Here is a 144,179-nt window from a genome sequence, read left to right as displayed (position 1 = left end):
TTTCTTAAATTTATACTCAACCTTTAAAAAAAAACTTGTGACCTGGATTATACATTCAACCGATTAAATATTTTTTTCCATTTGAATATATAACAAACCTAAAAAAAAAATAAAGTAAATAATATCATTCATGGTAAAACATGTTGATTTAATACGGACCATAAACTTAACTGAGTTTAATATAAATATTTCTTAAATTCATAATCTACCTTGAAAAAAACAGATGTTTTTCCCATGAAAAAAAAAGAAGAAAAAAACAGATTTGTTAACATTAAGTTCTGAAAGTCGATATTTCAGCATTCCCAGTTTCATTTACTTGAAGTGGTTGATAATTCGAGCTACACACAAAAAAAAGAAGAAGTAATTATTACCTTTTCAATGAATTCGATCCAGATGAAATCTCAACTTTAGTGAGAATATCCATCCATCTTTGTCCCTTCTCCTCGTTTTCCCTGAGATTTTCTTCATTCTTATCAAAGACAATTGTGTAACTCTCTGTTTGATCATCTATCTTTGATTGTTTGACATCACGAGAAACTGGAAACACAATGTCCGATCTCATCTCATCCATGAATCCGACAATCTTGACAAGTTCTTCAAAGCACCATGGTAAAGAAGCACAATCTCTTGCAAATATAATAATTGACAGCCCTGATTCTTCAATGGCCTCAAAGAGTCTTGATCTAATTGCCATTACTTTCTCTGGTTCCTTCTCGACTGGCACAATGAATCTCAGGGCTAGATCTGACTTTAAAGGTCTGCGACTAGTGTCTGCGACTCTGATGCCAGGGAAAACATTAGCCTTCCATTGATGGTACGACGAAGAAAAAGCTAAAGAAGCTTTAAATGAAGAAGCTACTTCTTTGCTTGTAACAATAAAATGGGCAGAAGATAGTTGTGGTGTAATATATATAGAAGATAGCAAACGGACACCACAATTCTTCACCTTCACTCCTGGCTGGGAAGAATGAAACGACAACTCAATGTTGCTAAAGGATCCATGCTGCCACTCTTGAAGCTCTTTAAGGTAATCAAAAGATAGATAGAATAGCCAAATATGATCTGACAGAACTTGGATAGAGTTACAACTAATACACATTGGCGATGAAGGATAATTCTCTCTTCCATTGGCTTTGAAATGACAAAAAAGAGAAGGACTTTCACCATTTACACCGAATGCAACACACGCAACAAACCCCATGCTCCAACTAGGCACTTGCACACTAATTGAAGATCCCTTACTTTGATGGTTAAACCAGCCTGGAATTTCATTTCCTGGAATGGCGATGCCAAATCCAGGTCTTGGATTAGACAAACCCTGTACCATAAAGAACCAAAATGTTAGATAGATAGAGGGAGAGTGAGAGAGATAGAAAAAGGTTGGGGTTTGGTTAAGAGGACCTGGAAGTATCTTTCAAGCAGGGTCAACCCCATGCTGTCTTGGCCATAATGATTGTACAATTCCCAGCAGTTAAGACATACGAACTCTGAGATTTTGGAACTGCTTAGGTTTATCGGATCTGGAATTGTTTTTAGGCTTATACAACCATTCAAACATACCGTTTGAACTTTAGATGGAACCTTAGGCAATGATTCAAGCATCGTGCAATCCTCCAAGACAAGCATTTCCAGTTCAAAAAGCTGATTTATGCTTTTAGGCAGGCTAACAAAGTTATTCTGGCTCAGATCTAAGGACCTCAATGAAGATAAGCAGCCAATATCTTCAGGAAGTGCCCCTTCTCTTAGATTGCAAGCGCATAAACCTAGTACTTCTAAAGAACACAGACCAGACAAAGAAGGCGGCATAACTATTCTTTTGAATCCATCCAAAGATAATACTTTAAGATTCTTTAAAAGAAAAATGGATGCTGGCAGTTGTCTTATTGAAGTTCCACTTACATCAAACTCCTCCAAACTTTCAACTTCCCCCAACTTCTCTGGTATATATTTAAGTTCAGAGCAGCCAGATAGATCAAGTTTTTTAAGGGATTTCAAACAACCTATGCTACTTGGAATGCTTTCAAGGTTCTTGCAGCTGTTCATGCTCAATAGACCTAAGCCAATCAAATGATGCATCGATGAAGATAGTTTTGTAATACCAGTCCCATCCAATCGAAGCACCATCAAACATTTCATGTTTCCTACTATATCTGGAAACTTCTCAAGTTTTGAGCAGCCATCAAGAATGCAAACTTTAAGTGATCCCATTTCTAGATTGTTCGGGAGAATCCTAATGCTTTTGCAGTTCACAAGGTTCATATATTGAAGCTTCTTGTGATGTGCAAGTGATGGATGGACCTCAGACAAACTTGTACAACCTTCAAGAATCAGACTCTCGAGATTTGGAATTCCAGTAAGATCTGGAGTCTTGGTCAGGTATAGTGAGTTGCTGAGATTGATGATTTTCAAATTAACTGCACTCTGCAATCAGGCAGGGGAGAAGAAAAATGGATACTTCTATCAATCATATATAGGAAAACGATAAAAAGAAATACAAAGGCCCTTAAATTAGGTGATCTCACCTTACACCCATACCATAATTGCTCAAGATTACTGTTAGCCATGTGAAGTTCAACTAGCTGATCCACCTGCAAACCAACTGGCAATGATTTTGAAGGGTAAGAATGCCATTCAAGAAATTGTAACTTATTGGAAAGATCTTCAGGTCCTTCAGAAAGCTGCACGTTGTTGATTTTGAGCAATCTTAGTCTGCTCATTTTAGAGAAGGCTTCGATGTTCCATTGTGACTCTTTTATTCCAGGCATGTCCAAGAATATGGCTTCTATTTTTTCTTTTCCCTGTCAGCCAAAAGGGAATACAAGTAAAAAACAAATACAAAGTAGAGATGGAGCGTAAATTAAAATAAACTTTATGAAATCATATGGATAACGTTCTCTATCAGCTACTCACTGTGTTGTCCATCAGTGCAAGGCAGACATCCTCGTATGTCCACAATCTACTGCGCCTTCCAGGCTCTTCAGGGGATTCACAACGAACAATTTCCTTACCCATTATCTGTAATAAATTATGCATCCAGACTTGATCCCGAGAGACACTTATGAGAGATTTCTCAATAAGAACTTGTGTTCCAATATGTGCATGGAATCCACAGCTGTCAAGTATCCTTATTATTCGATCTTTTTTAAACCCCTTCAGGAAACAGGCAATGTCTAAAAATATTTTCTTCTCTAATTCATGGAGGCCATCAAAACTAATACGAAGCACATCAATAATTTCACGGTCAGGAATCTCATTTAGTCTATTAATCGCACTTTCCCATTCAAGGATACTTCTTCCATGCATAAACAAACCTATAACTTCTAGAGCCAGTGGAAGGCCATTAGCATAGCCCACAACTTGCTTGGATAGTTCCACAAAATCTTCAGCAGGTTGGTCATTTTTGAAAGCTTTCTGGCTAAACAACATAAGAGCATCATCATCATTCAATTTCTCTGCCTCATAAATTCTAGCAACACCATTTCTAGTCAACACTGTCTATCTCTGCTTGTTATGATAATTCTGCTCCCTGGACCAAACCATTTACTCTCCGCAGCCAGGGATTCTAGTTGTTTACGGTCATCTACATCATCAAGAACAACAAGAATCTTTTTACGTTGTAACTTCCGCTTTATCATTTCAATACCTCTAGAAGAATCACATATATTAGCTCGTTTCATTAAGATCTCAGAAAGAAGTTGTTCCTGCAAACGACGTCGTCCATCTTTCTCAGGAAAAACTTCTCTGACATTTGCTAAGAAGCAGCTGCCTTCAAATTGCCAACGAAACCTATCATAGACTACCCTTGCAACAGTCGTCTTACCTATGCCACCCATTCCACAAATCCCTATGAAGATTGCTTCGCCAACTTCTTCACCTATATAACCTTTTAATATCTCTAGACGAGAATCCATTCCAACTAAATTTTTGCTAATTGTTGGCAGAGTGAGGCTTAGTTTGTACGATATGCAGTCAGCAATTTCTTTAATTGATACCGATTCATCCCTGCACAGGAGGGTGCAAAACATTAATCATGCAGTGTGCAGAAATCAAATTAGATAGTGATAATGGGAAAACAAACATTAGCATATTATAGCCCGAAAATGTATGGCTTTTAGTCGGAAATTAATATAGAGAAAGATAGGGCCCTGATAATAGATAGCTGCAAGAATAGAGAGGAAAACGAAAGAATAAACTGAAAACGGAACTAGGATTGTATTGATGCTAAGAATGATCCGTACAATAGCTATCTTATTGCATAAAGAATCACACAGCCACTAAAGAAGCATGCATACAAGTACAAAAACTCTTTATCAAGTTTGATTTTAGCAGACCAAAAGCAAATGGAGTTCTATCATATTTTTTGTCGACCACTAAGTTATTTTTATAATTATTTTTTTAAAAAAATTCAATTATCTTGCATAGTAAACTTTTAAAAAACAACTTTAAATTTATTAATTTTCAAGTTTTTTCCCATACTAGCATAGCCCAAAAAACATTTCTTAGATCAACTTAGTTTAAGTGGATGCTCAAATCCAATCCACGCACCTTGAGACGCACAAATATCACATATGCATCACACAACTCAAATTTTGTCTGACGCATATAGCACACGCGCTAGCAACTCAAATTTCTTTGTGTTTGTCGCTTGTAACACACACACTAGACATCATTTTTTTTTTGGTGCTACACGTGCCAGTAAATGAGCATGCCGTTGTCTCTAGACCACGCTTGTCCTCACATACTACTTCATACTTGGCTATCTTTGGCTTTTATGGATTCGTCTCATCGAACTCTTTTCGATGTACTTAGGGTTTCATTTTTGAAGATTTAAAATGTCACCAACATCTCATTCCTTCCTTCCTTCTTTCTTTCTTTCTTTCTTTTCTCCCTTCAACTTTGATTATTGTGGCAACCCATTTCTTTTTTCTTTCTTCTCTACTTAATCTCTTTATTTGGTCCCTCAATTTTTATATAATTTTTTATATAAAGTTAATATTAATTCTATTATAATGATCATTTCATTAATTAAACTTATTTTTATTTAAGTTGGGAAAAAAACAGTATTTTAGGCAAAAATTAACTCTTTTTTAGCAATCGCATTCAAAATAAATATTAATTTTAGTTAATATATTTTTTTGTGCAAAATAATGGATGAAATGATCATAATAATTGAACTAAAATTAACTAAATATAAAAATTGAAGGACTAAATGAATATATAAGCCAACAAAAAAAGAAAGGAAGTTTTATTTTTTTTTTACATGTGAGACCTGCATGTCTCCAGTTGTGTAAGTGAGACCTGAAACCATGCTAGTTCGAAAAGTTTTATCCCACCTTTACTAGCTTGAGAAATAACATTTTTCATGTGAAAAAAATTCTTGTAGCTTATAATTATTTGCGCGCGCACCCATTCTACACAAACACACATATAATTAAATAACCTTTCAATAATTATATAATGATAAGATGCCACTTGTTGAGAACTTCACTTCCATGTGTAGTTCTATAACTAGATTTTTGTCCCATACTATGTTATGGTCAGATTATTTTTTCTAACTTTTATAAAATGTAAAGATATTAGAAATAAAAAAATTTGATGCATGCTATACGATACACTTTTAAAATATTAAGATGATGATATATTGAATGATATAATTATTTAAGAAAATAATTAAGATAACAACACACACTAGATCGACCTGAATTAACCATGCTTAACTTGTGAAACTCGCGATCCGGAGCATAAAACCATGATAACCCTATAAAACCCAAATCGAAATAAAATAAGGAGCCCAATTTCAAAAACCAAATATTGAAAGTCGAAAATAAAAAAAAATTATTTAATTAAAGAAAGGATTTTTTAAATATAGTAGCTAATTTTAACAAAGAATAAAAATTAAAAAACCTGAAATAACCTCGGTTATTTTAAATTTATTAAAAAATATTATAGAAAGCAAATAAAAAAATTAATAGAGCCCAATCTTTAATTAAATTAAATGATGAAGGATGAAACTGAAAAAAAAAAATATTAGCTTAAAAGAAAAGAAACCCGAACGAATTTTCTAAACCTGAAACTGAAAAAAAATTATCATGTTAAATCCTAGATCCAGGCTAAACTAAGAAGCCCAATTCAATGTTAAAGTATGAAATCAGAAAAAAAAATATTAATTTAAAAAACTTGCCAAGGTAAAAAAATAGCAATGAAAAATGAAGGATGAAATCACAAAATAAAATTAAAAATAATTTTAAATAAAAAATGATAATCAAATTTAATAGATTAAAAAATTAAAAGGGTATAAAATTATAAACAAATTTTAATTTTATAAAATAATTTTAAAAAATAAAAAAAATAAATTAAATATAAAAAAAATTAAAGAGTTGTTGTAAAATTCTAGAAAGTCAGGTGTGGAATTCAAGGAGAGGGAGAGAAAAAAAGTTATCTGACGCCAAACGGAAGAGAATTACTCCTCACATGCCAACCAAGTTGTTAGGCCATGTCGTGGCGAATAAAAAAAACAGCAATGAAGGCCTTTTTTGGACGCTCTAAACCCTTGCACGTGCTATTTAAATAAAGCGGGACAACTTACTCGCTTGCATGTACTATAGATGCAACAACCATTTTTTTATGTATATTTATTAAAATACTAAATTGCCTATAAAACTACGTTATTATCACACAAAAAAAAAAGGTATTAATAAGCCCTTGAAGGCAAATCAAGGAATTTCTTATTTTAAAGGCCATAAGTAATTTTATTGTGCCGTGAAAAATGGAATTTCAAAAAAACTTCTAGACCCAATCTTTTTTTTTTTCTTTTAAGGGCAACTATGTAATTACACCATAAAAAATGAAAAATACCTAATTGCCCCTTATCAACTCTATAATGATCATTGGCCCTTGTAAAAAGACCCTATTATCTTTAATAGATATTTTATTTTTTTCAGAATGAAAAATAGTAAATTCATTGTTCCAATCATAGTAAATCAAGATATATTTACTGTACTTTTCCCATGGACTTTAATTTTTTTTCAATACAATTGATATATAGTTATCCTCTATTATTCTAAAATAGAATTAGACAAAATTATTCTAATCATACTAAAAGTGTCTTTGTAATATTGATTTGTGTTTTTATAAAGATGCCTCAATAAATTCAATTTAGATAATTGAGATTTTATTATTTGATCCATTAAATGAAAGAAATTCCTCTGTCCGAACAAGCTAATTTTACATTAATTTTATCTTCCTTAACGAAAAGACACCTATCAAATTTTAATTCCAAAAAAAATTCACAAAAAAATTATAAATAAATTTGTCGTTTTGATTTATAAATAGTTTGAATTTTTTAATTCAAGATGGAAAATCTTTTGATTTTATTTTGAAAAGCTAAAACCAACATATTCAAAAACTTTAGTCAATTTTTTATTCCTTATGATGGATTTGTTGTCATTTCTTCACAATTTTTAATTTTTTAAGCTAACTTTTTATTTGTTCATGCTAGATTTGTTTTTCAACTTTTTTATACATTTTAATTTTTCTGTTTAATATTTTATTTTATTTTCAAAATATAAAGAAAAACCTAAGAATAGAAAGAAGTTTTATATAAAGATTAGAAATGCTTGATCACACCAGTTCAAAATATCATAAAAAAATAAAAATAAAAATTCATGCATATGAAAAATACACATTTACTATTATGCTTGTTCATCAACGAAACAATACAGGGCAGATTTGAGAATAAGAATAAGTAGATAGATGATTTACCTATTCCGGACGTCCCAGCCAGATAGATTGGCCACCGTAGAGAGACAATCTTTCCAGTTCCGGACCTTCTCCAAGTTTTCCTTGAAATTTTGTTCATGCTCAACGAAGGCTTTCTCATATTGCCCTTTCTGCTCGGCTACCTCTGAGGGATCCACATCATAAAAAATTGGCAGAACAGTGTGCCCCGTCTCTTTCATGCACTGAACAATCTTGACAAGTTCATCCAAGCACCATGGTGAAGAAGCGTATTCTCTTGAAAATATAATGACTGAAAACCTTGATTCTTCGATGGCCTTCCAGAGAGCAGGTTCGATGGTCTTTCCTCTCTCGAGCCCCCTATCATCCATGTACACATCGATGCCTCTCTGTGCCAGATTATAATATAGATGACTAGTAAAGTTGTTCCGGGTGTCTTTGCCTCTAAAACTAAGGAACACATCATACATATATAGTGGAGGAGAAGAAGAAGAAGAAGATGAAGATGAGGTTATTCCTTGCACGCTGGTGGAAGCCATGAAAATCCCTATAGCGATAAACTAGTACCGATCCCTTCTGGCCTCAACTTGCTCGCTTGGTTCAGCAATTGCTTTCCACGCTATTTTGTATAAGGCCTGCTCCTGTGGTCAAACATGAAACAGAAGGTAAGATCAAGAAATTTGGCAATTAAATCTACTAACTAGTAATTTCAAGCTGGAACAAGTACAATTCTACTTAGAAATCAGAAAACACCAAATTTCTACGAGTATTTCACGAATCTAGACGAAACAAACCGTGTGGTAAGTGTTGGCTAAAGAGGCACAAGATCCAGCCAAGCCCAATATTTCTTCTTCTTCTAGTATCTTAGTAACCAACTTCCAAAGCCCTTTTGTTTCTATTTATTCCAATGACTTCGAATTTTTTCCGGTTTCTTGAGGTCAAGAACTCGTACTGGTAAGTTTCCAATGATTTTCTAACGGATCTTCCTGTCAAGAGCAGGGCCACACAATTGAGTGATTCATATTTTTTAATGAATTATCAAGTCCATATCATTTAACATATATAAATATTTTTGCGTTCCAAGAACTTTCCAACAAAATTTTAAAACTGACCGTGAAAAAAACACCATAAACCGTGCATTAATATGTGCATGCAAAAGTTCTAAGGTGAATCACAAAAATCGTGCGAAGTACTGTAAAATTGTAAGAATTATTTAAAAATTTGGCGATTTTATAGGACATATTCTAATACATATAACGCCCTTAATTATTGTCTAGATAAAAATAGTTAAAATGAAAATAATAAGAATTTATAGAAATATTTTTAAGAAAATAAACTCAAAAAAAAATTAAATTAAATAATCATGTTTATTTCTCTAATCTTTTAAGTTTTTCCTATGACTATCTTTTTCAAAAAGTAAATAAGGACATTTTAATTAGATACAATAAAAAGTTTCTATGATATTTTTTTTAAAAGGAGAAATTACTTGATCATTGTGTAGTTTAGTTATTTTATCTTTATTTTTTCAGAAATTATAGTTTATGATGACAATTTATGTCCTCCCTAACACACGTAATAATTTATAAAATTATTATTATTTTCAAAAATATCAACAAAACACATCTAATAATTTACAAAATTATTATTATTTTCAAACTAATTAATTATAAAGCTCTTATATTAAATATTATTATTTTTTATGCTTATTGCAAGTGTTTATGTCGATGATCTAATTATACACTGGAGATGATGAATAAATGATGAGTAGTTTCAAGTGTTCAATGATGCAAGTGTTTGAGATGACTGATTTGGGGAAAATGAAGTTCTTTCTTGGCATTGAAGTATCACAACAAAGTGATGGTATCTTCATCTGCCAAAAGAAATATGCACTGGAGATTTTGAAGCAATTTGGAATGATAGAAAGTTGTGAAGTCAATAGCCCGATTGTTCAAGGTTCCAAGCTAAGCAAAGATGCAGGTGGAGTTGCAGTTATGAATCATTTTACAAACAAATTGTAGGGAGCCTCATGTATCTCACTTCAACTCGTCCAGACTTGGTTTACAGTGTAAGTTTGATTAGCAGATATATGGCTAGACCTACAGAACTGCACCTGCAAGCTGCCAAGAGGATATTGAGGTACCTAAAGGGTACTTTTGATTATGGAATTATGTACAAGAAGAGGAGCTCAAATGACTTGATTGCTTACACCGATAGTGACTATGCTGGTGACTTAAATGATCGAAAAAACACTTCAGGTTACGTCTTCTTGTTAAGTTCAGGGGCAGTGTCTTGGTTATCAAAGAAACAGCCAATTGTTACATTGTCAACCACAGAGGCAGAGTTTGTGGCAGCTGCAGGGTGTACAAGTCAAGTGGTGTGGATGAGGAGAATTTTGGAACAACTGGGACATGTTCAGAAGAGAAGCACCATAGTTATGTGTGACAATAGCTCCACTATTAAACTGTCAAAGAACCCTGTCATGCACGGGAGAAGCAAGCATATTGCTGTTCGTTTTCATTTCTTGAGAGAACTTGCTAACGATGGAATTATTGAACTGTTGCATTGTGGATCATAAGAACAAACTGCAGATGTAATGACAAAACCATTGAAGTTGGAATCTTTCCAAAGGTTCAGAAGTCAGATGGGAATGTGTAGAGCTACTAAGCTAAACTAACTATGTATCACAGTTAGTTTAGGGGAAGGATTGACAGGTAGAATGCAAGTAGAGTGCATAATTGTAGGAGATCAATAACCGTTTTCTTTAACTGTTTCTGTTAGGAAACCATTTCTGTTAGCAACTGTAATGCTAACAGAACATGCACGTGGTATTATTCATTCTGTTTCTTTGTTACTACTGTAAGGCTATATATATAGCCAAGTTCATTCAATAACTAGAGCAATAAATATAAAGAGTTACAGAGCCTTGATTTGTCGGTGATCAAAGGATTCTCAATACAATCTACTGCGCCTTCCAGGCTCTTCAGGGGATTCACAACGAACAATTTCCTTACCCATTATCTGTAATAAATTATGCATCCAGACTTGATCCCGAGAGACACTTATGAGAGATCTCTCAATAAGAACTGGTATTCCAATACCTGCATGGAATCCACGGCTGTCAAGTATCCTTGTTATTCGATCAATTTTAAACCCCTTCAGGAAACAGGCAATGTCTAAAAATATTTTCTTATCTGATTCATGGAGACCATCAAAACTAATGCGAAGCACATCAATGATTTTGCAGTCAGGAATCTCATTCATTCTATTAATTGCACCTCTCCATTCAGGGATACTTCTTCCATACAAAAACGAACCTATAACTTCAAGAGCCAGTGGAAGGCCATTAGCATAGCCCACAACTTGCTTGGATAGTTCCACAAAATCTTCAGCAGGTTGGTCATTTTTGAAAGCTTTCTGGCTAAACAACATAAGAGCATCATCATCATTCAATTTCTCAGCCTCATAAATTTTAGTATCATCATTTCCAGTAAACACATTTGTATCTCTGCTTGTTATGATAATTCTGCTCCCTGGACCAAACCATCCACGCTCCGCAGCCAAAAATTCTAGTTGTTTTTTGTCATCTACATCATCAAGGATAAGAAGAATCTTTTTAAGTCGTAACCTCCGCTTTATCATCTCAATCCCTCTAGAAGAATCCCATACTAAAGCACGTTCTATTAAGATTTCATAAAGAAGTTGTTCCTGTAAACGGCGTGGTCCATCTTTCTCAGCAAAAACTTCCCTGACATTTGCTAAGAAGCAGCTGCCTTCAAATTGCCAACGAATCCTATCATATAGTACCCTTGCAACAGTCGTCTTACCTATGCCACCCATTCCACAAATCCCTATGAAGATTGCTTTGCCTACTTCTTCACCTATATAGCCATTTAATACCTCTACACGAGAATCTATTCCAACTAATTTTTTGCTAATTGTTGGCAGAGTGACGCTTAGTTTGTACGATATGTATTCAGCAATTATTTTAATTGATTTCGATTCATTCCTGCATAGGAGGGTGCAAAACATTAATCATGCAGTGTGCAGAAATCAAATCAGATAGTGATAAGGGGAAAATAAACATTAGCATATTTTGGCTCGAAAATGTATGGTTGTTAGCCGGAAATTAATACACCAACCTTTGAGAAAGATAGGGCCCTGATAAGAATGATTATGTTGTAAATTAATTTCCCAGACTAACATAGTTTAATTGGTTCACGCACCTTGAGATACACATGTATCACATATGCGTCTTTCTTCTCTATTTAATCTTTTATTTGGTCTTTCAATTTTTATACAATCTTAATATTAATTTCAATATAATGATCATTTCATTAATATAAACTTATTTTTTAGCGATCGTTTGAAATAAATATTAACTTTAGTTCATATATTTTTGTGCAAAATAATAGAGGAAATAATTGGAATTAAAATTAACTAAATATAAAAATTGAGGGACCAACCCAACAAAAAAAGATAGGAAGATTTTTTTGACATGTGAGACCTGCATGTGTCAAGTGTGCGTTTGTGTGTATATATATATTATCTGTCACTTGAATACTAAATAACCCTTCAATAATTATATAATGATAAGTTGCCACTTGAAAACTTCACTTCAATGTGTAGTTCTTTAACCAGATTTTTGGCTCCAGGGTTGTATTATTTTTTTCTAACCTTTAAAATATAATAATATTTGAAAGTAAAAAATTCAATACATACTAGAAAAACACTTTTAAAATATTAACATAATAATATATTGAACAATATATTTATTTAAAAAAAATAATTGAGACGACAACACACTAAATCGATTTGAAATAGCTATAATTAACTTGTGAAACTCACGATCTGAAGCACAAGTCCGTGAAAACCTCATGGAACCATATCAAAATAAAATAGAGAATCCAATTTCAATCAACCAAATATTGAAAGCTAAAAATAAAAAAAAAACAATTAAAAAAAACAATTAGATTTAACAAAGAATAAGAAATGGACCTAAAAAAACTCCAATTATTTTTAAAATTATTTAAAAATCTTATAGAAAGCAAATAATTTTTTTTTTAATAGAGCTCAGTCTCTAAATAAATTAAATATTGAATGATGAAACTAGAAAAACCTTAAACATAAGCTTATATATATAAAAAAAAATGAACCTAGACAAATCTTTATACCCAGGTTCATGTCCCAAATTCTTAATCCGTTAAATTCTAGATTAAGATTAAATCAAAAGGCCCAATTCAATATTAAAGTATGAAATAAAAAATAATATATATATATATATTAACTTTTAAAACTTGCCAAGGTAAAAAAACATAAAAATAAAAAATAAAGGATGAAATCGCAAAAAACAAATCTCACATAAAATAAATAGTAATAAAAAAATAAAAATCTAATCTAATTAATTAAAAATTTAAAAGGTATAAAATTAAAAACAAATTTTAATTATATAAAATAATTCATATAAAAAAATAATTATATAATGATAAGTTGCCACTTGTTGAGAACTTCACTTCCATGTGTAGTTCTATAACTAGATTTTTGGCCCATACCATGTTATGGTCAGATTATTTTTTCTAACTTTTATAAAATGTAAAGACATTAGAAAGTAAAAAATTTGATGTATGCTATACGATATACTTTTAAAATATTAAGATGATGATATATTGAATGATATAATTATTTAAGAAAATAATTGAGACAAAAACACACTAGATCGACCTGAACTAACCATGGTTAACTTGTGAAACTCGCGATCCAGAGCATGAAACCGTGATAATCCCATGAAACCCAAATCAAAATAAAATAAGGAGCCCAATTTCAATCAACCAAATATTGAAAGTTGAAAATGAAAAAAAAAATTATGTAATTAAAGAAAGGATTTTTTAAATATAATAGCTAAATTTAACAAAGAATAACAAATAAAAAACCTAAAATAACCTCGGTTATTTTAAATTTATTAAAAAATCTTATAGAAAGCAAATAAAAAAATTAATAGAGCTCAATCTGTAATTAAATTAAATGATGAAGGATGAAACTAAATAAAAAAATATTAGCTTAAAAGAAAAGAAACTCGAATGAATCTTCTAAACCTAGGCTAATGTCCCAATTTCTCAACCCGTTAAATCCTAGATCCAGGCTAAACTAGGAAGCCCAATTCAATGTTAAAGTATGAAATCAGAAATAAAATATCAATTTAACAAACTTGCCAAGGTAAAAAAAAATAGCAATGAAAAATGAAGGATGAAATCACAAAACAAAATTAAAAATAATCTCAAATAAAATAAATAGCAATAAAAAATGATAATCAAATCTAATAGATTAAAAAATTAAAAGGGTATGAAATTAAAAACAAATTTTAATTCTATAAAATAATTAAAAAAAACAATTGAAAGAACATAGATCAAATATGAAAAAAAAAACAAATTGAAGGATTGTTGTAAAATTCTAGAAGGTTGGTTGTGGAATTCAAGGAGAGAGAGAGAAAAAAGTCATTTGGTGCTAAATTGAGAGCATCTCCAATGTAAAATGCTATTTTGAAAAGCTAAATTGATAAAATAGCATTTTGAATAGTATAAATATAGCTTTTTTTTACCATATCTATTCCAATGAAAAAAAGCCATTTGAAGAGCCATTTATATTGGAGTAGAAGAAACTAGTGTTTTATTATTTCTTAATAAATTTGATGTTATTTTTTTTCCACATGGCTACATTTAATTGGTTTATTTTTTTAGTAGCCCCACTTTGTTGGTTTTGGCTCTTTGGAGAGATATGTAGGAATAATATTTGTGGGAGAGAAAATGCATTTTAGCATTTTATTTGGCTTTCCCCTTGGAGTGTTTTTTTTTTTTAGCTATCCATTTAGCTTCTCCATTGGAGATGCTCTGAAAAGAATTACTCCTCGCATGCCAACCAGGTACTTAGGCCATGTCGTGGTGAATAAAAAAAACAATAATGAAGGGCTTTTTTGGGCGCTCTAAACCCTTGCACGTGCCGCTTAAATAAGGCGGGACAACTTACTCGCTTACATGTATTATAGATGCAACAATCATTTTTTTATATATATATTTATTAAAATACTAAATTGTTTATAAAACTATATTATCATCAAAAACAAAAAAACAAAAACAAAAAGGGAAAGTATGAATAAGCCCTTGGGTAAGGAATTTCTTATTTTAAAGGCCATAAAGTAATTTCACTATGCCGTGAAAAATGAAATTTCAAAAAAACCCCTAGATCCAATCTTTTTTTTTCTTTTAAGGGCAACTATGTAATTGCACCATAAAAATTGAAAATACCTAATTGCCCCTTATCAACTCTATAATGATCATTAGCCCTTGTAAAAAGACCCAATTATCCTTAATAGATATGTTTTTTTAGAATGAAAAAATAGTAAATTCAATATTCCAATCATAGTAAATGAAGATATTTTTACTTACTTTTCCCGTGGACTTTAAATTTTTGTCAATACAATTGATATATAGTTATCCTCTATTATTCTAAAATAGAATTAGACAAAAGTATTCTAATCATACTAAAAGTATCTTTGTAATATTGATTTTTTTATATATTGCGATTTTATTATTTGATCTATTAAATAAAAGAAATTCCTCTGTCCGAACAGGCTAATTTTACATTTATTTTATCTTTCTTAACGAAAAGACACCTATCAAATTTTAATTCCAAATAAAAAAATAAAAATATTCACAAACAAAATTATAAATAAATTTGTCTCTTTGATTTATAAATAGTTTGAATTTTTTAATTCAAGATGGAAAAAATCTTTTTATTTTATTTTATTTTGAAGAGCTAAAACCAACATATTCAAAAACTTTAGTCAATTTTTTATTTCTTATGATGAATTTGTTGTCATTTCTTCACAATTTTTAATTTTTTAAGCTAACTTTTTATTTGTTCATGCTAGATTTGTTTTTCAACTTTTTTATACATTTTAATTTTTCTTTTTAATATTTTATTTCATTTTCAAAATATAAAGAAAGACCTAAGAATAGAAAGAAGTTTTATATAAAGATTAGAAATGCTTGATCACATCAGTTCAAAATATCATAAAAAAAATAAAAATAAAAAATCATGCATATGAAAAAAATACACATTTACTATCATGCTTGTTCATCAAGGAAACAATACAGGGCAGATTTGAGAATAAGAATAAGTAGATAGATGATTTACCTATTCCGGACATCCCAGCCAGATAGATTGGCCACCGTAGAGAGACAATCTTTCCAGTTCCCGACCTTCTCCAAGTTTTCCTTGAAATTTTGTTCATGCTCAACGAAGGCTTCCTCATATTTCCGTTTCCGCTCGGTCATCTCTGAGGGATCCACATCATAAAAAACTGGCAGAACAGTTTGCCCCATCTCTTTCATGCACTGAACAATCTTGACAAGTTCATCCAAGCACCATGGTGAAGAAGCGTAATCTCTTGAAAATATAATGACAGAAAACCTTGATTCTTCGATGGCCTTCCAGAGAGCAGTTTCGATGGTCTTTCCTCTCTCGAGCTCCCTATCATCCATGTATACATCGATGCCTCTCTGTTTCAGATTAGAATATAGATGACTAGTAAAGTTGTTCCGGGTGTCTTTGCCTCTAAAACTAAGGAACACATCATACATATATAGCGGAGGAGGAGGAGATGAAGATGAGGTTATTCCTTGCACGCTGTTGGAAGCCATGAAAATCCCTAAAGCAATAAATTAGTACCGATCCTTTCTAGCCTCAACTGGCTCGCTTAGTTCAGCAGTTGCTTTCCACGCTATTTTGTATAAGGCCTGCTCCTGTGGTCAAACATGAAACAGAAGGTAAGATAAAGAAATTCGGCGATTAAATCTACCATTAGCAATTTCAGCTGGAACATGTACAATTCTACTTAGAAATCAGAAAACACCAAATTTCTACAAGTATTACACGAATCTAGATGAAACAAACCGTGTGGTAAGTGTTGACTAAAGAGACACAAGATCCAGCCAAGCCCCATATTTGTTTCTCCTTCTGTTATCTTAGTAACCAACTTCCAGAGCCCTTTTCTTTCTTTCTTTTTTCCAAGGACTTCGAATTTCTTCCGGTTTCTTTAGATCAAGAACTCGTACTGGTAAGTTTCCTGGATTTCTTACGGATCCCTTTCTTGTACTGTAAAGAAGATGGACTTTTGGTGGAGAAAAAGTCAAAAGAAATGAAAGGGATATCGAACGCGCATTGGGCAGCAGAGGCATCTTCCTGTCAAGAGCAGGGGTTAGGCCACACACATCACAATTGAAAAGTATTTTTTAATGAATTTTCAAGCTATTAACTATAAGACTCTTAAATTAAATATTATAAATTCCTATTATTTTTTTTAAAAATAAACTTAGCCACCACCCTATTAACTGGAACTAATTAACGAAAAACAAAAAAAAATTCATATTAAATTGAGTTTAAAATCTTAAACTTTAATATTTTTATGACAAACAGTCCAACTTTGATTTTTCCTAATCTCAAACACCAAGACTTCATCCCATTACCGATATCTCATCTCAAATCTTTTACCATGCTGCTAATAATTATTTTTTAAAAGTACTTTTTTTAGAAATATATAAAAATAAGTTTTTAAATAATTTTAATATAAATACATCAAAACAATTCAAATATATATATAAAAAATAATTAAAAAATTCAAATTTCCAAACGGGTCTAAAACCACTTTCCCAAACCAACTTTTTGGATAGTGATTCGAATCTCTTTTGCTTTCAAAAATTCCGTTGTGTGGAAATAAATCTCTTTAAGCACTCTGCTACACAAATCATTAGAATTATTCTTGAGATGCCAACATTACTTTTATTTCCAACTTCTCCAGTGCACCTTTCAATTTTCCATAGATTTGTAAGTTTCCAATTAAAAACTGGTAAGGAATTTGATACACAAGATCATGCAATTTAGTATTGCCGCCGCCATAGCTTTCAATAGCACATCCTTTCCTACTAGTGATGTCATTTTTTGCTTTCAAGATTGGAGTTTTTCTGCATTTCTATCAATACAAAAACCTCAATTCTTGATCGCGATCACCGTGTCAGAAACCTTAACCAATGAACTAGCCCCTCTGTCACCGCTCATGGCATTTTTTAGGTGGCCTGGTACAAGGTCATTAAGAGTAAATCTTTTAGCGGTCTTGGGCTGAGATCCCTCTATAATAAAAATTTAGACCTGCTATTTAAATGGCTATGGAATCTAAATAAAGAAGTGGCAGGACGTTGGCAAGAACTCATACTTTTAAAATACCGACCTTACTTTAGGAATAGTCTCCCAATGTTTGCAGGTTCTTTATCTCCAACTTGGCATGACATGGTTTCGGTGATCTCCTCATCGCAAAGCATAGCCACTCTTCTCCATCTAAATGTCGGGTTCAAGGTGGGTGATGGGAGGAACATCAGGTTTTGGACCGACTCCTGGTTAGGCTCTGCAACCACTCTCCAGCTCTTATTCCCCAGACATTATAACCTCTCCTTCTCATATGGTGAACACCGCAAGATATGGAAATTCCACAGCTCCGGCATGTACACAGTTCACTCAGGATGCCTCTTCTTTGATAGTCTCTCGGCTATTGAAAATAACCCCTTCCCTGTTCTGCTTTGGAATGGTTATGCCCCTCCAAAAGTGGATGTGTTCACATGACTCCTTCTGAATGGCAGTCTGAGTACAAGAAGCTTTTTAGTTCTGCTGCAAGGAAATTGAAACAATAAATCATCTTTTCCATTGGTGTCCTATAACATGGTCTTTTTGGGGTCGTTTCTTGAACTGGTTCGGGTGCTCAGGTTATCTGCACATAGACCCAAATCAAAATCTTCTGGAATGGTCTGGCTTGATCAATGAAAATTTTCAGCGTCGTGCCATTACCCTCCTCTATAAAGGTCTATACTAGTCAATCTGGACAGCACGCAATCGCTTAATTTTCAAGTTCAAGGCTCCGGATTGGGATGTGATTTTTTATCTCTCCTTTCACCGTTTGACCTTTTGGTTGAAGTTCTCAATTAGAAATTTCAGCTACACAGGCTCAGATCTTTTTAGAAATGCTGAATGTATCATGAATTGGACCAACTAATTAGATCCCTCGTTGCTTTGGTCTTTTTCTTTTCAATGCCCCTTGTATTCTCCTTTTCTTTCAGCTCCACCTACTTGATGGGGCTTCTTAATATATAATTCTCTCTTTTACTATATATATATAAAAAACAACTCCTCTCCTTCACATCAACCCAAATAGCCATGCATATCAAACCACCACAACAACCACCACCCATACCAGCAGCCCTAACAACCACTTTACGATCACCTATTCTCCTTTCGTCAACAACTCAATAATTATAGGTTTGTCGATAAGGGGTCTTTTTTTTTCCTTTTTCTTTTCTCTATGCTCCCCAAAAAATTGCATATTGGTTTTTTTCTGTCTTTTGTATTTATGTTTTGGTCCTTTTTCTTTTGATTTCTTATTCTTGTCATTGAGTCTTTAATAAAAGTTTTATTTTTTTTCAATTTAGTCCTCCAATTCTAATTTGTAATATATTATACTTTTTAATTTAGTTCTTATTCTTTTTATTTCTAGTTTTTTTAGTTGACCCTTTTATAACAGTTTTTTTTTTCAATTTCAACCTTCAATCCAGGTTTATTTTATTTTATTGTTTTTAATTTGGTCCTCAATTTATATTTTTGTTTCCTTTTGCCCTTTTGTATAAGTGTTATTTCTTTTCAATTTAGTCCTTCAATTTTAATTTGTCACATATTCCTCTTTTTTTTTTGGTCCATATTATTTGGATTTTTTTTCCTTAACTCTTTTACAAAAGTTTTATTGGCTTTTAATCTTACCATTCAATCCAAGTTTATGGTGTGTTATTTTTTTTTAAATTTTATAGTTATTATTTTTAATTTTTGTTTTTGTTCAAGTTATTTTTCTTTTCAATTAATCCTTCAATTGTACTTTAATTTATTTTTTATTTTAATTTTTATCCTCTTTTTTTTAATTTTTATTTTTTAAATTTTTAATATACTAGTGCTTGTATAACAAAACAGAATCCAACCTCTTGGATAATGCAGCCACCATAGCTTGAACACCAAATGCAAACTCATAAAAATGGTTCTCGATCCGTCCAATAATGAAAATTCTTAAAGCCGCTATTCATTAATGAATCCCTGCCACTCATCTCCCGACACTTTCTACCCATAAGATAGCATAGACGAAGACTCCGAGAGGAAAAATCCAATTTTTCTTCCACCAGTCCAAGCAATTACCTGCCTCCACCTCAATGTCCGAGGCCGAACGTGTCCACAAAAACTCACAAGGAGGAAGAGAACCAACCATCAGCGGCATCACCCTCTTCGCGACCTTTATTTCCGTTGGCTCTATAATAAATTTTGATTTTTGGCTTTCCGCACAACTTTTTTATTACTGCATGATTACATAAAAAATATACATTCACGGCATAATTATAAAACCATTAATTATTTTTTTAATTAATTTTTTTATGACTCTCATAACTTTTTTTTCTTCAAAAAATAAACATTCTGATAAACATACTAGGAAATTATTTTATGTTGATAGAACTTAAATTGTTAATTTTTTGGCTACATGAAATCATATATTTTGAACCGTATTTATTACCTAGTTTCTACATTTATTCTTTGATTTGCATTTAACATTTTTTTGTATTGTTTATAATTCTGATTGCTTTGATTAAAAACATGCGTCAACTCTTTTTATTCACAATAAAAAAAATTTCTTCAACTTAAAAAAAGTTGACAGTGCCCACACTTTGTTTTTTTCCATTGAAAAGTAACTTTTAATCCGATATCCACAACAAGAAGTAGAAAAGGACACGTCATTTATTGGAAGAACATGCGGTGCTATGTTTTCTCGAGAATGCTTCGATAGTCAGAAAATCAAGGGCCACCAATATCCATGTGCATCCTAACACCTTTTCTCTTCATTTCCAGTAAAAACAAATCCTCAAACTCGTCCTAATATCTTCTAACTTCAAAATCTATTACAATCCAATTTAATCGGTCTTAAATTGAAATCAATGTTTTGAAAAAAAAATATATATGATCTAGGCTTCGATCTATCTATAGTAAAACATCATGGTCTTTTATTTCTTTATTAATTCTAATAATAATAATAATAATAATGTTTATTCTTCTGGTATCTTAGTAACCAACTTCGAAAGCCCTTTCCTTTTCTTTTTATTCCAATGACTTCGAATTGTTTCCGGTTTCTTTAGGTCAAGAACTCGCACTGGTAAGTTTCCTGGATTTTCTTACGGATCTTTTTCTTACACTGTAAAGAAGATGGACTTTCGGTGGAGAAAAAAGTGAAAAGAGAAATGAAAGGGATATCAAACGCGCATTGGGCAGCAGAGGCACCTTCCTGTCAAGAGCAGGGGTTAGGCCCCACACATCACAATTGAAAAGTATTTTTTAATGAATTTTCAAACTATTAACTATGAAACTCTTATCTCAAACTTTAATATTTTTATCACAAACAGCTCATCTTTGATTTTTACAAATCCCAAACACCAATTTTTCTCCCATTACCAATATCTCATCTCAAACCTTTTACCATGAGTGATTGAAAATATAGTAATAATTATTTTTAAAAATTTTTAAGAAATATATAAAAATAATTATTTTTATTTTTTTAAAAATAATTTTGATATAAACACATCAAAACAATTTAAAAATATATAAAAAAAAATATAAATAATTTTTTAAAAAAAAAATCAAATTTCCAAACCGGTCTTGAACCACTTTACATAATACCAAACAAATTGAATCAAGCTCTACTCCATATTTCCCTCTAAGCTCAATTCTTCCTTCTTCAAAAGTACAGTTTAACTCTTAAACTCCTTAATACATCAAACCCTCTTTTTATTTCTTTTACAGACTTCTTACTGTTACTCAGTAATGTTACCGATATTTTTTTTTTACAGGGTTTGCACCATCAATTAAGTCACAATCATCTACTTGATTAACAGCCAATTTTGCAGAAAGCAAAGCAACAACTGCATCCAAAAATCAAGCACACATCCAATAGAAACAATCTGCTCAATCAACTTCGAAACTAGTCGAATATCATGTAGATGACAACACATTCAAATATGTAGAAGATGACCTTTAGAACCGAAGATAATGTACACAGCCGCATAATATAAATTTCAAAATGTATTCCATGTACAGATCATAGATGTCACAAACTAATCTATAAATAATAATACTTCATGCATCCAAAAGACATCAAAGCAATTTCCAAAAACGTTGAAACTCTTTTATGGTATTAGAGCAAAACTGGTCTTATCTTCTTCCAATGTCTTCCTTTAATTCTACAACCTCTGCTCCCGTCCACAATCCTCTACCCCCTCCTCTTTCTAAAATTGAACTTACCAAAGACAACTACCTCTAATGAAAGACCTCTCTAATTCCTTATTTATGTGCCACTCCTTATCTAGATTGTGTTGAAGGTCACATTCCTCCTCTTACCACAACATTTCCCTCAACCTCTGAAAACTCCTCTGGATTCTATCCCAATCTAGCTTATCTTCAGTGACTTGCTATTGATCAACAGTATTATTCAACTCTTTCTTTAACTAACCACTCTCAAGAAAGGTGGTCAATCCATTTCTAAAAAATATCAAAAGGTCAAAACTCTCACCGATACCCTCATTACCATTGGTCAATTCATAACAGAAGACAATGACTCTTACCAAGTTAGTATGCATGATAAACAGCACGAGAGCTCGGTTGTGACTAGCAGATGATGCCGAGACATTATTCAATTGACAAGTTTTAGAGATGGGTGACCAAAACGAGCATGTCTTTGGGAAAGTGATACAAGTTCACGAGGGAGAGCAGTAGGACTATTTTTGATTTGGAAAGTCTAAAAAAAACCGAATAAGAAAGAAAACAAAAAACTCTAGAATTATTACTAATTTCCTAGGAAACCACATGCCTAATTAAATAAAACTAAAAAGTCCTAAAGAAAATTAACAATTAAATAATTATTACAATTAAAATAATTTAGCTGGGATTTGTGTCCCGCGTCACACCGTCTCGGAGAAATTAGGCTGTGGACCGAGATCAATTTCCATGAAATCCATTTCACCTTTTTTTGCAAAGCTTGTAAAGGGCATAAAAATCCTGCACATTTGCCCGTCCCCTGAGTTCTTCTTCATTTAAAGTATACTCCTGCATCTTCCAATCAGTTCGCTCTCCTCTTGGTGCACATCAACTTTAGTACACTCACAATAATGACAATTAGAAATTAAAGTTTACTATTTGTGAACAAATAATGCACACAGTTGGAAATGGAGTCATGTATGAATCAGGATCCACATCCAGGTAAGGGTTTCAGTGGGGATCGAAGATAATTAGATTTGGCCAAATGTATTAAATCAGCTTAAGATAAAAGGGCAAGTGATTATGATGTAAAGTTTCAACAGCCTAAACACGTTCTGCACAGTGATGAGAAATGTGAGTGAGTTCTTGTGAAAGAGTCATGCAGTCTACAGTACATAACACAAGATTAAACTTCTACAGAAGACACCATTGAAATTTGAATATGAAAGATTGTGCTAACTTTGGAATTTCGTACTTCATATATACATCAGTTTGTTTGCTTCCTATTCTTTGTATCAAGTAAATAAACCACTGCTTTGTATGACTAGAGTGAGCTTAGTGTATTCAGCAATTCAATTTTAACAATAACCATAAACAATAAGATGATTTTATCTTGTGTTTTAAATGATATACAAGCAAAGCTATACATGAAAGCTGAAAGCTGGAAAAACTAGATTAGATAAAAAGTACCTGAAACCTGGACATTCTTCGCTTGAAACAATAAAATCGGTAGAAGATTGTGATGACGAAGTATACTGATTGAGAAACAAACAGACACCACAATTCTTCACCTTTACTCCTTGCTCGTGGAAATGAAACGACAACTCAATGTTGCTAAAGGATTAATGCTGCCATTCTTTAAGCTCTTTAAGGTAATCAAAAGATAGATAGAATAGTCAAAGATGATCTGACAGAAGTTGGATAGAGTTACAACTAATACACATCGGTGAAGGATAATTCTCTCTTCCATTGCTTTGAAATGACAAGAAAGAGAAGGACTTTCACCATTTGCACTGAATGCAACACACGCAACAAATCCCATGCTCTAACTAGGCACTTGCACACTAATTGAAGATCCCAGCCATTCATCTCCCGACACTTTCTACCCATAAGATATCCCGCTGCAGACTCCAAGAGATAATCCAATATTTCTTCCTGCTGAAGCACCATTAATTGCCTGCCTCAACTGTAATGTGGTTGATATTAATTGCAGTACCATTAAATACTCACAAGGAGGAAGAGAACCAACCATCAGCGACATCACCCTCTTCGCGACATTTATTTTCATCGGATCAAAAGTATAAATTTTGATGGATTAGCACACAACACATCAAGTTGATTGGAAAGGATTGTCAAGGTGTAATCATGAATACGCTAAGGTTATTAGTTTCTCTCACAGTGGTGGGTGTCGTTGCAAGAGCCAATATATATATAATGAATAGTTGGAAGTATCACCTATTAACTAAAAAAATTTTGAATTTTTTAAATATGCACCTCGAGTTAGTTATGCAAAGCCACGTCGTCCTTGTAGTATTATTTTTTATGAAAAGTTACTTTTATTATATATTTAATTCTAATTTTTTTTATTGCTGTTAATTTTACTAATATTTTTTAAATTTTTTTCTTTTGATTAAAAAATAAATATTTTAACGTTGGTTCCCAAAAATTGAACACATGTTGATTTTATTGTTTGAATTTAATATCAATTCTAAGAAAATATATGATAATAAAAACTAGGGTTGATCATTTTCGATTCGGTTCGATTTTTATAAAAAAAAAAGTAACCAAACCGAAATATTTTTTTAAAAAAACCGAAACCGAACCAAAACCGGTTCAAACCAACCAGTTTCGGTTCGGTTTTTTAGAACAAAAACCGGTTCAAATCGGTTTGGCTCGGTTTTTTCGGTTTTGGCTCGGTTTTTCCGGTTTGGCTCGGTTTTTTTCAGTTTGGGTTCGGTTCGGTTCGATTTTTTGGGTTTCAGACTTATAAAACCAAAACTGAACCGAACCGGTTATTTTTTTCAAAATTCTAATCGGTTTATCGGGTTTTTTTCACGGTTGTTATTTTTTTTTTTCGGTTTTCTCGGTTTCATCGATTTTTTAGTTTTTTTGCTCACCCCAAATAAAAACATGCATAAAAGAGAACTTTGGTATCAACACTAAAATAAGAGATTTATATATAAAAAAAAGAAGATTTTATTTACAAACCGATGGAAAAGATGATTTATTGTCTTAATTTTCTTGCAACAGAAAGGCCAAAGAGCTTCCTCATAATTAATGATCCTCCTCTCACCTAAAAAACATTTTGTACTAATGCTGCCATTTAGAAGGAGCCATATGCACACATCCACTTTTGGAGGGGCATACCCTTTCCAAAGCAGGACAGGGGAGGGGTGATTTTCTGTAGCCGAGAGACTATCAAAGAAGAGGCATCTTAAGTGAACTGATTACACGTCGGAGCTGTGGAATTTTCATATCCTGTGGTCTTCACCATCAGAGAAGACGAGACCATGTTGCACCTCTACAATCAAGCTCTCCTGTATGCGGATCTCACAGGGTCGGAGGGGTCTTCTCCAAGTTAGGTTAAGCAAAGTATCTGTTGAATTATATATATCTGCAAGGCTGGTTGTTTGCTGCAGGGAGAGGTTATAAAGTCTGGGGAATAAGAGCTAGAAAGTGGTTGCAGAGCCTAGCCAGCAGTCGGTCCAAAACTGGATGTTCCTCCCGTCACCCACCTTGAACCTAACATTGGGATGCAGAGGAGTGGCTGTGCTTTGATTTGAGGAGATTGCCGAAACCATGCCATGCTAAGTTGGAGATAAAGAACATGCAAACACAGGAAGATCATTTGTAAAATGAGGCTGGTATTTTTGAAGTATGAAGTCTTGCCAGCCTCCTACCACTCCTTTATCTAGATTCCATAGCCATTTAAAGAGCAAAGCCAAATTTTTGTTGTGGAGGGATCACAACCTGAGACCTCTAGAGGATTTACTCTTGATTACCTTGTGTCAAGCCACCTTAAAAATGCCATGGGAGTTTGAGGTTCGCTTCCAAAGAAAAGAGCGGATTATAGAGAAGATGGCTTTAGTAATTCCCTTTGGTATAGCGAAAACAGACATGTAGTATAAAGGAAGCGAAGTCAAGACTGATTTAATTAGACATATCCTCCCAGCCATACTCAGAAATTTCCCTTTCCATGTGCTGAGCTTTGCTCTGATTGTGGACAACACTAGTTTCCAAGTTGAGAGTCTGCTGGGATTGGCTCAAAGAGGTAGGCCAAGGTATTTGATCAGAAAAGTATCGCTATGACAGAAAACCATGTTTGCCAGGCCTGAGGTGTAGTCATTGTCCAAGTTGATTCCTATTAGTGAGCTTCTATAGAAATTAACTTTCAGACCAGAAAAGATCTCAAACCAATAAAGAATCCTCTTGACATGCAGAAGAGATGAATAATCATTTGGCAGGAAAATCAGAGAGTCATTAGCATATTGCAATTGAGTTATGTAGTGTCCTGGAGAAGTCTGCAAGCCTTTGAAGTAACCCGAAACTGATGCCCTATTGAATAAAACTGTCAACCCCTGAACTGCTATGTCAAGAAGGAAAGGAGAGAGAGGGTCCCTTGCCTGAGGCCCCTCTCCAGACTAAATTCTTTGCTAGGGGAACCCCTGAACTCCACACTTCCCTCTAAGCTCAATTCTTCCTTCTCTAAACGGACACTTTAACTCTTAAACTCCTTGTAAAATCCTTGATACATCAAACCCTCTCTTTAATCACTTAACACTTTTTCTTCCTTAATTTAGTATTTTATAAGTTGGACTTTGTAAGTTTACAAGGTTATTCTCTCACTTTTCTTATTTTTTTTCCTTCGATTTTTTTATGTTTTTCCTTTACTTTTCTCTCTTTCTCTCTCGCCTTTTCTTTTCTTTCTTTTTCTATTCTGCTTCTGCTCAGTCGGCAACATATAAAAGAAATGAAGAACTAATTTTTTTTATTTTTTAATGGCAAATAACTATTTTACCCTTAATGAGTCGTTTTGCTTTTATTTAATGTTTTTTTTGTTAGCACTACCAAACTCTGTTCATCCTAAAATTTTAACCAGATTTTATTTAATATATTTTAAGATCCCTCGTAAAATTTCAGCTCAATATGATGGTCGGATTGAAAATTACACCTAATAACGTAAAACTGATCAAATTGAGATTTTTTTTTATCAAATTTCTGAATTTCTCCAAAAATTCTGAAATTTTAACCAAGCTAAAACATCATATTAGAAGACTCCACGTAAATTTTCAGAATTTTTTGATACCTCAATTGAGAATTACAAATTTTCTTTATATAAAACTAGTCAAAAAATATTAATAAAATCTTGACCGGGGCTAGAGCCCACCCGAGCCCATACATGCCTCCGCCCACTCAACACAGGATGTCTTGAAATCACTACTCGCTGTACTTTGATGGTAATTAACAAGGAGAAAATCAAGAGCTAATAAGAAATTAGATCCATGGAAAACTGACGATGATCTTCAAGCTAAAGCAAGTTAGATTCGTAACCAAAACTCATGCAGCTGCTCAGACAGCCGCTGCTCAAGCAGCCGCTGCTCCAGCCGCAGCCGCTCCAGCAGCCGCCGCTGCTCCCGCTTCTGGATCCAATAGATCCGCTGGTGCTCCCGCTTCTGGATCCAATGGATCCGCCGCTGCTCGAGCAGCTGGAGCCATCCCTGCCGCCGCTCGAGCCGCTGGAGATGTTGGATCCGCTGCTGCTGCTGGTGGAGCTGGAGGTGGAGCTGGTGGAGGTGGAGTTCGATCCACTGCTGGATCAACTGGATCTGCTGCTGCGTTGCTGGAGCTCCTATGCCGCTAAGAGTGAGAAGGAGAAGTCATAAGTGTTGTGTGTGTATGTATATATAGCTTGGCGTAATGGGAATTTTTTCAAACTTTAAAATTATTAATGCATTTTGGATAGGGTTGAACAGTATCTTTCTGTTCACGTAAAATTGTCATTAAAAAAACTAAACATTCCTTTTCCCATCCCCACGGTATAGTCAAACTATACATGGAATCGATGTTATAAAGAGCACAGATTTGTTAACATTAAGTTCTGAAAGCAGCACACACAAAAAAGAAGTAATTATTACCTTCTCGATCCAGATGAAATCTCAACTTCACTGAGAATATCCATCCATCTTTGTACCTTCTCCACGTTTCCTCTGAAATTTTCTTCATTCTTATCAAAGACAATTGTGTAACTCTCTGTTTGATCATCTATCTTTGATTGCTCGACATCATAAGAAACTGGAAATATAGTGTCCGATCTCATCTCATCCATGAATCCGACAATCTTGACAAGTTCGTCAAAGCACCAAGGTAAAGAAGCACAGTCTCTAGAAAATATAATAACTGACAGCCCTGATTCTTCAATGGCCTCAAAGAGTCTTGATCTAATTGCCATTACTTTCTCTTGTTCCTTCTCGGCTGGCATAATAAATCTCAAGGCTAGATCTGACTTTAAATAGGTGAAAGCATTACTAGTGTCCGTGACTCTGATGCCAGGGAAAACATTTGACATCCATTGATGGTACGATGAAGAAAAAGCTAAAGAAGCTTTATATGAAGAAGCTGCTTCTTTGCTTGTAACAATAAAATGGGCAGATGGTTGTGATGTAATATATATAGAAGATAACAAACAGACACCACAATTCTTCACCTTTACTCTTCGCTTGTAAGAATGAAATGACAACTCAATGTTGCTAAAGGATCCATGCTTCCATTCTTTAACCTCTTTAAGGTAATCAAAAGATAGATAGAATAACCAAAGATGATCTGACAGAAGTTGGATAGAGTTTAAACTAATACACATCAGCGAAGGATAATTCTCTCTTCCATTGGCTTTGAAATCACAACGAAGAAGAGGTCTTTCTCCATATGCACTGAATGCAACACAGGCAACAAACCCCATGCTCCAATTAGGCACTTGCACACTAATTGAAGATCCCTTACTTTGATGGTTAAACCAGCCTGGAATTTCATTTCCTGGAACAGCGATACCAAATCTAGGTCTTGGATTAGACAAACCCTGTATCATAAAGAACCAAAATGTTAGATAGATAGAGGGAGAGGGAGAGAGATAGAAAAAGGTTGGGGTTTGATTAAGAGAAGACCTGGAGGTATCTTTCAAGCATGGTCAACCCCATGTTGTCTTGGCCATTATGATTGTACAATTCCCAGCAGTTAAGACATATGAATTCTGATCTTTTGCAACTGCTTAGCTTTATCGGATCTGGAATTGTTTTTAGGCTTATACAACCATTCAAATATATCGTTTGAACTTTAGATGGAACCTCAGGCAATGATTCAAGCATCGTGCAATCCTCTAAGACAAGCATTTCCAGTTCAGAAAGCTGATTTATGCTTTTAGGCAGGCTAACAAAGTTATTCTGGCTCAGATCTAAAGACCTCAATGAAGATAAGTAGCCAATATGTTCAGGAAGTGCCCCTTCTCTTAGATTGCAAGCACGTAAACCCAGTACTTCTAAAGAACACAGACCAGACAAAGAAGGCAGCACAGCTATTCGTTTGCATCCATCCAAAGATAATACTTTAAGATTCTTTAAAAGAAAAACGGATGGTGGCAGTTGTCTTATTAAAGTTCTACTTACATCAAACTCCTCCAAACTTTCGACTTTCCCCAAATTCTCTGGTATATTTGTAAGTTCAGAGCAACCAGACATATCAAGTTTTTTAAGGGATTTCAAACAACCTATGCTACTCGGAATGCTTTCAAGGTTCTTGCAGTTGTTCATGCTCAATAGACCTAAGCCAATCAAATGACGAATTGATGAAGATAGTTCAACAATACCAGTCCCGTCCAAATAAAGCTCCATCAAACAGTTCATGTTTCCTCCTATATCTGGAAACTTCTCAAGTTTTGAGCAGCCATCAAGAATGCAAACTTTTAGTGATTCCATTTCTAAATTGTTTGGGAGAATCCTAATTCTTTTGCAGTTCACAAGATTCACATATTGAAGCTTCTTGTGATGTGCAAGTGATGGATGAACCTCAAACAAACTTGTACAACCTTCAAGAATCAGGTTCTCGAGATTCAGAATTCCAGTAAAATCTGGAGTCTTGATCAGGTTTAGTGAGTTGCTGAGATTGATGATTTTCAAATTAACTGCACTCTGCAATCATGCAGGGGAGAAGAAATATGGACAATACTGTCATACATATATAGGAAAACGATAAAAAGAAATACAAAGAAATTTGGTTAATTTTCCAAATTAGTTGTTCTCACCTTACACCCATACCATAATTGCTCAAGACTACTGTTAGCCATGTGAAGTTCAACTAGCTCATCCACTTGTAAATCAGCTGGCAATGATTTTGAAGGGCAAGAATGCCATTCAAGAAATCGCAACTTATTGGAAAGATCTTCAGGTCCTTCAGAAACCTGCATGTTGTCGATTTTGAGCAATCTTAGTTTGCTCATTTTAGAGAAGGCTTTCATGTTCCATTGTGCCTCTTTTATTCCAGGCATGTCCAAGAAAATGGCTTCTATTTTTTCTTTTCCCTGTCAACCAAAAGGGAATACTAGTAAAAAGACAAATACAAAGTAGAGATGGAGCGTAAATTAAAATCAACGTTATGAAATCTTAGGGATAATGTTCTCTATCAGCTACTCACTGTGTTGTCCATCAGTGCAAGGCAGACATCCTCGTATGTCCACAATCTACTGCGCCTTCCAGGCTCTTCAGGGGATTCACAACGAACAATTTCCTTACCCATTATCTGTAATAAATTATGCATCCAGACTTGATCCCGATAGACACTTATGAGAGATCTCTCAATAAGAACTGGTATTCCAATACTTGCATTGAATCCACACCTGTCAAGTATCCTTGTTATTCGATCTTTTTTAAATCCCTTCAGGAAACAGGCAATGTCTAAAAATATTTTCTGATCTGATTCATGGAGACCATCAAAACTAATGCGAAGCACATCAATAATTTTGCCGTCAGGAATCTCATTCATTCTATTAATTGCACCTCTCCATTCAGGGATACTTCTTCCATACAAAAACGAACCTATAACTTCTAGAGCCAGTGGAAGGCCATTAGCATAATCAACAACTTGCTTGGATAGTCCCACGAAATCTTCAGCAGGCTGGTCATTTTTGAAAGCTTTCTGGCTAAACAACATAAGAGCATCATCATCATTCAATTTCTCAGCCTCGTAAATTTTAGTATCATCAATTCCAGTTAACACATTTGAATGTCTGCTTGTTATGATAATTCTGCTCCCTGGACCAAACCATCCAGGCTCCTCAGCCAAGAATTCTAGTTGTTCTTTGTCATCTACATCATCAAGGATAAGAAGAATCTTTTTAAGTCGTAACCTCCGCTTTATCATCAGAATCCCTCTAAAAGAATCCCATACAGAAGCACGCTCCATTAAGATTTCAGAAAGAAGTTGTTCCTGCAAACGACGTGGTCCATCTTTCTCAGCAAAAACTTCTCTGACATTTGCTAAGAAGCAGCTGCCTTCAAATTGCCAACGAATCCTATCATATAGTACCCTTGCAACAGTCGTCTTACCTATGCCACCCATTCCACAAATCCCTATGAAGATTGCTTCGCCAGTTTCTTCACCTTTATAACCATTTAATACTTTTAGACGAGAATCTATTCCAACTAACTTTTTACTAATTGTTGGCAGAGTGACGCTTAGTTTGTATGATATGTATTCAGCAATTATTTTAATTGATTCCGATTCATTCCTACATAGGAGGGTGCAAAACATTAATCATGCAATGTGCAGAAATCAAATCAGATAGTGATAATGAGAAAATAAACATTAGCATATTGTAGCTCGAAAATGTATGGTTGTTAGCCGGAAATTAATACACCAACCTTTGAGAAAGATAGGTCCCTGATAATAGATAGCTTCAAGAACAGAGAGGAAAAGGAAAGAATAAACTGAAAACAGAACTAGGATTGTATTGATGCTAAGAATGATCCGTACAATAGCTATCTTATTGCCTATAGAATCACACAGTTACTACATAAGCATACATACAAGAACAAAAGCTAGTAAATAAAATATCCATTAAGTTTGGTTTTAACGGACCAAAATAGCAGCTAGATTCAACAAAGAAGGAGAAATAAAAAGACTTAAGATAACCCCGGTTATTTTTAAATTTATTTAAAAATCTTATAAAAAGCAAATAAAAAATTAATAGAGCTCAGTCTCTAATTAAATTAAATATTAAATAATAAAACAAAAAAAAAATGAGCTTAAAAAAAAAAATTAGATAAATTTTCTAAACTTGGGTTTAAATTCTAAATCCGTTAAATCCTAAATACATACTCATCCAAAAAACTTAATTCAATGTTAAAATATAAAATTAAAAATAATATATATATATAGACACACACACTAATAACTATTTACTCGAATTAGTTTTGATGCTCTTGTTGTATTGTGATTATTTCGATATTTAATCACACGTTTAACTTGAAAAACATTGAAAAAAAAGAAGCTATGATCATCATTGAAACAATACAGGGAGGATTTGAGAATAAGAATAAGTAGATAGATGATTTACCTCTTCCGTACGTCCCAGCCTGATAGATTGGTCACTGTAGAGAGACAATCTTTCCAGATCTGGACCTTCTCCAAATTTTCCTTGAAATTTTGTTCATGCTCAACGAAGGCTTTCTCATATGTCTCTGAGGGATCCACATCATAAAAAACTGGCAGAACAGTGTGCCCCATCTCTTTCATGCACTGAACAATCTTGACAAGTTCATCCAAGCACCATGGTGAAGAAGCGTAATCTCTTGAAAATATAATGACTGAAAACCTTGATTCTTCGATGGCCTTCCAGAGAGCAGGTTCTATGGTCTTTCCTCTCTCGAGCTCCCTATCATCCATGTATACATCGATGCCTCTCTGAGCCAGATTAGAATATAGATGACTAGTAAAGTTGTTCCGCGTGTCTTTGCCTCTAAAACTAAGGAACACATCATACATATATAGTGGAGGAGGAGAAGATGAAGATGAGGTTATTCCTTGCACGCTGGTGGAAGCCATGAAAATCCCTAAAGCAATAAATTAGTACCGATCCTTTCTAGCCTCAACTAGCTCGCTTGGGTCAGCAATTGCTTTCCACGCTATTTTGTATAAGGCCTGCTCCCGTGGTCAAACATGAAACAGGAGGTAAGATCAAGAAATTCGGCAATTAAATCTACCAATTAGCAATTTCAAGCTGGAACATGTATAATTCTACTTAGAAATCAGAAAACATCAAATTTCAACAAGAATTACACGAATCTAGACGAAACAAACCGCGTGGTAAGTGTTGACTAAAGAAGCACAAGATCTAGCCAAGCCCAATGACTTCGAATTTTTTACGGTTCCTTGACGTCAAGAACTCGTACCGGTAAGTTTACACTGTAAAGAAGATGGACTTTCGGTGGGGAAAAGCAAAAAGAGAAATGAAAGGGATAACGAACGCGCATTGGGCAGCAGAGCTAATATTCTAAAAACTTAGGTAGTAACTTCAGTTTTTAAGTTGAGATGATTTTTTGATATGATATGCTTTGATAATCAAATGATCTCGAGTTAAAATTTTACTATCATTATTTATTTGATAAAAATTAAGCATAAGATAATATGAGCTTACATAAATTTTAAACCCAAAGCTTTTTTACTTAAAAAACATGTGTTAAGAAATAATATAAATCATATTTTAAAATTTTATTTAATAACTTAAATTTTAAATTAAAATGTTTATTTGACACTATTAAGAACAGAGGTTGTGCCACCACACACATCACAGTTGAGTTGATTCATATTTTTTAATGAATTCTCAAGTCAAGCATTCCAAGAACTTTTGTCACTTTTCCAGCGCATAAAGCTTGGAGTTTTTAATGAATTCTCAAAGTCAAGCATTCCAAGAACTTTTGTCTCTTTTCCAGCGCATAAAGCTCTGCCACACACATCACAATGGAGTTTATTCATATACTGCTTGGAGTTGTTTAAAATACATATTCTTTAACGACCTCTGTCTCTTTTCCAGCGCATAAAGCTTTTGCATTCCGACAACTTTCCAACAAAATTTTTAAAACTGACCTTGAAATTAAACAAGAAAAAAACACCATAAACCGTGTATTAATATGTGCATGCAATCGTGCGAAGTACTGTAAAATTGTAAGAATTATTTAAAAATTTGGCGATTTTATAGGAACATATTTTAATACACATAATGCCCTTAATTATTGTCTAGATAAAAGTAGTTAAAATGAAAATAATAAGAATTTATAGAAATATTTTTAAGAAAATAAACTCAAAAAAATTAATTAAATGAAATAATCATGTTTATTTCTCTAATCTTTTAAGTTTTTCCTATGACTATCTTTTTCAAAAAGTAAATAAGGACATTTTAGATACAGTAAAAAGTTTTTTTTCTAAAAGGAGAAATTATCATTATCATGATGTAGTTTAGTCATTTTATCTCTATGTTTTTTTAGAAATAATAGTTTTTTATAACACTTTATGTACTTCCTATCACACGGAAAAATATCAATAAAAAACATTTAATTATTTACAAAATTATTATTATTTTCAAACTAATAACTATAAAGCTCTTATATTAAATATTATAAATTTTTCATTGATTTTTTAAAAAACTTAGCCACCACCCTCTTGACCGAATCTAATTATCAAGAAACAAAAAGAAATCCATATTAAACTGAGTTCAGAATCTCTAACTTTAATATTTCTATCACAAACAACCCAACTTTTATGTTCCAATCACAAACACTCACTGATTTCTCTTTCATTGCCAATATCTCATCTTAAACCTTTGGTTAGGGTGTATTATTTTTTGTTTAGAAATATATCAAAATTATATTTTATTTTTTAAAAATGATTTTTGATATAAACACATCAAAACGATAAAAAACATAACAAAATAATCTTAAAAAAATAATAATTCAAATTTCCAAATAGATCTCTTTAAGCACTCTGCAACACAAACCATTAGGATTATTCTTGAGATGCCAACACTACTTTTATAGAAGGGCCTTATTGAAAGACTCAATTTCTTTAAAACTCATGCCTCCACAAGATTATTTTGTTTTATTATTTTTAATTTGGTCCTCAATTTTTTTAATTTTTAATTTTTTTTAGTTGACTCTTTTATGACAATTTTTTTTTCAATTTCAACATTTAATTCAAGTTTATTATTATTATTTTTTTCAATTTGGTCCTCAATTTTTTTTGTTTCCTTTTGTCCTTTGTCCTTTTGTATAAGTGTTATTTCTTTTTAATTTAGTCCTTTGATTTTGATTTTTCAAATATTCCTGATCAACTAGAAGGCAGAAAAGAAAGACAGACCTCCTGTTTAGATGAAGGCATGCAGCTTTTATCATCGGAAAGATTTCTGTTAACCTGCTCTTGCATGTTACCATCCTCCATGGTACCTGAACCTACCACAACAATATAACAGTTGTCATCATAAACAGACAATTTCCTCACATTAATCATTCCAAACTCCTATGCGGCTATGCCCACACGTGCCAAACTCAACAATAATTCCGGAAAATCACTACTAATAAATCACATTCATATAATCGAATTTTCTGTAATTACTTTGCTCCTCTTGCATAAACAAAAAGAGAAAATCGTAAAATAATCGACAATATTTAATGAATTAATTGATTCAGGAACCTTTTAAGCAATTAAAAAACTGATTAACCACGACATTAAACGCTTAATAACTTGAACAACAGAATAATTGAATGAAGAAACAAATATAGGTGGCGACTCCAAACGACCCCCTCCGCGCGTCCACGTGCAACAGCATTAGTGAGGAAAGGGCTAATGATATGGATGGACTAATAGAACAATGGTTGGGTTGATAAATCTCACAGATGAGAGACCTTATTAAAACAAAATCAATAACATAAGAACTCTAAGCTCATTAACCCTGGTCCAGCTGACTGAATCCGCCAACGCCAAACTGCAAGTTTTCAACAGGTTGAACGGTCTCGGAGAAAATAGGCTGTGGACCAAGGAGATCAATTTCCAGGAAATCCATTTAATTTAATTGGGGTTCCTGGAGAACAAGGATATCAATTTCCAAGAAATCCATTTCATTTTAATTCGGTTCCTGTTCATAGTTAGGGGTGAATGCGAATGCAACGCCATGTGCCTGATGTGATTGCAATTTTGAGATGGCTGGAAGCCAAGATGATTATTAGGGGTGTTTATTGTCGGGTTCCATTTCTTGAGAAAATGATCCGGAACGAACTGAAAATCAATTCAAATTGAACAGTTCAGTTCGGTTCATTCAAAATCTTAAGGTTGTGGGAGCTTTATACATTGCCTGGAGTTTTTGTTTCATTTAGGACCAGGCTGTGGGCTGTGAACAGGTTTAATAACTAAAAGTTTATGTATTCTTTAACATTTTGAATTCTCACTTTCTTTGTTGTTGTCATGGGCTTTGATCAGGTTAATGTTGCTGCAGTTTGTGCCTTGATCAGGTTTATTGTGGGTTTCTTTGGCAAAACATGTGTTTCAGTTTTTACTTTTTGATCCACGAAAGTTTTTTTCCCTGCCTATAAGGAGTGTTTGTTGTTTCTCATTAACATTTCATTATGGTATTACTCTTAAGGTTGTATGTGGTTTGCATGCAACCATGAAATTGGGTGTTGCCTTTTTACTTCTTAGGGCCAATGTTGTGTTTGTTTTTTAGGTGCATCAAGAGTGCTTGGCAGGTTTGATTGTTTGTGGCTCATGTCACAGCTTTTTTCCCTTGCAATTGGTTTGTTTGGTTTTGTCGACTGTGTTGGTTGATGGGAGGTTTCTGTGCTGTTTTCTGCAACAATCTCTGTATTTGCTAGACTTTTTTGGGTTGGAATTCCTCGGTTTTTTTTTTTTTTGGACAATCTGTTGCTTTTTTGGGATCCCTTCCATCCTAGGCGCAGTTGGCATGTTTGGGTTTTATTTTCAATGGCCCATGGGGTTCTGTTTTTGTTTCATGGCTTTCTAAGGTGTTTGCCTCTCTTTTTCCTGCTGCTCTTAAAAACTGATGCATGCCTTTCATCATTTCGATTGTTGCAGGTGCGCTCCTTGATTCGGCTATACCAGACTTGGCAGCAGGCGCTCCAGGGCCTTTTGATATTCAGGTTTTCATGCTTTCCAAGAGTTTGCCTCTTCTTTTGGGTTATTTTGTTGTCTCATTTATTGCTGACAAGCATCATGTTAATGAGTTCTTTTACAATTGAATATGTGATAGAACCGATCTTGAAAATTTGCAATGTTATGGCCCGATATAATTGTTGCATCTGTCATTCAAGTGTTTTTGGGTTTGTTAATCAATTTTTATTGGTTGGGTATGTGCAGATAGACATGCAGGGCAGAACAGTTAGTCTTTAAGTTTCTTTTTATTGGTTGGGTTTGTGCAGATAGACCGGTTCCTTGATTGATATGCTTTCTTGATTTCTTTTTGTTGTTGCCTTGCCTGCAACTTATGCGTCCTTTGCTGGGTGTGGTGTCATTTTTGGAATGTGTTGGTTTTGAAAAGCATGTTTACAGCTGATGAATAATGTCTGCTGTTTTTTATTGCTTATTTTATTATGTGCTGAACAAATTTTTCAATAATCTCTTGCATCAGCCTAGAAAATTTAAACCACCAATGCCAGTTTTTAAAAGGGGTGCTCTGCCCATTTTTTAAACTCTCCTCCACTCGTACTGTTCATAAATATATGACCATTTACATTCATGCTTTATTTTTTGTTGCAGGAACAGTGAGAGACCAAGAAGACGACATCCTGCACAATGATCATTTTGCTAAATGTTACGTTGGCTGCTATAACTCTTTGCCTGCTCTTGGACTATAATTGGTCTCCATGCAACGTTGTGTTTTAGTTAATTCTTAGATTAAAAAGCATTTTATAATATTGTTGTGGCTTGCTCTGTTTACTTGGACTTGCTGATTTATATGAAAAAAGATTTAAAAATTTATCATGATTGAATGCTTTATATATCTGCCGAAAATAATTCTCCATGCCCGCTGCAAGCACGCGCAACAAAGCTAGTATAAAATCTATAGTATACAGGGATTGCAGGAACATAACTGTGAGTGTTAGGTTTTCATGGGAAAAAAATATAATAGAAAATAAGCATATGTTTTTTTCTGTTTTAGTTTAGTTTTTTTATTTTTTATTTTTTTAATGTGAATTGATTATATTGTTAATTTTATGCTTTTATTAGTTTAATCTCTACAAGTAGTATCAATTACTTGTGACGGAAAAGAATCATTGGTAGGACTTAATTTGTGAAATTTTACTCTTTTTTTTTTTTTTAAATAGAAGAAGATATCTCAAAATCAATAACCAAATAAAAGCATTAGTAAGGAAAGCGATAACAATAAACCCTCTGTTGGGTAATTTCCAGAACTCAAACACACACAATTTACGTGGTTCGGCAACTTGCCTACTCCACGGAGCTACTGGTTTGTATTAATGAAGCTTACAAACAATACAAACAAAGGAGGAGGAGATAGAACTCTCTCAACTCAACTCTACTCTCTCAAGCTCTCTCTATTCTTCTCTGTTCTCTCTTCTCTCTGTGTTTCTCACGCTGCTCTCTGTGTTCTTCATACACTCATAAGCACACACACACACATAGCTATACATATACAATGGATGATTGAAGGGGCATGATTGATGCCCACCGTTGCCTCCACTTTGTGTCCTCCACCATGTGCCAAGTGGGAGATTAGGTATTCCCACTTGCATATGGTGGGACATTGTTTGTCTCCACTAACTAACAATCTCCCACTTGGAGACAAACAATGAAATCATCATTTATCCTTGAAGACCAACTGAAGTTTTACACAACTTCAGTTTATCAAGTGTAACTCCTTTGGTTAACATGTCAGCTGGATTCTTGCTTCCACAGACCTTTTCTAGCATCAGTTGTTCATCGTCTAGCAATTGTCGGATGAAGTGATATTTGATCTGAATATGCTTAGTCCTGGAGTGAAATGCTGGATTCTTGGCAAGGAAGATTGCACTCTGACTGTCACTATACAAAGTACCCTTTCCATTCATCTTGCCCAATTCTTTCAGAAAACTCTGCAGCCATACGATCTCTTTTGCAGATTCTGAGACTGCAACATATTCAGCTTCTGTTGTTGAAAGAGCGACGATCTTTTGCAAGGTAGAACTCCAGGAAACAGCAGTACCTCCTAGAGTATATACATATCCTGTAGTGCTCTTTCGGCTATCAACATCTCCTGCTAGATCAGCATCTACAAAACCTTCAAGTTTCAAACCACCAGCTGTGAAACTGAGACAAGTTTCCAAGGAACCTTTTAAGTACCTCATGATCCATTTGACCGCCTCCCAATGCTGCTTTCCAGGATTGCTCATATATCGGCTTACAACTCCCACTGCATGGGCAATGTCTGGTCTGGTACAGACCATAGCATACATCAAAGAGTCGATAGCTGAGGCGTATGGAATCTTATCCATGTATCCACATTCTTGCTCAGTTTTTGGTGACTGATCTTTGCTGAGCTTGAAATGATTCCCCAGTGGTGTACTTACTGGTTTAGTATTATCCATACTAAACCTGCTGAGAACCTTCTTGACATACTCTGTTTGTGAAAGCTTTAGTACGCCTTTGTCTTTATCTCTGAAGATTCTCATGCCAAGTATTTGTTTAGCAGCTCCCAGATCCTTCATTTCAAACTGTTTTGACAACTGCTGTTTCAGCTTATCAATCTCCTCAATGCTGGATCCTGCAATCAACATATCATCTACATATAATAGTAGAATGATGTAGGAGTTGTCAAAATGTTTGACATAGCAACAATGATCAGCTTGGCATCTTGTATACCCGGAACTGCACATGAAGTTGTCAAACTTCTTGTACCACTGTCTTGGAGCTTGCTTCAAACCGTATAGGCTTTTCTGTAGCTTGCAGACTTGATTCTCCTTTCTTTGCATTGCAAACCCCTCTGGTTGTTGCATGTAAATGTCTTCCTCCAATTCTCCATGAAGAAAGGCTGTTTTTACATCTAATTGTTCAAGATGTAAGTTCTCTGCTGCTACTATCCCCAGAACAACTCTGATTGTTATGAGCTTCACAACTGGAGAAAATATCTCAGAGTAGTCAATGCCTTTCTTTTGTTGAAACCCTTTGACAACAAGTCTTGCCTTGAACCGTTTACTTCCGTCATGCTCAGTCTTCACTCTGTAAACCCACTTGTTTTGTAAAGCCTTCTTTCCTTCAGGCAGTGTGGTTAGCTCCCAAGTCTTGTTCTTCAGCAACGAACTCATCTCATCCTTCATGGCTAACTCCCACTTGCTTGAGTTTCCATCTTGTAAGGATTCTTCATAAGTTAGCGGTTCACCACCATCTGTCAACAAAATGTAATTCAGTAAAAGTGTGAACCGTTGCGGGGGCTTTATCGTCCTCGAAGACCTGCGAACAGCTGGTTCAATTTGCTCCGCTTCTTCTTGTGTAGTAGCGGGTACAGATATGCTTGAGTCTTCTTGTAAAGGCTCTTGATTGTTGTTCTGCTCAGTAACATCGGGAAGGCCTTCTAATCTTATGAATTCAGATCTTTGTGGACTTGTATCTGAATCAGTCATATCTGTTTCTGCACTTGATCTGTCTTTGTACAAAACTTTCTCATTGAAGATCACGTTCCTGCTTCTGATAATCTTTCTGTTCTGATCATCCCAGAACCGAAATCCAAATTCTTCATCTCCATAACCAATGAAGAAACATTTCTTGGATTTGGCTTCTAGCTTGTTGCGAGCATCAGAATCTATATGCACATAGGAAACACACCCAAAGACCTTTAAATGAGAGAGTTGTACCTCTTTTCCTCTCCATACTTCCTCGGGCAATCTGAACTCCAAAGGAACTGATGGTCCACGGTTGATCAAGTAAACTGCAGTATGAACTGCATCAGCCCAGAATGTTTGAGGTAGCCCTGAATGCAACCTCATGCTTCTAGCTCGTTCATTGATGGTCCGGTTCATTCGTTCAGCAATGTCATTCTGTTGCGGTGTGCCTGGAACGGTCTTTTCCATTCTAATACCATTAACAACACAATACTCTTTGAAACCTCCATCAATGTATTCTCCTCCGTTATCGGATCTCAAGCATTTCAACTTCAGACCTGATTCAGTCTCAACCATAGCCTTCCACTTCTTGAATGTTTCAAACACATCAGATTTATTTTTCAGAAAGTAGACCCATACCTTTCTGCTGAAATCATCAATGAAAGTCACGTAATACCGAGAACCTCCAAGAGATGCTACTGGAGACGGTCCCCATAAATCTGTGTGTACCAGTTCTAGCTTTCTTGGTCTTAAGGTCCTGCCAACCTTTAAGAAACTGAGCTTCTTCTGTTTTCCAAGAACACAGCTTTCACAAATGTCTAGATCAACATTTTCAAGCTCTGGCAGCTTTCCCTTCGATTGAAGTACCTTCATCCCCTTTTGACTCATATGGCCGAGTCTACAGTGCCATAGATGTGCTTGATTTTCTGCTTCAGTAGAGGCAATAATGTCTGCAAATCTTGTGGTCATATACAGGGTGCCGGTTTTCTTTCCACGAGCCAAAACCATTGCTCCCTTTGATACCTTCCACATACCTCCAGAAAAAAGGATTGAATGACCACTATCATCAAGTTGTCCGACCGAGATCAGCTTCTTCTTTAGATCAGGAACATGCCTTACATTTTGCAAGTTCCATATAGATCCATTCATTGTCTTGATTTGTACATCTCCTAAACCCACAATATCCAATGGTTGTCCATCGGCCAGATAGACTACACCGTGATCTCCAGCAATATAGTTTTGCATCATTTCATGGTGTGGTGTACAGTGAAATAAAGCACCAGAATCAAGAACCCAATCATCAACAGGACTATGCACAACAAGAATCAAAGCGTCTTGCACCTCATTTGTGGTAGCGTTTGCAGAGTCAGCTTCAGGTTTTTTCGGTTTTGTGCAATTCCTCATGAAATGACCAGGTTTGCCACAATTCCAACATTCAACCTGCTTTCTGGGTCCAAACTTGCTTTTACTTCTATATCTTGATTTTGATCTGCCTCTGGATAAGCCTCTATCATGTCTCCTCCCTCGAGTGTTGATGTTGAGAGCTGATCCTGAGCTTGAACTTTCACCCGAGTCTTTCCTTCGCACTTCTTCAGCCAAAATCAAGTCTCGAATGTCATCATACTTCAGTTTGGATTTTCCAGCTGAATTGCTCACGGCTGTCCTCATGCCTTCCCAACTGCTTGGAAGTGAAGCTAGCAAGATGAGTGCATGAATCTCATCATCAAACTCAATCTCAACAGATGATAATTGATTTGTGATGGTATTGAAGTTGTTGAGGTGTTGCGTAACGGAAGTGTTTTCGACCATCTTCAAGTTAAACAACTTTTTCATCAGGTGCACTTTATTATTTGCTGATGGCTTCTCATACATCCCAGACAAGGCTTCCATCAATCTTGCAGTGGATCTTTCTTTCGTAACATTGTGAGCAACTCTTCTTGATAAGGATAACCGGACAATGCCCAGAACTTGTCTATCAAGAAGTAACCAATCTTCTTCTTGCATATTTTCTGGTTTGCTCCCCAACAAGGGAAGATGAAGTTTCTTCCCATATAGATAATCCTCAATTTGCATTTTCCAGTATCCAAAATCTGTCCCGTCAAAATTTTCAATTCCAGCTGCTTTTATTTCATCTGCCATTTTTACTACTTCTCCGATTCGAATTTCCCAAATCTAACCTTACAGATGTGTCCGGAACAGCCGAAAACCTTGGAAATGACACTGAGATCACCCCAATCGGACTTCGGATGGCTCCGATTTTAGCAATCAAAGTTTTGGATTAACGGACGGTGCATATGCAGCCGCGTGTCAGCCAGAGTACCGCCTGCGTCGCACCGGATCAAACAACTCAGTAGCGGTTCTGATGAAGCCACGTGTCAGCCGATTAGGTCCTGTGTCACACCGTATCAAAACTCAGTAACGGTTCTGATGAAGCCACGTGACAGCAGATTAGGTCCTGATCAAAACTCATCAACGGTGCAGATTGAGCCACGTGTCAGCAGATGATGGCCTGAGTCGCACTGGATCAATACTCAAGAGTGGTCCTGATTTAACCACGTGTCAACTGATTCGATCCTGCGTCGTACTGGATCAAAACCCCTCAACGGTGATGATGTAGCCACGTGTCAAAATATTAGCTTCTGCGACACATCGGAACAAAACTCAGTCGGATGACGTGGCAGTTGACGCGGACGTTGACCGTACGGATTTGATGATGTGGCGGGTCAGCCCGACCCGTTTTGCAGAAGCCGGGCGAAGATGGAGCGTGGCGCGCGTACGGCGCGTTGGTGCGCGTGGGCAGTCTGGACGTCGGAGCGTGTGGGCGCGTGCGGGCATGCAGGACGTCGGTTATTCGCTGGGTTTTCAACAGTGGATTCGTCCGGTTGTCCTCTACACGATGGTATGTTCAAAAACACGTTTGGAGAACTTTGATTTTTGAGTTTGGATCAAACACCCTCTTTGTCAAGAACAAGCTCTGATACCAGTTGTTGGGTAATTTCCAGAACTCAAACACACACAATTTACGTGGTTCGGCAACTTGCCTACTCCACGGAGCTACTGGTTTGTATTAATGAAGCTTACAAACAATACAAACAAAGGAGGAGGAGATAGAACTCTCTCAACTCAACTCTACTCTCTCAAGCTCTCTCTATTCTTCTCTGTTCTCTCTTCTCTCTGTGTTTCTCACGCTGCTCTCTGTGTTCTTCATACACTCATAAGCACACACACACACATAGCTATACATATACAATGGATGATTGAAGGGGCATGATTGATGCCCACCGTTGCCTCCACTTTGTGTCCTCCACCATGTGCCAAGTGGGAGATTAGGTATTCCCACTTGCATATGGTGGGACATTGTTTGTCTCCACTAACTAACACCCTCTTCTAAACCCTTTTCAGCACTTCAGCGAAATTGCTATTTCCACTCACCTGGTATGTTTTTGGAGAGGGAGTACGGAGCCTCGTTGGAGATTTAGAACCCCAATTAAATACATTAAAAATAATGATTTGCACCGTATTTTTAAATATACTCTTAAATTTTGGATTGCTAAAATCACTCCTAGAAGGATTTGTTTTTTAAAATATGTTTTTCATCCTAGCCTAGACTTTTTTTATATATATAAATTTTCCAGTTAGTTATTAATTCATTTTAAAATTCATTATATAAATATTAAAAAAATATTTTATTTTTGCAATGTTGGATTTGAAATCCTTTAGTATATATATTTAATATTCATTAAAAAAAATTATATTTTTCTAATGTGAAATAATAATTTTTTTTATTTAAATAATTCAGCAGAAAATCCACCTGGTTCGACATCAAATTATAATTCACATCGTTTTTTGATGAATTATGCTGACTGGTTAACCGAATAGGATGTGGACGAAGGAGATCAATTTCCAGGAAATCTATTTCATTTAATTGGGGTTCTTGTTCATAGTTAGGGGGTGAATGCGAATGCAATGCCGAGTGCCTGATTTTTTTTTTTGAGAAGTATATGATTTCATTGAACGCCATAACCTGGCGGCATGTGAAATTACAGAGCCTGCAGCATATCAATTTTGTAGGAACTACCAAACGAAACAAGGTCCATATAAAGAGGACAAAACAACAGATATAGCCTAAGAAAGTAACAGTGGAATCTACACAAGATAACCATCACAACAAAATCCAGGGGAAACTTCCAAGAGTCTCCGGATCATCTCTCTAGTGAATCTGAACCTCTGAAATGGAGCACATTTAGCAGCCTAATAGACATAAGCTGAGAGATTGATCAAAACCAAGCAATGAAATCACTGGATCTTCGCACTCCCTGCTTAGCCATACAATCTGCCAGACTATTGCTCTCACGGTACACATGAGAAAAAGTAATTGAGCCAAAAAATCTAGTCAATCTCTGAACTGTGGAGAAGAGCTCTCGGTGCATCCATGGCCTGTTATGAGAATTGTGCATCCAGTTGATTACATTGGCAGAATCAGATTCAATAGTAATATGTTTATGATGAAGAAGACAATTTGAGGCTGAGAGCTCAACAGCTTTGACAACAGCTCTCAGTTCAGCTATATTCGAATCTAGTATCCCTACTGGCAAGGAAAAAATACCAAGGAGATGACCATGGTGGTTTCGCAGGACACCACCTATACCTGAGAGTCCAGGCTTTCCAAGAGAAGAGCCATCCACGTTCCACTTGAAGCTGTCAATGGTTGGAGGAGACCATATCACACCGGTTCTGGTAATCTGAACATTGGACCAACGAATCAGACCTTCTGCAGATCTTAACAGGTCTGAAGGGGAGTAAGGAAAGTCAGGATGAAGTGCTTTCAACCATAAGCATAGCCGAGTGATGATAAGGAAGAAAACTGAATCATAGTTCGGTGACTTTTGTTGAAAGATCAGGTCATTTCGAAGAAGCCAAAGGGACCACGCCACTGAGAAAAACAACATCAACCATGCTTTCTTCTGAAATTTACCATGGACCATGAAAGTCCACTGAGAGAATAAGCCTGACAAATTCTTTGGGCAACACCATGATAATCCCCACCACTTAATGATTTTGGACCAGATAATCCAATGCTGATGACAATGTAAAATTAAATGATCAACCGACTATTCCTCAACTAAACAAATAGGACAGTTAGAGTCTGAGATATCCAAAACACCTCTTCTAACCAGCACACCTCGGGTGTTGAGTCTGTTAATAATAGCCATCCAGCAAAAGATCTCCACTTTAGGAGGGACTACACCTTTCCAGATCCCAGCAAAAGAGAAGCCATTGTTAGGATAATGAGTGGGACTTAACAGCCCACATAGAGATTTAACGGAGAATCTTCCTTATTTGTTGTCCTTCCATATTAGTCTATCCTCTGCCTCGTTGTCTAAGTGCACCGTTGAGAGAACAACATATAGTTGTTCTAACAAGCCAATGTTTCGACCCCTCAAAGGTCTTATCCAGGAAAAGAACCATGTCCATTCAAAACCATCCCACATTCCCATCTTGTCAATGCTGGCATCTTTATCATTGGATAAATGGTAAAGAGTAGGGAAACGATCTGCAAGACAGTAATTGGAAAGCCAAGTATCATGCCAAAACACTGTCCTTTTGCCATTTCCAATAAGAACCATAGATTGATGAGACACAATCTCTTGTAACCTGTTGTCTTTAATGCAATGGTTGATCATACGCGTCCATGTGCTTCCAGCTCCTGAAATAGGGGCTTGCGGCAGGAAACTAGAGCAGTTAATGTTGTGTATGAATTTGACAACTTCCTTCCACAGGCTTGTGTCCTCCGAGCCCAACCTCCATAGCCATTTATACAGCAGAGCTTTGTTTTTATCCCTTAAAGATCCAATCCCAAGACCCCCAATCCTTTTCGGAAGAGTAACTATTGTCCAGCTGACATTGCATAATTTCTTGCTTTCCTCTTTTCCGGACCACAGAAAGGCTCTGAACTTCCTCTCAATTGCTGTTGCAACTGTTGCAGGCATGGGAAATAGAGATAAATAGTAGATGGGCAGGTTACTTAGGACAGATTTAAGTAGACACAGTCTACCCCCAATGGATAAGAATCTGCCTTTCCATGCAGCCAACCTGCAGCTGATGTTGTGGATAATAGGCTTCCACATTGAAATTCTGTTCATATTTGCACCGATGGGGAGACCAAGATATGTGATGGGGAGTTGTTCCTGCTTGCATCTAAGGATCTGCGCTGAGTGGCGACATACATGATCTTCAATACCCACTCCAATAATACTGCTTTTAAAGAAGTTAACTTTCAACTCCGATATAAGTTCAAAGCACAAAAGGATACGCTTTATGTTCTGTAAACTAGATAGGGAAGCTGAACTGAATATAAGGGTATCATCCGCAAACTACAAGTGAGATAGGGCAGGACCAGTCTTGCCAAAATTTAGTCCCTCAATCAGTCCCATACCACAACCACGTTGCAGCATACAACTCAATCCCTGAACTGCAATATTAAAGAGAAAAGGAGAGAGAGGATCTCCTTGGCGTAATCCTTTTTCCAAACTGAATTCCTTTGTGGGAGAGCCATTAACAAGAACAGCCATCTTTGCTGTGGAAATACATTGCATAATCCACCCTCGCCATCTAGTTCCAAAACCCATACTAGCCATGACTTCATTAATGTATTCCCATAGAACAGAATCAAATGCTTTGTGAAAGTCAAGTTTGAAGAGATAAGCTTTACCCTGTTTTGCCTTGATGTAAGCAATAGCCTCATTTGCAATCAATACACTGTCAAGTATTTGCCTCCCTTTGATGAAAGCAGTTTGATTGTCTGTAATAACTTCTGGCATAACATGTTTTAGTCTGATTGCCAGCATCTTTGATATAATCTTGTACAAGCTTCCCACCAAACTGATAGGTCTGAAATCCGCTAACTTTACAGCACAATTTATCTTCGAGATGAGGGTCACAAAGGAGCTGTTGATGCCTGAAGGGAGAAGGTTAGATTGATAAAATTCTTCAACCATTCGGGTAATGTCCCCGCCTATAGTACTCCAAGCTTTCTTGATGAAGAAAAAATTAACACCATCAGGACCTGGTGCCTTATTTCCTTCACAGTTCCAAACCGCAGCTTTGATTTCTTCTGCAGAGAACGGGCATTCCAGAGCAGCAGAGGATGAGGGCATTTGAAACGCCGAGTGCCTGATGTGATTGCAATTTTGAGATAGCTGGTTGAAGTTAAAGCCAAGTTGATTATCTGGGGTGTTTATTGTCCGGTTCGATTTCTTGAGAAAATGATCTGGAATGAACTAAAAAAATCAATTCAAATTGAACCAGAACATGAGTATTTCGATTCATTCAAAATCAGGAAACCTAACACCTTGATAAGACCTGTAAAAACTAAAGGGATAATTTGATATTACAGTGAGGATAATCAAAGAAGAAAAAAGATTAAAGCCTGCAAAACAAAATAGCAAAAAAAGAACCTATCTAATTAAAGGAAGTTTACTTTTCAAAAATAAAAATGAGATGAAACAATTATAAACATCTAATCTAATTTCAATTCACACAAAAGAACAAAAAAAGTCATCTCAGTGGAACAACATAAAAAAGCAAAAGAAAATTAAATTGGGTCAAAAGTGCATGAATGAATGATTAATGTTAATTTTTCTTTTCCAAAGCTGCAATGAAAAATCTATAGAATAGGAAATAATAATGGGAATATAATAGTAATGACTAGTCTGATGACTTGATCTTGTTTAATCGGTTTTAGAATTTTAAAACTGAAGCTAAACTGGGGAAAGTATTTTTATTTATTAATTATTTTATTTAGTTTCTTTTCTTCATTCGGTTTTTCTAGTTGATTTTTGTTTTAGTTAAATCAATTTTTCAGTTTTCTTGAATATTCCTAACGCTTATTATACTGAAATATGATACCTGAAACACGTCCACTTTCTTTATAAATAAAGCTTGTAAAGCGCATAAAAATCCTGCACATTTGTGCATCCCTTGAGTTCTTTTTCATTCAAAGTATACTCTATTTGGTCAGGAAACTTGTATTCCTAGTTAAGCACAATCACATTAAATAATAAATAATCATCATTTTTATTTACTATCTAAGTATACTTTATTTACAGAAACAATTCTTCTGAGAATTTTCTTTGAGAGTCCATTCTCCTCTCTTTTGTTTTACATTCTTTTCTTTTCAATATTTTTTTTCTTATAACTTGTCTATTACTGCATAACAGACATATTTACAAGGGTGAAGAGTGGTGAAGAGTTCTAACCTTTTATCTACTCTACTTTTATTATTTTACCGTGAATTTTAATAGTATTTTTTTGTTTTTATCGCAGGCTTTCTCACATGTTTTTTTTTAACTCTCATCTCTTTTATTTTTCTAAACTTCTGTTGCTTGAAAAGAGTTGATGGATGTCCATCACGTTTATTTTTTCAACTTTGTATCCTCTTTCTCTTGCTTTTTTTTTTTTGAAGATATATTGAAAGGGTAGTCGAAAACAAGATACACAAAAGAAAAGAAAAAAGAAAAAGAAATTACAAAAACACAAAGCAGACAAAAAAAAAGAGAAGAAAAAAAACCAATCAGAATGAACAAATACATCAAGTCTTAGCCCTTTTACATAAGGGAATGTGAGTTAGGGAAACACTAGGTGGACAAATCAATGTTCACTGGACATATCTCAAGTTGGAGGTTGATCTTGAACACTAAAGGCTCAACATGTCATTTTTTTTTCCCTATGGCATTGAAAGATTAATTTTGTTTGATTGATTGAGATTTTGTATTGAAGAATTTTTTTATTAATAAAGGATTTTAGTGTCTTTTTTATATTCAATGAATCGTCAATTTCTTCGGTAAAATGAAATAAATAAAAAACTATGAGAAATTAGCTAACCAAATCAAACTCTAACTTTCTCCCCAATTTCTTCACCCTTTAACTATAGTTTTGAAACCCGGCTTGGCCTGACGGGTCGACCCAAGACCCGATTGACCCGGGGCAGAATTGAGTCTGGTTTAAGAAAAAATAGGGAAAGTCAAAATTCAGGGTGACCTGGCAACCCAGTCAAAAATCCAGTTGCAACATGTTGACTTTTGTTTTTTTACTAAAACGATGTCGTCTTGATTTAAAAAAAAATCAGAAAATTGACCCAGATGACCCGGTCAAAACCTGAAACCCGAGCCTTGGACCGGGCCGGGTTTAAAAGCTTTGCCTTTAACATAACATTTGTTAATTAGCAAATAGTTGTCTGCAACTTTTCCAAATCTGAATTTGGGATCTCGAATTTTCAGTGTTGTGCGTTTTTGTCTGTGACAAATTTTATGTGATAGAGAGATAGAAAGAGATGGCGAAATTCGAGTTTTTTCTTCTTTTGCATTTGTATTTGAAATATATAGAGAAATAGGTAGAGATTATTAACGTGGTTGTCATTTTTGTGCTCTAAAATAGATGTTGGGTTTGTTAATTGTTGCAGGTGATCATGGGTGATGTTGAGGCTGCTATGGCCATGCGAGAGAAAGGAGAGAGGAGGGCAACTGGATAGAGGAGTTATTGAATGATGAGTTCTACATTAGACTTAGGCATAACATTAGACTTAGACATAGGTGGGAAACTGGACAGGTAGAGTAATTTTACTTTCTTTCATTTCCAGTAGACTGATATTTCCGCTTTTTTTTTCTTTTTTTTTTTCCGAGATTTTAAATTATTCTAGGTCTGAAGATTTGTGTCATGCTCTCTGTTGTGGTTTAAGAATATACAGAACTTCCAGATGAGTTCAAGACTGCAGTTAAGAAGAACTATGGGGGTCCTTTTGTTTTTGGCATTGTGTGGTTTCCTGTTGTGCTTCTTGCGTTGAGGTTTTTTTTTTGGCAAGCGTTTGATTACTGGTGCATTGTTTTCTCTTCTTTTTTTTTGCTTCTGTTTTGTGTGCTGTGTCTGTGATTTTTGTCTTTTTCAGTGTTTTGTCCTTTGTGATATTTTCTACTACTGTGGGTTTTGCTAATTATTATGCTTATTTGGGGCTGCTTCTTGCAACTTTGGTGCTTTTCTATGTGTGCTCCTCTTCTAGCTCAACTCTCTCTCTCTCTTTTTCATTTTCGTCTTTTATTCATTCTGGTTTTAGCTACTATGATTTCTTATATGTTTGTTGTTTCTTTTTCCTTACCTTACCAATATTTTTTTGTGTCAAAGAAACTAATCCTATCATCTTCGCAACCTTTTGTTTTGGTAGAGTGTGATGTAGAGTGTCGTGGGCTCATTATGTTTTGACCATTATGATGTGTGTTTTACCAAACATTGATACGTGGATTCTAAGAGGGTGGTTGATTAATCAAATAATGAGTTTCATCGATGGGATTCTGTTTTCAATCACTCAAAAATAGGCTCCGGTGCAACTTCCCAGCTGCTTTAGTTTTTTGCACTTGCTGGGATTGCATTAATGGATTTTTTGCTTTGCGTATGAATATGTTCACGCGTAGTTTTTGCTTATGTTCATGCTAATCTTTATCAACCTTTGTAGGTTTTATGAGCTCCTGATGGTTAGCTTTTGGTGCACTCCTATTGTTTTTAACAAATTTAAAGAAGAGGACATTATAATAAGCATGGTTATCAAAGCAAGGGTTTAAGATTTTTATACATGGTTGTGAAAGCAAACAATATCGTAAATAGAAACTAGCAAAGGGAAACCCAAGATCCTGAAGGATTTAATTTGTTCTTATGAAATTGTTGCTTAAAAATATTGAAGGCAGAGATAAGTGATCTTTAATATGAAATATGAGTTGGTTATGCCATAGATTTCCACATTGTTGATGCCAACTTTCTAAGTATGTAAATGAATCCTTTATAGTGTTTGTGCCATTAGGTTTTTTTTCCCCTTTAACCTATTTTTGGGAATCATATATTGTTTAGATGAACATTGAATTACCGATCGATTTGCTAATTAAAATATCACTTTTGTTTATTGATTTATTTGACAGGCAACGCCAAAGTTCTTGCCGGTAAAGTTGGAGGACAAGCAATAACTCGAAGTTGCTTAACTAAAAGATTTTTATCTTAAGGAAGGAATGATCCTTGCAAATACCACATCTGCTGGAATGGAACCAAGGATAGCTTCTGAACACTATTCATTAATCTTCAAAACAATTTACACTCCAAAATTAGCTTCTCTCTTAAGAGAAGCACAGGAGGCTGGAAGCACCATTGTTTAAGGGTCAGAGATGTTCATCGACCAAGCAATTTTTTTTATTATTTTTTTTGCATTTGTCCATTTATTTGAATCAATTGGGATTTAGAGCTCATCTTTCACTGCTTAAATTTTTTTTTTCTCAATCACATCATGGTGGAATTTTAGAGTTTCTTAGTTGTTAATATTTGACAATCTTTGCTGTCTTTTTCTTTGAATATGTAATTACGAACAAAAGACTGAGGCTGGTACTTTCTGATTTTTTATCATCTTCTGTAATAGGGTCTTACACAAGTGGAGCAACTAACAAAATCTTCTTCATGGTTACAGCTAAAAGATCATCCAAGTATTTACCCTTAATCTCTCTCAAACTCCTGACAAACATTATTCCAAATGATTGTTCCAAGTGTTGAAGAATTCAGTATTTAAGGGAAAGAATTCGTGAGCTCTTGAAGGCATGAACTACAACAAAATTTTTCTTATTGCCAATAACCACAAATTGAACGGTTGGGATATTCAATGACAATGTCAGTGGTGGAGCCCATGGTTGAAAGAAATCATAAATAAGAAAATCTGGCCATAATGTTGTCAGAATGTTTGAAAAGCTACTACTTGTCATATCAAATGATTGCATCAAGTTTCGCAAGGGACGATTTGGAAAGATCTGAAATTAAGAAGAAAAGAATAAGAAACTGATATTGTTTGCTGCTGTTTATTTCTTTTTCTTTCTACAACAGGTTGCTGCATATTTAACTGTATATGCTAGCTTTTTCTCCATGTTGTTTTTCTCTTTTGCATTGCTAGAAAAATAGGGTGCAAAATGGCTATGACAATCATGTTTTAGCCAAAAACAATTGCCAAAACACTCAAGCATGATGAAGAATCATGCCATGTAATTCAACAATATGATTTTCACTGCATTATTTTGGTTTGCTGCTGTTTATTTATTTTTCTTTTTACTGTAAAGATATCAACGGTCCTAATGATGCCAAGTGTCAGAAGATTAGCAATTAATATTGTTAGCATTCTGTTAGTAGTGTTTGTTAGTAAAAGAGAATCTGTTAGCATTATATTGAGTGTAAAAGAAAGCATATTCTCCGTGCAGTATCTTTCAATACTGCATATATAAAGTGAGAAATAGTAATGTAAAAAGTTAAGCAAAAGCAAATAATAAAACAGTGCTATAATTTCGTCTTCTGCTTCTCTGTGCATAACAGATTCATTCATTCTCTGTTCTTCACTCTCTGCTTCTTTTCTTCATTTCCATTTCATTTCTATATAAATGTTACTGTCTTTCTTGGTATCAGAGCTTCCCACTCCTCCGCAAATAACACATCAACCTTGGAAGGATCCGTAGTTGCACTCATCACAAACTCACACAAGTGTGCAAGGATGTATATAGGAATCGCAGATTACACATTTTCCATCACACTTCTCACAAAGGCGTCCAATAGCAATTCCTGGTTGCTTCCAGCACATAATCAAATCAGGATGATGCTTGGCCATGATCTCTTCAAGATCTTAGTGTTCCTACGTGCACCTGCTGGAATCGATTTGAGACTCTGTTCCTTCTTTTTCAGCAGAGAGAGAGGGAAACCTGGAGAAACTTCTGCACTCTATGATATTTTTTTTTTTTTTACTCTTGTTTCTGATTCTGGCTTCTTTCTCATCTTATTCATGAAATTCTTCTATGTTTGCTGCTGTGTCTATTATCTGTTTGATATATTGTCAAACTAAAACTTCTTCTTCAAATCTTCAACTTTCTGCAAGATTCTTCCTTCTCAATCTTTGATTCTCTTCTTTTCTATCTCTTGCACTCTAAAAATACGACTACTTCTCACCTTCAGATTGTTCAACTCTAATACGAGAATATACACATAAACGTTTTCTTCTTCCCCTGCACTGCAGAATTTCTCTCTGCTTCTCTTCATCTCTATTCTAATATACACATAAACGTTTTCTTCTTCCTCTGCACTGCAGAATTTCTCTCTACTTCTCCTCATCTCTATTCTCTGCTTTTCTTCTCTTCATCTCTATTCTCTGCTTTTCTTCATCTCTATTGCAGTATCTCCCTCTAATTCTATTCACTTCTTTGTTCCTTTCTGTGACGTTTCTTGCTAGCTTTTCAACATATCTCTGCTATCTCCCTTGCTTCCAATCCAGTGTTCCACATCTCCAGATTGATTATCATTTTGTTAGGGAACGGGTTATCACGGATGATTTCCTGGTCCAGCATGTCTCCTCTACTGATATATCGTCACCAAAAGTCTTTTCATTTCTTTGTTTCAGCATCATTGCTCCAATCTCATGCTTGGCTCCTCCCAGCATGTGCTTGAGGGGGCATGTAAAGATATCAACGGTCCTAATGATGCCAAGTGTCAGAAGATTAGCAATTAATATTGTTAGCATTCTGTTAGTAGTGTTTGTTAGTAAAAGAGAATCTGTTAGCATTATATTGAGTGTAAAAGAAAGCATATTCTCCGTGCAGTATCTTCCAATACTGCATATATAAAGTGAGAAATAGTAATGTAAAAAGTTAAGCAAAAGCAAATAATAAAACAGTGCTATAATTTCGTCTTCTGCTTCTCTGTGCATAACAGATTCATTCATTCTCTGTTCTTCACTCTCTGCTTCTTTTCTTCATTTCCATTTCATTTCTATATAAATGTTACTGTCTTTCATTTACAACAGGTTGCTGCAAATTTGACAATTTCTTCATAGGAGAAACATGCATTTTCACTTCACTTTACTTTAATTAGAATTTTGCTTTTATATGTATTTGCTAAATTTGTGTCGATTTTTCACTTGCATGAGACCATGTTACTTCACAAAATATCGTTAATTATTTGGGATATAGCTCGCGGAGAAGAGGATAGACTTGGATTTAATATAATACTTAAACACGGACAAGACTACACCAAATTATTTATATTAATCTACACATATAGAATTAGTAGCTGGAAAAACCTCTTGGAATCTACGGTCACAGAAACACCGAGACACCAAAATAAAAATATACTGATAACCAAGATTGCAAAATGTGAGTCTAATTACCCCAAACCAAAACCATGAGCAAAAACAAGGACCCGTCCTAGCATGATGAAAATCCTTGCTATATTTTTTCCCTCGTGTTGGCTACTTTGATGAACATGCAAACTAGAAGGAAGATCACAGGATGTCTTGAAATCACTACTCACTTTACTTTGATGGTAATTAACAAGGAAAAAAAATCAAGAGCTAATAAGAAATTAGATCCATGGAAAACTGACGAAGATCTTCAAGCTAAAGCAAGTTGGATTCTTCCCCAAAACTCATGCAGCAGAAGCTGCTGCACAGCCAGCTGCTGCTCAAGCAGCTGCTGCTCACTCAGCTGCTCAGACAGCTGCTGCTCAAGCAGCTGCAGCTGCTCAAGCAGCTGCAGCTGCTCAAGCGACAGCTGCTCAAGCGGCAGCTGCTCAAGTAGCAGCTGCTCCAGCACCAGCTGCTCAAACAGCAGCAGCTGCTCAGACAAGTGCTCGCTCTTCTGGATCCAAACATTCCTTTTCCCATTCCTATAAAGAGCATAGAATTGTTAACATTAAGTCGAGGTACACACACAAAAAATATGTAATGATTACCTTTTCAATGATCTCGATCTAGATGAAATTTCAACTTCACTGAGAATATTCATCCATCTTTGTACCTTCTCCTTGTTTTCCCTGAAATTTTCTTCATTCTTGTCAAAGACAATTGTATAACTCTTTGTTTGATCATCTATCTTTGATTGTTCGACATCATAAGAAACTGGAAACACAGTGTCCGATCTCATCTCATCCATGAATCCGACAATCTTGACAAGCTCTCCAAAGCACCAAGGTAAAGAAGCACAATCTCTTGAAAATATAATAATTGACAGCCCTGATTCTTCAATGGCCTCAAAGAGTCTTGATCTAATTGCCATTACTTTCTCTGGTTCCTTCTCGACTGGGATAATGAATCTCCGGGATCGATCTGACTTTAAATAGCTGACACCATTACTAGTGTCTGTGACTCTGATGCCAGGGAAAACATTGGCCTTCCATTGATGGTAAGATGAAGAAAAAGTTAAAGAAGCTTTATATGAAGAAGCTGCTTCTTTGCTTGTAACAATAAAATGGGCAGAAGATGGTTGTGGTGTAATATATAGAGAAGATAACAAACAAACACCACAATTCTTCACCTTTACTCGTCGCTCGTAAGAATGGAAGGACAACTCAATGTTGCTAAAGGATTCATGCTGCCATTCTTTAAGCTCTTTAAGGTAATCAAAAGATAGATAGAATAGCCAAATATGATCTGACAGAACTTGGATAGAGTTACAACTAATACACATCAGCGAAGGATAATTCTCTTTTCCATTGGCTTTGAAATCACATCGAAGAGGTCTTTCTCCATATGCACTGAATGCAACACATGCAACAAACCCCATGCTCCAACTAGGCACTTGCACACTAATTGAAGATCCCTTACTTTGATGGTTAAACCAGCCTGGAATTTCATTTCCTGGAACAGCGATACCAAATCCAGTTCTTGGATTAGACAAACCCTGTACCATAAAGAACCAAAATGTTAGATAGATAGAGGGAGAGGGAGAGAGATAGAAAAAAGTTGGGGTTTGATTAAGAGAAGACCTGGAGGTATCTTTCAAGCATGGTCAACCCCATGTTGTCTTGGCCATTATGATTGTACAATTCCCAGCAGTTAAGACATATGAACTCTGATCTTTTGGAACTCCTTAGCTTTATCGGATCTGGAATTGTTTTTAGGCTTATACAACCATTCAAATATACCGTTTGAACTTTAGATGGAACCTGAGGCAATGATTCAAGCATCGTGCAATCCTCCAAGACAAGCATTTCCAGTTCAGAAAGCCTATTTATGCTTTGAGGCAGGCTAACAAAGTTATTCTGGCTCAGATCTAAAGACCTCAATGAAGATAACCAACCAATATCTTCAGGAAGTGCCCCTTCTCTTAGATTGCAAGCACGTAAACCCAGTACTTCTAAAGAACACAGACCAGACAAAGAAGGCAGCACAACTAGTCTTTTGCATCCATCCAAAGATAATACTTCAAGATTCTTTAAGAGAAAAACAGATGCTGGCAGTTGTCTTATTGAAGTTCCACTTACATCAAACTCCTCCAAACTTTCAACTTTCCCCAAATTCTCTGGTATATATTTAAGTTCAGAGCAGCCAGACAGATCAAGTTTTTTAAGGGATTTCAAAAAACCTATGCTACTTGGAATGCTTTCAAGGTTCTTGCAGCTGTTCATGCTCAATAGACCTAAGCCAATCAAATGACGAATCGATGAAGATAGTTCTGTAATACCAGTCTCATCCAAACGAAGCACCATCAATTTGTTCATGTTTCCTACTATATCTGGAAACTTCTCAAGTTTTGAGCAGCCATCAAGAGTGCAAATTTTAAGTGATTCCATTTCTAGATTGTTTGGGAGAATCCTAATACTTTTGCAGTTCACAAGATTCATATATTGAAGCTTCTTGTGATGTGCAAGTGATGGATGGACCTCAGACAAACTTGTACAACCTTCAAGAATCAGACTCTCGAGATTCGGAATTCCAGTAAGATCTGGAGTCTTGGACAGGTTTAGTGAGTTGCTGAGATTGATGATTTTCAAATTAACTGCACTCTGCAATCAGGCAAGGGAGAATAAATATGGATGCTTCTATCATACATATATAGGAAAACGATAAAAAGAAATAAAAAGGCCCTTAAATTAGTTGATCTCACCTTATACCCATACCATAATTGTTCAATACTACTGTTAGCCATGTGAAGTTCAACTAGCTCATCCACCTGTAAACCAGCTGGCAATGATTTTGAAGGGTAAGAATTCCATTCAAGAAATCGTAACTTATTGGAAAGATCTTCAGGTCCTTCAGAAAGCTGCACGTTGTCGATTTTGAGCAATCTCAGTTTGGTCATTTTAGAGAAGGCTTTCATGTTCCATAGTGCCTCTTTTATTCCAGGCATGTCCAAGAATATGGCTTCTATTGTTTCTTTTCCCTGTCAACCAAAAGGGAATACAAGTAAAAAAAAACAAATACAAAGTAGAGATGGAGCGTAAATTAAAATGAACTTTATGAAATCTTATGGATAATGTTCTCTATCAGCTACTCACTATGTTGTCCATCAGTGCGAGGCAGACATCCTCGTATGTCCACAATCTACTGCGCCTTCCAGGCTCTTCAAGGGATTCACAATGAACAATTTCCTTACCCATTATCTGCAATAAATTATGCATCCAGACTTGATCCCGAGAGACACTTATGAGAGATTTCTCAATAAGAACTTGTGTTCCAATATGTGCATGGAATCCACAGCTGTCAAGTATCCTTATTATTCGATCTTTTTTAAACCCCTTCAGGAAACAGGCAATGTCTAAAAATATTTTCTTCTCTAATTCATGGAGGCCATCAAAACTAATGCGAAGCACATCAATAATTTCACGGTCAGGAATATCATTTAGTCTATTAATCACACTTCCCCATTCAAGGATACTTCTTCCATGCATAAACGAACCTATAACTTCAAGAGCCAGTGGAAGGCCATTAGCATAACCCACAACTTGCTTGGATAGTTCCACGAAATCTTCAGCAGGCTGGTCATTTTTTAAAGCTTTCTGGCTAAACAACGTAAGAGCATCATCATCATTCAATTTCTCAGCCTCATAAATTCTAGCAACACCATTTCTAGACAACACTTGTTTATCTCTGCTTGTTATGATAATTCTGCTCCCTGGACCAAACCATTTACTCTCCGCAGCCAGGGATTCTAGTTGTTTATGGTCATCTACATCATCAAGAACAACAAGAATCTTTTTACGTTGTAACCTCCGCTTTATCATTTCAATACCTCTAGAAGAATCACATATATTAGCACGTTCCATTAAGATTTCAGAAAGAAGTTGCTCCTGCAAATGGCGTCGTCCATCTTTCTCAGCAAAAGCTTCTCTGACATTTGCTAAGAAGCAGCTGCCTTCAAATTGCCAACGAATCCTATCATATACTACCCTTGCAACAGTCGTCTTACCTATGCCACCCATTCCACAAATCCCTATGAAGATTGCTTCGCCAGTTTCTTCATCTATATAACCATTTAATACCTCTAGACGAGAATCTATTCCAACTAATTTTTTGCTAATTGTTGGCAGAGTGACGCTTAGTTTGTAGAATATATATTCAACAATTATTTTAATTGATTCCGACTCATTCCTGCATATGATGGTGGAAAACATTAATCATGCTGTGTGCAAATCAAATCAGATAGTGATAATGGAAAAATAAAAATTAGCTCGAAAATGTATGGCTATTTGTTGGAAATTAATACATCAATCCTCGAGAAAGATAGGGCTATGACAATAGATAACTTCAAAAACATAGAGGGAAAAGGAAAGAATAAACTGAAAACAGAATCTAGAATTACACAATTACTAAAGAAGCATGCTTTCAAGAACAAAAGCTAGGAAATAAAATATTCATTAAGTTCGGTTTTAACAGGCCAAAAAAGCAAATGGAGTTTTATCATATTTTTTATCGACCACTAAGTTATTTTTATGATTATTTTTAACAAAAATTTCAACTATCTTGCATAGTATACTTAAAAAAAACAACTTTTAATGTTAAATTTTTCATTTTTTTCCCATATATAAAATCATAGTTGAAATGGTTGTGAAAATTTAAAGGAATATATGGACCAAAAAAACAAAAAATGATTTTTAATTTAATGATAAGTTGAGAAAGTGAGACCTATGCAATTGATGATATATATATAAATATATATCGTACTGAATCATACATAGTAAACTATTAAAAATACCAAATAACCCTTCAATAATTAATTTAATGATAAGTTGCCACTATGTAGTTCTCTAACTAGATTTTCGCCCCACTCTGTTGTTCTTTCTAACCTTTAAAAAATGTAATAATATTTGAAAGTAAGAAATTCAATGCATGCTACACAAAACACTTTTAAAATATTTAATTGATGATATATTTATTTTTAAAAATAATTGAGTTGACAATAAACTAGATATATCTAAACTAAATATAATTAACTTGTAAAACTCTTAATTCAGAGCATAAGACCGTGAAAACCCTATAAAACTCAAATCAAAATAAAATAGAGTCCAATTTCAACCAATCAAATATTAAAATCTAAAAATAAAAAAAAATATTTATTCAATTAAAAAAATCAACTAGATTTAACAAAGAATGAGAAATAAAAAGACCTGAGATAACCCCGATTATTTTGAAATTATTAAAAAATTCTATAGAAATCAAATAAAAAAATTAATAGAGCTCAATCTCTAATTAAATTAAATGTTGAAGGATGAAATTAAAAAAAAAAACATGAGCTTAAAAAAATATATACCCAGAAAAATCTCTTAAACCTAGGTTAATGTCCCAAATTCTCAACCGTTAAATCCTAGATTCAGGCTCAACCAAGAAGCCCAAATTAATATTAAAGTATGAAATCAGAAATATATATATCAATTTTAAAAACTTGTCAAGGTAAAAAAACATAGCAATAAAAAATAGATGATAAAATCGTAAAACAAATAATAAGAATAATCTCAAATAAATAAATAATAATCAAAAGAACGAGAATCAAATATAATAGATTAAAAAATTGAAAGGGTAAGAAATTAAAAATAAATTTTAATTTTATAAAATAATTCAAATAAAAAATATCAATTGAAAGATTAAATATATATATATAAAATAATTAAAGGGCTGATGTAAAATTTTAGAAGATTGGGTGTGGAATTCGAGAGAAATAAGAAAAAAGTTATTTGGTACCAAACTGAAGGGCAAAATAGAAAACAACAATGAAGGCCTTTTTTAAGGCACTGTAAGCCATTGCACATGCCGTTTAAATAAGGTAGGAGGACTTCCTCACTTACATGTTTTGCAGATGTGTCAGTCATTTTTGTTTTTTTAATATATATATATATATATATATATATATATATATATATATTATTAAAATATCAAATTGTTTATAAAAACATATTATTATGATAAAAAATATATATATATATATATATGAATAAGCCCTTCAAGTCAATGTAAGATCATTTTATTTTATTGTGCTGTGAAAAGTGAAATTTTAAAAAAGCTTCTAGATTTATCTTTATTTGTTTTGCTTTTAAGGGCTATTATGTAATTACACTGTATAAAAATAATTAAAAATATTAAATTGCCCCTATCAATTCTATAATGACCATAAAAAGATCCTATTATCCTTAGAATGAAAAAATAGTAAATTCATTTTTCTAATCCATGGTAAATCAAGATATTTTTACTGTACTTTTCCCATGAGTTTCAAATTTTTGTTAATACAATTGATATATTTATCCACTATTATTCTAAAATAGAATCAGAAAAAAGTATTCTAATCATAATAAAAATGCTTTGTAATATTGATATTTTTATAAAGATTCCCCAATAAATTCAATTAAATAATAGAAATTCCTCTAACCGAACAAGCTAATTTTACATTAATTTTATCTTTCTTAACAAAAGGACACTTATCAAATTTTAATTCCAAATTAAAAAGAAAAACATAAAAATAAAAATGTTCACAAAAATTAAAAAAAAAACATTATAAATAAATTTGTCTCTTTTATTTATAAATATTTGGAATTTTGTAATTCATGATGGAAAATCTTTTTATTTTATTTTGAAAAGCTAAAACCAATATATTCAAAAATATTTTTCTATCTAATATTTATTTGTTCATGCTAGATTTGTTTTTCAATGTTTTTTTCACATTTTTATTTTTCTATCTAATATTTTTTTTATTTTCAAAATATAAAGAAAAACCCGAGAAAAGAAAGAAATTTTATGTAAAGATTAGAAATGGTTGATCACATAAGATCAATATTGCATATGAAAAAAATATACATTTACTACCAAGTGTTTCATCAACAAATCCATAAATTTACCATTCATTGAATATTATTTACCATATTTTGATTAACAAAACTCAAAGAACACTAAAGCATTTGCTAATTGATTTGCGATAAAGAAATATATATATTAAATTGAAAAATAATTTTTCTAGTATGAACAAAACATTAAAAAAAAGATAAGAAAAAAAAACGATTTTCATTGGTAAATAAATTAAAAATTAGCAAGAAATTAAAGAATTTTTTAAATTTGTATTGAAATTTTATTTTAAAAATATTGTTACCGTTGAAATTTGGAAGGTCCTCCTCTTTTATTTTAAGGTCGTTAAATAGCTATTTAATGGATCAAAAATATATACTAATAAGTATTTATTCAATAATTAATTTTGATATACTTGTTTTATTGTGATTATTTTGATATTTAATCACAAGGTTCAATTGAAAAATATTAAAAAAAAAAAAAAGCTATGTTCATCATTGAAACACTACAGGGTGGAGGGTGGATTTGAGAATAAAAATATGTAAATAGATGATTTACCTATTCCGTATGTCCCAGCCTGAAAGATTGGCCACCGTAGAGAGACAATCTTTCCAGTTCCGGACCTTCTCCAAGTTTTCCTTGAAATTTTGTTCATGCTCAACGAAGGCTTTCTCGTATTGCCCTTTCCGCTTGGCTACCTCTGAGGGATCCACATCATAAAAAACTGGCAGAACAGTTTGGCCCATCTCTTTCATGCACTGAACAATCTTGACAAGTTCATCCAAGCACCATGGTGAAGAAGCGTAATCTCTTGAAAATATAATGACAGAAAACCTTGATTCTTCGACGGCCTTCCAGAGAGCAGTTTCGATTGTCTTTCCTCTCTCGAGCTCGCTGTCATCCATGTATACATCGATACCTCTCTGTGCCAGATTAGAATATAGATGGCTAGTAAAGTTGTTCCGGGTGTCTTTGCCTCTAAAACTAAGGAACACATCATACATATATTGTGGAGGAGAAGAAGATGAAGATGAGGTTATTCCTTGCACGCTGGTGGAAGCCATGAAAATCCCTATAGCAATAAACTAGTACCGATCCCTTCTGGCCTCAACTAGCTCGCTTGGTTCAGCAATTGCTTTCCACGCTATTTTGTGTAAGGCCTGCTCCTGTGCTCAAACATGAAACAGAAGGTAAGATCAAGAAATTTGGCAATTAAATCTACCAATTAGCAATTTCAAGCTGGAACATGTACAATTCTACTTAGAAATCAGAAAGCACCAAATTTCTACCAAGTATTACACGAATCTAGACGAAACAAACCGTGTGCTAAGTGTTGACTAAAGAGGCACAAGATCTAGCCAAGCCCAATATTTGTTTCTCCTTCTGGTATCTTAGTAACCAACTTCCAAAGCCCTTTTCTTTCTTTCTTTCTTTTTTCCAATGACTTCGAATTTCTTCCGGTTTCTTTAGATCAAGAACTCGTACTGGTAAGTTTCCTGGATTTCTTACGGATCCCTTTCTCAAACTGTAAAGAAGATGGACTTTCAGCGGAGAAAAAGTTAAAAGAAATGAAAGGGATATCGAACGCCCATGGGGCAGCAGAGGCACCTTCCTGTCAAGAGCAGGGGTTGTGCCACACACATCACAATTGAGTTGTGTGGTTCATATTTTTTTAATGAATTTTCAAGTCAAGCATGTGTGAAATTATATTTTAGATTCAATAAAAAGTAAATAAGTACATTTTAAATGCAATAAAAAAGTTTCTATAATATTTTTATCTATAAACTGAAATTTTATATAAAAAAACTAAAAACAGTTCCATTAAAAATCAAAATCTAACCAATTGGTTTTAGTTTGGTTTGGTTTGATTCTGTTTTGGTTCAGTTTAGTTATTTTATATTAAAAACTAAAAATTATATTGTTTTTTGGGTTTTATGTGGACTTTCTAATGGGTTTTTTCCATTTGGTTTGGTTTAGTTTATTTCTTAACTAAACCGGTTCGGTTCGGTTTTTTTATTTCAAGCTTATGAAACCGAAATTGAACCATTTTTTTTTTAAATATTCTAATCGGTTTTTTTCATGGTTCGGTTTTTTTGGCTATTTTTTTCCAGTTTTTTCAGTTTAATCGGTTTGTTGGTTTGTTTGCTCATTTTTAGTGGCAATATCCCATATGAAACCTTTGATTATGAGGTATTTAGGAGCGTAGTAACAATTGTTTTTCGAAGTGTGTTTTTTTTTTAAAATACATCAAAATAATTTTTTAATTATTTTTTAAAAATCATTTTGGATATTAAAATATCAAAACAATAAAAAAACATTAAAAAAAAACATTTTTCCAAACCGGTCTAGAACTTCTTTCCCAACCAACTTACTCTGCCATATCCAATAATGAATCGAACCTCTTTTGCTTTTAAAAATTCCGTTGTGTGGAAATAAATCTCTTTAAACACTCTGCTACACAAACCATTAGGATTATTCTTGAGATGCCAACACTACTTTTCTAGAAGGACCTTATTGAAAGACTCAATTTCTTTAAAACTCATGCCCACCCACAAGCTTTGATTTTAAGAGATATTTCAACTTCTTCGGTGCACCTTTCAATTTTCCATAGATTTATAAATTTTCAATAAAAAAACTGGTCAGGAGTTTGATACACATTTCTATCAATACAAAAACCCCAATTCTTGATCTCCCTCACCTTGTCGGAATTCTTAACCAATGAACCAGCCCCTCTGTCACCGTTGCAACATCAAACCACCACAGCAGCAACCACCCATGCCAGCAGCCCCAACAACCACTCTACAATCACCTTCTTTCCTCTCATTAACAACACAACAAGCTTGTCGTGGATAAGTCTTTTTTTTTTTTTTTCTTTTCTCTTTGCTCCCTAAAAAATTACATATTGATCTTCTTTGTTTTTAGTATTTGTGCTTTGATTATTCTTCTTTTAATTTTTTATTTTTATCATTGACTCTTTAATATAAATTTTATTTTCTTTCAATTTAGTCCTTCAATTCCAATTCGTAATATATTATACTTTTTAATTTAGTCTTTATTTTTTTATTTCTAATTGTTTTAATTGACCCTTTTATGACAATTTTTTTTTTAATTTCAACCTTCAATCCAAGTTTATTTTGTTTTTTTTTTCAATTTGATCCTCGATTTTTATTTTTGTTTCCTTTTGTCCTTTGCCCTTTTGTATAAGTGTTATTTTTTTTCAATTTAGTCCTTCGATTTTAATTTTTTATATACTCCTTTTTTAATTTGGTCCTTATTTTTTATTTCTTATTTTTTTTCCTCAACTCTTTTATAAAAATTTTATTGGTTTTTAATATTACCATTCAATCCAAGTTTATAGTGTGTTATTTTTTTCAATTTTATCCTCATTATTTTTTATTTTTCTTTTTATTTGAGTTATTTTTCTTTTTAGTTAACCCTCCAATAGAAAAAAAATTAGTTGCACTATAATTTATTTTTTATTTTGATTTTCATCCTTTTTTTTAATTACTATTTTTTTTTCATTTTAGATCCTTTTGTGTAGTTAATTTTTCCCCCTGTTATGTTCTTCATTGTTTGTTGACTCGGTCCACTTTTTTTTTCTAATTTCGTACTCCAATTGTTTTTTTTTCTAAGGTATCATGATCTTTTTCAAAAAGAAATTGTCTGATTAATATCATTTCATTTTTTTTTATTGACTAATGAAAATAAAACCAACTTATTAATCCCAGTACATTACTGTTATAACTTGAATCGTTAATTTTTCTTATTTTTTTAAAACACACTTGCAACACCTAAACATTGTTTTTTGCAAAACAATATCGACATGTAACTCAGTGCGTGCCCATGTCTAGTGTATGTTTCTAAAACTCATAGGTCATGTTTTCTAAATTGCTTTAAGTATGCTATAAAGAACATCCATCCCTCATCATTGTGAGCCAAACTATAACTCCATTCTTAAATACAAATAATGAAAGTTATGGCTAAAAGTTAGACAATAACTTTGTTTTAAATATTTATATAATTTTTTCACATTAAATAACAAATATAGTAAAACAGAAAGGGGTTGGGAACTGTGGTTTTATTGTAGCACAAGACATATTACACTGTATATTACAACATTGAAATTATGATTATCCCCCTCATTCAAATAACAAGTGGCCTTGCTTAGAAAGGTGTTAGGGTCTTTTTGTTTTATATAAACAATGAAAATACAAAAATGCCTTCAGTGACAAAAAAAAATTATACGCCTTTAGTCAAGGGGTGTTATTAGTTTTTTATATTTTAGGTTAGATAGATTATTAAAATATCGTTTAATTCAACAAAGTCAAAGCTTTCAATCAAAAAATATTTATGTATTTTGTTATTTCTTTTTTGTTTTATCAAGGATATTATTGTATTATCAAAATAAATAATATTAAATTTTAAAAAGTTGCTCGCTCGTGGGAGGTACCCGCGCAATTCAGACGACGTGTGCGGCACCTCTCAATGGTTAAACATGTCTAACCACCATGAAGTTTGATGAGTCGCCACGTCCTTTTTCAACCAATACAGTGGGCGTCATTGATGGTTGGGTGGTTTGTAGCTGGTGGGCCTTTATTTTTTTTCTTATTTTCTCTCTTCTCCCTAAAAAATTGCATGTTGGTCTTTTTTGTTTTCGGTATTTGTGCTTTGGTCATTCTTCTTTTTATTTCTTTTTCTTGTTCTTGACTCTTTAATAAAAGTTTTATTTCCTTTCAATTTAGTCCTTCAATTCTAATTAATAATATATTATGCTTTTCAATTTGATTCTCATTTTTTTATTTCTAATGTTTTAGTTAACCCTTTTATGACAATGTTATTTTTTTTTAATTTCATCATTCAATCCAAGTTTATTTTGTTTTATTGTTTTCAATTTGGTCCTCAGTTTTTATTTTGTTTCCTTTTTGTCTTTGCCTTTTTGTGTAAGTGTTATTTCTTTTCGATTTTGATTTTTCATACGTTTCTTTTTTTATTTGGTCCTTAGTCTTGATGTAATTGATAGCCCAATAAGGATAACAACAAGCACATAAAGATAAAGAATTGGCCAAAATAAGATTAAAACAAGAAGAAACCTAAAATCTTATTTTTATTTTTGAAATAATGAATTGATAACTTTTGTCTCTCTAGGATATTTACAAGTCTTTATATAGGGGTGAAATTGACCATAACAAGGTAGGAAAAATTATTATCCTAAAACAAAAGGAAAAGATAGCTAAGAATCCATAAATAACATAAAATCCAGAAAAATAAATGAGAAATAACAAAACTGAATCAAACAATATCATCAAGGCATAAAATATTATAGCCTTTTATTGTTATTATGTTGGTTTGGTGTGATCAAGCGTTTTCTTAGACCTAATCTTATCCCATCTGTCTACAAAAATATCTGTTAGGATACTCATAAGGTCTATTTGTGAAATTTTTTTATATAATCGATAGAACCCTCATTTTCTATTACCTCAGCCAGATCACTTTTTCTATAATTCATCAATGTTGCATCGAATGCCAAGTTAGGTGGCATCACCTCTTAATGGTACATAGTTCAACTTTTTCTTCAAATAATAAATGTAGACACGTATTATGTTTTCGCTTCATTTTCAAATAAAATTTTCCGTTGTACACCAATCAAGAACATGGGATTTTGTTTCAATATTCAGTCTGGTGTGCTAAAATAAGTTATATTAGTTTCTTAGAGCCCTTTCTAGATACACATTCAATCTTGTCAGTGCTACATTATGGATAGAATTCCAAGAAAATTGAATGATTCTAAGGGCATCTCTACAGGATAAGCCTAAAGGAAAAGACAAAATAAAAAAAAAATCAGCTTTCATCCCTCATTTTTATAGATCCAAGAGGAGAGCTTCAAGGTTGTCAATTCCGTTTTGGTAGGTGTTTTGTTTTCTCAATTGGAATGGAATGTTTCAGTTTCGGAGTATTTCGGCGTGCTGTTTCGAGGTTGTACTGTTCATATATATATATCACTACCAGAAAATTGATAAAAACAAACGGAAATACCGAGGGAATTACCGTGGGAAAAAAAATTAAAACAAAACAAAAAAAATGATGACGTGTCATTTTTACCAACGGAATTACCGACGGAACAAATTCCGTCGGTAAATTTGTTGGTAAATTGTGAACACTGTTCATCATGTTAATTACAAAGGGAATCACCGACGGAAAATTCCGTCGGTATTTTCCAGAGAGTAAATCACCGACGGATTGAAAAGTCGTCGGTATTATTTGGTGGTTTTCTGAAAAAATTCAATTAATTTAAAATTTTCATTTAAATATTACAGACGGAATCACCGACGGATTAAAAAATCGTCGGTAATTTTTTGGCGGTTTCTGAAAAAATTTTACGAAATTGAAAATTTAAATTAAATATTACCGATGGAATTACCGACGGAATAATTAAAAAATATTAATATTTAATTATCCGTCGGTAAATCGTCCCAATAAAAAGCCTGAATGCCTTTATTTCACAAGAGACAGAGCCGTTTCTTCTTGTTCTTCTACTTCTTCTTGTTCTTCTACTTCTTGTTCTTCTTCTTCTTCTTCTTCTTCTTCACTATATGTAAAAAACATCATTAAGGTATGTCTTCTTCTTCTTCTTTACTTTATGTAAAAAACATCATTTCTTATCTATTTCTTTCTCTTCTTTTCTCTCCTCATCTCCTTCTCTTTTCCTCAATGCTTGGGTATGTCTTCTTCTTCTTTCTTCTTTTATCCTCTTAGTTTTTTTTTTAATTAATATGCTTAATGAAATTTTTTTTCTCTCCTTAGCTTCACTTGCAACTACATTAAGGTAAGATTTTTCTTTTTTCTTCTTTTTTCATGATTTTTTTCACTATATTTGTTTATTATTTTATTTTTAATTGTTTTTGTTCTTAATAATTGTATAAATGTTGTTGTGAGATTTGTTTTTCATATGAGATCAATTTTTAGTAGATTTATTTATACAGTGTTAATTTATGTTAATTTAATTATTTTATAATTTTATAAAATGAATTTTTTTTAAATGTTTTTCAATAATTACCGACGGAATTACCGACGGAAATTCCATCGGTAAATCTGTCGGTAATTCCGTTGGTAATAAAAAAATTATTACCGACGCGTATGTTCCGTCAGTAAATCCGTCGGTAATTATGTTACCAACGGATTTACCGACGGACAAAACATTACCGACGAACTATTCACCGACGGATCATTTCCGTCTTTGATTCCGTCGGTAATATAATTACCGATGGAATATGTGTCTTACACCGATGGAAAAATTCCGTCGGTAAAACTGTTTATTGAATATATATATATATATATATATATATATATATATTCAATAAACATAATTCAAATTCAAGATAAATTAATTATAAATTATACAATACAAACACAATGCCAAACAAATATAATTTTAAAATTTAAAATATTTCTAAATAGTCAGGATTAAATAGATCTTTAACTTAAAGTAATTCAACTTAAACAAAATATCAAAATCTTATGAAAGTAAAATGTTTTAACACAAATATTTTAAATATAAAGTTAGGTCAATGTTATCAAGGCTAATGGAATCTAAAGCATCCCTTGTTTTGCTCAAATTCCTACAAAGTATAAACATGAAAAAAACAACATGAATATAAACCATATATATTAGTGATAAATCTAATTTTAAAAAATTAATATCATTGTTAATGAAAATAATAATAATAATTTTCAATATTATTATTAATATCATTGTTATTGAAAATAGTAATGAAAAAGAGTTTTTTTATAATTGGGTGGTTTAATTAATTAAATTGAACAAGGTTCAATTTGATTCAATGACTTTTCAAGAACGGAACGGAACATGTGGAATGAAACCGGAACGTTCCGGGTGGAATTTAGCCGAAAAATCCGGAACGGACCGAGATTTAAAATGAGATGAAATTTGTTCCGTTTTGTTCCGTTTTTTGAATTGGTATGGAATGTTTCGGCCATTTCAGACGAAACGGAACGGAATTGACAACCTTGGAGAGCTCTATTGGAGAGCCAAAATAACATTTTTATGTTGGAGAGCTATTCTTATATGTCAGTCAAAAGAGCCAAAAGTTTGTTTAATAAATCTTTATGTAAAAGCGGAGTTTTGATTGGAGTTGTATTAGTTCATTAAAATTAAATAATAGTTGTATTAATATCAAATATATTAAAATACAATTAGCTTTTTAAAATGTTTTTTTTTTAATTGGAGTGCATATATATAAAAAAATATTTTATTTACACTATTTAAAAAGCAATATCACCAAGTTGGCTTTCTAAATAGTTTTACCACTTATAAATGCTCTATATCTAGAGTTTTAACTTTGTAAGCCCTAGGGTAAGGGAAGAGTGTGGATTCTTCACACGTCCCCTAGACACGTATCTTATATGGGTAATGAAAATGTGAGTTGTTTGTGTTACTTAGAAATGCTCTTGTGGGCTAGTTTAGGCAATGTCCCTGAACAAGGTTGTTAAAATCATGATTTTGACACGGCACGGAAAGTACTAAACAAACTCGGATTGTAAAAACGGATCGTAAAATCGTAAATCGTAAGGAATTTTAAAATACATTAAAAAAAATTCATGCTTCAAATAAAAATTCATAGCACCTTAAAATACATGATAGTTCAAGCACCTTAAAATACATGCTTCAAATAAAAATCCATACATAGTTCAAGCACCTTAAAATACATGGTTCAAATAAAAATTCATACATAATTTAAATAACTTTTCATTAGCTAATAATTAACAAATTTAAAACAAATAATCTGCTGGTGTGTCATGTAAACTAAAACCAGCTTCATTGCCTTCATCTTCCTCATTATTCCTCAGACATTCATCAATATCATTAGCATTAAGAGGATTATTAGTGTCACTACTAGTATCAACACCAATATTATGAGCATTAGTGCTGCTACTAGTACCAACACCAATATCATCAATTTGAATCTCCAAATCATCTTCAGTACCATGACTCTCCATTTCAGCATCATTAGGAATTTCTTCTTCATCACTTTCATCTTCATTACCATTTTGTCTTCGTGTTGCACTATCAATAGCACCAAGCAAATCAATGTTTGAATGTTTTTCTCCCTCGGTTATCCAATCATCATCAGATGAAAGATCATCTTCTACATCAAAATCATCAGCTTGCTTTTTGACTTGATTATTATTCAATTTCAAATTGCACATTACAAATACCAAGTCATTCATTTTTCTCTGGTGCAAATGATTTCTTCGTTTTGTATGAACCTAAATAAACAATTCAAATTGATATGATTTTTATCAAATATTTCAACATTTAAAATAAAAAAATAAAAAAAACTTACCATTTCAAATGCACTCCAATTACGCTCACATCCAGATGATGTACAAGTCAAGCTTAGAACTCGGATTGCAAGCCTTTGTAATTCTGGACATTCATCCCCATAAGAATCCCACCATTGAGCTGGAGTTTTTTTATCTCTAGCTGTCTTGGCAGCCTCAATGTCAAACAACCCTTTTGCATCCTTGAATGATTCAAGTTGCAAGTCAATTTTGCACATTTTATTTGCATTAGGTGCCATCCTTTCTAAGCATTGATATAATTCAATTTTAATGTTGGCATTAACCTTAAAATTGGGATTATAATGATAATGAGGATTCAAATAATAAGCTGCTGCATGTAAGGGTCTGTGGAGTTGAAGTTCCCATCTTGCATCAACAATATTCCATATAGGTATATAACTATATAAAAAAAAACAATAAAAATATCATTACTTTATATATGACATTCATATTAATAAATGACAACATTTGAAATAAAAATTAGCAAGATATATACCTTTTTTTTCACATAACCAAAATTCACTTGTATCTTCTATTTTGCTTCATCCATTGCTTTATATATAAAACCCATAGCTGGTTTCTCATCAGAATCAACTAATCGAAGAACTTTAATTAGAGGAAATGCTGCCTTAATACATATAGTAACATCATGCCAAAACCTGCTGTCCAAAACATAATTTTGAATTCGTTTCCCTTCTTCTATTCTTGCAAACCTACATGAACTCCACTGTTTAGAAGTAAACATGGTCATCAACTGCATTTTATGATCATTCAAACATCCCAGAGTCAAATATGCAGTAGCAAACCGAGTGGCAGCAGGCCTAATCAAATCCCTTCCTTTCGTAAAGTGCCTTAGCATGGAAAAAAGAATAGTTCTTGAATAAATATATGAGGTGATTCTCCTCCCTTTAGCAATAGTTACTTGATGAACCTCTAACTTCTTCTCAAAATCCTCTAATATCAAGTCAATACAATGGGCAGCACATGGTGTCCAAAACAAACTCTTTCTTTTTTCCATTAATAATTGTCCCGCTACCTTATAATTTGCAGCATTATCGGTGACTACTTGGACAACATTTTCCTCCCCAATCCTCTCCACAATGGCATCTAACATCTCAAATACCTTATCAGCAGTCTTGGACATATTAGAAGTATGCACTGATGACAAAAAAAATCGTTCCTTTAGGACTATTAACCAAAAAGTTACAAATACAACGTCTTTTTTTATCCGTCCATCCATCATACATTATTGAACAACTAGTTTTTTTCCATTCTAGCTTGTACTCCTCAAGAAAATTCATTGTTTGATCCACTTCTTGCTTCAAATACTTCTCTCTAATATCATAGTAGGATGGAGGCTTGAAACTTGGCCCATGCTTTGCAACCAATTCAAGTGCTTTAAGAAACTCAGGGTTTTTTACACAATTAAATGGAATTGCACTAGTGTAAAAAAACCTTGCAATTTGTCGACATGCTTCTTCTCTAATATCCTTTTTTAGCAATTGATTTAGGGTTGTTTGTGTACTTTCACTCCCACTAGCTACTCTCTTTCCTTTGTCCTTGGAGCTAATTTCTTTTATTTCATCATCATCATCCTCATTTACATTATATTGAAGGGCCTTTCTTTTCTTTTCAGTTGCTTCTAGATTTTTCACCAAAACACCTAAAATCATTTGCTTAACATTTTCTGGTACTTGTTGACATGGCTCAACATCCTTACGAGTGCAAGCCAAATGCTGTTTAAAACAAAAAATACCTCCACTAATGATTTTTTGACAATACTTGCACTGAACTTTTCTAGAATTCTTATCAATATCTATCCCATGTTGCCATCCCACATCAAGCCTATTACCAGAAGAATTTTTTCTAGATGCCATAAGTTCAACAATTCAAGAATCAATTTAAATCAGCCCTGTAATCAATCCAAACATTTTATAATAGGTTACAAACTTGATTTTAGTACACACTCAGCAGCATAAGCAATGCAGCAGCAGAATACTAATTGATTGAACAGAATACATAATGCAAGAACAATATACTGAATTATGCATTTATAGCATCTTTCTTATAAATTCACATGAATCACATTGAATAATGTAATACCAAGTAAACAATAAATAAATGAAAGCAATTATAAAGCATTAAAGAAAAGATCATATATTCAGAGAGAAGTATTGAATTGACTTAGAATTCATATATATAATCGAAATCAAGCTTTAAAATATTTAATACATAAAATCAAAGTTGAATAAGATCTCAACAATTGTTTTATAAGCTCGGTGATGTTTACAAATAGTTTTATATTACAATCTATACTCTCTAACACGTGGAATGGCAACACCTATTTCTACTATAAATCCATTCATCACAAAATCACAATTCACAACTCAGCAGCAGCAACAATGCAGCATTGAATCTAAAACAGAGTCACACACATGCACGATTAAATTTGAATCTAAAATTCACAAGCAAACTCTCAACAATAGACATTAGACAGACTAGCAGAGTCACAGAAACTTTGAATCAAAATATTAATCTTTAACAATTAACATCATTAAACTGTAAAGAAACAGATATGGTAAAAAACTAAAAAGCTTACCTCTGTTCCGAGCAGTGAGCACCGAGGCTGAGCAGATGCAGATCAATATTGCAGTCAAGGTTGAAGCCTGCAAATTCAATCAAAGAAGTACCAGTGAATATTAACATCAAAGTAAGAAACGACAGGGAAAAAGAGACGCAGGTAGTTATCAACGGAGAAGAGAGAATCAGTGAATTTTTATAGGAGATGAAACAAGAAAAACAAAGTAACTTACTTGGTGAAGAATGGAGAGACGTCGTTGTTGTTGTGTCGACTCTGGTTCTCACGGTGGCTGCTGAAAAGGACGTCGTTGATGGTGGAAAAATAAAAAAGATGAGGGGTGAGGGCTGTTGTGGAGGTGGACGGTGGTTGATTGTTGGCTGAGAGAAAGAGATTAAGAGACTGAGTGGCTGAGGATTTCGATTTTAGGGATTTTTTATGTTCTGATTCTTTGATTTTTGAATGTGAACGGTGAATCTGAAGAGAAGAGAGAAGACTGATTGTTTCAGTGAAATGTGAATTGCTTTTAATCTGGTAAAGCCAATAGGCAGTCGACACCTGGCAGCTGAATTGCATCTTTATTTCTTGCGGGCAAACTCTTTCAATCGGGTGTAAAATCGTGATTTTACACGATTTTACCTGATTTTAAAGATTTTACCCGATTTTGACCCGATTTTACCCGATTCCGAGTTTTATAGACGATTTAGCACGTAAAGCCTACATTAACTCGTAAAAACATATGATTTTACGAGTTGAATCGCGATTTTAACAACCTTGTCCCTAAGGGTGAGAGAGGAAAGCTGGCATCTATGGGAAGTAGCCTAGATGGAGAGAATCTTGATCCCTTGGAGTCCCTTAGAAATATTTCCTCAGATGAATCTCGACAAAAATTGATTAAGAGTTTAATGAGTTTGTCTTACAGGAAGGAGTGTCATGAAAGTCGTTTTGCCATTCAAATATGGTGATATTCAGAAAATAAAACGCGTGAACTAAGAATAATATTTATAATATTAATAATAATATTAAACTTGCATGACCCAAGTTTAAGTGAGTTTGGCTGCAATACCAGACCCAATAACCTTGGAAAATTATATGTTGAAAAACTGTTGCAATCCACAATGTTTTCAAGGAAAAAGCTACAAAGCTAAATTCTCAATCAGATTAATATTTAAAAAATTAAATAAACAAAGAAAATTTTGAAAAAAAATCATAAAAAAACCGAAAGGGAAAAAAAAACATGCATGGAAACACTGTAGCAATCTATAGTGTTTCATGAGGAAATCTACGGTTGTAATTCTCAACCAGCTCAATATTAAAAATAATAAAATCGATAAAGATAATATTGAAAAAAATCATAAAAAAAATCATGTGGGGGAACACTGTAGCAATCCACAGTGTTTTTAAGAAAAAAATCACGAAGCTAAATTCTCAACCAGCTTAATATAAAAAATAGAATCGACAAAGACTATTCTGCAAAAAAAACAAAAAACAATCATAAAAAAAGAAAAAAAAACCATGTGGGGAAACACTGTAGCAATCCACAGTGTTTTAAAGAAAAACCTACAAAGCTAAATTCTCAACCAACTCGATATTAAAAAAAAATAAAATAAAATAAAACAATTCTAAAAAAAACACAAAAAAAGAAGAAGACAATTTTGGAAAAAAAAAGCAATAAAAAAATGAAAAAACAAATAGGAAAAAAATATGTGGGGAAAATTAAAGCTGAATTCTCAACCAGCTCAATATTAAAAAAACAATTCGACAAAGATAATTTAAAAAAAAACATGTGGGGGAACACTGTAGTGAAACAAAAACAATGTGGGGAAATATTATAACAATCCATAGTGTTTTAAAGAAAAAACTACGAAGCAAAATCAACAAAGACTATTTTGGAAAAAAAGAAGAAGAAAAAATTCATAAAAAAAGCCATGTAGGGAAACATTGTAGTAATCCATAAGTTTTTCTTTAAAAAATTAATGAAGAAAAAGAACAAAAATCTAAATGAACTGGGTTAACCCTTCAAAGCAGGTTAACCCGTCAAACCTTGGATTCGCGTCGTGAAAGTTTAATAACTAAATAGAAAAAAAAATTGATGGGTTACCCATAATTAATTGGGCTAACCCATCAAACCTGGAATCCGTGTCATGAAAGTTTGATAACTAAATAAAAAAAATTGAACATTAACAAATTAAATTAAATGAAAAAAATTCATTAAAAAGGAAAAAAACTAAAACGAACAAAAGACATCAGCTTTTTCACTGTGGACTGCACTGTGCAGTCCACAGTCAAAGACATAAAAACGGCAAAAAAGCAAAAAGAAATTTTTTTTTCTTTAATTAGCCAAACCTAAGATAACTAAATAAAAAAAAAGGCATCAACCAATAACTAAATAGAAAAACATTTCATATTAATGAACTAAATTAAATAAAAAAATATTAATTCAAAAGAAAAAATAACAGAAAAAAAACTTATAAGAAGAAAAAAAGTAATGAAGAAAAAGAAAAAAAATCTAAATTAACTGGGTAACTCGTTAAACTTAAGATCCGTGTCATGAAAGTTTGATAACTAAATAGAAAAACATTTAATATCAACAAACAAAATAAAAAAAATTAATTAAAAAGAAAAAAAAAGGCATCAGCCTTTTCACCGTGGACTGCACTGTGCAGTCCACAGTGAAAGGCATAAAAAGAAAAAAATTAAAAAAAACTAAAGGCATCAGCCTTTTCACTGTTGACTGCATGCAATATTAAAAGATGAAATCAGAAGAAAAAAACTAATGAGGAAAAAGAAAAAAAATCTGAATCAACTGGGTTAACCCGCCAAATCAAGTTTAACCCGTCAAACCTGGGATCCGTGTCATGAAAGTGTGATAACTAAATAGAAAAAATATTTAATATTAATGAACTAAATTAAAGAAAAAGATTAATTAAAAAGGAAAAAGCAAAGAGAAAAAAAACCTACAGGAAGAAAAAAAACTAATGAAGAAAAAGAAAAAAAAATTGAATCAACTGGGCTAAACTAATGAAGAAAAAAATTTAATATTAAGAAACTATAGGAAAAAAAAAAACTAAAGGCATAAGTTTTTTCACTGTGGACTGCACTGTGCAGTCCACAGTAAAAGGCTTAAAAAGGAAAAAAAACCAAAGGCATACGCCACGGGTTAATTTTTTTTCATGTATAAAAAATATCAAAAAATGCTAAGATCTAAGAGTGTTAGGTCTTTCTGCAAAAATATACCCGAAAGCCTTGGGTCTAGCTGCAACGCTTGACCCAAGAGTAATATTTATAATATTAATAATAATATTAAACTTACATGACTTAAGTTTAAGTGAGTGTGGCTGCAACACCGGACCCAAGAGCATTGGATGTGGGTCTGGCTATAAGGTCGTGTAATAAAAGTGTGATAACTAAATAGATTAATAAAAAAGAAAAAAATAAAGAAAAAATACCAATAGGAAGAAAAAACTAATGAAGAAAAAGAAAAAAAATCTGAATTAACTGGGTTAACCCTTCAAACATGGGATCCGCGTCATGAAAGTTTGATAACTAAATAGAAAAAAAAAATTGACGGGTTTACCCAGATTAACTGGGTTAACCCGTCAAACCAAGTTAACCCGTCAAGCCCGGAATACGTGTTATGAAAGTCTGATAATTAAATAGAAAGAAATTTAACATTAACAAACTAAACTAAATGAAAAAAATTAATTAAAAAGAAAAAAAATTTCAGGTTAACTTGTCAAACTAGGTAACCCATCAAACCCGAGAACCGTGTTATGAAAGTGTTATGAAAATCTGATAACTAAATAAAAAAATTTAACATTAACAAACTAAATAAAAAAAAAATTCATTAGAAGAAAAAAAAATTAAAAAAAAAAAAGACAGCTAATATAATATATTAATAGAATAGAATAATATAATATAATATATTAATAAGGGGGAAATAATGGGGAAAGCTACAGTGCTTTCCCCACATCTTTTAAAGTATTTCTTAATAATAATAAAAATGGTTCTCCGTCCAATAATGAAAATTCTTAACGCCGCTAGGTAAAAATTGTACTCTCATAATTAAGGCCGCTATTCATTAATGAATCCCAGCCACTCATCTCCCGACACTTTCTACCCATAATTAGATAGCATAGACGAAGACTCCAGGAGAAAAAAATTATCATTTATTATGTGTTTAATTCTATTTTTTTATTACTGTTAATTATACTAATATTTTTTTAATTTTTTTTCAATTAAAAAATAAATATTTTAACGTTGGTTCCCAAAAACAGAACACACATTGGTTTTATTGTTTAAATTTAATATCAATTCTAAGAAAATATATGTAAATAAAACCATGCATAAAAGAGAACTTTGATATCATCACTGAAATAAGAGATTTATATATATAAAATGGATACATAAATAAAAAGATTTTATTTACAAAGCGATGCCTAGAATAAAAAAGAAATTTAAATTCCCATTTTCTTAACCCACGAGCTTATTCTTCCATTCAACTGAATCCTTTACCAGTCTTTTGCTTTGTTACAATAAGTCTGTTAATTAGTTAGTGGCATTTACAATTAGTTTCATTTCAGTTTTCTGTTGCATTTCTGTTATTCCGTTATCTTTCTGTTTAGAGGTAGTAACATGTGATTCGCATGAGAATCACATTGATCGTTTTCTGTAATAGGCTGTGTGACTATATATACTGAGTCACCTTCATTAATAAAACTAAGGAGAGTTTCTCCAAATCTGTCAAACCAGAGTTTACATTTGGTATCAGAGCTTCTTTGTCAAATTTTCTTTCTCTGCATAACCTGTGCTTAAATGGCAAGTGAAAGCAATTTTGTTCAACCATCAATCCCTAGATTTGTGGGACATTATGATCATTGGAGCATGTTGATGGAGAACTTCCTTCGATCCAAGGAATACTGGCAGGTAGTGGAATCTGGAATTGCTGCAGCAGCAGATGAAGGAAATCTCACGAGTGAACAACAGAAAACCTTAGCAGATCAACGACTAAAGGATTTGCGAGCTAAAAATTACCTATTCCAGGCAATTGATCGCTCAATTCTGGAAACTATACTGGACAAAGAAACGTCTAAAGGAATCTGGGATTCTATGAAGAAAAAATTTCAAGGTAACACACGGGTTAAACGTGCACAGCTGCAAGCTTTGCGCAAAGAATTTGAGATTCTACACATGAAGGATGGTGAGAATGTCTCTGATTACTTTTCCCGTACACTTACAATTACTAATAAGCTGCGATTCCTTGGAGAAGAAATGAAAGAAATCACTGTTATTGAAAAAACCCTGTGTTCTATGATTTCGAAATTTGATTACGTTGTGTGCTCGATTGAGGAGTCCAAGGATTTGTACACAATGTCCATTGATGAGTTACAAAGTAGTTTAGTAGTTCATGAGCAGAGGATGCACAGTCATGTTGTGGAGGATCAAGCATTGAAAACCACTCATGACTATAATCAAGTAAAAACTGGTCGTAGCAGCAGCTACTTGAGAGGAAGAGGTCGCAACAGTGGGAGGCAGAGCTTTGGTGGAAGGCAAGGCTTTGACAAGTCTGTTGTGGAATGCTATTATTGCCACAATCTTGGTCATTTCCAATATGAATGCCCAAGAAAGAGCAGAAATAGAGGATCACAGTCACAATCGCAGGCTTACTATGCTGAAACAGATGAACCACTGTTACTCATGGCTTGCATTGAAGATGAAGAGATAATGAAATCAAGGCATTTCATGGATGAGAATGAACTCATGTTACTTATGGCATGTGTTGATGATGCAAAAGAGATAGATTTTTTTTACTCTTTACTGGAAAATACTGATCACATGCCCACAGATGCACATTGTTTTGAAGAAAAATGTGCAGATGGGAAGAGTTATGAAATTGTTGAAAATTGTGCAGATGAAGGAAATTGTGCAGTTGAGATGAGTTGTGATGAAGGAAATGGTGCAGTTGAGATGAGTTATGCAGATGAAGGGGAGTGTGAAAATGCATCGAAATTGCACAGCAACACACCAAATCTGGAAATTGCAGATGAGAAGGAATTTCTGGAAATTCCAGATGAGACAGAACCAAGCGGTCGACCGGCTCAGTGTTGTCTTCCAAGCGGTCGACCGGTTCACAAACTGGAGGGTGTCGAAATTTCCACAGAATTGAATGAAGGGAAGAACAACATTGAGGGGGCTAAACTGGATTTTGATGAGATCAAAATCACCAAGAACACAATGCAAATGTTGCTCATGGCTCATATTGAGAAAGCACACGATGAAACAGCTTGGTTCTTGGATTCGGGGTGTAGCAACCACATGTCCGGGCACAAGAATTTCTTCCTAGAATTGGACGAAAACTTCCACAGATCAGTCAAGCTTGGTGACAACTCCAGTATTGATGTGTTGGGAAAGGGGAGGATTCATCTCCAAGTCAATAACAGCTCCCAAGTGATCTCAGAAGTGTTCTATATTCCTGATTTAAAGAACAATTTGCTCAGCATTGGGCAACTTCAGGAAAAGGGGCTAGCAATCTTGTTTAAAAACAACAAATGCAAAGTTTTCCACCCTGACAGAGGACTCATTATTGAGACTGAGATGACCATGAACAGAATGTTCATTGTTATTGCAAAGATTCAGTTTCCAGATCATCACTGCTTCATAACTCCTGCACAGAATTTGGAGTACCTTTGGCATTGTAGATATGGGCATTTAAGCTTTGGTGGTCTTCAAACTCTACTGCAAAAGGGCATGGTTCATGGACTACCCCAATCGAAATACTCAAACATGATATGTGAAGACTGCATACTGGGAAAGCACCATCGAAATTCATTTCCAAGAACAACAACATGGAGAGCATCACAGCCACTGGAACTTCTTCATGCAGACTTGTGTGGCCCGATTTCTCCCATCTCCAACAGCCACAAAAGGTATCTATTCACTGTCATTGATGATTTTAGCAGGAAGCTTTGGGTGTTCTTTTTGACAGACAAGTCAGAAGCATTTAAGCAATTCAAGCTCTTCAAAACAAGAGTTGAAAAGGAGACTGGAATCAGCATCAAAGGGCTGCGAACTGACAGAGGTGGGGAGTTCACATCAAAGGAATTTGCTGAGTTTTGTGAACTGCATGGGATTAAACGTCAACTCACTGCAGCCTACACACCCCAACAAAATGGGGTGGCAGAGAGAAAAAATCAGACAATTATGAACATGGTTCGAAGCCTTCTCAACAGCAGAAAAGTCCCCAACCGAGGCAGTGAATTGGGCAGTGCATGTTCTTAACAGGAGCCCCACATTTGCAGTCCGAAATAAGACACCAGAGGAGGCATGGAGTGGCACAAAACCATCAGTTGCTCACTTTAGGGTATTTGGGTGTGTCTCGTATGCCCATATTCCAGACAACAAGAGGACCAAATTGGATGATAAAAGCTTGAAGTGTGTGTTGTTGGGAGTAAGTGAAGGGGCCAAGGCATATCGCCTATATGATCCAGAAACTCAAAGGATCATTGTAAGTCGGGATGTTGTTTTTAAAGAAGAAGAAAGCTGGCCATGGAGTGCAGAGTATATGGATGCAATTCAAGCATCCATTGAATGGGGAGATTTGGATGAAGAGCTGCCAAATAATGATCAAGATGTTGAAATTGCCGAGCACACAAGCAATTCTGAGATTGATAGAACTGATGCAACTGGAGGATTGGATCAATTGGAAAATTCAAATGGTAATTCTACACATGCAGCAGCTACTGCCGAGATTGATGGTGATGGAAATTTGATCCATAGAGGAGCTGATGAAATTAATGGGAATATTGACCATTCCCATGGAGCTGAGGGGTCCAGTGTTGCCATAAAACGTGCTCGACACCCATCAGTTTGGCTGCGTGATTTTGACAGTGGTGAAGGTTTTTCGGATGAAGATTATCAAGGCAATCTTGCATTGCTTGTTGATGCAGATCCTCTGTCCTTTAAAGATGCAATTGGCATTAGCAAATGGAGGAGTGCTATGGATTCCGAAATTGAAGCAATTAGGAAAAACAAAACGTGGGACCTCACTGATCTTCCTAATGGTGCAACGGTAGTTGGGGTAAAATGGATATACAAGACAAAATTGAATGAACACGGAGAAGTGGATAAATTCAAGGCTCGTCTTGTAGCTAAAGGATACACGCAAAAACATGGGGTGGATTATACGGAGGTTTTTGCTCCTGTGGCTAGTATGGATACCATTCGGATTGTTCTTGCTCTAGCTGCGCAGAAGGGGTGGAGCCTATTTCAGCTAGATGTAAAATCCGCGTTTCTTCATGGTGAATTAAATGAAGAAGTATATGTTGAGCAACCCCCTGGGTATGTTATGAAGGGTGCAGAACACAAGGTATATCGGTTACGAAGAGCCTTGTATGGATTAAAACAGGCCCCACGGGCATGGTACAGTCGAATTGAAGCTTATTTTCTCAAAGAAGGATTTGAGAAATGTCCGTATGAACACACCTTGTTCATCAAGAAATCTCAGGGCACTTCATTGTTGCTCGTATGTCTATATGTCGATGATCTCATTTTCACTGGAAATGATGAAGCATTATTCAGTTCATTTAAACTCTCCATGATGAAGGAGTTCGACATGACAGATTTGGGAAGGATGAGATATTTTCTGGGCTTGGAAGTGGTGCAAAGAGCTGATGGTATTTTTGTTTGTCAGAAGAAGTATGCTCAAGAGGTATTGGAACGTTTTAACATGGCTGAATGCAATGCTGTCCACAATCCTATTGTTCCAGGTGTTAAGTTGATTACAGACCCGACGGGCATGGCAGTAAATAATACTCACTACATGCAAATGGTAGGTTGTTTGATGTATTTTACATCAACCAGGCCTGATATTATGTTTGTGGTTAGTTTACTCAGTAGGCATTTGGCTCATCCCACAGAGTTACACCTTGGAGCCGTGAAGAGGGTCCTTCGCTACATCAAAGGGACTATTTCGTATGGTATTTTTTATAAACAAAATGGCCATAAAGAACTTCTTGCCTATACTGATAGCGATTATGCAGGAGATTTGGAAGATAGAAAGAGCACGTCGGGATTCTTGTTTATGCTAAGTTCAGGGGCTGTATCTTGGTCATCGAAGAAGCAACCCATCGTTACCCTTTCCACTACTGAAGCAGAATTTATTGCAGCGGCGTCTTGTGCTTGTCAGGCTGTGTGGTTAAAAAGGGTATTGGAAAAGCTGGATCACATATCTGATGGAACTACAATCATTTATTGTGATAATAGTTCCACTATTAAACTCTCAAAAAATCCTGTCATGCATGGTAGGAGCAAGCATATTGATGTTCGCTTCCACTTCCTTCGTGATTTAACTCGAGATGGAGTAGTGACTTTGCTTCACTGTCATACTCAAGAGCAATTGGCAGATATCATGACCAAACCATTGACAAGGGTTGTGTTTGAAAGGCTGCGTATGATGATGGGCGTGTGTGAAGACTCACATGTGAACTGAAGACAGAAACTGGACAGTATCTTCAGTTCAGGGGAGTGATTGTTACAATAAGTCTGTTAATTAGTTAGTGGCATTTACAATTAGTTTCATTTCAGTTTTCTGTTGCATTTCTGTTATTCCGTTATCTTTCTGTTTAGAGGTAGTAACATGTGATTCGCATGAGAATCACATTGATCGTTTTCTGTAATAGGTTGTGTGACTATATATACTGAGTCACCTTCATTAATAAAACTAAGGAGAGTTTCTCCAAATCTGTCAAACCAGAGTTTACATGCTTGCTTACAACTCGAGGATTTCTAAACCATATCAGAACCACAGTTTTTACTGGAAGCTATGTTTGTTTTTTCCACTCATCCCCCGCATGGCTATATGACCAAGTTGGTTAATATATATATATATATATATATATATATATATATTAACCTAATTAATGACAAGCCCAATAAGTATTTATTCCCTTAACAAACATATAATCAACATAAATCTATATATTCAAACCATCATCGCATCAAGAACCCTTAAGAAATGAAGAATCAATTTCCTCTAAGCTCAATCCAATAAAAAAACATAAAAAGCAACATAATGGATCATCATGGAAGAGAGTTTTCTTACCCTTAAAAAATGAAGAATCAAAAGTCAAAACAAATTGAATCAAGCTCTCCTCCACACTTCCCTCTAAGCTCAATTCTTCCTTCTCTAAGAGCACACTTTAACTCTTAAACTCCTTAATACATCAAATCCTCTCTTTAATAATTTAACACTCTTCATACCACACACATTTTTTTTTAAAGCAATTTTCATGAAAAATGACAAAAGCCCTCTCTTTTTTCTATTTTCTTCTCTCAGCTGCTTGCACACTCCCTCTTTTTTTCTTGTACTGATGGCAGCTTATAAGGAGAGTTGTTTTAGGCAAGTTTTCAATTTAGTCCCCAAAAATATTTTTAGACACTTATTTGTGCTATTTGTTTTTTTATCTATATAAAAAAAATCTTGTTGAACGCCAAAATTTTTGAAACTTTAACCTAAGTAAAAAAAATAAAATTTGAAGACTCCACGCAAAATTTCAACTTAATCTGATAATCAAATTGAAAGTTACATGCTACAACGTAAAACTAGTCGGTTTTTGATTTTTCGTTAAAAATCTAAATTTTCTTTATTATTGTACAAATCATATCAATTAGTTTACTCAAATTTCAATACCATTTTCTTATCTCAAATATATTTATTTTGTTTTTTTTACTATTTATTTCTTTTACAAACTTATTACTGTTACTCGGTAATGTTATTGAATTTTTATTTACCAGAGGGTTTACACAATCAATTAAGTCACAATCATCTACTTAATTAACAACCAATTTTGCAGAAAGCAAAGCAACAACTGCATCCAAAAACCAAGCACACATCCAAATATGTAGATTGTCCACAAATAGAAACAATCTGCTCAATCAACTTTCAAACTAGTCGAATATCATGTAGATGACAACACATTCAAATATGTAGAAGATGACCTTTAAAACCGAAGATAATGTACACAGCCGTATAATTTAAATTTCAAAATGTATTCCATGTACAGATCATAGATGTCACAAACTAATCTATAAATAATAATACTTCATGCATCCAAAAGACATCAAAGCAATTTCCAAAAATGTTGAAACTCTTTTATGGTGTTAGAGCAAAACTGGTCTTATCTTCTTCCAATGTCTTCCTTTAATTCTACAACCTCTGCTCCCGTCCACAATCTTTCTAAAAATGAACTTACCAAAGATCTCTAATGAAAAACCTTTCTCATTCCTTATTTATGTGCCACTCCTTATCTAGATTATGTTGAAGGTCACATTCCTCCTCTTACCACAATATTTCCCTCAACCTCTGAAAACTCTTCTGGATTCTATCCCAATCTAGCTTATCTTCAAGCTATTGATCAACTCATCCTCGACACCCGCATCTCAACTCTTCATGAATATTTCATCCCTGCTATTGTTGGCATTGATTCCCCTTATACCTTATGGAACTCACTTCAGCAAAGGCTTGTCACTCACTCTCCGTCTTTAACTAACCACTCTCAAGAAAGGTGGTCAATCCATTTCTAAAAAATATCAAAAGGTCAAAACTCTCACCGAAACCCTCATACCCTTGGTCAATTCATAACAGAAGACAATGACTCTTACCACTTTTAGTATGCATGATAAACAGCAGGAGAGAGCTCGGTTGTGACTAGCAGATGATGCCGAGACATTATTCAATTCACAAGTTTTAAAGATACAAGTTCACTAAGGAGAGCAGTAGGACGATTGGTGATTTTGGAAAGTCCAAAAAAAACCTAATAAGAAAAAAAAAACTCTAGAATTATTACTAATTTCCAAGGAAACCACATGCCTAATTAAATAAAACTAAAAAATCCTAAAGAAAATTAACAATTAAATAACTATTACAATTAAAATAATTTAGCTGGGATTTGTGTCCCACGTCACACCGTCTCGGAGAAATTAGGCTGTGGACCGAGATCAATTTCCATGAAATCCATTTGACCTTTTTTCGCAAAGCTTGTAAAGGGCATAAAAATCATGCACATTTGCCCGTCCCCTGAGTTCTCTTCATTCAAAGTATACTCCTGCATCTTCCAATCAGTTCGCTCTCCTCTTGGTGCACATCAACTTTAGTACACTCATAATATTGACAATTAGAAATTAAAGTTTACTATTTGTGGACAAATAATGCACACAGTTGGAAATGGAGTCATGTATGAAATCAGGATCCACATCCAGGTAAGGGTTTCAGTGGGGATCGAAGATAATTAGATTTGGCCAAATGTATTAAATCAGCTTAAAATAAAAGGGCAAGTGATTATGATGTAAAGTTTCAACAGCCTATACACGTTCTGCACAGTGATGAGAAATGTGAGAGCGTTATTGTGAAAGAGTCATGCAGTCTACAGTACATAACACAAGATTAAACTTCTACAGAAGGCACCATTGAAACTTGAATATGAAAGTATACTCCTGCATCTCCCAATCAGTTCGCTCTCCTCTTGGTGCACGACCTCTATAGAAAACCAAGCTCTTTTTAACTCCAACTTTTCGAGAATTGTACACAATACTGCGATCTCTCCCTGTATCTTTAATCCAACAACCCTGTTTGGTTGCCCTATTTAACCTTGCTCCAGTACTGGGATATCTCCTATCCCTTGGACCGAAGAAGTACCATCGCCAGTCGCTCTCCAATGGGGATAGCTCAGGTAACTCCTCAGGATCCCACTTGTATACATCAACATCGCGAATAATATCAAGCTCAAAACGTTTCTTACATCTGAATTTTTGAGTCCTCAGTATCCATTTCACTCTTGTTAACTGTTTCATTCAAACTCCCGTCAGCTGTAATCAGCTTTGTACGTCGCAACTTCATTCTTCTTTTGGCAGATAAAACAGTGACACTCTCTTTTGTGTTTGCTTCAGGGTGTAAAATAACACAATGATTCATGTGCTGAGGTTCTAGAATTACCAAGGCTTAAGGATCATATGTTGATTGAAGGGTCACATCATAGTTTGATCCGGATGAAATAGAAAGGACGTCAGATGGGCTTTGAGATCCACTGTCCACGTGAGAATGAAGATTTTGACTATAAACTGGATTTTCAATCTAGGCCAACACAAAGGAGTCAAGGCCCAAGGCAGCTGCAGGGCTTCTAACATCTTCTCTCAAAATAGGAGTGCCCCGTCCATATGTAGGGTAAGAGAATTGGGAATGGTATTGCATTTTATATAGCTGCTGTCAGAATTAGAAAGTATATATGCTGTAATTTCTGGAAATCTCTCTGAAGGTAAGGCAACATGTTGATCCGGCACCACATCAAGATGAAGAGTATTAAATATGACAAGAGAGCTTTCATCAAGAGGTGATAGGTTGTCTCCATCCTTTGCCAGATCTGATTTTTCCAACCCGTTGTTGTCGTTTCAAGGGGTAAGCATTTTCAGTTCGATCCGGTTTTCATCTAAAAAAATAACCAAACCAAATTTCTTTTTTTTTAAATGAAAATCGAAACCAATTCAAACCAACCAGTTTTGATTCAGTTTGGTTCGGTTAATTGAAGGGAAAAACGGAAAAAACCGGTTTAATTTTTTTGGTCTTTTTTGGTCTTTTTTGGGCTTTTCTGTGACTTTTGATGGGGTCATTTAAAAGGCTTGTAATTGACATAAAAAACATATATTCATTGTTTAACTTTTCTTTACTAGAATTCATCTCAAATGACAGGAGAAATATCTTTTAATTTGCACCTAACAACTCTAATCAAAATCCAAAATAAAATTATACAGCAAATAACATGGAAAATGATTAAGACCTTGAAAACAATAGGCTTAACCAAGAAAACAATGCCTCTAATAAAACTAAAAAAATAAAATCTGCAGGAGTTCCTTGAAATTGAAATAAAACGTATCAACTGTCTCTATCCCAGCACCCACAAAAACAAAATAAAAGAAAAAATGCTGCTATTTTAATATTATTGTTAACTAAATCATATGCCTTTAACATTTTATTGCTTATATTTTCTCATAAACCAAGTGAGAAGAAACTGTAGAGAAAAAAACCAACTATTGAGGCGCGCAAGCATGGACATTAAAACTCCATCTGGTTCTCTTGAATAGTTCACCTGAAAAGTTTGTTGCTACCCAATTTTTGACCCATGTTTTGATAAATTTTCAGAAAAAATCCAAAAATAGCGAAAAACATTGAAAATCCAAAAAAATACATTTTTAATACATTTGCATCGTTTTTAGCATTTTTAGCATCGTCTCAAAAGAATTTAAATTTTCAAAGACATTTGGAACGTGTTCAACTTTTAACGCGTTATTTTTAAAATCATTGATTTTCTTCATTGAGTCGACGTTGATATTGCTCGCTTTCAAAAATACAAAAAAATAAGAAAAACCAAAATTTACAAAAAAAAAAAGAGGAAAAGAGAAGAAAGGAAAGGTTGAGGGACTAGTTTGAAAACCTAGCAAAACTTTTCCTATAAATATCATGCTATACTGATTTTGTGAAGGGGGGGTCAATTTTAGAAACATAAGAAAAAATACAAAAAAACAACCTAAACCTAAACCTATCTCTAACCCCAAAAAGAAGAAGCCGCCGGCCCCCCTGTTTTTGATTTTCTTCTTCCCCTCAGCAGCCAGACTTCTCCCCCGGCGCCATCCTTTCTTCCTTCTACCACACCGCCGGTCCCTCTCTGTCTCCCTTCCTCACACACTGTCAAGCTGGCCATTACAGCACACAACCCACATCAACCTCCTACAGAGCAGCCTCCCCTCAGCCGAAGCCTCCTTTTCCCTGTTGAAGAGAGCCGGGCCCCCACGTTTTTGGTTTTCCTCTTCCAGCCGGAGTCCCTTTCCTGCACAAGCCTTCATTTTCCTTCTCCCTCTCCAGCCGGTTCCAGCATCTTCTTCTTCCCTCACCGGCCAGCAGTAGCCCTTCCTTCACCAGCAGCCACCGCAACTCTCCTTTTCCATTCTCCCCCCAGCTGCTAGCCAAGACAAACCCATTTTCTTCATCATCTCCTTCGGCCGGCAGCAGACCCAGTTCACTGCTTCCAACAGCCTTCATCGTCTCCTCTGTCAGCCGACAGACCAGCTCTCTCCCTCCATCAACCGACCACAAGCAGCATCACAGGACAGCCTCATCTCCATCGACCAGAGGACGGGCAGGGCCGTTCCCCATCTCCTCAGACCCACGGCTCCCGCTTCAGCCAGCAGGTTTTTCCTTCCTCAGCCGCCGAACAGCCCCAGCAGCGGCAGCAGCAACCACAGCCACGACAGATCCTCCTTCTCCAGCCGGCTTTCAACAGAGCCCACAGACCGGCCACCAGCAGCAGCAGCCGATCTCCTTCCCCACCGGTCGACAACCTCCAGCGCTCCTTGCTACCAGTACGCCGAAGCAGAAGAGAGGAAGATGAACCATAGCAGCTGACCCGGAGCAGATCTAAAAGACCCGAGAAGAATAAATCTGAAATAAAAACTAAGATCAACTGCCTGTGTTGTTGTGTTTCTTTGTTGTTTTGCAGGTCACCGGCGTTGCAGAAGAGAAGAGGAGAAGAAGCCAGTTTCGGCCGGCTGCGCGTGAACCCACGCGCCGCCAGCGACGGTGGCGCGTGGAAGGACACGCCGCCACTGTTCCTGCGCCCAGAAAACTTCCTTGACACTGTTCCGGGTGGCAGATGGCAATCCCTGTAATTCCAGATTGTTTTGAGGCTAATTTTAAATTGTTTAATGTAATTTTTGTTTAGTTATTTTTTGAATTTGTATAATTGGTATTGTGAATGTAACAACAAAAGAAAAGAAAAAGAAAATATAGTGAAAGTGTATGGGTGTGTTTATATTTGTTTTATGGATGTTTTATTTTTATTTAAGATAAAATTGTAAAGATTAAAGAAGAATTTAATATTTTGATCGGATCACGGTCAAGAATTATTAACTTACATGTAAGTTGTATTTCTAATATCCGATGAAAAGACAATTATTAAAACTTCTTTAACACATCAAAGTCACGAAGCAGCTTACCTCAGGTAGGGTGCGTTAGGGGTGCTAATACCTTCCCTAACCACAACCAGTCCCTTACCCGTGAATCTCTGACAAGACCAGTACATCCGGTTTCCTAGTAGCATTCAATAAATTACTAGGTGGCGACTCAAACGAACCAATCAAATCAAGCAAAACGCATAACAACAGAAAAAATCGCCAGCCGATGCCGCGCTGATTTTTTGACGTGCGACAAAGTTTAACAAAATAGGTTAATATAAACTGATAAAAACTAAAAAAAAAAGAAAAAGAAGAAAAAACAATTTCGAAAAGAGAATATGCAGCATCAAATTTCTCATCCAACTTGGAGAGACAAAGAACTCGAAACTAAAAAGTAGATCTGTAGATGGGAGAGATGAAGATTTGATCGAGAGATTGAACAAGAGGGAGGGGGGTGGCAACTGGGTTTGCTAGGGTTGGAAAAAGAAACTAAAAAGTAGATCTGTAAATGGAAGAGATGAAGATTTGATCGAGAGATTGAACAAGAGAGGGGGGTGGCGGCTGGGTTTGTTAGGGTTAGAAGAAGAATCAAGAAACTACAAAGTAGATCTATAGATGGGAGAGAATAGAGATGAAGATTTGATCTGTAGATGGGAGAAAATAGAGGGGGGGGCTGGGTTTGCTAGGTTAGAAGAAGAGAATAAAAAGTTGAACTGTAGATAGGTTTGGAAGTTATTTATAGTACCGGTTTTTTTTATTTCTATTTGAACCGGTTCGGTTCGGTTCGGTTTATTCCGTTTTAGCCTTTTAAAACCGAAACCGAACTGAACCGAATTGTTTTTTAATTTTTCTAATCGGTTTTTTTCACGGTTTGATTTTTTGGTTATTTTTTTTTCCAATTATCTTGGTTTAATCGGTTTTTTGGTTTTTTTACTCACCCCTAGCCGTCCCCAAGAGTCCTTGCGACTGATTGAAACACACCTGCTCTGTCCTCATCTATGTCTACATCATCGGCCACATCAACCGAGTCTTCCTCATCATCCCCATCCCCTTGCTCTAGGGATGTCTGAAAGTCATCCATGGTGTATGAAATAGAGCTAGCAATTGGGTAATGTAAAGGGTCCATCTCCTCTATCTTAACCTGATATATTTGATTATTGAGTTGCAAAACAATCACCTTATTCACCTTGTCCAGTTGTGTACCAATGAGGATCCGTGACTGTGATAGTTCAAAATGCTTGAGAGTAGTTTTATCATAACCTATCATCTGGCCAGTTCTTTCTAAAATCTTCGGGAGGCATCTGCAATTCCACCCTATAATGGGTAGATTTGTTATTGTTATCCAAGCCATCTGATTCAAAGTCGTGTCAGTCTCAGCCCAAGGGCGTACTTCCTCAAAAACTACATCCAAGCATTCATTATTCTTCCTCCATGATTCCATGAACATGTCTCTGGTATAAAAAATTATAAGGACCTGAGATGCCTCAAGAAAGCGCAGTCCAGCAAAATCTATATCATATTGGAGCAGTCCAAATCGTATAGCAGAGTAATAGGATCCTTTTTTGACTTTTCCAAGAAGACATCTCTTTAGCCAAGCATAATCCTCTTCATCAAGGGAGAGGTTTTCAAAGTAATCCTCTGGTCCAAAAGATACAGGCACTTCTTACATCCCTTTCACTAATAGACACTCTTATAGCTGTTTTGGGTTTTGATCTGGCTGGAGCTTTGTTCTCTCTTGGAATCTTTTTAGAGTGTTTAGCGAAATTAGCCTTTAGTCTATGACATTCAAACCAAATATCATTCACGCTCTCTAGCAAAACATTATCAGAAAAGTTTGACGTATTGTGGCAAAACCGAAAAGACTTCCTGATTTGTTGACACGCTTGAATACATAGAGCTTGAGTACAGAGCATAACTTGTTAAAAGAAGCCTTTAGGTGATGGTAATCAGCCCATATTAGGAACCCTTCAAAGTAAATTTGTGGCACTGAAATGTTAAAGGAGTGGTTATTCTGGGTTTTTGGACTAGGAACATTGCGCTTGCGTATAGGAGGTGGTTGTTTTTTTGGGTCAAGGTGGCTACTGGAAAGGGAGTTTTGGTTGTTTGTTGATCCATGGGATGTTGTGTTTGTTTGAATATCTGAAAAAGTGGCCACAGGTGGAGGAGAGGGTAGAGAGAAGGCAGAGCTTCTCTCAATACTGTAGTTATCTTTAAATTAAACCTCGTCGTATTATAGGAATATTGGACACAACATTTGTTACCCATAAATTATTATACAAGAACCCTGCTCGCATGATGTGCTCCTTACCCTATTAGGCTTGTGGTGAGCTGGGCTCATCTAATATAGTAATATTAAGTATTAACATAAAATCTTACCAAGTTAAAATTTGCAATGGTATTTTTTTAAAAAAAAATTTGTATATTTTTTTAATCTTTTAATATTTGACTTTTAAAAAATTAAGCTTTATAATTTATTAATGTTTTCTTTTTATATGGTTATTTTAATTGTATGACTCGTGTTGCAAGTTTAGTTGACTCAGGGTTTTTTTTTATTTGTATTTTTTTTCAATTTCATCTTTCAATTTTAAATTCAACATTGGATTGATTATGAATTAAACTTTATGATTTATTTTAATTTGTTTTTTATTTTGTCAGAAATTATAGTTTATGATAACACTTTATGTCCTCACTAATGCACCCAAAAAAAATCTACAAAAAAAATCTAATTATTTATAAAATTATCATTATTTTTAAAATAATAACTATAAAGCACTTATATTAAATATTATAAATTTTTCACTAAATTAAAAAAAAAACTTAGCGACCACCCTTTTAACTGAACCAAAAAATATATAGAAATCCATATTTAATTAAGTTTAGAATATTCTCAAACTTCAATTGATAATTTTTAAAAAAATAACTATAAAGCTCTTATATTAAATATTATAAATTTTTCACTAAATTAAAAAAAAACTTAGCGACCACCCTTTTAACCGAACCAAAAAATATATAGAAATCCATATTTAATTAAGTTTAGAATATTCTCAAACTTCAATATCCTATCACAAACAACCAACTTTGATGTTCTGATCACAAACACTAATTCCTCTCCCATTGCCAATATTCCATCTCAAACCTTTGACTAGGGAGTGTGTATGAGTGGAATACTAATTGTTTTTTCAAATGTTTTTTCTTAAAAATACAGTAAAATAATTATTTTTTTTGACATAAGTATATCAAAAGATTTAAAAATATAAAAAAAATAATAATTTTAAACATATTGTCTCACAGAAACACAAAACTACTTCCTGATCAGCTGGCTCTATATTGTCACGCAGAAACATGGTCTCATACCATCGGTCCATCTCACTGAATCCGCCACCACCAAACTGCAAGTTTTCAATAGGTTGCATGGTCTCGGAGAAAATAGGCTGTGGACCAAAGAGATGAATTTCCTGGAAATCAAGTTCATAGTCAGGGGGTGAATGCGGATGCAACGCCATGCGCCTGATGTGATTGCAATTTTGAGGTTGCTGGCTGGTTGAAGTTAAAGCTAAGACGATTATTAGGGGTGTTCATTGTCTGGATCGGTACAGTTTAGATCTAAAAAATCAACCAGAAACAATAATTTCTTGAGAAAACGAGCCAAAATGAACTGAAAACCAGTTTGAATCAAACCAATTCAATTCGGTACATGGTAAACTTGGATACCGAATATCTTGACAACTGCAAAAAATAAAGGGATAATTTCATATTAACAGTAAGGATAATCAAAGAAAAAAAAAACCTACAAAACAAAATAGAAAAAAAAAACTACCTAATTAAAGAGATGAAACAATTATATAAACATCTAATCTAATTTCAATTCACACAAAAGAGCAAAAAAAGTCATCTCAGTGGCACAAAATAAAAAGCAAAAGAAAAATTTGGTCAAAAGTGCATGAATGATTAATGTTAATTTTTCTTTTCAAAAGCTTCTAGAGTTTTAAAACCAAAACTAAATTGAACCGAAAAATTTTTTATTTTCTAATTAATTGATTTGGTTTTTTCCTCGATTTAGTTTTTCCAGTTTAATTTTTTTTTTGTTTAATTGATTTTTAATTTTTCTTGAAAATCACTAATGCTTGTTATACTGAAATATGATACCTGGAACATTACCTCTCTTTTTATTTTTATAAAGCTTGTAAAGCGCATAACAATCCTGCACATTTGTGCATCCCTTGAGTTCTTTTTCATTCAAAGTATACTCTTGCATCTCCCAATCAGTTCGCTCTCCTCTTGGTGCACGGCCTCTATAGAAAACCAAGGTCTTTTTAACTCCAACTTTTCGAGAATTGCACACAATATTGCGAACTCTCCCTGCAGGTTTCCAATACCCCTGTTTGGTTGCCCTATTTAACCTTGCTCCAGTTCTGGGATATCTCCTATACCTTGGACCGAAGAAGTACCATTGCCGATTCTCCAATGGGGATAGCTCAGGTAACTCCTCAGGATCCCACTTGTAAACATCAACATCGGGAATAGTATCAAACTTAAAACTATTCTCACATATCTTCCTCTTCAAGTAAAGCATAAGCTCCGCATCAGTCAGGTGTAACCTAATTTCAATGGCCAAACCTTGTTAGCAACACCAAAAGAATGACCACCAGACATTAATATGAATTCAAGACCTAGAATGCTTCCAACATGATGTATTATATTAAGTAGTGATTTGAGAAGAGCAAATCCAAATAATGTGTACTTTCTTTAACTAGTGACATGTAGTAGTAGAGCTCATCTTTTTTCAATATTTTATTTTAAATTTTATTTCTTTTCCTAACAGGAGAAATTATTTTTCTAACTTTGTTAACATTCAGTTCTTATATTTCAGTATTCCCAGTTTCATTTACTTGAAGTGGTTGATAAGTCGAGCTACACACGCAGAAAGGAAGTAATTATTACCTTCTTGGTCCAGATGAAAACAAAACTTCCGTGAGAATATTCGTCCACCTTTGTACCTTCTCCTCGTTTTCCCTGAAATCTTCTTCATCCTTGTCAAAGACAATTGTGTAACTCTCTGTTTGATCATCTATCTTTGATTGTTTGACATCATAAGAAACTGGAAAAACAGTGTCCGATCTCATCTCATCCATGAATCCGACAATCTTGACAAGCTCGTCAAAGCACCAAGGTAAAGAAGCACAATCTCTTGCAAATATAATAATTGACAGCCCTGATTCTTCAATGGCCTCAAAGAGTCTTGATCTAATTGCCATTACTTTCTCTAGTTCCTTGTCGTCTGGGATAATGACTCTCAGAGCTAGAGCTGTATTTAAATGGATGAAATCATTGCTGGTGTCTGCGCCTCTGAAGCTAAGGAAAAAATCTTGCACCCATTGACGGTAAGATGAAGAAACCGATAAAGAAGATGTAAATGAAGAGGATGATGCTTCTTTGCTTGCAACAATAAAACGTGCAGAAGATTTAGATGATGAATAATATAACAAACAGACACCACAATTCTTCACCTTTACTCCTGGCTGGAAAGAATGAAATGACAACTCAATGTTGCTAAAGGATCCATGCTGCCATTCTTTAAGCTCTTTAAGGTAATCAAAAGATAGATAGAGTAGCCAAATATGATCTGACAGAACTTGGATAGAGTTACAACTAATACACATTGGCGAAGGATAATTCTCTATTCCATTGGCTTTGAAATGACAAAAAAGAGAAGGACTTTCACCATTTGCACTGAATGCAACACACGCAACAAACCCCAAACTCCAACTAGGCACTAGCACACTAATTGAAGATCCCTTACTTCGATGGTTAAACCAGCCTGGAATTTCATTTCCTGGAAAAGCGATACCAAATCCAGGTCTTGGATTAGACAAACCCTGTACCATGAAGAACCAAAATGTTAGATAGATAGAGGGAGAGGGAGAGGGACACAAAAAGGTTGGGGTATGATTAAGAGAAAACCTGGAGGTATCTTTCAAGCATGGTCAACCCCAAGCTGTCTTGGCCTTTATGCTCGTACAATTCCCGGCAGTCAATACATATGAACTCTGATCTTTTGGAACTGCTTAGCTTTATCGGATCTGGAATTTCTTTAAGGCGTATACAACCATTCAAATTTAATGTTTGAACTTTTGATGGAACCTCAGGCAATGATTCAAGCATCCTACAATCCTCCAAGACAAGCGTTTCAAGTCCAAAAAGCTTATTTATGCTCCTAGGAAGGCTAACAAAGTTATTCCGGCTCAGATCTAAAGACTTCAATGAAGATAAGCAGCCAATATCTTCAGGAAGTGCCCCTTCTCTTAGATTGCAAGCGCATAAATCCAGTACTTCTAAAGAACACAGACCCGACAAAGAAGGCAACCTTTGATCCGTGGGATTCACAGCTATTCTTTTGCATCCATCAAAAGATAATACTTTAAGACTCTTTAAAAGAAAAATGGATGCTGGCGGTTGTCTTATTGAAGTTCCACTTACATCAAACTCCTCCAAACTTTCAACTTTCCCCAAATTCTCTGGTATATTTTTAAGTTCAGAGCAGCCAGACAGATCGAGTTTTTTAAGGGATTTCAAGCAACCTATGCTACTCGGAATGCTTTCAAGGTTCTTGCAGTTGTTCATGCTCAATACTTCTAAGCCAATCAAATGATGAATTGATGAAGATAGTTCAGCAATACCAGTCCCGTCCAAACAAAGCTCCATCAAACAGTTCATGTTTCCCACTATATCTGGAAACTTCTCAAGTTTTGTGCAGCCATCAAGAGTGAAAACTTTAAGCGATTCCATTTCAAGGTTGCTTGGGAGAATCCTAAAACTTTTGCAATTCACAAGATTCACATATTGAAGATTCTTGTGACGTCCAAGTGATGGATGGACCTCAGACAAACTTGTACAACCTTCAAGAATCAGACTCGAGAGATTTGGAATTCCAGTAAGATCTGGAGTCTTGGATAGGTTTAGTGAGTTGCTGAGATTGATGACTTTCAAATTAACAGCACTCTGCAATCAGGCAGGGGAGAAGAAATATGGACACTACTATCATACGTATATAGGAAAACGTTAAAAAGAAATACAAATGCCCTTAAATTAGGTGATCTCACCTTACACCCATACCATAATTGCTCAATACTACTGTTAGCCATGTGAAGTTCAACTAGCCCATCCACCTGTAAACCAGCTGGCAATGATTTTGAAGGGTAAGAATGCCATTCAAGAAATCGTAACTCCTTTGAAAGATCTTCAGGTCCTTCAGAAAGCTGCACGTTGTCGATTTTGAGCAATCTTAGTCTGCTCATTTTAGAGAAGGCTTTCATGTTCCATTGTGCCTCTTTTATTCCAGGCATGTCCAAGAAAATGGCTTCTATTTTTTCTTTTCCCTGTCAACCAAAAGGGAATACAAGTTAAAAACAAATACAAAGTAGAGATTGAGCGTAAATTAAATTAAACTTTATGAAATCTTATGGATAATGTTCTCTATCAGCTACTCACTGTGTTGTCCATCAGTGCAAGGCTGACATCCTCGTATGTCCACAATCTACTGCGCTTTCCAGGCTCTTTAGGGTCTTCACAACGAACAATTTCCTTACCCATTATCTGTAATAAATTATGCATCCAGACTTGATCCCCATAGACACTTATGAGAGATCTCTCAATAAGAACTGGTATTCCAATACCTGCATTGAATCCACAGCTGTCAAGTATCCTTGTTATTCGATCTTTTTTAAACCCCTTCAGGAAACATGCAATGTCTAAAAATATTTTCTGATCTGATTCATGGAGACCATCAAAACTAATGCGAAGCACATCCATGATTTTGCAGTCAGGAATCTCATGCATTCTATTAATTGCACCTCTCCATTCAGGGATACTTCTTCCATACAAAAACGAACCTATAACTTCAAGAGCCAGTGGAAGGCCATTAGCATAACCCACAACTTGCTTGGATAGTTCCACGAAATCTTCAGCAGGTTGGTCATTTTTGAAAGCTTTCTGGCTAAATAACATAAGAGCATCATCATCATTCAATTTCTCAGCCTCATAAATTTTAGTATCATCATTTCCAGTAAACACATTTTTATCTCTGCTTGTTATGATTATTCTGCTCCTTGGACCAAACCATCCAGGCTCCGCAGCCAAGAATTCTAGTTGTTTTTTGTCATCTACATCATCAAGGATAAGAAGAATCTTTTTAAGTCTTAACCTCCGCTTTATCATCTCAATCCCTCTAGAAGAATCCCATACAGAAGCACGTTCCATTAAGATTTCAGAAAGAAGTTGTTCCTGTAAACGGCGTGGTCCATCTTTCTCAGCAAAAACTTCTCTGACATTTGCTAAGAAGCAGCTGCCTTCAAATTGCCAACGAATCCTATCATATAGTACCCTTGAAACAGTCGTCTTACCTATGCCACCCATTCCACAAATCCCTATGAAGATTGCTTCGCCAACTTCTTCACCTATATAGCCATTTAATACCTCTACACGAGAATCTATTCCAACTAATTTTTTGCTAATTGTTGGCAGAGTGACGCTTAGTTTGTACGATATGTATTCAGCAATTATTTTAATTGATTCCGACTCATTCCTGCATAGGAGGGTGCAAAACATTAATCATGCAGTGTTCAGAAATCAAATCAGATAGTGATAAAGGGAAAATAAATATATTTTAGCTCAAAAATGTATGGTTTTTAGCCGGAAATTAATACACCAACCTTTGAGAAAGATAGGGTCCTGATAATAGATAGCTTCAAGAACAGAGAGGAAAAGGAAAGAATAAACTGAAAACGGAACTAGGATTGTATTGATGCTAAGAATGATCCGTACAATAGCTATCTTATTGCCTATAGAATCACACAGTTACTACAGAAGCATGCATACAAGAACAAAAGCTAGGAAATAAAATATCCATTAAGTTTGGTTTTAACAGACCAAAAGGCAAAAGGAGTTCTATCATATTTTTTGTCAACCACTAAGTTATTTTTATAATTATTTTTAACAAAAATTTCAATTAGAAAAAAACAACTTTAAATTTATTAATTTTCAAGTTTTTTCTCATACTCGCATAGCCCGAAAATAATTTCCTAGACTAACATAGTTTAATTAGTATCACATATGCGTCTCGCAACTCAAATTTTCTCTCTTTCACTTTGATTATTGTTTCAACCCATTTCTTCATGTCTCTTCTCTATTTAATTTTTTATTTGGTCTTTCAATTTTTATACAATTTTACTATTAATTTCAATATAATGACCATTTCATTAAAATAAACTTATTTTTATTTAAGTTGGGCAAAAACATAACAATATTTTAGGCAAAAGTTAACTCGTTTTTAGCGATTGCATTGGAAATAATTATCAACTTTAATTCATATATTTTTTATGTGCAAAAGAATAGATGAAATGATCACAATAATGGAACTAAAATTAACTAAATATAAAAATTATAAAATGATCATATATCCAGACTCAACCAAAATGTTTAATTCAATGTTAAAGTATGAAATCAGAAATATATATATCAATTTTAAAAACTTGCCAAGGTTAAAAAACATAACAATAAAAAATGAAGGATGAAATCGCCAAAAAAATATTAAAAATAATCTCACATAAAATAAATAGTAATTAAAATAATGAGAATCAAATCTAATAGATTAAAAAATTAAAAAGTATAAAATTAAAAAAAATTAATTCTAAAAAATAATTCAAATAAAAAAATCAATTGAAAGAAAATAGACCAAATATGAAAAAAAAAAAAAAAAAAACCAAATTGAAGGGTTACTGTACAAGTTTAGATGGTCGGGTGTGGAATTCAAAGATAGAGAGAAAAGAAAAGAAAAGAAAATCATTTGGTGCCAAACCAGAAAGAATTACTCCACACATGCCACTCAGGGAGGGAGGTCATGTTGTGGTGAATCAGAAAACATCAATGAAGGTCTTTTTTGGGTGTCATAAGTCATTGCTCGTGCTGCTTAAATAAGACAGAACAACTTACTCGCTTGTGTGTTCTACAAACAAGCCAACCACTTTTCTTTTTTTTTTTTTATCGCAAAAAAACAAAACAAAACAAAAGACATGAATAAATCCCTTGAAAACAAGGTAAGTATTTTTAATTTTAAAGAAAATAAAGTTATTTTATTGCACCCTGAAAAGTGAAATCCCTAAAAAGCTCCTATAACTAATTTATTTATTTTTACTTTTAAGGGCAACTAAGTAATTATACCGTAAAAAATACCTAACTAGCCCCAATCAATTCTATAATGACTATTGGCCCTTATAAAAAGACCATATTATTCCTAATAAGTAGTAAAATTTGTAAATTCATTGTTTCAATCCATTAGTAAATCAAGACATTTCTCAAGGATTTTAAATTTTTGTTAATACAATCGTATCCTCTATTATTCTATAATACAATCAGGAAAAAATATTCTAATGATACTAAAAATGTCTTTGTAATATTGACTTTTTCTAAAGATGCCTCAATAAATTCAATTTAGATAATTGAAATTTTATTATTTGATCTATTAAATAATAGAAATTAGCAAAAGGTTCAAGAATTTTTTTAATTTGTTTTCAATTTTTATTTTATAAAAATTATGACAATTGAGATTTGAGACAAAATTAAAGAAAAAGGGTCGTCAAAAAGGCTATTTAATGAATCAAAAATATATACTAATAATTATTTACTCAAGAATTAGTTTTGAAACTCTTGTTGTATTGTGATAATTTCGATATTTAATCACACGTTTAAATTGAAAAACATTGAAAAAAAAAAGCTATGATCATCATTGAAACAATACAGGGAGGATTTGAGAATAAGAATAAGTAGATAGATGATTTACCTATTCCGTATGTCCCAGCCTGATAGATTGGTCACCGTAGAGAGACAATCTTTCCAGATCTGGACCTTCTCCAGATTTTCCTTGAAATTTTGTTCATGCTCAACGAAGGCTTTCTCATATGTCTCTGAGGGATCCACATCATAAAAAACTGGCAGAACAGTGTGCCCCATCTCTTTCATGCCCTGAACAATCTTGACAAGTTCATCCAAGCACCATGGTGAAGAAGCGTAATCTCTTGAAAATATAATGACAGAAAACCTTGATTCTTCGATGGCCTTCCAGAGAGCAGGTTCAATGGTCTTTCCTCTCTCGAGCTCCCTATCATCCATGTATGCATCGATGCCTCTCTGTGCCAGATTAGTTTGTAGATGACTAGTAAAGTTGTTCCGGGTGTCTTTGCCTCTAAAACTAAGGAACACATCATACTTATATAGTGGAGGAGAAGATGAAGATGAGGTTATTCCTTGCACGCTGGTGGAAGCCATGAAAATCCCTATAGCGATAAACTAGTAACGATCCCTTCTGGCCTCAACTAGCTCGCTTGGTTCAGCAATTGCTTTCCACGCTATTTTGTATAAGGCCTGCTCCTGTGGTCAAACATGAAACAGAAGGTAAGATCAAGAAATTTGGCAATTAAATCTACCAATTAGCAATTTCAAGCTGGAACATGTACAATTCTACTTATAAATCAGAAAACACCAAATTTCTACAAGTATTACATGAATCTAGACGAAACAAACCGTGTGGTAGGTGTTGGCTAAAGAGGCACAAGATCCAGCCAGGCTCAATATTTTTTCTTCTTCTGGTATCTTAGTAACCAACTTCCAAAGCCCTTTACTTTCTTTTTATTCCAATGACTTCGAATTTTTTCCGGTTCCTTTAGGTCAAGAACTCGTATTGGTAAGTTTCCAATGATTTTCTTACGGATCTTACACTGTAAAGAAGATGGACTTTCGGTGGAGAAAAAGTAGAGAAAGAAATGAAAGGGATATCGAACGCGCATTGGGCAGCAGAGGCACCTTCCTGTCAAGAGCAGGGGTGGGGCCACGCACCTCACAATTGAGTTGATTCGTGTTTTGTAATGAATTTTCAAGTCAAGCATCTATGTTTAAAATAAATATTTTTGGACTTCTTTTGTTTCTTTCCCTTTGGTGCCTTCCTCTCCCTTGTAATTCTGCATATATAAGAGCAACTTCAATAAGACATGCTATTTTTAAAAGTTAAAAATTAAATTGATAAAATGGATGTAAATATAGTGTTTTTATGTGAAATTCTAATGATAAAATAGTTAATTATATTTTAATATATTTTATATTAAATTTATTTTAATATAATTATATAACTAGTTTAATTATTTTTTATATAATACAATCATGTTATTATTATATAATTAATTAATATGACTAATTTATAAAATTAATGTTGTAATATCAAAGTTAAAAGATATAATTTAAAGTTAGAAAATAGCTTTGTAGGATCAAAAAGACCCTTTAAAGTACAAATTGTCGTTGTTTAAAATAATATATTTAGTGTAAAAGTTAGAAAATAGCTTTGTTTTAAATATTTATATTATTTTTTTCACATAAAATATATTAATTAACAAAAAGCTAAAACATGCAGTGAAATCACTGTAACTGGTAAAACACTGTAGGTTTTGTCTTTGGTTTGTTGGAAAGTAAGGTTGTTTTTGAGGGCTGTTTTGGTCTTTTTAACAGGGATAAAAGAGAGATGAGATGGGAGGATAGACTGGGAAGAGAAGTGTAGAATTGTGGTTCCTAAAAGGGGACAGAGAGAAAAAAGAAAGATGGGGTGATGATGATGGTTCCAGCAGTGCTTGCACTCTAAGTTTCTCTTGTTTGGTTTTTGTTGACCGTCTCCAGTTTCATGTTTTTCACGGTTTGATTTATTTGTTCAGTTCACATACGCACTTTGATTTACAGTTGGTTAGAAAAAAATAAATTGTTCATCTCTATGGTATGCAGGGCGTTGTTTGTAATGCTTCCTCTTTTTTGGGTCATCAATTTCCAACTGATTTGGATGAACACACTATGTATATGTGTGGCTAATGCTCATAGAAAATGACCTATTCCCGTAGATAATAATAATAATAATAATAATAATAATAATGTTGTTATTATTAATCTTAATTAATAATGTTTAATATAGTATAGCAAAACTGAATCCAACCTCTTGGATACTGTAGCCACCATAACTTGAACACTAAGTGCAAACCCAATATTTGTATATTCTTCTGGTATCTTAGTAACCAACTTCGAATGCCCTTTTCTTTTCTTTTTATTCCAATGACTTCGAATTGTTTCCGGTTTCTTTAGGTCAAGAACTCGTACCGGTAAGTTTCCTGGATTTTCTTACCGATCTTTTTCTTACACTGTAAAGAAGATGGACAAGATCCAGCCAAGCCTAATATTTTTTCTTCTTCTGGTATCTTAGTAACCAACTTCCAAAGCCCTTTTCTTTCTTTTTATTCCAATGACTTCGAATTTTTTCCCGTTACTTTAGGTCAAGAACTCGTACTGGTAAGTTTCCTGGATTTTCTTACGGATCTTTTTCTTACACTGTAAAGAAGACGGAGTTTCGGTGGAGAAAAAGTGAAAAGAGATATGAAAGGGATATCGAACGCACATTGGGAGCAGAGGCACCTTCAATGAAAGGGATATCAAGAGCAGGGGTATATATACTTTCAACTTGCTTTTGGCTCGATCGGTAAGCTTGGTAGCTTGGTAAAAGCATCTCCAATGAAGAAGCTAAATGAATAATTAAAAATAAAAAATTAATATTTTGGTTTTTCTTGGGAAAAACCAAATAAAATGCTAAAATGCCTTTTTTTTTCCACAAATATTATTTCTATATATCTCTCTAAAGAGCCAAAACCAACAAAGTAGGGCCACTAAAAAAATAAACCAATTAAATGTAGCCATGTGGAAAAAAAAAATAACTTCAAACTTATTAAGAAATAATAAAACACTTATTTCTTCCACTTTAATATAAATGGCTCTTTAAATGGCTTTTTTTCATTGGAATAGATATAGTAAAAAAAGCTATATTTATACTATTTAAAATGCTATTTTATCAATTTAACTTTTTTAAAATAGCATTTTGCATTGGAGATGCTTAAAAAGATGCTATTTTAGCTATTTAATTATGCTCCAATGACTTCAAATTATAAATTGGATGACAAAATTTAACAATGAAAGGCATAATAAAATATAATCCATAATAAATATCATATTAATAGCTTTGTTTTAAATATTTATATAATGTTGTTGGTCTAATAGGATCGAAAAGACCATTTAATGTATAAATTATTGTTGTTAAAAATAATATATTTAGTCTAAAAGTTAGAAAATAGCATTGTTTTAAATATTTATATTATTTTTTTCACATAAAATATATTAATTAACAAAAAGCTAAAACATGCAGTGAAATTACTGTAACTCGTAAAACACTGTAGGTTTTGTCTTTGGTTTTGTTGGAAAGTAAGGTTGTTTTTTAGGGCTGTTTGGTCTTTTTAACAGGGATAAAAAAGAGAGGTGATGATGGATTTTTGACCCGAGAAAAAGGAGGAGAGGAGGAAAGACGAGCTTGGATTCAATAGCTATTGCGTCTTGTTCCCAGTTTCTTATTGGTCAGGGCTTGCGCACTTTGATTTACAGTTGGTTAGAAAAAAAAAATGTTCATCTCTATGGCATGCATGGCGTTGTTTGTAATGCTTCCTGTTTTATTTTTTATAATTTTAATTTATCAGGATCGTCAATTTCCAACTGATTTGGATGAACACACTGTATATATGGATTGTGTTTCTCTTGCTATTTTAGTTAATGAAAGCAAATATAGACCCCTGATAATTTGCTTTGCTGAATCAGCGCTTTTTTTCTTTTTCATTTTTAGCTATGAACATGTTTATGATAAAATCTGATATTTAAATAAGTATTTTTTTAATATATATATATATATAATATTATAAAAAAAATACTCTGAAATTATATATATAGTAGAAAATAAAGATTGTGAATCTCTATTCTGAATATCTTGTGTGTATTTATAGTCTATGAGTCTTGTTCTTCTATGAAGAGACTCTGATAGCATTTAATAAATGATAAATACCTTTTATATCTATATTAATATTTGATGAAAATATGGTGAGTTCTTAAAGGACTTTTATACACTTAAAAGTATAGGAAAATTAGAGTCTACAACATCAAATGCAGCTAATATTCATAGAGACTGAGCTATTCGCATGAGGTAGACCCAAGGACAATTGACCATTCTCTTAGGCGTACCCAAGAAAAGAAAGCCATTCCACACTGTCAAACCCAGAATGTCTGGGACTTGGCATAGATTTGGCCAGCGCCAGACCTGACATGTTTTCATTAGGACATGTTTATATTCCTGAAAATTTAAACTTATAGATCTTTCTTGAATTTTTATAAAAATATACAAATAAAATCTTAATTAATCACTCTCAAACTCCTTTTTGGATGTTCATTGTTCTCCTTGGATCCACACATTCTTTGATTGATGTATGAATATAGCATCCTCCGTTTTTTTTTGTCTTTTTATATATTTATGAATATAGCATCCTCCGTTTTTTTTGGTCTTTTTATATATTTAGCTCTCCATCTCAATTTACACATCATTTTAATTTTTTTACCATCAACGATATTCCTGGTGCATGTGCTTGCATGCTTTGTTTTGAGTATTGATTATGATTGATGAATTATTTGCTTTAATGAGATCTAACTGCTCTCCATGTAACAAAAAAAGGAAAAGAAATCCATGACCTATATTGCTTTTTTACCCCTTTTTTAAATATTGGGAAAAAGTTTGAAAATTGTTGCCTTTTCTTCTCTTTAGATATTCAAACATATAAAGATTTGATATTTGAGGGTTTTGTTCTTTTTAGATATTCTTTTTATTCACACAAAAGAGTAAAAAGCCATATTGTCGCACAGAAACATGGTCTCATCATACCACTGGTCCGCCACCACCAAACTGCAAGTTTTCAACAGGTTGCACGGTCTCGGAGAAAATAGGCTGTGGACCAGGAACAACAATTTTCCGAAAAACAGATCTAGAAAAAACCAAAAACCAATTCAAAAACAAACTGGTCCAGTTTGGTCAAAATCAGGAAACCAAATACCTTGATAAAGTCTGCAAAAAAGCAAAGGGATAATTTGATATTATCAGTAAGGATAATCAAAGAAAAAAAAGATCAAAGCAAAACAAAATAGCCAAGAAAAAACTATCTAACTAAATTAAGGAAGTTTACTTTTCAAAAATAAAATAAAAAGAAAAATGAGATGAACCAATCTGATCTAATTTCAATTCACATAAATGAGCATAAGAGATCATCTCGGGGGGACAACATAAAAAAGCAAAAGAAAAATTTAGTCAAAAGTGCATGAATGATGAAAGTTAACTTTTTTGGTTACAAGACATCAAATATTTTAAATTATATTTATCTTTCAATTTTTTTTATTTATTTAGTCTTCACTTTACATCAATATTATATTCTAACATTTATTTTTGTATATAATTCTTGATATCACATGCATCAATTCTTCTTTTAACAATAAAAAAAAAATATTTCTTCAACCTAAACAAAAGTTAACAGTGCTCGCATATTTTTGCAAGAACATGTTGTGCTATGGTTTCTTCGATGGTCAGAAAATCAAGGGCCACCATCCATGGGCATCCAAACACCTTTTACACTGTAAAGAAGATGGAGTTTCGGTGGAGAAAAAGTGAAAAGAGAAATGAAAGGGATGTGGAACGCGCACTGGGCGGCAGAGGCACCTTCCTGTCAAGAGCAGGGTTGGGCCACACACATCACAATTTTAAAATTTTAAAATTGAAACTGCACCGGAGAATTTTAAAACTGAAACTGAATTGGATCGAATTTTTTTAGTTTTTTAATTATTTTATTTAGTTTCTTTTCTTCATTCGTTTTTTCTAGTTGATTTTTGTTTTAGTTTAAACAATTTTTCAGTTTTCTTGAATATTCCTAATGCTTATTATACTGAAATATGATACCTGAAACATGTAAGGTTGTAAAGCGCATGTTAGAGAATAATATAAATTATATCTTAGAATCTCACCTAACAGTTTAAGCTATTAGGTTGAGATGGTTCTTTGACATGATATCAGAGTCTTGATGACCCAGCGGTCACGAGTTCGAATCTCATCATCCCCATTTATTTAATAAAAATCAAGCACAAGGTAATGTGGGCCTGTGCAAGTTTCAAGCTCAAAAGGCTTTCACTTGAGGGGGTGTGTTAGAGAATAATATAAATCATATCCTGAAACCTTACCTAATAGCTTAAGTTATTGGGTTGAGATGGTTATTTGACAGCGCATAACAATCCTGCACATTTGTGCATCCCTTGAGTTCTTTTTCATTCAAATTATACTCTTTTGATCAGCATTACTAGTTAAGCACAATCACATTAAATATTATATAATATATTTTCATGTTCTATCTTAGTATACCTTATTTGCAGATAACAATTTTAATGGGAATTGGCCGAGAATTTTCTTTGAGAGTCTATTCTCCTCTACATTCTTTTCTTTTCAATATTTTTTTTTTACTTGTCTATTAATACTGTATAACTGACATAATTACAAGGCTGAAGAGTGGTGAATAATTATAACAGTTATTGTCAGGATATAACTTTTTATCTTTTTTTCTTATATTACTTTATTAATATAAATAATATTACCCAAATCTATTTTCCTTCATTTACACTAACAAGATTTTTAGTATTAATTAAGAGTTTTATTATGACTTTTTAGCATTTATTAGGAATTATTTTCTAGGACACTCTTACCAATTGTCAAACCTCATAAGAGAGAAGAAAGCTGAACAAGGGAACGCAGTAAATGAAGAATATGAATTTATTGTATTTACTGTCAAGAATACAAACGTGAGCACTAATACTAATTTGTACAGGATACTCTTTATATATAGAGTAGTAATTAACTATTGCCTTTTCATCACTTATTTCTTTCTATGAATACAATATTCCTTATTTATATATATTGATTTGTTTCTAAAATGAGGTAGTTGTAGTTTCCTTCTATGAGAGATCTGCCATGGCTGTAGTTTCCTTCTTTGAGAAGTAGCCGTTGGTTGAGGTAGCTGTTGATTCCTATGATTTCCATGTATGGTTAATTACCATTCTGAATAGTAGCCGTTGGAGGTGTTAATTCAGAATGGTTGCTGACGAGGGTGAGGATCCTGTGGTGGTGGTGCTGCTGTCTCCTGCTGCTGCTGCAGAGTTGTTTTGTTGCTGTTAATACCCTCCCTCAAACATTGCCGAGGTTGGAGGCAAAGCTTGCGCTGAAAACGAAGAAGAGTAGCTTTGGACACCGGCTTAGTAAACAAATCAGTAATCTGATGTGTAGTGGGAATATGATGTGTAATAAGTTTCCCAAGAGCTACGCGTTCGCGTATAAAATGATAATCAAGTTCAATATGCTTGCTGCGAGCATGGAAAACAGGATTGATCGTCATATGGAGCGCACTAAGATTATCACAATAGAGCACCGGTGGAGATATCAAGAGAATGTGTAAATCATGAAGGATATAGGTCAACCAGGCAAGTTCTGCAGCCGTGTTGGCCATAGCACGATATTTAGCTTCAGTGCTTGAGCGTGAAATAGTATGTTATTTCTTGGCACACCAGGAGATGAGATTACATCCAAGGAAGACATAGTAGCCAGTGGTAGAACGTCGTGTAGTAAGACAGCCAGCCCAATCAGCATCTAAAAAAGTAGAGAAATTAAGATTAGTATTAGAAGTGAAGTGCAGACCATTATTAATAGTACCTTTGACATATCGTAAGATATGACGGACCATTTTTAAGTGAACAATTGTAGGAGCATGCATGAATTGAGAGACATAATTAACAATAAAAGAGAGATCTGGTCGAGTAAGGGTGAGATACTGGAGGGAGCCAACAAGCCCCCGGAAGAAACTGACATCCGCTAAAAGAGGAGCATTTGAGAAAGCTTTAGTTTGTGCTTCAAGTGGTGTAGTCATGGGTTTACAGTCAACCATATCATCACGTTCTAGAATTGTAAAGGCATAATGTGATTGTGATAAGTGAAGTCCATTTGGCGTGGGCGAAATTTCTATGCCAAGAAAATGATGAGCAGGGTCTAAGTCCTTCATGGCAAATTCTTGACTGAGTAGAGTAATGAAGTCTGCAACAAGTGTATCTATAGTTCCTGTAAGAAGTATATCATCAACATAAAGTAGGAGAATAAGAGAATCATGATCAGAATGAAAAGTAAATAGAGAAGGATCTGTTAAGCTGCAAAGGAAACTGTATTTGAGGAGAAAGGAACTAAAACGGTCAAACCAAGCACGAGGTGCTTGTTTAAGGCCATAGAGGGCACGTTGGAGCTTGCAGACATGTTGTGGACGTTGAGGATCTGACAGTCCTAGTGGCTGTTCCATGTAGCGGTTTTCAGAAATCAAACCATGCAGAAATGCATTTTTTACATCAAGCTGCCTCAGGGCCAGTGATGAACAAGAGCTATAGTGATAATTAGCCGAATGGTGCTGCGCTTTACAACTGGAGAGAATGTTTCAGTGTAGTCGAGGCCATCAATCTGGTGGTATCCTTTAGCAACAACACGGGCTTTGAGACGCTCCAAGCTGCCATCAGATTTGAGTTTGGTTTTAAACACCCATTTGGAACCTATGATATGCATATCGGTGCTACGAGGTACCAATTTCCATGTCTGATTTTGGTGTAAGGATGTAAGTTCATCCTCCATTGCTGCTTTCCATCTTGGATGAGTTAGTGCAGCTCGCACAGATCACGGTTCATGTGGCATCCCAGCAGAGATGACAGATGTTAATGCATGTTTGGGATTTGGTTTTATAATGCCATGTTGGGACCGAGTGGTCATGGTACGAAGAGCTGAGGTAGAGGAATTGGGAACAAACTCGTCTGCGGAGGCATCACTATAGGGAGGTTGTGCAGCTTGGTGCAGCGCACGTTGTGAACGAGTAACCATAGAGTGAGAAGCTGAATGTGGGTGGTCCTGCTGCTGCAGAGTAGTTAAGTTCTCAGAGAGTGGTTGCTGGGAAATATTAGGGCAAAGATTGTGGGCAATCTCCTGCTAAGTGGGAGCTGCTACCTGCTGAATATCATTCTCCTACTATGGTGTTGTAGTGAGGAAGAGGGTTCTATATATAGATCAGTGGGAGAACCAGAATTAGAGAGATCATGAAGGGATTGTACAGCCGCAGAGTTAGAGATATCAGGGCAAGAAGTGTGCATTGTCTCCTGCTGGAATGTCTCCGGCTGAGTAATTGAAGTGTCATACTGCTGTTGAAGCTGTTGGCGGGCTGAAGTACTATCACCATGGAGGTGCAAAGCAACATCAGCTGGAGAAATATGTGTTAAACACGCTGGTGTATCTGAGGTCATGGTAGGGAGTAGGGGTATGGGCAGTGAGCTGAAGCATGGTGGTGCTGCTGGTGTTTCAGAGATATCTGCAGGAGAACGTGAAGTAGGGATAGTTAGCCAAGAGTCAAATATGCTAATGACATGATTAGAGTGATCAATATTTGTGGTGGTATTAGTTTGTTTATATGGAAGGATAGATTCACTAAAAACCACATGTCGTGAGACAAAAAAAATTTTGCTTGTTAGATGAAAGCATTTATATCCCTTATGTTGATCACTATATCCTACAAAAATACATGGAACACTTTTTGGATCAAATTTAATTCGTCTTGTGTCCCAAGTGTAAGGGAAACATCGGGAGCCAAAAATACGAAGAGATGAATAAAAAGGGTGGTTACCATGTAATCGGAAGTATGGAGTGTCAGAGTTAAGAGCAGAAGAGGGTAGTCTATTAATGAGATAAACAGCAGTTGTGAAAGCTTCAACCCATAAAAATAAAGGAGTACCACTATGGAATAACATTGTCATACCTAGTTCTCTTATAATTTTGTGTCGCCTTTCAACCATACCTGTTTGTTTAGGAGTGTAAGGACAAGATACCTGGTGAACAATTCCTGTGGAGCGAAAATGACTTGATAATTTTGAATTAATAAATTCTCCTCCTCCATCTGAGTGAAAAACTTGGATCTGTTTATTGAATTGCCTACTAACATACTTTTCAAATGATATAAACACTGTTAGAAAATCAGATTTGTTATGAAGAGGAATTATCCATGTATATTTAGAGAAATCATCTACTAGGCAAGCATAATATTTGAATTTTCCAATAGATAAAACATGGGCAGGTCTCCATAAATCACAATGTATTTTTTCAAAAACATCAGTACTTGAATGTTCAGAATGCGAAAAAGGTAATTTGCTAAGTTTTCCTAATTGACAACTATCACAAAGGTGCTCAGTCTTCATAGCTCCTGTGACGTCAATCAATCGTTTATTTTTTAATAGCTGCACTGCAGAAGCTTGAGGATGTCCTAGGCGTTGATGCCAAACTGCTGATGATCCAGTTTTAAAACGATAAGAAAAATGTAATTCTGGCGAGTTGTGCAAGACATAAAGATCACCCTTACGTCTACCTGTGATAAGAGGTTGTCCTGTTTTCCGTTCCTTAACACAAAAATCGACGTCAGAAAACTCACAGTTCACAGGAAATTGTTTGGTAAGCTGACTTACTGAAAGTAAATTTTTAGTTAATTCAGGAACAAGGAGAACATCATTAATAGGTAATTTAGTATTGTTTTGTTTAATAAATGAATCTCCAATACCAACAATCGGTAGAGACGATCCATTTCCAATAACAACAGAATCAGTTCCAAAATACTTACGAACATCAGTTAACATACCTAGCTTACTTCTTATGTGATTCGATGCACCAGTGTCTGATGTCCATTCCGTGTCAGCCACAGTGTTGTCTAGCGTAAGGGCTGCTAGTGCTTGTGGGATTTCAGTGTCCTGAGTAGTATTTTGTTTAGGTATCCACCAGCATATTTTAGCAATGTGACCCGTTATGCCACAATATTGGCATTTGTCTTCACGATACATGTCGCACGTCACCCGCGCGTCGTGGCGAATATTCCACTTTAAAATCTAGGAAGTGTGTATAGTATCTATCTGGCAAATGTGGGAGACAAGAAAATATTGTCTTTTGTTGGTGGAAAATGGAATGGGAGTCGCCACCTAGTATTTTGGTCACTAGGAACCCTAACTGGTCTCAGAGATTGGGTACGGGGATTGGTTGCGTAAAGGGAAGGTATTAGCACCCCAAATACGCCCTACCTAAGGTAAGCTGCATTGTTTATTTGTATGATAAAATTTAAGGTCTTGTTGTGTTTCCTAATTGTTGGTATGGTTCAAGAAAAGTCCTCCTCGGTAAGGAGATCCTTATCTTATTGGGTAATTCTGACGTTAACAAAAGAATTTAATATCCAGAATACGTCTTACGTATTTATTGGGTGATTGTGCATCAAAAGTATCATTAAGTCTCTTATTTTACATATGTATTTATTGTTTTTATTTGGGTTTTTTTTATAATAATTGATGTGCTTTTTAGTAATGAAGTTTCTTTTAATGTCTCGATAGGTTTTTGGAGCTTAAATGAATTATTTCAGAAAATTCAACGTCGGAATTCGGAACAAAGAATTGAAGAGAAATTTAGTTGAAGATTGAAGAAAATCTTGGTTCAAATAAGTGCTCCAAATTTGCCCCAAAAATCAATTCTATTCCAATTCTAGAAAAGAATATCATATGATCTATTTCAAGCCCAAACTTGCCTTATGTTGTGTGCAAACTTCAACCATCAAACACTTAAGGTTTTAATGTCAATCTTAGCCCAAATAATAGATACATTTGTATTCTTATTTGATGCTTAAATTCAGCCCCAAATCAGCCTCAAATCAGCCCAAGCACAATCCATGATCTTACATGTCCACACAACAAATAACATTTGATTTATTTTGGATAATTCATTGATCCAAGAGGGCAAGCACATGGATGGAAAGCTGGAGGGGACATTGTCACATTATTTTGGGTCAAAAAGAAGAAAGAGACAGCTCACAAAGGAGGAAGAAAAACGTGCACCAAAGTGTTCTCCAAGCTGGCCTGATTTGATTTTCCAGAACACCTTTCGGTGTTTTGCCCATAACGTTTGACTCGGATGTCCAAATGAGCTGTTCTTTAATGATCTAGAAAGCTAACAGAATGGCCTATAAATATGTCTCAATAGCCATCTTCAAAAGAGGCTTCTAAAAGGGTCGAATTGCTGTCCAAAGTTAGAGTCAGATTTGTGTCCGAATATTTACTGAAATTGTGTTGTATTCTTCTTTATAGATTTCGGTTCTTTAGCTTGTAAAACTTATTATTTCAATGTGATTCAAGTTATTTCATGTTTATTGAAGTGTTCTTATTTATAATCATGGTTGGCTAATCTTCTTCTTGGATCCAAATCAAGGATGATGGTGATTGAGGTGAGTTCTTTAAGATATGAATGAATCTTAATGTTTATCTTCTTATTTTCTTCATGAATGTTTTATTATTGCAAAGAAATTTTAGAAATCATTTAGGTAATGTTATAATCTTGAATTTTTATGCACAAACCTTAGTTTTGGTATAGAGATTGCTTGATTCAATGTCTTACTTAATATGAAAGTACTTGTTCATTCTTAAGCAATAATCAATCTTCATCTTTTTAAACTTCATTGTAATATCTTCCGATCTAATATCACCATCGTTGATATTAGGTTGAGTTATCTTATATATGTTGAAGGAATCACCAATACATCACCATTAGAATTGATTTGGACCAAGACTTACTTTTTCTTGTCATTTAAAATCTATTTACACTTTTCATCTTTGAAAACAAATCCATCAATCATTTTCAACCAAGTTATTGTTAATTTAATTTCTCTTGAGTTTTTTTGTTACCTAGCTTAATTTCCAGATCTAGCTCTCTGTGGATATGACCTCGATCTTACCGAGTTAATTGCTACATCGCACACTCGTGCACTTGCGAGTTAAAACAAGCCGAACATAAAAAGCAGTCAAGCAGTATGCATGAAAACAAAACATTTTTTGAAAACTTGACAAAAACCGGTTATTTTAATACCAGATTTGTATCTTTACAATATAAAAATACGAACCGATATTGATCAAAATACAGTAATAAAATTACAGAAAATCACATATTTTTTGAAATAATTTTTGAAGAATTTTTGTTCGAACGGGTCAGACCCGGCCTAAAAGGAAACTAGGCCGAAATTGGCCCGAAATAAATTGGGGCCTGGTTTCTACAGGGCTGGACTCAGCCCAGCAGCATGGGCTGGGCTGGGCTGGGGTTCTAGCCCAAAACAAGCATGGACTGGTTACTGTGCATATGCACTAGTGAATTATATTTTACGAACAGTGAAATAGCATTTCACTGTTCAAGTGAATTATATTTCACTTAAACAGTGAAATGCAAGGAAATGGTGCATGCACAGCGACGTGGGGAGCAAACTTGGTGGCGGAAACGGTGATTGAAGACGATGGCAACGGCGTACACTCGCGGTGGTGCTGGTGGTGGCCGACCGGGGGTGGCTTGGATGGTGGTCGGTGGCTGGGGAGCCCGATGACAGCAGCTATTCTTTCTTCTTCTTCCCTGTGCAGAGGTGCCCACCTCTGGTTTTTTTTTCCTTTTCACGTCTGCTTTTATTCTACTCTCTGTCACTGTCTTTGTTTCATCTCCCTTGTCCCAAAGTCTTCTCTCCTTCTGGTCCGTTTTACTCCAGTTTCTCTCCTCTCTTTCTCCTCTGTTCGCCCCTGTTTTGTCTTCTCCTTCTGTTGCTGACGGTGTTTTCTGCTGTCAACAATGTTCTTCCTTCTTTGCAACGTCTTCGTGGAGGTGCTGGTGGCAGGGCATGGCTGGGATGAAGAGGTAGTCTGGTGTGGGAGCTGGAGAGGATAGGGGGAAGACCGGCTGTGGGTTTTGTGAGGAAAAAAAAAAAAGGCTGGCGTTCTGTCGAGTTAATGTGGCGGAATGGCTGTTGGGATGAAGGAGATGATGAGCTGACGATGGCGTTGCGGCTGCTCTTCCTCCCCTCTGCCGTTTCAGCGTTGCTTGGCCTCTTTGCTTCCTTTGTTTCTTTCTCGTTCCCCTCTCTTTCGTTCAAAAACTTTCCCCCTCTTTTAGTTTTCCAGCCCTCTCTCTCGTTCCAAAAACTCTACCTCTCATCCTTCCCCTGCCAAAAACCTCCTCCTCTGTTGCAGCTGCTAAGAGCAGTATTTATAGCTAGGGGAAGGGGGAGCGGGGACGTTGCTGCGCATGGGGAGCAGGGGAGCGGCCTGCTGGTTGGTTGGGCAGTGAGCGCGGCTGGTAAGGCGCGACTCTCCTGGTTTCTTGTCATCCAAGGGCGTGGGGCTCTAGCAGCATGCAGGAAGGGGAACAGTGTCAAAACGACACTGTTCAATTTTTTTATTTTTTTTATTTTTTATTTTTATATATTTTTTTTTTGTGGGGACCCAAAAATAGGTTACAACAATACAAATCTCGTTCTGTTTGAGTCATGCGACATTCTCCTGGTGGTGGAGGACGGCGTTGTTGAGTGAGATTAAAATACCTTCTGTTTTGATCTGTGGATTGCTGGGCTTGAAATCCTCTTCCACTAGATGTGAACTGATATGTGCTGCGTGCTGAGGAAGGCTGTTGTGTTCTCTGTTGATGGCGTTGTTATTGTTGTCCATAAAACGCAAGTTGTTGTGGAAACTATGTGTTTGTTATATCTGTATGAGAGGAGAACCAATTTCGACGTTGATCAAAATTTTGAAGTTGTGAAACCAGCTCTGAATATGATGGTCTTGGAGGCTTCAACATGGTTGTTGTGAAGTTTTCATATTGTGGACCAAGGCTGGTGAAAAGACAAAAAAACCTTTTCATTGTCTGAAACTGGTTTTCCAATTGCTGCAAGGCTGTCACACAAGCTTTTAAAGGTGCAGATATGCTCTTCCATGGATTGATTTTCATGTTTACGGAAGTAGGTAACCTGCTGACGAAGTGTAAATTCACGTTCTTGTGAATCCTTAGCATACGCATTCTTCAGTGCTTCCCAAACAGCAGATGTTGTTTCTAGTCCAACAACAAGACTAAGTGCTTCTTCAGACAAGTTTCCAATAATCCAACCTCGAAGGAGTCGGTCAGATTTTCTCCAAGTGATGAAGGCTTCTGTTAGGACTGGTGCTGTATTTTCTGTGTGCAGGTTGTTGATTGAATCTTGTGTGTTGTATTTTGCTAGTGCAGGATCTTCATTGGTGAGATGCTCAACTAGCTCCTGACTTTCTGCAAGAGCCAGAGCTTGTTCTCTTCATAATGGGTAGTTTGTTTGGTTAAGTTTAAGGGTAATAAAGTTGCCAACATTGAGAGACAACGAAGTCATTGTGAAATATGTAATTGTGTTTGATATGTGTGTGCTCACTCACACTCTGATACCAAGAGAAGAAAGCTGAACAAGGGAACACAATAGATGAAGAATATGAATTTACTGTATTTACTGTCAAGAATACAAACATGAGCACTAATACTAATTTGTACAGGATACTCTTTATATATAGAGTAGTAATTAACTATTGCCTTTTCATCACTTATTTCTTTTTATGAATACAATATTTCTTATTTATATAAATTGATTTGTTTCTGAAATGAGGTAGCTGTAGTTTCCTTTTATGAGAGATCTGTTACGACTGTAGTTTCCTTCTTTGAGAAGTAGCCGTTGGTTGAGGTAGCTGTTGATTCTTATGATTTCCATGTATGGTTAATTACCATTATGAATAGTAGCCGTTGGAGGTGTTAATGCAGGGTGAGGATCCTGTGGTGGTGGTGGTGATGGTGCTGTCTCCTGCTGCTGCTGCAGAGTTGTTTTGTTGCTGTTAATAATAAGAAGAGAACGCATATATATTATGTTTTAGAAAGGCTTTTGAAAATCGACATTTAAAATTTGAATATCAACTCCTACGCGCTCTCCCCCGACATTCTTCAACACTATTTTCCTCCGTCATCTATTATCTCCCTCGTCTTCTTTCCTATTATACATCAATAGAAAAACTGACTAGTTCAAACACAAATATGAAAAATTGCAGCCTAAGTGGAGAATTGAGTCATTCGCCCATCTATTAGATACTGTTAGAAATAACTAGGGGAGGATGTAAGAAGAAAAGCACGGTGAAAATAGATCTCTTTCATACCATATACCATATTATAATTATAATTATAGTTATAGTTATAAATAAAAAACTAAAAGAGCTCATGAAAATACTATATTTTACTGTGAATTCTAATAGTATTTTTTTTGTTTTTATTGCAGGCTTTCTCGCATGTTTTTTTTAACTCTCATCTTTTTTGGTTTTTTGAACTTTTATTGCTTGAAAAGAGATGATGAATGTCCATCACGTTTATTTTTTCAACTTTGTATCCTCCCTCTCCTGCCCTTTATTTTGGTTTTATTATTATTGGAAGAAGTTAATGTATTAAAAAGACTAACTAAAAAGTAAGTAAAAACAAATAAAAAAAGAAGAAGTAAACAAATAAAAAAATTACAAAAACGTAAAACAGAAAAAAAAAACCCCAATAGAAACGTAACAGAATGAACAAATACATCAAGTCTTAGCTGTTTTGCATAAGGGAATGTGACTTAGGGAAACACTCGGTCGACAAATCAATGTTCACTAGCCATATCTCGAGTTAGAGGTTGATGTTGAACGCTGAAGGCTCAACATGCCATTTTTTTTATATTATTTATAAAAAAATCAATTCATCTCAAAAGTTTAAGATGGTAGATGAGATTTTTAGGATATAATTTATATTATTCTCTGATACATTCTTTCAAATAAAAAATAGCTTGAAATTTGTACCAATTCATATTACTTTGTGCTTAATTTTTATCAAATAAATGAGGATGACAAGATTCGAACTTGTGACCACTTGGTCATTAATGGTCTGATATCATATCAAAGAACCAATTCAACCTAAAAACTTAAACTGTTAGGTGAGATCTTATAATATAATTTATATTATTTTCTAATAGCATTGAAATATTAATTTTGTTTGATTGATTGAGTTTTTGTATTAAAGAATTTTTTTTATTAATAAGGGATTTTTGGATGTTTTTTTATATACAATGAATTGTCAATTTCTTCAGTATAATGAAATAAATAAAAAACTATGAGAGCTAACAAAATCAAACTCTAACTTTCTCCCCAATTTCTTCACCTTTATCATAACATTTGTTAATTAGCAAATAGTTGTCTACAACTTTTCCAAATCTGAGTTTGGGATCTTGAATTTTCAGTGCTGTGCGTTTTTGTCTGTGACAAACTTTTATGTGATAGAGAGATAGAAAGAGATGGTCAAATTTGAGTTTTTCTTCTTTTGCATTTTATTTGAAATAAATAGAGAAATAGGTAGAGATTATTAACGTGGTTGTCATTTTTGTGCTCTAAAATAGACGTTGGGTTTGTTAATTGTTGCAGGTGATCGTGGGTGATGTTGAGGCTGCCATGGCCATGCGAGAGAAAGGAGAGAGGAGGGCAACTGGATAGAGGAGTTATTGAATGATGAGTTCTACATTAGACTTAGGCATAACATTAGACTTAGACATAGGTGGGAAACTGGACAGCTAGAGTAATTTTACTTTCTTTCATTTCCAGTAGACTGATATTTCCGCTTTTTTTTTCTTTTTTTTTCCTAGATTTTAAATTATTCTAGGTCTGAAGATTTGTGTCATGCTATCTGTTGATGTTTAAGAATATACAGAACTTACAGAACTTCCAGATGAGTTCAAGAATGCAGTTAAGATTTTTATACATGGTTGTGAAAGCAAACAATATCGTAAATAGAAACTAGCAAAGGGAAACCCAAGATCCTGAAGGATTTAATTTGTTCTTATGAAATTGTTGCTTAAAAATATTGAAGGCAGAGATAAGTGATCTTTAGTATGAAATATGAGTTGGTTATGCCATAGATTTCCACATTGTTGATGCCAACTTTCTAAGTATGTAAATGAATCCTTTATACTGTTAGTGCCATTAGTTTTTTTTTTTTCCCTTTAACCTATTTTTGGGAATCATATATTGTTTAGATGAACATTGAATTACTGATCGATTTGCTAATTAAAAATCACTTTTGTTTATTGATTTATTTGACAGGCAACGCCAAAGTTCTTGCCGGTAAAGTTGGAGGACAAGCAATAACTCAAAGTTGCTTAACTAAAAGATTTTTATCTTAAGGAAGGAATGATCCTTGCAAATACCACATCTGCTGGAATGGAACCAAGGATAGCTTCTGAACACTATTCATTAGTCTTCAATACAATTTACACTCCAAAATTAGCTTCTCTCTTAAGAGAAGCACAGGAGGCTGGAAGCACCATTGTTTAAGGGTCGGAGATGTTCATCGACCAAGCAATTTTTTTTTTTATTATTTTTGCATTTGTCCATTTATTTGAATCAATTGGGATTTAGAGCTCATCTTTCACTGCTTATTTTTTTTTTCTCAATCACATCATGGTGGAATTTTAGAGTTTCTTAGTTGTTAATATTTGACAATCTTTGCTGTCTTTTTCTTTGAATCTGTAATTAATTAGAACAAAAGACTGAGGCTGGTACTTTCTGATTTTTTATCTTCTGTAATTGGGTCTTACACAAGTGGAGCAACTAACAAAATCTTCTTCGTGGTTACAGCTAAAAGATCATCCAAGTATTTACCCTCAATCTCTCTCAAAACTCCTGACAAACATTATTCCAGATGATTGTTTCAAGTGTTGAAGAATTCAGTATTTAAGGGAAAGAAAATCTTTCGTGAGCTCTTGAAGGCATGAACTACAACAAAATTTTCCTTATTGCCAATAACCACAAAGTGAACGGTTGGGATATTCAATGACAATGTCAGTGGTGGAGCCCATGGTTGAAAGAAATCATAAATAAGAAAATCTGGCCATAATATTGTCAGAATGTTTGAGAAGCTACTACTTGTCATATCAAATGATTGCATCAAGTTTCGCAAGGGATGATTTGGAAAGATCTGAAATTAAGAAGAAAAGAATAAGAAACTGATATTGTTTGCTGCTGTTTATTTCTTTTTCTTTCTACAACAGGTTGCTGCATATTTAACTGTTTATGCTAGCTTTTTCTCCATGTTGTTTTTCTCTTTTGCATTGCAAGAAAAATAGGGTGCAAAATGGCTATGACAATCATGTTTTAGCCAAAAACAATTGCCAAAACAATCAAGCATGATGAAGAATCATGCCATGTAATTCAACAATATGATTTTCACTGCATTATTTTGGTTTGCTGCTGTTTATTTATTTTTCTTTTTACAACAGGTTGCTGCAAATTTGACAATTTCTTCATAGGAGAAACATGCATTTTCACTTCACTTTACTTTAATTAGAATTTTGCTTTTATATGTATTTGCTAAATTTGTGTCGATTTTTCACTTGCATGAGACCATGTTACTTCACAAAATATCGTTAATTATTTGGGATATAGCTCGCGGAGAAGAGGATAGACTTGGATTTAACATAATACTTAAACACGGACAAGACTACACCAAATTATTTATATTAATCTACACATATAGAATTAGTAGCTGGAAAAACCTCTTGGAATCTACGGTCACATAAACACCGAGACACCAAAATAAAAATATACTGATAACCAAGATTGCAAAATGTGAGTCTAATTACCCCAAACCAAAACCATGAGCAAAAACAAGGACCCGTCCTAGCATGATGAAAATCCTTGCTATATTTTTTCCCTCGTGTTGGCTACTTTGATGAACATGCAAACTAGAAGGAAGATCACAGGATGTCTTGAAATCACTACTCACTTTACTTTGATGGTAATTAACAAGGAAAAAAAATCAAGAGCTAATAAGAAATTAGATCCATGGAAAACTGACGAAGATCTTCAAGCTAAAGCAAGTTGGATTCTTCCCCAAAACTCATGCAGCAGAAGCTGCTGCACAGCCAGCTGCTGCTCAAGCAGCTGCTGCTCACTCAGCTGCTCAGACAGCTGCTGCTCAAGCAGCTGCAGCTGCTCAAGCGACAGCTGCTCAAGCGGCAGCTGCTCCAGCACCAGCTGCTCAAACAGCAGCAGCTGCTCAGACAAGTGCTCGCTCTTCTGGATCCAAACATTCCTTTTCCCATTCCTATAAAGAGCATAGAATTGTTAACATTAAGTCGAGGTACACACACAAAAAATATGTAATGATTACCTTTTCAATGATCTCGATCTAGATGAAATTTCAACTTCACTGAGAATATTCATCCATCTTTGTACCTTCTCCTTGTTTTCCCTGAAATTTTCTTCATTCTTGTCAAAGACAATTTTATAACTCTCTGTTTGATCATCTATCTTTGATTGTTCGACATCATAAGAAACTGGAAACACAGTGTCCAATCTCATCTCATCCATGAATCCGACAATCTTGACAAGCTCTCCAAAGCACCAAGGTAAAGAAGCACAATCTCTTGAAAATATAATAATTGACAGCCCTGATTCTTCAATGGCCTCAAAGAGTCTTGATCTAATTGCCATTACTTTCTCTGGTTCCTTCTCGACTGGGATAATGAATCTCCGGGATCGATCTGACTTTAAATAGCTGACACCATTACTAGTGTCTGTGACTCTGATGCCAGGGAAAACATTGGCCTTCCATTGATGGTAAGATGAAGAAAAAGTTAAAGAAGCTTTATATGAAGAAGCTGCTTCTTTGCTTGTAACAATAAAATGGGCAGAAGATGGTTGTGGTGTAATATATAGAGAAGATAACAAACAAACACCACAATTCTTCACCTTTACTCGTCGCTCGTAAGAATGGAAGGACAACTCAATGTTGCTAAAGGATTCATGCTGCCATTCTTTAAGCTCTTTAAGGTAATCAAAAGATAGATAGAATAGCCAAATATGATCTGACAGAACTTGGATAGAGTTACAACTAATACACATCAGCGAAGGATAATTCTCTCTTCCATTGGCTTTGAAATCACATCGAAGAGGTCTTTCTCCATATGCACTGAATGCAACACATGCAACAAACCCCATGCTCCAACTAGGCACTTGCACACTAATTGAAGATCCCTTACTTTGATGGTTAAACCAGCCTGGAATTTCATTTCCTGGAACAGCGATACCAAATCCAGTTCTTGGATTAGACAAACCCTGTACCATAAAGAACCAAAATGTTAGATAGATAGAGGGAGAGGGAGAGAGATAGAAAAAAGTTGGGGTTTGATTAAGAGAAGACCTGGAGGTATCTTTCAAGCATGGTCAACCCCATGTTGTCTCGGCCATTATGATTGTACAATTCCCAGCAGTTAAGACATATGAACTCTGATCTTTTGGAACTCCTTAGCTTTATCGGATCTGGAATTGTTTTTAGGCTTATACAACCATTCAAATATACTGTTTGAACTTTAGATGGAACCTGAGGCAATGATTCAAGCATCGTGCAATCCTCCAAGACAAGCATTTCCAGTTCAGAAAGCCTATTTATGCTTTGAGGCAGGCTAACAAAGTTATTCTGGCTCAGATCTAAAGACCTCAATGAAGATAACCAACCAATATCTTCAGGAAGTGCCCCTTCTCTTAGATTGCAAGCACGTAAACCCAGTACTTCTAAAGAACACAGACCAGACAAAGAAGGCAGCACAGCTAGTCTTTTGCATCCATCCAAAGATAATACTTCAAGATTCTTTAAGAGAAAAACAGATGTTGGCAGTTGTCTTATTGAAGTTCCACTTACATCAAACTCCTCCAAACTTTCAACTTTCCCCAAATTCTCTGGTATATATTTAAGTTCAGAGCAGCCAGACAGATCAAGTTTTTTAAGGGATTTCAAAAAACCTATGCTACTTGGAATGCTTTCAAGGTTCTTGCAGCTGTTCATGCTCAATAGACCTAAGCCAATCAAATGACGAATCGATGAAGATAGTTCTGTAATACCAGTCTCATCCAAACGAAGCACCATCAATTCGTTCATGTTTCCTACTATATCTGGAAACTTCTCAAGTTTTGAGCAGCCATCAAGAGTGCAAATTTTAAGTGATTCCATTTCTAGATTGTTTGGGAGAATCCTAATACTTTTGCAGTTCACAAGATTCATATATTGAAGCTTCTTGTGATGTGCAAGTGATGGATGGACCTCAGACAAACTTGTACAACCTTCAATAATCAGACTCTCGAGATTCGGAATTCCAGTAAGATCTGGAGTCTTGGACAGGTTTAGTGAGTTGCTGAGATTGATGATTTTCAAATTAACTGCACTCTGCAATCAGGTAGGGGAGAAGAAATATGGATGCTTCTATCATACATATATAGGAAAACGATAAAAAGAAATAAAAAAGCCCTTAAATTAGTTGATCTCACCTTATACCCATACCATAATTGTTCAATACTACTGTTAGCCATGTGAAGTTCAACTAGCTCATCCACCTGTAAACCAGCTGGCAATGATTTTGAAGGGTAAGAATTCCATTCAAGAAATCGTAACTTATTGGAAAGATCTTCAGGTCCTTCAGAAAGCTGCACGTTGTCGATTTTGAGCAATCTCAGTTTGGTCATTTTAGAGAAGGCTTTCATGTTCCATAGTGCCTCTTTTATTCCAGGCATGTCCAAGAATATGGCTTCTATTGTTTCTTTTCCCTGTCAACCAAAAGGGAATACAAGTAAAAAAAAAACAAATACAAAGTAGAGATGGAGCGTAAATTAAAATGAACTTTATGAAATCTTATGGATAATGTTCTCTATCAGCTACTCACTATGTTGTCCATTAGTGCGAGGCAGACATTCTCGTATGTCACAATCTACTGCGCCTTCCAGGCTCTTCAAGGGATTCACAATGAACAATTTCCTTACCCATTATCTGCAATAAATTATGCATCCAGACTTGATCCCGAGAGACACTTATGAGAGATTTCTCAATAAGAACTTGTGTTCCAATATGTGCATGGAATCCACAGCTGTCAAGTATCCTTATTATTCGATCTTTTTTAAACCCCTTCAGGAAACAGGCAATGTCTAAAAATATTTTCTTCTCTAATTCATGGAGGCCATCAAAACCAATGCGAAGCATATCAATAATTTCACGGTCAGGAATATCATTTAGTCTATTAATCGCACTTCCCCATTCAAGGATACTTCTTCCATGCATAAACGAACCTATAACTTCAAGAGCCAGTGGAAGGCCATTAGCATAACCCACAACTTGCTTGGATAGTTCCACGAAATCTTCAGCAGGTTGGTCATTTTTTAAAGCTTTCTGGCTAAACAACGTAAGAGCATCATCATCATTCAATTTCTCAGCCTCATAAATTCTAGCAACACCATTTCTAGTCAACACTTGTTTATCTCTGCTTGTTATGATAATTCTGCTCCCTGGACCAAACCATTTACTCTCCGCAGCCAGGGATTCTAGTTGTTTATGGTCATCTACATCATCAAGAACAACAAGAATCTTTTTACGTTGTAACCTCCGCTTTATCATTTCAATACCTCTAGAAGAATCGCATATATTAGCACGTTCCATTAAGATTTCAGAAAGAAGTTGCTCCTGCAAACGGCGTCGTCCATCTTTCTCAGCAAAAGCTTCTCTGACATTTGCTAAGAAGCAGCTCCCTTCAAATTGCCAACGAATCCTATCATATACTACCCTTGCAATAGTCGTTTTACCTATGCCACCCATTCCACAAATCCCTATGAAGATTGCTTCGCCAGTTTCTTCATCTATATAACCATTTAATACCTCTAGACGAGAATCTATTCCAACTAATTTTTTGCTAATTGTTGGCAGAGTGACGCTTAGTTTGTAGAATATATATTCAACAATTATTTTAATTGATTCCGACTCATTCCTGCATATGATGGTGGAAAACATTAATCATGCTGCGTGCAAATCAAATCAGATAGTGATAATGGAAAAATAAAAATTAGCTCGAAAATGTATGGCTATTTGGTGGAAATTAATACATCAATCCTCGAGAAAGATAGGGCTATGACAATAGATAGCTTCAAAAACAGAGAGGGAAAAGGAAAGAATAAACTGAAAACAGAATCTAGAATTAAACAGTTACTAAAGAAGCATGCTTTCAAGAACAAAAGCTAGGAAATAAAATATCCATTAAGTTCGGTTTTAACAGGCCAAAAAAGCAAATGGAGTTCTATCATATTTTTTGTCGACCACTAAGTTATTTTTATAATTATTTTTAACAAAAATTTCAACTATCTTGCATAGTATACTTAAAAAAAAAACTTTTAATGTTAAATTTTTCAGTTTTTTCCCATATATAAAATCATAGTTGAAATGGTTGCGAAAATCTAAAGGAATATATGGACCAAAAAAAAGAAAGGAAGATTTTTAATTTAATGATAAGTTGAGACAGTGAGACCTATGCAATTGATGATATATATATAAATATATATCGTACTGAATCATACATAGTAAACTATTAAAAATACCAAATAACCCTTCAATAATTAATTTAATGATAAGTTGCCACTATGTAGTTCTCTAACTAGATTTTCGCCCCACTCTGTCGTTCTTTCTAACCTTTAAAAAATGTAATAATATATGAAAGTAAGGAATTCAATGCATGCTACACAAAACACTTTTAAAATATTTAATTGATGATATATTTATTTTTAAAAATAATTGAGATGACAATAAACTAGATATACCTAAACTAAATATGGTTAACTTGTAAAACTCTTAATTCAGAGCACGAGACCATAAAAACCTCATAAAACTCAAATCAAAATAAAATAGAGAGTCCAATTTCAACCAATCAAATATTAAAATCTGAAAATAAAAAAAATATTCATTCAATTAAAAAATTCAACTAGATTTAACAAAGAATAAGAAATAAAAAGATCTGAGATAACCCTGATTATTTTGAAATTATTAAAAAATTCTATAGAAATCAAATAAAAAAATGATAGAGCTCAATCTCTAATTAAATTAAATGTTGAAGGATGAAATTAAAAAAAAAACATGAGCTTAAAAAAATATATACCCAGAAAAATCTCCTAAACCTAGGTTAATGTCCCAAATTCTTAACCGTTAAATCCTAGATTCAGGCTCAACCAAGAAGCCCAAATTAATATTAAAGTATGAAATCAGAAATATATATATCAATTTTAAAAACTTGTCAAGGTAAAAAAACATAGCAATAAAAAATAGATGATAAAATCGTAAAACAAATAATAAGAATAATCTCAAATAAATAAATAATAATAAAAGAACGAGAATCAAATATAATAGATTAAAAAATTGAAAGGGTAAGAAATTAAAAATAAATTTTAATTTTATAAAATAATTCAAATAAAAAATATCAATTGAAAGATTAAATATATATATATATATATATATAATAATTAAAGGGCTGATGTAAAATTTTAGAAGATTGGGTGTGGAATTCGAGAGAAATAAGAAAAAAGTTATTTGGAACCAAACTGAAGGGCAAAATAGAAAACAACAATGAAGGCCTTTTTTAAGGCACTGTAAGCCATTGCACATGCCGTTTAAATAAGGTAGGAGGACTTCCTCGCTTACATGTTTTGCAGATGTGTCAGTCATTTTTGTTTTTTTAATATATATATAAGCCCTTCAAGTCAATGTAAGATCATTTTATTTTATTGTGCTGTGAAAAGTGAAATTTTAAAAAACTTCTAGATTTATCTTTATTTTTTTTGCTTTTAAGGGCTATTATATAATTATACTGTATAAAAATAATTAAAAATATTAAATTGCCCCTATCAATTCTATAATGACCATAAAAAGATCCTATTATCCTTAGAATGAAAAAATAGTAAATTTATTATCCATGGTAAATCAAGATATTTTTACTGTACTTTTCCCATGAACTTTAAATTTTTGTTAATACAATTGATATAGTTATCCACTATTATTCTAAAATAGAATCAGAAAAAAGTATTCTGATCATACTAAAAATATCTTTGTAATATTTATATTTTTATAAAGATGCCCCAATAAATTCAATTAAATAATAGAAATTGCTCTGATCGAATAAGCTAATTTTACATTAATTTTATCTTTCTTAACAAAAGGACACCTGTCAAATTTTAATTCCAAATTAAAAAGAAAAACATAAAAATTAAAATATTCACAAAAATTAAAAAACATTATAAATAAATTTCCCTTTTATTTATAAATATTTGGAATTTGGTAATTCATGATGGAAAATCTTTTTATTTTATTTTGAAAAGCTAAAACCAATATATTAAAAAACTTTAGTCAATTTTTCATTTCTTATGATGAATTTGTTGTCATTTTCATTGGTAAATAAATAAAAATTAGCAAGAAATTAAAGAATTTTTTTAATTTGTATTCAAATTTTATTTTAAAAAAATCGTTACCATTGAAATTTGGAAGGCGCTCCTCTTTTATTTTAAGGTCGTTAAATAGCTATTTCATGGATCAAAAATATATACTAATAAGTATTTATTCAATAATTAATTTTGATATACTTGTTTTATTGTGATTATTTTGATATTTAATCACACAGTTCAATTGAAAAAAAAATTAAAAAAAAAAAGCTATGTTCATCATTGAAACAATACGGGGCGGATTTGAGAATAAGAACATGTACATATATGATTTACCTATTCCGTACGTCCCCGCCTGATAGATTGGCCACCGTAGAGAGACAATCTTTCCAGTTCCGGACATTCTCCAAGTTTTCCTTGAAATTTTGTTCATGCTCAACGAAGGCTTTCTCATATTGCCCTTTCCGCTCGGCTACCTCTGAGGGATCTACATCATAAAAAACTGGCAGAACAGTGTGCCCCATCTCTTTCATGCACTGAACAATCTTGACTAGTTCATCCAAGCACCATGGTGAAGAAGCGTAATCTCTTGAAAATATAATGACAGAAAACCTTGATTCTTCGATGGCCTTCCAGAGAGCAGGTTCTATGGTCTTTCCTCTCTCGAGCTCCCTATCATCCATGTATACATCGATGCCTCTCTGTTTCAGATTAGAATATAGATGACTAGTAAAGTTGTCCCGGGTGTCTTTGCCTCTAAAACTAAGGAACACATCATACATATATAGTGGAGGAGAAGAAGATGAAGATGAGGTTATTCCTTGCACGCTGGTGGAAGCCATGAAAATCCCTATAGCAATAAACTAGTACCGATCCCTTCTAGCCTCAACTAGCTCGCTTGGTTCAGCAATTGCTTTCCACGCTATTTTGTGTAAGGCGCCCTGCTCCTGTGCTCAAACATGAAACAGAAGGTAAGATCAAGAAATTTGGCAATTAAATCTACCAATTAGCAATTTCAAGCTGGAACATGTACAATTCTACTTAGAAATCAGAAAGCACCAAGTTTTGACCAAGTCTAGACGAAACAAACCGTGTGCTAAGTGTTGAATAAAGAGGCACAAGATCTAGACAAGCCCAATATTTGTTTCTCCTTCTGGTATCTTAGTAACCAACTTCCAAAGCCCTTTTCTTTCTTTCTTTTTTCCAATGACTTCGAATTTCTTCCGGTTTCTTTAGATCAAGAACTCGTACTGGTAAGTGTCCTGGATTTCTTACGGATCCCTTTCTCAAACTGTAAAGAAGATGGACTTTCAGCGGAGAAAAAGTTAAAAGAAATGAAAGGGATATCGAACGCCCATGGGGCAGCAGAGGCACCTTCCTGTCAAGAGCAGGGGTTGTGCCACACACATCACAATTGAGTTGTGTGGTTCATATTTTTTTAATGAATTTTCAAGTCAAGCATGTGTAAAATTATATTTTAGATTCAATAAAAAGTAAATAAGTACATTTTAAATGCAATAAAAAACTATAATATTTTTATCTATAAACTGAAATTTTATATAAAAAAACTAAAAACAGTTCTATTAAAAATCAAAATCTAACCAATCAGTTTTAATTTGGTTTGGTTTGATTTTGTTTCGATTCAGTTTGGTTATTTTATATTAAAAACTAAAAATTATATTGTTTTTTGGGTTTTCTGTGGACTTTCTAATGGGTTTTTTTCATTTGGTTTGGTTTAGTTTATTTCTTAACTAAACCGGTTCAGTTTGGTTTTTTTATTTCAAGCTTATGAAACCGAAACTAAACTGTTTTTTTTTAATATTCTAATCGGTTTTTTTCATGGTTCGGTTTTTTTGGTTATTTTTTTCCGGTTTTTTCAGTTTAATGGGTTTGTCGGTTTGTTTGCTCATTTTTAGTGGCAATATCCCATATGAAACCTTTGATTATGAGGTATTTAGAAACGTAGTAATAATTGTTTTTCGAAGTGTTTTTTTACTTGAAAATATATCAAAATAATTTTTTAATTATTTTTTAAAAATCATTTTGGATATTAAAATATCAAAACAATAAAAAAACAATTTTTATCTAGCTATGAAAAATTGCTCATAACCCTCATTTTCTATTACCTCAGCCACATCACTTTTTCTATAATTCATCAATGTTGCATCGAATGCCAAGTGAGGTGGCATCACCTCTTAATGGAACATAGTTCAACTTTTTCTTCAAATAATAAATGTAGACTCGTGTTGCTACCCAATTTTTGACCCATGTTTTAATAACTTTTTTAAAAAATAAAAAATAAAAAAATAAAAATAGAAATAAAAAATAAGGGTTTACATGTGGCGATAACATAGAGTATCAGGGCTAATATTAAAGAAGCAATATATCAAGGAGATAATTACTGAATCATATATAATTACTGCAATATAAAATACCATAGATATATGATTTGATTCGTGCTGGTTATGAAAAATAATCACTGTAATAAAAAATACCATATATATTGGATTTGATTCGTGCTGGTTATGGAAGACAATCTCTATAATAATTATTGCAGTATTTTTTTAAATAGAACGTGTAGAGATTTTCTATATAAATCAACATCCAGCCACATGCGAAAAAAAAAATATTTCCAAGGGGGCAATTTTCTTCGAGAGAGGGGAGCCAAACACAAAAAAAACCTAAACATAAAAAAACCAAAAGCCGTTTCTCTTCCTCAGCCATAGCCTCCTCTCTGATTTTTCTTTAAAAAAAAAAAACAAAGCAGACATCCCTCCTTCTTCTTCTTCTTCTAGGCTTCATCCCTCAGCCCTCTGCCACACCTGCCCCCCCCCCCCACCTTCGAAAAAGAAAACAAAAAAGAGAGAGCCCCGGCACGCTCTTTGCCTATTTTTCCCCTCTGTTACACGGAGACCAGCCCCTCTCCTTTATCTGGCCGACTCTCTCCCTCACGAGCTCTCCTCTATTTAGCCAAACTAGAGAAAACGTTGCTTTGGCCTTTGAGAATTCTCGGTTTCCCTCTTCAGCCAGCCATTGATCAGCAGTCTCCTCTCTCAGTCGGCCAAAACCAGATCTCCTCCCTCACTTCTTCTTCCCCTACAGAACCTTTTTTTGCCTTTTACCCATAGCCAAACACCTTCCCCGATTTCCTCATCTCACTCTTCCCGACAGCCCACTCATTTCCATTTCCTTCGGACAAGAACGAGAGAGAGAGAGAGCACCCAAAACCAGTCCCCATCCTGGCATTCCCTTCTCTAGGCCATTTCTTCCCCTGCACCTGAAGCAGCCCTCTCTGTCAACGTAGCCTCAGACCAGCCTCCACCGAGCCCACAGCAGCAGCAACCATTTCTTCTCAGTAGAGACAAGACAGACGTGAAATGAGATGAAGGACGAGCAGAAGGAAAGAAGATAAACAGATGAAAATCAGAGAGACGAACCAGCACGCCTTCGCCATCACCTTTGTCCCTTCATTCCGTCTCCAGTTTCTTCTCCTCTGGTGGTGCAACTTTTTTTCTCCTCCACAGGAACAGGTATTAATTAGCCGAAGCAACAGCCTGGTAATGAGATCAGTTCCATCCCGGTCGACGCCATCCACCAGCTTCATTCTCAAGCACCAGCTTCGTCCCTGCACCAGGTAAGCTCTTCTCGTCCTTATGCATGCATGCATGCATGAATTCAATTCACCCTGTTACTGTACATGTGAATTTTAATTCACCAGTAACTGTTCACGCGGGTCTCCTGCTGGCCGAAAAGAAAAAAAAGAAGTTTATGCTTGGCTTCGAGGGGTCGGCTTCGAGGGGTCATCCTTGATTTTTTGGACTGTTCAGTTTACTTGCAAATTTTGAGAATATATACGCAGTTTGTTGTCTTTAATTGCAATTAAATGTGATGTTTTTTTTTTTTGACAAAAAAAAAATATTTTTATGTGTTGCATACGGTCAATACCCTAATATCTTTTTGAATTTCCTCTTAAAAAAAACAAATATTTGAAGTTTTGAAAATGTGTTTTCGCATGGATTTCTTAAACACAAAAATTATTTTCTTGCATTTCTGAATTTTACAACATGTTTGTAAAACTCCAAAGGGTATTGGCCAATATTTCAAAAAAATATAAAAATCTTATTTTTTGGGGGAATTCATCTATTATTCACCGTTAATGTTTGGATAAAGAAATCCCAAATGGATGAATATCCAAAATATTATTGGGAATAATTTATCTATTATTCACCGTTAATGTTTGGATAAAGAAATCCCAAAGGGATGAATATCCAAAATATTATTGGGAATAACTTGTTATTATTCGCTGTTAATGTTTGGATAAAGAAACCCTAAGTGGTTAATATCCAAAATATTTTTTCTAGGAATAATAAGTCATCACACATCCTTGAAAGAAGCCTTAATTATAATTGAGGACATTTCAATTTTTGACTCCACAGTTTACGAGCCGTGAGAGTATGAAATACAAAGGGAAAAATGAGCTTTTAAAGCACATGGAATCTCCTTGGATTTCTATTTTAATAAATTTAATTTGAATCAAACACAGATTTCAAGAGATCTGCATTGGTTCTCCTTGGTACTTTGTAGACATATCTAAGGGTGTGATCAACATTGACCAAGGGTTCTTTCTTTTTAGACTTTCAAGTCCAAGTTTGTTCATCATAGCAAAATGTATCCTAGGAAAACACCAACACCATAGCTATTATAAGGCAAACCAAACACCAAGCAGCTTACCTTAGGTAGGGCGTACTAGGGGTGCTAATACCTTCCCTTTACGCAACCAGTCTCTTGTCTTAGAATCTCTGAAAAACCAATTAGGTTTCCTAGTGACCATAATACTAGGTGGCGACTCCCTTATTCACAAAGAAAACAAAGACCCCGAAATCAACCGATGGTCGCCGCGACGCCGCGCTCTGCTCGCGAGGGTGCGACAACACGTATTATGTTTTTGCTTCATTTTCAAATAAAATTTTCCTTTGTACACCAATCAAGAGCATGGGATTTTGTTTCAATATTCAGTCTGGTGTGCTAAAATAAGTTATATTAGTTTCTTAGAGCCCTTTCTAGATACACATTCAATCTTGTCAGTGCACCTGTGCTACATTATGGATAGAATTCCAAGAAAATTGAATGATTCTAAGGGCATCTCTACAGGACAAGCCTAAAGGAAAACACAAAAAAAAAATCAGCTTTCATCCCTCATTTTTATAGATCCAGGAGGAGAGCTATATTAGAGAGCCAAAATAACATTTTTATGTTGGAGAGCTACTCTTATATATCAGTCAAAAAGCCAAAAGTTTGTTTAATAAATCTTTATGCAAAAGAGGAGTTTTGATTGGAGTTGTATTAGTTCATTAAAATTAAATAATAGTTGTATTAATATCAAATATATTAAAATACAATTAGCTTTTTTAAATGATTTTTTTTTATTAGAGTGCATATATATATAAAAAAAAATGTTATATTTACACTATTTAAAAAGCAATATCACCAAGTTGGCTCTTCTAAATAGTTACCACTTATAAATGCTCTTATATCTAGAGTTTTAACTTTGTAAGCCCTAGGGGTAAGGGAAGAGTGCGGATTCTTCACACGTCCCCAAGACACGTATTTGATATGGGTAATGAAAATGTGAGTTGTTTGTGTTACTTAGAAATGCTCTCGTGGGCTAGTTTAGGCAATGTCCCTGGGGGTGAGAGAGGAAAGCTGGCATCTATGGGAAGTAGCCTAGATGGAGAGAATCTTGATCCCTTGGAGTCCCTTAGAAATATTTCCTCAGACGAATCTCGACAAAAATTGATTAAGAGTTTAATGAGTTTGTCTTAGAGAAAGGAGTGTCATGAAAGTCGTTTTGCCATTCAAATATGTTTTAAAAGTAGAATGTAAACTATGAATTTTGTTTTAATTCAATTTAATTTATGATAAGTACTACCTTTTCTTTCAAAGTAATATTTATTTGAATAGTTTTATTTTTTTATTTTTTTTATTTTAACTTTTGTTGTTTAACATTGTGTTTATTGAGAATTGAGCTTCATAATTTTTTTTTAATTATTTTTTATGAGGTTGTCCAAGTTTCATTACCTAGACCGCGAGTTTGATGGTTTAACTTGGTTTACTTGAGTTTTTTTTTTTTGCATTTTCCTGATTGAATTTTTTTTCTTAATTTTATCTTTCAATATTGGATTGATTAATAATTAGACTTCATAATTTATTTTAATTTTCTTTCTATGAGATTATTCATGTTTCGTTACTCGAGTTATTGGTATAGCAAGTTAACCTCAGTTTACTTGAGTTATTTTTTGTGTTTTTTTAATTATTTTTTATTTTATTTTTATTTTTCAACACTATGTGATATTTGATATTTGGGATTCATAATTTATTTATTTTCTTTTTTTAATTGAATTTGTTTTTTATTTCATTCTTCAACATTGAGTTTATTAGAAATTAAGCTTTATAATTTGTTTTTATTTTCTTTCTATAGGGTTATCATGATCCAATGACTTGACATGTAAATTGAAAGGTTAACCCGGGTTGTTCAGAATCAATCAAGTATGTTATCATCTTAAAATTTATAAAAAGATCTCATCTTAAATATTTATTTTGAGTCAAACTATGTTTTTACAAGTCATTCGAGTTGTCTTTAAACTCACCAAGGTGACCGAGTCATATTAGGCCGGTCCCCATATTGTTTAAAAGTTTTTTTTTTGCTGGAGAAAATATTAGTAATGCTTAGACATATTTTTTATATAAAAAAAATTCAATCTGACCTCCAGTGTAGCGCGGGTCAATAATCTAGTATATAATATTTGTTCTCTCATACTTTATTGTGGATTTACAAACCAATTTTTTTTTTATTTTGGTCTCCAAACTTTTATTTTTGCATAATTGCATCCTTTTAGGCTAAATAAAGGATAATTAAATCAAATTTATTGACTAAAGATAAAATTGAAAGACAAGTGACAAAAGTAGAAAATGCATCAAAATGGGTGAGGTTTCAAAGTTAACATTAAAAGTTCACTTTAGTCTTCAATAAACTTCACATGTTATGTCTTATTCGGTCCCTCAATATTTGTTTCAATTTAATTTGGTACAAAATTTTTATTTTTTATTTTTTAGTCCCTGTTTTGAAAAAGGAGAGAGAAGATCACCGAATTCCGAGTGTTGAGAGAAAAATATTAGTGGCACTAATTTCGACCATTAAAACGATCGATCTTTGAGTCAATTAATTCCATTTGATGATGAGAGTTCAACTTAGGTATTTTTTCTACCTTGAAAATGACTAAAAAATATATCTAAACTCGGAAAGATTTTTTGTTTCAAGTTGATTTTGAGTTTTAGGATAGTTTTTCTAAGGTCATAGATGGATTTATCAAGGTGCCTGGAGCATTTTCTAGGTGTTTTAGATTTAAAAAAATGGGTTGAAAAATATGTTTTTGGGTTAAAAAAAACCCTTCAGCACTAATTTTTCAGCTACTACAATAACCGAAATCTAGGCAAATTCCTAAAAAAGCTTATCTGAGCTCAGGAAGATTTTTTATTTCGGGACAACTTTTGGAGTCATTGATGGATTTAGTAAGGTGCTTGTAGTGTTTTTCAAGTTTTGTTTAAAAACATTGGTTTGAGAAATAGGTTTTTTGGTCAAAACCCTTCAGCCCCGAATTTTCAACTACCATAGTGGACATAATCTAGTCATCTAGCTTTTTTTTTTTCAAAAAAACATTAGGGTTGATGACATGTCGTTCGTCTCATTTATATTTTTTTAAAAAAAGGCTCACATGCAGGCCTGATCACAGGCCCTACTAAATAGGTCAAGCCTAATGACACCATGTTTTTTTTTTTTAATTTTGGCTTTTTCAGAAACAAAAACAATCATTTTTTTATATGTATTTTTTAAAATAATTTTTTGATTTATATTTAAATTAATACCTATTTTTTCTGATTTTTTATTTAGCCTTTTATAAATGGTGGTTGTTTTTTTTAAGTATTTTGTATTTTTTAGAAGGGGTTTTTTTTTTAAAGTATTTTGTATGTAATATTTTTAAGATATTTTTCTAATTTATCTATAATTTATTTTTTATGTTTTATGTAATTGAAATTTATTTTTTTAAATAAAAAATATTTATTTTTGCATAGTATTTCTAATAATGGCAACCTTGTGAAATATTTTTTCCCTTTGATTTATTCAATCAATTTTATGCACGTGTCTTTTTTTTACTATCATTGCATTAAATAAATAATAATTTTAATAAATAGAGTCATTGGACACAATCGGGTAAATGGATATGTTTGGTGAGTTAACTTAGGTAGACTTATTTGTTTTTTTATGTCCTTTTTCTAATCATTTTTTTTTTAATTTTATCTCTCAACATTAGATTGATTAGAAATTGAGTTTCATAATTTGTTTTGATTTTATTTCTATATACTTATTTCGATATCATGACCTGAGTTTGTTAGGTTAATCAAGTTGACTCCACTTGTATATTTTTGTCCTTTATTTTTTTGATTTTTTTTCAATTTCATGAGTTAACATTGAATTGGTTGAGAATTGAGCTTTATAAATTTTTTTTTTTATTTGCTTTGTATGAGGTTATTATGATCTCATGATCCAAGTTATAGTTCTGTCATGTTAACCTGAGTTGACTCGGGTTATTTTTTTGTGTTATTTTTTTAATTGATTTTTCAAAAAAAAATCATTCTTCAACATTGATTAATTGAGAATTGAGCTTTATAATTGTTTTTTATTTTCTTTCTATAAGGTTATGTCAATATCATCACCTGAGTTTGTCGGGTTAACTTAGGTTGACTCCGTTTTTTTCTGTTTTTTAATTAATTTTTTTTTCAATTTCATCCTTTAATATTTTTTATTTGTTTTCTATGAGGTTATCATCGTTTCATGATCCAGGTCACGGTTTTAATATGTTAACTTGGGTTGACACGGGTTGATCTAATATGTTATCGTCTTCATATTTAAAATAAAATGTTGTCTTGAAATTTTATTAAGTCAAATTATATTTTTCCTGATTGTTCAGATAATCTTTGAACCTGTCAATTCAACTAAAATTGATTAGGTTAGCTTCTTCTCTTATGGATGGGTAGTATCAGAAAAGGCCCAACCATAATGTAATCTTGATTAACTCCCTAATCATAAATGATTGCTTAAGCTTAACAAGAGGGGGATAATTGGATTTGGAGGTCTCTTATGAAATTATGAAGGGACATGGTTGATGGGTTTTACGAGTTATGAAGGTTTTGGTTCTAATTTATTTCCAGAACTACTAGAAATTAAATATGATTTATTGATGGTATAGGATAGAGGTTTCAGAAAGAACATATGCAATTCTAATTCTACAGGTGTTATTCAATTGATTCATGATGATTTTAATAAGTACCACTTATTCGGAGCTGTTAATTTTTACATCAAAAAACTCTTGACATGAAATTAGAAAGTTTGTCTGCTTCATACTTTGCGTGAAGCTAATTCATGTGCTAATTATATGATTAAGCTTGCAGTTAAAAGTAACTCTAATTTATGTATTTGAGAGAACTCTTCTTTGAAAGTTTATCCTTTATTGTTATCTGATTCTCTAGTATATATTTACCTTAGAGAATCTTAGTTTTTCCTTTTTCTTAAACTATACCAAAAAAAAAAAAAAAAAAAGCTTAACAGTTCACAACCGCATGGCGCTGTTAATACAACAGAGAAACGTTGTTTCCTGCCATGACTTCAATTCATGATTAGCTTCACTTTTTTTTGTTTTTTTACAGAAAAGCCAATAAAGTACTTTTGTTCAAGTATTTCAATTACAGAAAATGAATAAATTTTTACCAACATTATGATAACTTGTAGAAACCAGGACAAAAAAAAGATATCAAGACTATCCAAGACAATATTTACTAGGATGTTACATAAAGATAATCCACCTCAGTTACTTTGATATTCATCCGTAGGCAATTTAGATCAAATAAAAAATAAAATTCAAATCTGGGTCCCTAACGATTGAACGAAGAATCAACCCGTAGGCAACTTAGAACGACACATAGGGCACGAAGCACTCCTCAACAACCACTTGACAATGCAATGAGAATGATACACATGAGAGCAAGTAGTGGCAGCAGCTTCAGATCCAACAGAGAAATCTTGTAAGCAAATTGGACAACACAAGGCATCATTCGATCCCATATTGTCCTGAATCTTAACTTTCTTGAGGCATGGAATTGGTGGTTTGCAAGCTTGCAAGACATGATTAAAAGGGTTCTCCACAAAATCCCACGAGATCTCCTTATCTTCATCAACATGAATTCCAGTCATGACATTGAAGTGGATTTCATACCATGGTTCAAGAGCAACGACGCACACAAATATATGGTCAGCTTCACAGGGCAATGAAGAAGCACCGCGAGATATGGCTTCAATAAGTTGAGCTCTTGCTGTCGAAGGTAACCTGATGCCTATGCTCCAAAGCAAGTTCCTGTATGTGCGTTCTTTCAAAGGATTCAACAAGAGTTCCCCTCGTTTTACCTGGAATGATTGTCTGGATTTGACAGGCGACCCATCTTGTGATACTTTGACGACGATGAATTCTATTGTGATTCCCTTGGCATCGAATTCGGATGGATCGACACAAGGTGCTGCTAAGAGCTTCATGATTTTATGCTTGTGATATTGCTCGAGTTGTTGTTTAGTAGAGGAGGGAGTGAGGGAGACTTTTAGGTTAAGGTTGTATTTATATAGACAGGATTAATTGAAGGCGGTTTATGGAAATCCGTGTCTGTTTTGGATTCGGATTTGCAGAAGCAAGCTGTCCTAAAATAGCCGTTGGTATATTAGCAACCGTTTTAACCGTTCTCTAGGGTCTAGTTTTCCTACATGTATATATTATCTTGCCGGGTTTCTTGTTTAAACAAGAAAAGAAATAAAAAATAATTTATTTGAATCTCAAATGTCACCCCAATCAGTGAAAGTGTAATTAGATTGATTTTTGCTCTTTCTTATTTTCTAAATCTACCCCTTTAATTTAGAATTTAACCTCCCAAAACCCTAAACTTGTCACAAGTCTAATTAACTAAAACTATCCCGTTCTACACGATTCCTTTTGATATAAGAAGGGGTTTTAAGATTTCTGATGTAAATAAGGACTTTGAGTTTCCAGGATTTGATGACATATAATTAGCCATTGATCATCATAACAAGAGGATTAGCATCCTACGACATTGTTAATGGTGTAATATATCTCACAATTAACAATCACTTAATATGTAATCAAAACTATATGAGAAGGAACGTACTTGAGAAGTTTGTGTTACCCAAAATCACTCAAATTACTTAATTTTAATTGGCACACAATTTTAGAATTGGCATGGTTGCCAGACCTAGACAAAGATCCTTGGTCACCACATCGACACCCAAATTACTTAATCTTAGAATTGGCACAGGTATAGGAATACTGAGCAACTTTGAGAAAAGCTGAATATCAAATTTCAGATCCTTCAGTAGAGCAAGTTCTTTTTCGGGTTTGTATTTGGTCGGTAGATCTTCCATTGCTATGTCACCTTTCTAAAATATCAGCTGCATTGTGTCATAGCAGTGTTGTTCAAGTCTGGCAATATTAAATAATGGTGCCTTTCAGTCCCCCATAATGTTCTACTACTGCTCTATTATGAGAAACAATCAAGTCACGATCATTAAGAATACATGCTGGATTAGACAAAGTGATAATGGATAAGGCTTTTTGAATTATGCGTAGTGAAGAATGGACCCTCTCCAACTTACAAAATGTTGTCTATATATTAGTTTCTTTTCAGAAATATCCAAACTTTATGGTAGCAGATAACAGAAAATTACTCACCAATAATGTAGGTATTAGAATAACAATCAAGTCCCCACAAGAGATCTATATTCTATAGTAACTTCTCATTCATTGGCAGTTGCATCCTCGGATGGAGCACTTCCTCCATCTGCATAAGAAGAAAGAGATGGTTGAGTTTCCTTGGCTCCTTTGGAGAAAATCAGACAGAGAAAAGCGATTCTCTAACACTACTGGTAATAGCTTTGGGTTACAGAATGATGATCATTCATACCTTCCCCATCTGCCGGGGCATAAGGAGACTTCCGGTATCGTGTTTGCTGTTGTGTGGGCTGGAAAAAAGAAAGAGAAATTACAAAAATAAGCACCCAGTAAAAAGATAGGCTGGCATTTCAACAATAACACAGCCCCCAGAAGAAAAATGTACATATTTCTCATGCATGAATAAAAACTAAAGTGTGGAAAACCAAAAACCATTCAGGGTGTCTGCCGGTGTCTTTTGTTGAATGGAATTAGGCAAAAAATAACAGGGAGGAAATCACAAGAATAGCAGGAGCCATTCATTCATGCTTCTTTCAAATTCACTCGCATTACATCTACATCATGCCTTGAAGGCAACATCTCTATTTATGGTTGCGTTGCCTTTCACTTTAAATTAAGGATTTAAAGAAAACAACACAATCGTTCAAAGTCATTGAAGAACCTTTGCTTGGAGCAATAAGGAGAAGACTTCAGAGCTGTTCATCCAAATAAATTAGGATAAATCAATCTTCTATCGGTGCAACTGTTTCCTCAGCAAAATAGGAATCCTCCAAAAATGATTGGAGTAGAGAGACTTTGATTTTATAGAGGAAACATCCTCCAACGGAAGTATATAATGCGCTACCTCATCCAACTTCTGACCGTTTCCTAGTGATTTTAGATGGTAGTGATCTTAAAGGGGCACACACCCCTTTTCCATTTTGAGGATATGTGGTTGAAAGTAGATTGTTTCTTTGATCAGGCATTGATTCTGGAGCATCATTTTATCAGGCGATCTTTTTTCCTTGCTAAGAAGTAACTAGGTTTGGAGTAAGATCTTATGGGGATGTAATAGATAAGTGCTCTGAATTCTACTAGTGCGATGCAGAAAGATCAGTGGAAACATTGTCTCCAGAAATAGAATTAAGGAGGACCACAGATGAGGCATAGTTGGAGGGTGATGTCTAAAGCTTTAAAGATTTTGAAAGGAAATATTTCCACATGATGACTGCTCACAAGAGGAATAAACTTATTGGAATGTTAATGATTGATAAACTCACAGATGAGAAACAATTTCTTCTGTAGGAACACATGCACTCTTATCCAAATCCCTACCTAGGAACTACAGAAGGGATTGCTTTAGCAAATATTGGAACCAACTAAACCAATAGGTTAAACAATTGTTGATAATGCCTATAATGGAATGAAATCAAGTTGCACACGGGCACGGCAATGATTATAGTTGAAAAGTTGTATATGAGACTTATGTAGAAAACACCTATTGTCGGTTTAAAGAACTTAAAGTTCAAAATAACATTCTAGACATTGGCTCCAAATAAAATCTTGTATTTTCCCAGTAATCTCTGCCTGGTGAGGTCCTTTTTTATATTTCCTAGTTTATCACGGGGAGGGGTAGCAAGTCCAAGAAACTATCACACAACACAATTTCTCCTTTGTATAGTTGATCCATTTCACCTCATTCCACATTCATATGCATCTATGGTGGCAATCCAACCCCTCCCTCAGAATTTTTGGTTTCATTTGTCCTTGTTTTTTTTTCCATTGAGCCTACATGTTGCAGAAGAGCACTAGCAGTGGTTGCAAGCCATTGACAATTTATCATTTGTTCACCTATATCCCATTGCGAGCTCAAGAAAAACCTAAAACCAACTTCAATTGAACATTCACAGACCAATTATCTCAAAGTTATATTAATTTTCTCATGCTCCATAAATTTAATGGATCTTTAGACAGAACGAACTTAATTCTAATAATTTCGTTCTTTTAAACAGGCCACAAGATTCCAAAATAAATGAATACCTAACTTCTTCAGCTTTTGAAGTAGTTCTATCCTCACCAATTTTCTAAGTTAATAACACTCACCGGTTCACTTCTTAATACTGTCCATCATCAAGAGCTGATAACACACAAGTAGTCGGTTACTTTTGCATGCAGATCCCCAAATTGGCAAAAATAATCTGGGAAAATGTCTGGCTTCTATAATCACTCGTTTTTTCAGGTTTACAATAATTTCTTCAGAGAATGCCAAGATAAGTAGCACAAGGGGAGTACAAAACAGAGCACTAAAGGAGGACAGACTGAATAGGAGAAAAAAAACAATTCCTAAGAGCTTAAATATCTAAAGTAGTGGTCAACAAAAACAAAGAGAAATTAATCTTCTTATAAGGGATAAGCGAAAAATGTACTTCTAAGCAACCCAAACTTAATTTTTCTAACAGGTCTGGTACCTCAAGAGGCCAGGAAGGTGTTATTAGCTCTACCATTTCATCAACTCTTACCCCTCATCATTGTAAGATAGTTTCCAGATTCATTTAACTCTAATTGTAGCTTATCTAGAAAACCCTTAGAGAAAACTCCCAACAACATCCGCCAGCTCGCAACCTTCATTAGTAATCAAAAATCACTTATGCAGTCTAATTTATTTAATATCACTCACCCACAGTCAAACATAAGCATGGGTAAAGTAAGCAAATCAAGTATTCACAAGTTTTCCTCCTTAACAAGGAAGGAGACAAAGAATGGGTCGATGATATCATTCACATATGTACCTGTAATTTAGGCCGTAGGGCTTCTAGTGGTCCTTTGGGCTTCTCAGCACCTTGCTGTTATGATCATCAAATGATATTAGGTAAGCATCTCAATGCAACCAGTTTTAAGTAAAATAACAGAAAAAACACATGAAAAACAGTACCTTTCCAAGCGCCCAATCAGCAGAATCAAAGAATGCACGCTCATGGTCCTAAAATCCAAATCATAACTTAGAAAAAAAAATCACGATAGACAAACCATAAAGAATCCAGACTCAGTAACAAGGCATCACCTTAGAAATAAGAGGTGGTTTCTTAGGCATTATTCCTCCATATTTCTTCTTTACAGCTTCCTCCTACATATAAGAATGAACAAATAAATAAATGGAAAATCCACAAATAGAAAGTTTTTTAATCATGCAGATATATGTCTACAATAAACCATGCATATTATCAACTAGAAGGCAGAAAAGAATGACAGACCTCCTGTTTATATGAAGGCATGCAGCTTTTATCCTCGGAAAGATTTCCGTTAACCTGCTCTTGCATGTTACCATCCTCCATACCTGAACCTACCACAACAGTATAACAGTCGTCGTCATAAACAGACATTTTCCTCACATCAATCAAGTATCACAAATCCTCCGTTCACGCATACAAACTTTAACCAAATCCGGAGAGAACAAATCTTAGCAAGCTTGAGAACTGCTTAACAAGATGCTTGCTACTGCTATACTAATCAAACACAGCACTTCCGAATCTAACCTTTTGTTATGCATTCCAAACATTCCTTCAAAACCACAAAATAAAATCAACAAAGACTCGTCTAAACATTCCAAACTCCTATGCCCACACGTGCCAAATTCAACAATAATTCCGGAAAATCACTGCTAAATCACATTCTTATAATCTAATTTTCTTTAATTACTTTGCTCCACTCGCATAAACAAAAAGAGAAAATCGTAAAATAATCGACAGTATTTAATGAATTAATTGATTCAAGAACCTTTTAAGGAATTACAAAAACTGATTAACCACAACATCAAACGCATAATAATTTGAACAACAGAATAATTGAATGAAGAAACAAATATAGAAAAAAAATTACCACTCTCTATTAAATACTCTATTTAACGCGGAATTTTTATAAAGAGCCGAAAAGAAGAGAGATGTATATTATCAAATAACATAGCGAAATACAAGACGAGAGATTTTAGTATTACCGATTATTAGCTCCGTGCTCCGATTTCAAATGTAGAGAGGGGGAAAGAGAGACAATTCACAGAGGGATAATATCATAATATTGTGATCGTTCGGATCCGGAGCCCGATCTGGATTAGGTGAAGTATATTTTGCACCACATAGATTCCACCATTGTTTCGTTCTAGTCCGGTTAGTTTAGCATTTGCAATTATATCCCTGATTATTTTTTTCAAAGTAGCACAATAAGAATAAAAATTGGAAAAAATAACACAATTCAAAATTTAATTAAAAAAATAGCATAGTTTAACAGAGTCAAAAGTAACATCTGCAACTCAAGAGTCGTATGTGTTAAATATGACTTATAATTCAAATGCAATTCCAATTTATTAAAACTTTAAACACCTTTTAGAGAAATGATCCTCCATATTAGAAGCATTGGAAAGTCGAGAGGTTTAACCTTCATCGATGAAGAAACGTAAGGGACCCATATCAACTCTCCTTCTCTTGCCAGTTTCGATGTCATCTCATCATATTTCATTTCATTGTATTATATGGGGTGATTATTTTTAATTTGTTTTGGTTTTTATTAAAAAAATAATTAAATTAATTTTAAAAAAAATTTCAAATCATTTTAAACTAACCAATTTCGATGTTATATTATTATATTTCATTATATTATTTAAGATGATTATCTTTTTGTTTGGTTTGGTTTTTATTAAAAAAATAATCAAATTGATTTTTTTTTTAAACCGAAATCATTTCAAACCAACCAGTTTCAGTTTGGATCAGTTATTTTAGAACAAAAACTGGTTTTTTTCGGTTTGTCTCGGTTTTTCTGGTTTGGCTTGGTTTTACTCAGTTTTTTTTCTGTTTGGGTTCGGTTCGGTTTTTTCAGTTTCAAACTTATAAAACCGAACCGAACCGGTTGGTTTTTAAAAAATTCTAATCGGTTTAATCAGTTTTTTTATAATTTAATTATTTTAATTATTTTTTCTGGTTTTCTCGATTTAATTAATTTTTCGATTTTTTTTTCACCCCTGCCTCTAACCAAACCTTAAATACGATTATAATTCACATGCGATTCCAATTTATTAAAACTTTAAAAGCCTTTTAAAGAAATGATCCTCCATAAATATTTGACTAGTGGTTATGTTAGAAGCATTGGAGTGTCGAGAGGCTTAACCTTTATCGATGAAGAAACGTAAGGGACCCATATCAACTCTCCTCCTCTTACTAACCTAGTTAGCCAGTCTCCATGTTATCTCATCATAGTTCATTGTATCCTCTAATCAAACCTTAAATACGTTGAAATTTCAAGAAGTGAGAAAAACTTACTCTGACCGGAATAGTTCTCCAAGGAAGCTTCAATGGCACTAATTACTGGTAAAATGACTACCCTAAAAGGTCAAAAGTATGGAAGATAACCCTATAATAAATCCCATTAATTATCCTAAGACTAAAGCAATCGTGTTTTTTCTTCTAAGTATTGAAAATATATTGAAAGATATATTATTTTTAACATCAATATATTAAAATAATCTAAAAATATATATAAAATTACTAAAATTTAAAAAAATTTAAAAGTGTGGTTAAGTTGCTATGCCAAATAACACGTAAATATCCCATAAAAACATCTTGTTAGAACAAACAAAAAAGATATAGATATATCAAAAAAAAAAAACATTC

The 144,179-nt window shown here is 34.2% G+C and overlaps 8 protein-coding genes, 4 long non-coding RNA genes and 1 pseudogene across 27 annotated transcripts in view; 4 read left to right on the top strand and 9 right to left on the bottom strand.

The window, feature by feature from the left end:
• Positions 1–62,696, bottom strand: part of LOC18110884 (TMV resistance protein N) — a 65,023-nt gene extending 2,327 nt beyond the window's left edge. The window contains exons 1-8 of one of the 10 annotated variants that reach the window (XM_052448448.1): positions 33,232–33,396; positions 32,554–33,072; positions 15,925–15,989; positions 11,052–11,743; positions 2,911–3,311; positions 2,523–2,798; positions 1,402–2,421; positions 372–1,318 (exon numbers count right to left, since the gene is read on the bottom strand). In XM_052448448.1, the coding sequence (XP_052304408.1) occupies positions 372–1,318; positions 1,402–2,421; positions 2,523–2,798; positions 2,911–3,311; positions 11,052–11,743; positions 15,925–15,989; positions 32,554–32,976 (3,824 nt within the window). In that variant the 5' untranslated portion in view covers positions 32,977–33,072; positions 33,232–33,396. Of the gene's footprint in view, positions 1–371; positions 1,319–1,401; positions 2,422–2,522; positions 2,799–2,910; positions 3,312–11,051; positions 11,744–15,924; positions 16,533–16,683; positions 16,988–32,488; positions 33,173–33,210; positions 33,397–62,190; positions 62,325–62,551 lie in introns of those variants that run through there. The other 9 variants (XM_052448444.1, XM_052448441.1, XM_052448446.1 and 6 more) reach the window with 9 other exon arrangements.
• On the bottom strand, positions 21,902–24,249 carry LOC112325708 (uncharacterized). The gene is made up of 2 exons (XR_002979625.2): positions 23,578–24,249; positions 21,902–22,999 (listed from the first exon to the last, which is right to left on the bottom strand). It is a non-coding gene; the product is annotated as an uncharacterized LOC112325708 (long non-coding RNA).
• Positions 27,155–30,333, bottom strand: LOC112325707 (TMV resistance protein N). The gene is made up of 4 exons (XM_052448451.1): positions 30,192–30,333; positions 29,046–30,065; positions 28,023–28,960; positions 27,155–27,744 (listed from the first exon to the last, which is right to left on the bottom strand). Exons 1-4 carry the CDS (start codon positions 30,192–30,194, stop codon positions 27,426–27,428), a joined length of 2,280 nt encoding a protein of 759 aa, XP_052304411.1. The 5' UTR covers positions 30,195–30,333; the 3' UTR covers positions 27,155–27,425.
• LOC127904499 (uncharacterized) lies at positions 32,840–62,924 on the top strand. The gene is made up of 2 exons (XR_008057736.1): positions 32,840–32,947; positions 62,668–62,924. It is a non-coding gene; the product is annotated as an uncharacterized LOC127904499 (long non-coding RNA).
• LOC112325709 (uncharacterized) lies at positions 35,854–37,800 on the top strand. Its single transcript, XR_002979626.2, has 3 exons — positions 35,854–36,320; positions 37,012–37,076; positions 37,693–37,800. It is a non-coding gene; the product is annotated as an uncharacterized LOC112325709 (long non-coding RNA).
• A 7,155-nt stretch (positions 62,925–70,079) lies between the features above and the next one.
• Positions 70,080–72,133, bottom strand: LOC112325705 (uncharacterized). The gene is made up of 5 exons (XM_024592595.2): positions 72,026–72,133; positions 71,557–71,743; positions 70,992–71,233; positions 70,497–70,755; positions 70,080–70,120 (listed from the first exon to the last, which is right to left on the bottom strand). The coding sequence occupies exons 1-5, from the start codon at positions 72,131–72,133 to the stop codon at positions 70,080–70,082; spliced, it is 837 nt and encodes a 278-aa protein (XP_024448363.2).
• A 20,601-nt stretch (positions 72,134–92,734) lies between these two features.
• LOC18109303 (TMV resistance protein N) lies at positions 92,735–127,570 on the bottom strand. 6 transcript variants are annotated; one of them, XM_052448436.1, is made up of 8 exons: positions 127,037–127,570; positions 124,161–124,269; positions 97,052–98,035; positions 96,664–96,939; positions 95,525–96,562; positions 94,505–95,439; positions 93,722–94,161; positions 92,735–93,289 (listed from the first exon to the last, which is right to left on the bottom strand). In XM_052448436.1, the coding sequence occupies exons 1-8, from the start codon at positions 127,540–127,542 to the stop codon at positions 93,246–93,248; spliced, it is 4,332 nt and encodes a 1,443-aa protein (XP_052304396.1). In that variant the 5' UTR covers positions 127,543–127,570; the 3' UTR covers positions 92,735–93,245. The 6 variants fall into 6 exon arrangements, with proteins under 6 accessions (XP_052304396.1, XP_052304397.1, XP_052304398.1 ...); XM_052448437.1 differs by lacking the exon at positions 124,161–124,269 and adding an exon at positions 100,398–100,462 and having other exon boundaries at positions 97,052–98,144; positions 127,102–127,570; XM_052448438.1 differs by lacking the exon at positions 124,161–124,269 and adding an exon at positions 100,398–100,655 and having other exon boundaries at positions 97,052–98,144; positions 127,313–127,570.
• LOC127904500 (uncharacterized) lies at positions 95,018–121,408 on the top strand. Its single transcript, XR_008057737.1, has 2 exons — positions 95,018–95,151; positions 121,295–121,408. It is a non-coding gene; the product is annotated as an uncharacterized LOC127904500 (long non-coding RNA).
• Positions 120,049–123,077, bottom strand: LOC18107377 (TMV resistance protein N-like). Its single transcript, XM_006373369.3, has 4 exons — positions 122,786–123,077; positions 121,665–122,684; positions 120,633–121,579; positions 120,049–120,566 (listed from the first exon to the last, which is right to left on the bottom strand). Exons 1-4 carry the CDS (start codon positions 123,026–123,028, stop codon positions 120,326–120,328), a joined length of 2,451 nt encoding a protein of 816 aa, XP_006373431.3. The 5' UTR covers positions 123,029–123,077; the 3' UTR covers positions 120,049–120,325.
• LOC127904498 (TMV resistance protein N-like) lies at positions 123,190–124,129 on the bottom strand. The gene has a single exon (XM_052448452.1). The coding sequence runs from the start codon at positions 124,098–124,100 to the stop codon at positions 123,216–123,218; it is 885 nt and encodes a 294-aa protein (XP_052304412.1). The 5' UTR covers positions 124,101–124,129; the 3' UTR covers positions 123,190–123,215.
• Positions 127,571–136,706: 9,136 nt separating the features above from the next.
• On the bottom strand, positions 136,707–137,342 carry LOC18107376 (E3 ubiquitin-protein ligase SIS3). The gene has a single exon (XM_006373368.3). The coding sequence runs from the start codon at positions 137,340–137,342 to the stop codon at positions 136,707–136,709; it is 636 nt and encodes a 211-aa protein (XP_006373430.3).
• Positions 137,343–138,410: 1,068 nt separating this feature from the next.
• On the bottom strand, positions 138,411–142,897 carry LOC18107375 (uncharacterized). Of its 2 annotated transcripts, none has more exons than XM_006373367.3 (7): positions 142,514–142,897; positions 141,774–141,862; positions 141,584–141,646; positions 141,455–141,502; positions 141,312–141,365; positions 138,776–138,833; positions 138,411–138,652 (listed from the first exon to the last, which is right to left on the bottom strand). In XM_006373367.3, the coding sequence occupies exons 2-7, from the start codon at positions 141,852–141,854 to the stop codon at positions 138,609–138,611; spliced, it is 348 nt and encodes a 115-aa protein (XP_006373429.1). In that variant the 5' UTR covers positions 141,855–141,862; positions 142,514–142,897; the 3' UTR covers positions 138,411–138,608. The 2 variants fall into 2 exon arrangements, with proteins under 2 accessions (XP_006373429.1, XP_024444329.1); XM_024588561.2 differs by having other exon boundaries at positions 141,774–141,856; positions 142,514–142,676.
• A 984-nt stretch (positions 142,898–143,881) lies between these two features.
• The window catches only part of LOC18107374 (eukaryotic translation initiation factor 5-like), a 1,433-nt pseudogene continuing 1,135 nt past the window's right edge, over positions 143,882–144,179 (top strand).

This window comes from Populus trichocarpa, chromosome 17, assembly GCF_000002775.5.
Source record: "Populus trichocarpa isolate Nisqually-1 chromosome 17, P.trichocarpa_v4.1, whole genome shotgun sequence".
Classification (NCBI taxonomy): Eukaryota; Viridiplantae; Streptophyta; class Magnoliopsida; order Malpighiales; family Salicaceae; genus Populus; species Populus trichocarpa.
This window is presented reverse-complemented; position numbering and strand designations above follow the sequence as displayed.

What these genes read in the sequence shown, in the direction of transcription:
- LOC112325707 (XM_052448451.1), bottom strand. An exon ending in TGCTTGAAAGATACCTCCAG is followed by an intron (nt 28,961 to 29,045) that starts GTCTTCTCTTAA and finishes TTTATGATACAG; the next exon opens with GGTTTGTCTAATCCAAGACC. An exon ending in ATTTCATCTGGATCGAGAAG is followed by an intron (nt 27,745 to 28,022) that starts GTAATAATTACT and finishes TCTCACTCTTAG; the next exon opens with CGGCATAGGAGCTCCAGCAA.
- LOC112325705 (XM_024592595.2), bottom strand. Translation starts at nt 72,133, where the DNA reads ATGTCCAAGACTGCTGATAAGGTATTTGAGATGTTAGATGCCATTGTG. An exon ending in ATAATGCTGCAAATTATAAG is followed by an intron (nt 71,744 to 72,025) that starts GTAGCGGGACAA and finishes CATAAAATGCAG; the next exon opens with TTGATGACCATGTTTACTTC. An exon ending in TGCTAATGATATTGATGAAT is followed by an intron (nt 70,121 to 70,496) that starts GTCTGAGGAATA and finishes AACCTTGTTCAG; the next exon opens with GGACATTGCCTAAACTAGCC.
- LOC18107377 (XM_006373369.3), bottom strand. Translation starts at nt 123,028, where the DNA reads ATGCCTGGAATAAAAGAGGCACTATGGAACATGAAAGCCTTCTCTAAA. An exon ending in TGCTTGAAAGATACCTCCAG is followed by an intron (nt 121,580 to 121,664) that starts GTCTTCTCTTAA and finishes TTTATGGTACAG; the next exon opens with GGTTTGTCTAATCCAAGAAC. An exon ending in AGATCGAGATCATTGAAAAG is followed by an intron (nt 120,567 to 120,632) that starts GTAATCATTACA and finishes TGCTCTTTATAG; the next exon opens with GAATGGGAAAAGGAATGTTT.
- LOC127904498 (XM_052448452.1), bottom strand. Translation starts at nt 124,100, where the DNA reads ATGGGTGGCATAGGTAAAACGACTATTGCAAGGGTAGTATATGATAGG.
- LOC18109303 (XM_052448436.1), bottom strand. Translation starts at nt 127,542, where the DNA reads ATGGCTTCCACCAGCGTGCAAGGAATAACCTCATCTTCATCTTCTTCT. An exon ending in AATTATGGTATGGGTGTAAG is followed by an intron (nt 96,563 to 96,663) that starts GTGAGATCACCT and finishes GCCTGATTGCAG; the next exon opens with AGTGCTGTTAATTTGAAAGT. An exon ending in TTATAAAAATAAAAAGAGAG is followed by an intron (nt 93,290 to 93,721) that starts GTAATGTTCCAG and finishes TATTTTTTGCAG; the next exon opens with TTGTCAAGATATTCGGTATC.
- LOC18107376 (XM_006373368.3), bottom strand. Translation starts at nt 137,342, where the DNA reads ATGAAGCTCTTAGCAGCACCTTGTGTCGATCCATCCGAATTCGATGCC.
- LOC18107375 (XM_006373367.3), bottom strand. Translation starts at nt 141,854, where the DNA reads ATGGAGGATGGTAACATGCAAGAGCAGGTTAACGGAAATCTTTCCGAG. An exon ending in AACCACCTCTTATTTCTAAG is followed by an intron (nt 141,503 to 141,583) that starts GTGATGCCTTGT and finishes TTTGGATTTTAG; the next exon opens with GACCATGAGCGTGCATTCTT. An exon ending in CTGATTGGGCGCTTGGAAAG is followed by an intron (nt 141,366 to 141,454) that starts GTACTGTTTTTC and finishes TGATCATAACAG; the next exon opens with CAAGGTGCTGAGAAGCCCAA.